The sequence below is a fragment of the Indicator indicator genome, chromosome 1, assembly GCF_027791375.1.
Source record: "Indicator indicator isolate 239-I01 chromosome 1, UM_Iind_1.1, whole genome shotgun sequence".
Lineage (NCBI taxonomy): Eukaryota > Metazoa > Chordata > Aves > Piciformes > Indicatoridae > Indicator > Indicator indicator.
Genome location: NC_072010.1, coordinates 23,464,648 through 23,608,826, shown reverse-complemented (window position 1 = coordinate 23,608,826; position 144,179 = coordinate 23,464,648). Strand labels below are relative to the sequence as shown.

Sequence of the window (144,179 nt, the reverse complement as noted above, 5' to 3'; positions counted from 1 at the left end):
TCTAAAGCAAGGAGAAACACTTCAGCATCTTCCCCATCTCCGGCTTTTCCATGGTGGTGATTTCATTGTACACCTCAGCAAACCGTACATTTCGCAGGAGAATTATCCACTGTGTAATGACACCTTGCAGACTGGTGACAGGAATCTTTCTGCACTTTCTTGTAGTAGTGTAAAAGCCAGGGACAAGTCAATGGGATGTAGCTTTTTAAAAGTTTACTCATCAGGGTAAACTTCTGCTGAAAGGCAGCAGACCTTGTCTGCCAGATCTGTAGGCCACCCTGTTACTGCATGCCTGGATGGGGATCCTGGTATGAGCCTGGGTGGAGATAGGCACTGTGTGAGTGTAAATGTGTGTAGGACGAACATAAAATTACTTTGTAGTGGGGACAAGTGAATAGAATTTAAAGAAAATCATGTTGCTGTCTGCCTACACTTAGATCAGACCCAAGGAGCCTCTCACTCAGTATGCTCCAGCTGACTCTCTTCCAATGGTCCAACCAACCTGTCCTGCAGACCCAGCTCTGCAGCCATGGCTGAAAGGGTACCTGGAGCTTAAAGCTGCCCCTAGAAACAAATCCACTCCTTAGTCATAGGAGAAAATCCCCCTCTCCTTCCTTTCTCACAGTGTTACTGATTCTCAGCTTACACAGGGAGCAATTTTTAATATTCTTGCAACACCTTGTTGGCTGGGTACAGTCATCCCCCGAGCTGACAGTAAAGAGTACCCTTAGCAGTTTCTTCAGTTGAGACTCCTGAGAGTCTTAACACACCAATGGTTGAAGCTTCAGTGCAACAACATCTTAATCAAGTGAGAGGGGTCCTCATGAGGAGTTAAATACAAATGCTGTGGCCACCCTGATGCACAATATTTGGGATAAACTCACTGATGAAGCTCTGCATGGTCCAGGCAGTGACTGCCAGGCTTCCTTGCCCTTGTTGCAATGCCAGTGTGTCCCCTGCACTGTGCTGGCCTTACATTAAAAGCACTGTACTGCAGAGCTTCTCCATAAATTACGCTTTTGGATGAACGGGTAAGCTTGCAGCCATTCTTTATTTGCAAACATGGAGATATGGCTGGAGCCCAGCTGAGCCCAGGATGGTAATGGCCCACACAAGGATGACAGAGGCATTGGAGTGACTGCCCTCCAATCCTGGGATTCAGGGGACACCAACATATCTAACTGGGGAGCGGTGGGAATCCACCTCACGTAGCCCAAAATGCACAAAAGATGCACTCAGGTGTTAGGAGCAACTTCTTGGGTGCTCTGAATATCCTGTGATGGACAGAGCAGCAGCTGTAACGTTCTGTAAACCTATCTGCCGTGATCTTTGCTTTGGCTACTCCATTAGGCTGTGTGGCAGGGAGACACTAGAGCAGTAATGGTGGGAGATAATCTCAGGTCACTGCCAGCCCTGCCTTGGGCACGTAAGTGTGCAATGAGTGTGCAAAGTAGCCCAGCTGGCTGCACACCCACAGCAATGGCGAGGGGAACCTTTTACCTGTGTGTCTTCCAGCCTGGGTTCTGTTCACTTGGCATGCTGACTTTTTGTTGTTGTTGCTCTAAGCAAGCACATCTTAAACATTTCAATGTAAAGAAAATAATAATCAAAATAAGAAATCTGGGGGGATTTTCCTACCTTGGATCTGAGCAGCGACTGAAAGGAGAAGCACCTGCTGCCACCACTTTCTGAGGAGCAGCTGTGAGCAATCCTCATGCCAGGCACCTCTGAAGCCCGATCCCAAAAGCAGGAGCAATTTGACCTTCCTGGCTGCAGGAAACCATTCCCTGGAGAGACAGATAAGGACAGAAATGTGAGGAAGAGTGAGGCAGGGGTTCCCTGCCATGGCAGCCCTTTGCCATGCAGCAAAAGCCATGGTGAGGGTCTAATAGGGAGATTTGGCATCCTCCCCATGCAGATTTTCCTTCTGGGAATTAAAAACTTCAGACCAGCTTTTGTTGCTGTGGTGGAAAGCCTTGGAGGCTCAACAGGTGCACTTCCATGCCTGGAGCATAGTGTTTCTGTGGTTCATCACTCATGGTGGACACAGTTCTTCTTCCTCTGTGGTGAAGCATGCCAATGGGAAACTGCTTCAGGTTAAGGACATCCTCCATTAAAAACAGTGCAGTGGCAAACCCAGAGGCAGAAGAACACAGAACCCCCACAGCAAAGAGAGCAACTGCCACTGCTGCTGTTTGCCTTACTGCTGCCATCCCACCACGTGATATTGGCCAATTCTGGTGTCATGCCCAGCTCCAGAGACACTGGAGCATCATCCTTACCAAGCAGCTTTTCTTACAGCTCCCTACAGCAGGAATAAGCACTGAGGATGAGCTGAGGCCACCTTGCAGTACAGGGATGGGGGGCACCATGACTGGCTCAAGGGAGCCCTCCTTCATAGGGAGCTGTGGGCAGCTCTGGGCTTGCAGAGAGCAAAGAGACCAGAGGCTGGTGCCCCATACAACATGGTTGTGGCTTTGTGCTGGCTCTTTTCCTGCTGCCACAGCCGTTTAGTCCCTTCCCAAAGGATCCAGCAAGGCTCTTGTGGTGGCTGCTTGGTGTATCGCATCCTCCCTCTGGCCTGGAAATAAGGGGGCTGTGCTTAGCCTGTAGCCTCCCTGTGCAGCACCAAGATGCCTGGGGACCCTGCTGTTACACCAAACACCCCACTTTTGATAGCACAATCAAAGAGGGTAAAGGGTACCATATGGGCATCTTTTCTTTTTTTCATTGTGTGCTGTGCAAATAAAATGGGTGTTACTCAGGGCAGTGGGGCTGCTTGGCAGGGGTTGGCATCTCAGGGCTGGCTCCACAGTACAGCAGTTGTCCATCTCTCTCTTCACAAGGCTGCCTGCAGCCACCTCCAGCTGGACTGGCGGGGCTCCAGACCAGCTCACAGGTAATGGGGAGGAGTGGAGGCCCTGCCCAAGCTGGGAGAGCATGGTGGATGAGGAATCATTCTCATCCCTCAGCTTTTGTGACTTGTCCTACCCAGGCACGTGTCAGGGTGTGCAGCCTGGCAGTAGGGCTCAGATCCCATCCCTGCATGCTACCAGGGCAGCTGAGAGGGCCCATGTCCTGTGTGCTCCAGTAAATCTGGATGTGACAGTGCCTTGCTCATGGCTGGGTCTGAAAATTCTCCACCTGCCCCACCCCACCCATCCTAACACTTTAGACATCATTAGTCCCTCTCAGACCAGAGGTAGCTCTCAGCCCTGGGACATGGTGGTGGTGCTGGCATCAGGACAGGCTGATGCTGAGCCCAGTAAAACTTCCCACCTCCCAAGACCAGCTGCCTACCCCAACCACATTCTGGCTCCATGTTGGGCAAGGAAGTCATCCCAGCACCCACAGAGGTTGACACCCACTGGCACCAAGACCATGAACATTTTAAGAGCCAAGGGGTCAGATGCACCCTTTTCCCAAGCTGCCTTTGCAACTTCAGAGATGTGCATGACAGTAGCCCACAAAAATTTAATTTCTGCAGGTACTGAGCCCCACCATCCATTTGGCACAGTTCACAGCTCTGGTGAAATTATGCCACCTCCAGTGGGTAATGGTTGTGCTAATGGTGGGGTGACATGCCCTATGCCCTGCCCCTCTCATGTAAGTGCTAGTTCAGCCATTTAGAGGGAATAGTCTTAGTTCAGATAGCAGCAAATTTGTCTTCCAGCAGGGTGTGGCAGGTCACAGAGAGGCAGAACTGGTGTCATCACCCCTTCCCTCAGCCACACATGCAAATACTTAAAAACAGGCAATCATGAGTGCTCAGTGTAGCCCCAAGGCATGTCTTAATTTGCTTTGCAGTGGTAAGCACTCATGTTTGACAAGACAGTCTCTTTTGATAGTTTTCCCTTTTTTTAGCAGCAAACCTTTAGCTTTTCTTAAGGGCCTTGGAAACACTAATCCCAGGTTTCAGCTACCACCCACCAGATGTCAGTGATGGGAACAGTGGATAGTTGTAGGTGGCACATACCATTGTCCTTCAGTCTAAAGGAGTGGAGCTTGGAGCTGTGCCTGGGTGATGCACTGGCCCTTACATGCTGAGAGGGGTACATGAAGGTGTAGACCACTTCATGCAGAGATGTCTCACTAGTCCAGTGGAAAAGCCAGGCCAATTTCCAGCCTGCCACAGGGCCAAGAATCCAACAGATTCACCACTTGCATCCCTTCCTCATCTGCAGCACTTGCATCCCTCCCTGAAATGCTGGTTTGCTTCTGTCAGGCACCAAGAGCTGGTTCCTTCATGCCAAGCTGACTTATGAGTCACTGTTTAATTTGATGTAGGACACAGGGGAGCTGTGCATGGTGGGACCAGGGCATTCTGACCCTGTCAAGGATGCACACATGGAGCAGAGCCTACAGCAACTTTCTCTAGGAGAGAGGAGCATGCTGGAAGGGTATAACGCATGAAAGGGCAAAAAGCAGAAGAAGAAAGCAACCTGGGACCATACAGTATCTGTCTGTGCCCCTAACATCACTCTGTTACGATAGCAAGAGTCAAAATTATTCTTAATAAATGGAGCAAGTTGATGGAGCTAACAGCAGAGCTGGAGCTCAGGTATGGTCTACCTCTCTTGCCGGGATGATGCATGGCTCCTGGGCACCTTTTGCCACAACAAGCCCTCCATCAATGCATGGTGGGCTCTCACCCCCATCTAGGATGTTTCTGGAAAGGGAATAGTGGGTTTATTGGAAAGAGAGGAGGCATGCTGAGGACTGCCCCTATACACTGTGATGTGGCTGCTCCCACACAGTTCCTCCTCTTTCACCATCCGGCCTGGAGCCAACAACCCCAGTGCTTTCCTGACTCACCTGCCCAAACCACCCCTTCCTGCCCTGCTCCTGGGAGGGAGCTGCAGTGTGAGGATGAAGGTTTAGCAGAGGTGTGATGCTAATAATGAGGCATGTGGCAATGTAAACAGGAAATCCTGCCACGAGACACCTCGGGCACATTATCAGGCTTTCAGAGCCAACCATTACCCCAAAGTGAGGGAGCAGCCCTATATCCACTTGTAATGCTGGGCAGGAATGATGTCAGGGTGAAAGATCAGGTGCCTGGCCCAACTGCTCTGCCTTTGGCAACTGCACCCTCCCAAAAGCGAATGCAAGCGGGAGTCAGATGTCTGGCAAACCCAAAGGAGAAAGGTTGACTTGTCAAAACTATTTAGTCTGCTCAAGAAAGAGTAATAGATGCTTGACTGAGTTGTATCTACTATTAGTGGACCTGTTCCAGGCTGGTAGGAGATGCGATGGGAAAAAAAAACACTTCTATTTTAATAACTAATTAAACAGGCTAACTCAGCCAGGGACTGCTGCTGTGGAACTGCATCCAAAACCTAAGAGAAATAGTGGTAGCTATTGCCTGAAGCCTAACCAGTGAATGAGCGATAGAGCAAAAACATCTGTCCCTTGGAAGAAGGTCAGAAAAGGCTGATAGTCCTCTTCCAAATGGAGAAAAAGCTTTCCAGTCTGGGAAATAAAATTGCTCCTGTTGGACCCGTGCCCCTCAGTCCTTCACAAGCCAGCCAGCACGGTGACAGATGCTCTGTCTGCTGCCAGGGTCCAGGCATATGGCTGTGTGTGGGCTGCGGTGGTCAGGGGTTAGCATGAAGCTGGAGGATGCCGTGCTGCTACGAGAGCGGCCAGACTGCTCCAGCCTGGACCTAGTCCTTCTTGTGATGTTTTAGGTTTATTAAATCATTGGCTGAGCTGACAGCTCCCCGGCACCCTCATGACTTTGCCTGCAAAGATGGCTTAATTCCTGGCCTTGGAACAGGCTGTGAGCATGGCATGTGAGGATATGCAGTTCTCGGTACATTTACTGGGGAAATCCTGCCCTTTCCCAAGAATGTTTGGTTCTCTGCAGCCTCCCTCATTGTATTACACCTGTGCTAGGAATCACCCTCTCCTAGGTTCCTGAAGTTCCATTGACAACAGCTTTTAGTTCAGTGCTCCCCAGGGAAGAGGGCATCCCTTCTTCCTTGGGTGACTGTTTTTAATGAATTCATACAAATGTGGCTTGCTGGGTCACCTTTGCCTCACCACTACATTTGCTGCAATTGGTCAGTAAGGTCAAAAATCACTCCAGAGAGGAGCAGAAAGGCAGGAACAGATGCTCATGTGTATACATGCCCACAGGAAAGCAGGCTGGAAGTGCAAAGCATGGTGTCAGGGTGATGGGGTATCAGAATTCTGGGGTGCTGGGGTGCATCTGCCGGCATAAAGGGGCAGCAGGCCAGGGCGACCTGGCAGCAGCAGCTACCAAGGGACAGGCAGAGAGCTCATCCCACCTGGTTTTGCATCCAGAACTGTGAAGCCAAATCAAGTCAAAAAAAATTGCCTCAGCAAGTGCATTTGACAGCAAAATCTTTTTTTCTTTTTCTTTAACAGGTTCCTCAGGCAAATCTGGAACAACTCAGAAAGAATGAGCTGACTGCAGTTTATGCTTAAAGTGGGCAGTCATCTCTTCAGTGATAGTGTCTTATTTCTCTCTGCAGGCACAGCTGCCAGGCAGAGCAATAAATCTTTCAGATGGAGGCATTTGGCATGGACCTAAATTTACTTTCCTTTTTGCAACCCTCTCAGCTGTGCAGCAGCAGCTCCTAACACTGCTCTCAGCCCAGTTACCTGAGCATAGACTCTTTTCAGGATGCTAAAATCTGGCAGCCTTGGGTCATGTTTAATGCTGTTAGTTTGTGATGAGGCAGAAAAAAAACGGAGTTTTCCTGCAGGAGTCCAGACTGGGTTATTTGAGAAGGCCATGCTGCAGTGGCTGGGCTCTGCTCTTCTCCGTGAGGGATTTGCAGTGCATTTGAATTGTGGACGCACATAGAGCAGCCCTGGCACAGCTGTGCTGCCATGGAGGACTGGAACCACCTTGCTAATGTTCTGGCAAGGATGCTGGGAAGCAATGCAGCTCTGGGTGCAGTGCATGCGTGCTTTTTCCAAAATAATCCACAGGGTGCTGGATGTGGTACTTTGGGACCTTGGAGCTGGGGTTTGCTCAGACACCTCTTCTCCTGACCTGTGGGCTGCCAGAGTAACAGCCTCTCTCCTCTTATCTTAGCTGATGCTATCACTTGTTCCTCCCATGCCCGCAGATACAATTCGTGTGGCAAAACCTCCCTCCAAGAGAAGCTGCTTCCTCAGCCTTGTGTGATCCTTCATCTCGGAGTGGGGAGGGAAGAGGTCAGAAATAGATGCTTCCATCCCTTCTACAGCATCTTTCATCCAAAAAACCCTGCACAGTATCCTGCCTTTTGATCTGTGTATGAGAGCTGGTGAAGGAAGATTTCAGCTTAAATCCCTTCTAGTGGAGTCTGACACCAGACTGTAAATCTGAATTGTTCCTGCTGCCAGCTCCTGTGTGAGGCTGGGCAAGCACCTCAGCCCAGCATCACCTTGGAGTATGAGGACAAGGGCAGGGGTGGCCCTGCAAATAGTGGTTTTCTTTCTTTCCAGTCTCTGCCTTTTGCTGTGTGGGCAGAGACCAATTCTGTGAAAGCCACATGCTTGGGAAGCTGGTCTCTGGACTGGAGCTGGATATCCAGGTCATTGTCTCTTTTGCCACAGAAACAAGTCCCTGACTTTTGCACGGATGTGCCTGTGTGCACACAAACACACCCTCTCACGTGTGCTCCTTTGCCAGTGGCGCTTAGGGTTTTTCCTTAGCTGAACTCAAACAGCCCTGACAGAGAGAGCCTTGGCAGCATCATGCCCAAAGGGACACAGAGCCAGCAGCTGGCGCCGAGGAGGGATAAATGGCGGCAGAGCTTTCTGCTGGCCAAAACGATGAGTGATTTGGGTCTTCCACTCTCTGCTTTTTAAAATACAGTAGTGGGTAAGCCTTGTAATACCCAACTCAAAAGACAACTCTGCAGTTAAAAAAAAAACAACAGTAGATAGCAGGATTCCTGTACATACTTCTTGCTGCCATTTTCCTGTGTGCCATAATCGCTGGGTGTAGGTGTCCGAGACAAGCAGGGGGATGGAAGGTGAGCAGAATCACTCTTCATTACCCACCTACTGATCAGTAAAGTCTGCAAAGATGCTGAGGCAGTGCTCAAACGTCCCAAGCAAATGGGCTGAGTGGCTTTTCTGTGCAATAGGATTTTGAAGACCCAACAGTCTTCCTGAAACACACAGGGGAGACCCAGGACCAAACACAAGCATCTTGATTACAAAGGACACCACATCCCAGAGGGCTGGGGTGAAGGCCCAATGATGGCAGGGCTGAGCCTGGAAAGAAGGCACATTCCATGCCTTGTGTAACCAACTCTCCTGTCTCTGATTCAGCAGCCTGGTTAGGGGCTGTGCCAGCAGCCAAGGCTGCATCTGGTGGAAGCAGGACCACCAGAGATGGTCATCTTGTCCTGCAGGCTGACAGCCACCTGTAGAGAAATCTCCTGGGGCTGACTTTCTCTCTCTCTCTCTCCCTCCCATGTGATGCATGGATCCCTCTTGGTTTTCTCACCAGCACATCATTTGGAGAGATGTGGGTTGCATTGCTTTGGTTCTGGCTTTGTTCTCAATTTGACAGGGCTATAAATAGCAAAAGAGAAAGAAAGGGAGTATGTGGGAATCATCTCCTTTTTATGCACATCCCCATCAACACAGAGGCTTGAGGCAAACCCCCACCAGTCTGAAGTGCCCAGGACCAGGGGTCACTTGTGAGGTGAGCCATTTGCAAAGAGACACCAACACAGAGGAACTGCCAGGGCCTTGGAGTTGGAGGCAGCAGTTCCCTTTGTGGCTCCAGTCTGCCCATGCCCAGCCAGGGCTGTTGGGTGAGGCACACGAACCCTTCACTCCCCACCCCTCTGTGACTCACAAGGTGCCTGCTCTGCCCAAGCTGCTGTAACTGTTTCAACACACATGGTAACCTAACCTGTTTCTTGAGCAGGTGTCCCCTTGGCAGCTCTGTGGTGGTCCAGTGACCCTTGCAGAGCACCCTGCCCCGCATCGACCGCTCTTCAGCTGTTTGTGGACTGGTGCCATGCTCCTCCTAATGCCCTGTGTCAGTCCTTGTTCCCAAGCTCCGTGGGGATGCTCTGTGAGCAGCTGTAAAAGCTGCACCACCTGTATGGCACAGAAACAGAGCACAGGTATTGCAACAATACCTTTCTGATTGCCCTGAAAACTACCCTCCTAAATTCACAATCATTCTCTGACCTGTCCAGGCAATCATGATCCTACTTTTGCCTTATCTGAATCCGTGCCACAGTATGTCATATGAACACAGCTTGTCATTGTGATAGCTCTTTTCCTTTCTGATCTCTCGTCACCATTGATGGTCATGCACAAGACAGTGACTCCTTTCCTGTGATGGAGAAGTATCATACCCAAAGGATTAGTTTCTGATAACTCATGGGAGATTCTTCCTAGCAGTTGAGTTACCCTCTCTTACACTTTCTGTCCTGAAAGCCACTGTTTCGGCTCCCTGGAGCCACACAGAAGAGACTTCCAGGCCACTGCTTTACTTTCTCTGCTACTCTTCAGGATGTTTGGTTCCCAAAATGACACAGGAGTTTGGAGGAGCTGCTCATCATTTTGTGGAAGCAGGGGACAGCTCCTGGCAGCAGAGATTAGCTATGGGGAGCGATCATGAGAGGTGCCCAGAGGCATTGTGTGAAGCGCCCATGGCATGGGGCAGCTGAGCTCTCTGTGTTACCTTGCTCTCTGCAGCATTTGAAGAGATCCACACTGTGGGAGGTGGTTTAGGGGGTTCAGTCACCCCAGGCTCCTCACCATCTTAAACAGCTGATTACACATAGGCCTGCCTCACTCGCAGGGCTGTAAGGCACTGCAGACATTCACACCATGCCTGTGCCTACGTCTTCAATGTGGCTGCTGAGGCACCTGGTATTAGGAGAATCACAAACTGGTGGGACAGAAAGGACACCCTGGGTTTGCACTTGCAAGGAGGCTGAGTGGAGCTCTGGGACTTCTTCCAACACACCAGAAATGTCATAGCCCCCTGATGCAAAAAGCTTGTCTAGAATAAAAATGCTCTGCTGGTGGGAATTGGTTTGTTTGAAAGCTCATGGATTAACTCTGTGTCACATCACAGACCATCTGTCCCCCTGCACCTGATGCAACCCTGTACCACCTCCTTGGCTAGACTGGCAGAAATGCACCCGTGTATGTGCCTGTGCCTAACCTGCTGTGTCTAACGTGCTCAGATGGGTGATTTCGTTGAATTTAATGGTGACAGACCCACAGGCTGGGATAGTCCTCTCTCAGGAGCACATCTTATCCCTGAAAAAATTCATATGTTCTGCTTGAGAAACCCTTGGGTTTCCAAAGAGACAAGAGCAGCCAGAAACACTACCTACTAGAGAAATTAGGGGTCAACAACCTTTCGGGAGAGAGGAACACTTGAATCTGAATCACATCCCTGAGAGATTTCAAGAAAGAAAAGGAGTATAAAGACTGCTCTGAGTGAAGTTTCCACTCTCTGAAGGTAGCCTGAGGACCTGGGGCACACAAAGGCACCAGGGGAGTTTGCAGCAAAGCAGTGGGAATAAAATAGCTTATTTGTAGGGGGCAGTGCCCTCAGCTCGCTCTGCAAAAAAGACCTCACAGAGGGTAGGTGTGGGGCCTTTTTTCTGCATAGGGGTTTGTAGTGGTAAGGCTGTGGGTCTCAACAACACCCAAGATCAAGTGTGACAATCAAAAGAAGGCTTTATTTCAGCTCCAGGACAGAAGCAAATAAAATGGCCACCCTGCCATAATGAGCGAGCATTATCAGCCTCAAACCAGGTAGCTCAGGCTCTGAACTTTCACAAAGCAAAGCAAAATCCACATTTGACATGTGTGAAATTGGGGGAGTGGTGGGGGCAGAAGTATCCTGTGAGAATTTGAAAACTCAAGAGGGGAAAAAAAAGTATATCTTGTGTTAGGTTTAGAACAAACAATGTTTAGCTACATTTTGCAGGTTTGGTTATGCTCAGGCACAACAAGCAGCATGCTCGTCAGAAGGAATAATTTCAGAGCTGTGCTCAGGATTGCTGCTTTATCTTTTACTATTACTATCAATATTTTTAAAATAGACAAGGTTTACTCTTATTTTCACTACTAAAATATTTTTATAGGTCTTTAATAGGTCTTCAGAGTCATAGAATACTTTTAGTGGGAAGGAACGCAAGGCAGGGTTGGCTCCTAAGCTAGACCTGGTCCTCAGGCCTTCAGTTCTGAGTTTCTCCGAGGTCAGACATCCCATCCCCTCTTTAGGACTTTGTGGCAGTGTTTGACCACTCTCATGGTGAGATACTTTCCTTATATCAAATTAAAATTTCCTTTGTGACAACTTCTGACCTGGTTATTTCAGCGTGCATTTCCAGGAAGAGCCTGCTTTTGTCTTCCCTGTGTAATCCCTTTTAGGCAATGGACAGAAGCACTAGGTTCCCCTGCCCCATAGGCAGCATTTAGCAACCAGCCCTTAGACTCCCTGCTCCCAGTAGGTCCATGTCTCCCTCACACTGGGGAGTCCAAGATTGGACACAGCACCCCAGATGCAACCTCACGGGTACTGTGAAGATGGGAATTATAATTTCCCTCTATGTACTGGGTATGCTCTTGCTCTAAACAAGCAATGATGCATTAATCACAGAGTTTGGAGGGGAAATGCCATCACTGAAGAGTTCCTTAAGTATTTGACTTCTTAAGAAGCCTGAAACCTGTATTTGCTTAGAATAAGACTAAGAGAATGAGTTGAGAAATGAGAAAGAAGGAAAGTGACATAATCGAGTAAAGATACTCAGTCTTGGTGAAAGGTATGGACAAATGTTTATTGGGTGTATTAAACCAGTTTATTTTCCATTGAAGCCAAGTTTCTCCTACAACTTAAGTGGAAAAAAAATAGTTCTGCCATGAGGTCAGGTAGACCCATATGCTGTTGCCTCAAAGTCCAGGCAGCTGTCCCTTGGAGTCCAAAGGACCCAGGATGAGTCATATGCCTTCCCTTCCCTCAAAGCATTACTGTGCCACAGGAAGCTGGGCCAGCCTCCCTTTCTGCAGGCTGCCCAAGTCCCCAAATATCTCAGCACATACAGGAAATCTCAGCCTGACTCCTGGGCTCTTGTACTCTCATCACTGCCAGTGTGCTTGTGGCACAAAGTCTTGGGCTGCATCAGTCTTCCTGAAAACTCGCCCCTGCAAAAACCTCTCTCTTCCTTGTGCTGTCTCTTAGTTTTCATCTGTGCTCCAAATATATTTACCCAGCTAGGCTTTTGGTCCATGCATGACACTGTGACTAGCCTGTGATGGTAGGGCTGCTACACAGACAAGTGGGAGATAAAAGGCCCATCATGCAGAGCACCTTTGAAGCACTCCCTCTTCTTGCTTCACACCACACCACTGTCATCACCTTCATTGCTGTGACACCACTAGAAACCTGCCTGGGCTAGAGCAGCCATGGCTTGTGCTGGCTGAGTGGGGCACAGCCTTTACAAGCAGCTGGTGGATATCCCAAACTGTCAGTTCACAATCACACCCCCTTTTTGTTCTTTGCTTCTTCCTTAAGCTACAACAAACCTGTGACTTGGCACGGCTTCTTGCTGATGGCTCATCTCCCGTGCATCCTCCTCTCCCCTCACAGTTTGGACTGAAACTGCAGAGAGGGAGTCAGGGAAGGTAAGGCACATTTGGTCCCTGCTTGGTTACAGGAAAGCATGAGTACAGCAAAGCCTGCATTTCCTGTCACCCCTTCCCTTCCTTGCTAGATCCTTCACATCATCTGAGACCTAGTGTATGCTCCCCAGTGCTTCACCAAGTCACTTGAAAGCCTTCTGACAACATATCCTCCTTCATCTAATGGGGGGATGTGGCTGCCTTGCTATCATGTGATGCACATCGTGACTCATGCCTGACTGCCCTCTAGCAGAGGCATCAAAATGCCCCAAGGGGGTTCCATGCTGGCCCTCTAACTCCTGTGCCTTGTTCTTAGGGTGGCTGGACAGATTTTTCAGCACTATTCTCAATGTCTGGTTAGAAGTAGATGCTGTCAGGAGGGTGTAATTGCTGAACTATGTCCATTGCTATAGAAATTTAGGACACATATATCTGACTGATAATCGCTTTCCCCCACTCTTTCTTTTTGCATCAGTTAAAGGAAAGTGCACAGCTAGACCTGCTTTTCTGAGGAGCTGGACTGGCAAATCTTGGCTGACATGTTGTGGCTTCAGATGTTGCTGCTGTGAGTAGCCTCTGCTGCTGACAGACAAGGGTAATGCTCAGGGAACAGCTGCTCCAGAATGCACGATGGAGAGAAGCTGGAGAAGGCCTTTGCTAAGCTGGGACCTTATACTGCTGCTGGTGACACAAGACAGAAGTGAGATCAGATCCTGGATTTACTGTGCACCTTTTCTCCACCCCCAAAACAGGTGATCTCACAACAGCAGAAATACTCCTTCCTAATTAATTATCTACCTTTGTGCCTACAAAGCTCTGCCAAGTATTTCACAACAAATACTGTTTGCACTTTGCAGCATGCTATGATAGAATCTTTAAGTATATACATTTGATTTCCTCCTACAGTGCTGGATAAAAGCAGTATAAGGCCCCATTCACCTTCAGAAATGCCAACAGTTTCACAAATGCCACGGATTTGTAAGCAGTCATGTTAGTATTACTCTCGCTGCAGTTGTGTTTTTAACATGCCTGCTTCTTTCGCTTTGAAAGAGAGAGATCAGGGCACAAATAACTATACAGCAAAGAAATAACCATTCAACCATTTAACTAAAGACCATAACAGAAGTGTTTAGGAAAGGGTTTGAATTTTAAGAGTTTAAAGAAATGGGGCTTCGTGCCACAGCCAGAATTTGGCTGCATGATGTCCTCTCCAAACAGAGCCTCCACCAAACCTGCTGGTTGTTGTAACGTGAGCTACAGCTGAAACATCCAAGGCAAGGAACACTTCTGCCTTTCTGAAAACTTTGTCATTTCTTACACAAGCCCATGGTATCATAGTACAGTTTGGGTTGGAAGGGGCCTTTAAAGGTCATCCAGTTCAATCCCCCTGAAGTGAGCAAGGACATCTTTAACTAGACCAGGTTGCTCAGAGCCCAAACAAACCTGAGCTTGAATGTTTCCAGGGATGGGGCATCTACCACTTCTCTGGGCCACCAAGCTCAGAAGCCATCCACTGGCTTACCTTAGTGAGTCCTCTCTCATGTGAGTGCCGCTATGAATGTCAGAGGAAATGAGTACATGCCCAGCAGCATGGGAAAGCTTTGCACAACCAGGCCTAAATATAAACTGGACATGAGCGATAAAGTCTCCAGTAAATATAATTGCAATGGCTTGGGGGCCCAGCCAGCTCATGTTAATGTCAAGGGCTACTGGTTCCCTGGCCATTTTCTGGCTTCACCTCAAATCAAACATCCTTGAAATTCAGCCCATGGCTAAAACTCTTTATCCCCCCCTCTTACCTCCCTCTCCCACCCGAATTAAAAGCATTCTTGAGATAGCCCCTAATAGCTGGTGTTTCCAAAGTGCCATGGAACAAGGTGTTGAGCAGCATGGCTCCTCATCATACTTAGCAGCCAAGGCTGTCTTCCTATATGCGTAGCAGTCAGGACTTTTACTGCAGCAGCCCACTGAGCCAGCAAGCCTGATGTCTGCCAGCTGGTGGGATGCTCTGCCACCAGAGCTCATATCTGTGTCACGTACATCCAGTGTGCTGGGCCCCATTCAAAGAGCAGAAATTCAGGTAATTACCTCCCTGAGAGCAGACTTCCAGAGCATATAATTGAGCTCAAATTACATTGCTCATCCACAGGTAATCAGCTGGTCCACTTTGTTTGATAAGTCATAGCTGATGCTTTCCTGTGTTTTGTTCTTTGACATGTTGCAGAATTTAAGGTCAAGGTGGGCAGCCATGACCAGTCTGTCCTGCATGCCAAAGCCTGGCTTCAAACTCCAGCCTCAAAATATCTTGAAATTACTCTAGGTTGGTGTGGTAGTTTTAGGCTATGCCTTTAAAAATTTTCACAGATCTTGAGCAGAAAGTAGTAAAAATGTAAATAAATCACTACTGGGTGTAAAAGGAAAATAATGATTATTCTAAACAATCCCATTGGAGAGATATCTACCATAAGATTTAATTCCCAAAACAATTTCTCTCTCTTCTCACTTCTTTGCTGTGGGAGAAACTAACTTGCTTCTGCTTGACTTTGGCTGCATTGTTTTGGCTAAGTCTAATATCTCTGCTTCTGTCTCTTGTCCCTTTATACAGGGGGGTAAGGGGGAGGCAGGGAAGGGAGAAGCTGTTGCAGCTTCCCCTGCTCTTTGGCCAGGGGGGTCCTGGTGTTGTTTATAAATTGTAAATAACTGTCAATATTGTAAATACTGTATATTTTATACATATTCATTGCATTCCACTGTAGATTGTAGTTTTGCTTGTAAATACAGCTTCCATTAGCTTTCCACCTGAGCTACTCTGGCAAAGTTAATGTTGGGGGGAATTTTCAACCCACCACAGTTGGAGGGTTAATATATACACCATGGGTAAGATTGCTCTGACACCTTTTCCTGACACCTGTAGGAGACATTGCTGCCCAGACAGATTTTTGAGTATCCCAGCTGCTGATCTGGCACAGTGTGATCATTTTTAAATACACCCAAGTGTCTGCAGTGATGATGCTCGGGCATTCATGCATGACACTTGAAGGGTATAACCTATGGCATTAAAGGATGGATCTAATCCTGTGAGATGCTGTGGGTGTCTGATGATGTGCTGATTGTCTCACTTACTACTGGTGACTTCAGGAGACACTCCACATCTTTGTGACATGCAGGCAGCTAGTCAGGCCCTTAAAAAAACCCCAAACCCAAACATTAAAACAATGTGCTAGTTTGTGGCCTGAGTTTCCAGAGGATTTTTAGGACCTTTTGCACTGGTTTCAGTGAGAGAAATACCATCCCACAGGGTAGTGGTTTGCAGGAAAAGCAGCGTGGCTTGCCTGTGCATCCAGGCAGGGTTTCAAAAGCAATATAGATCAAAGGAAAAGGCTTCAGACAAAGCCACAGCACCGGGCACTAGGCACGTTAATAATTTAGAAACAGTCAAATGTAAGAACAGTCAAATGCAGGCACTGAAGGAGTCACAGGGCTTCTGAGGTGAGCACAGCCCAAGGCAGAAGATGGGTACTAGAGCAGAACAAAGAGCTCTTGCTGCCTGGCTTTTCCTGCCTCCTCACCAAGGGAACTGATGGGTTCTCCTCCCCTCTTTGGAAAACGTGGAAGCATGACACACACAGGTGAGCATATCTCTGGTATAAAAACCTCTGGGTTTTGCTGGGTGTGTGTACAGAACCTTTAGAAAGTCCCGACTGCATAAATTATATCCCACCTCTGTTTGTTTTGTGTGCATGCATTGTCCTGAAGGGTCAAACCCCCAGACATGCCCTAGCCCAGACAATGGGCTAAGCACCTGCAAATGTGTTGACCTGGACAGTTCCTGGGGACCAGATGGCCAAGGCAAATGTATAGCAGATGTGATTAACATTGTAAGCTCCTGTGAATGTGCAACCCTGGACACTTCCTGGGGTCCAGATAAACATGTACCACGTGTAATTAACTCTGTAACACAGCTGTGAACCGTGTGTGTGCCTGGCTATGTTTGGATATGCCCCATCCTAGAGGTCCAGTTATCAGGGTCCTGTGTTACCAAAGGGCATTGTCTTGGGACAGTATTTAAACCAGCCAAGAAGTCAGGCAACTTGCCTTGTTCTCACCCAGACAGCAACAAGAGCCAAACACTGCCTGAGTAGCTGCTGAAGGACCTGCTCTAGCAGACCAGCAACTTCACCCAGGCCTTGCACCTGGACCAAGGCAGAAAGGAGGAAAAGCTCCAAGGGAATTGAATCCCAGAGGAGGCTACAGCCCAGCAAGGGAGGGCACAAGAGAGAGGCCCTCTCTGAGCCAAGGACAAGCTCCGGACTGGGCATGACAAGAGAGAGGCCCTTAGCCCTCTCCAAGCCAAGGACAGCTCGAATCATAGCCACAGCATCTGGGAAGACACCAGACAAAGGAGCAAGTTGTGGGTACCCAGCCAGTGTGCCACAGAATCCCATTTGTGGGAAAACCACAGATCACAGCACCTGTATGTACAGCTTGTATTTCTGTATTGGAAACGTTAGATCTGTGCTTAAATCATGTAACTGTCTCTGTATGTGCAGTGTAAACTCCACAACCGAATAACTGAACCTGTGAATACTTATTTTGTAAATAAGTTACGGTGGTGCTTGAAGACACCACCACCCAAGATATTAATTATAAAATATATAAAAATATTCATTTTTGTTACATGTGTGACCTGACCCTGAGCATGCTGAGTGTGCCCACCTGATAAAAAGTCATTTTCTGGATGATGATTGAAGATTAAGGGGATGAAATGTTTCTTGGGAAATAAAGGATTTTTAATCAAGCTTTGATTACCATGTGCCACAGATCTTCTCTAAACTGAAAATAACGATTTTCAGTGTGAATTTTATTTGTAGGTGATTAATGGAATATTGGCAAACTCACCTGGTGATTTTTAGGGATGAATGAGAGAGGGTGTAAAAAAGCCTGTCAGAAAAGTGCTTGTAATCATGCAGCACTGGCTGCACGAAGAGATGAAAATGGGAATCTGAAGTGGAGCTCCTTTACAAACTTATCTACCAATATTAAGGTATGAATTTTAGAGGCAGCCCACATAATGATTTTCAGTTTCATGTATGATCCATTTTTAATGGTACTATTTTTGCTGTGGCACTTCTGACAAATGGTCAGAGAAATGTCAGTTTTGGCAGTCCATAAAATTAGCACAATCCCCCTAATAAAGCTAAAAGCAGGAGCCACTTTCCAAACCTGTAAGGGCCAGAGTAGCCACAGCTATGTGGCATGGCTCAGGTTTCCCATTGCTGTAGGGATGGCTTTCTGTGGCACAGGAGAATCTCTCCAGGTCCTTGTGCTGCTGCTCTTGCTCTTACTGAATGTGCACACCCTGATGTCTAAACTAAATGTACCTTCTTTCAGTTTAAAACCATTAACCCTCCTTCTGTCCTTGGTAAAAAGTCTCCATCTTTCCTATAGGCCCCATTTAAGTATCGAAAGGCTGCTATAAGGTCTCCCCCAAATCTTCTCTAGGCTGAACAATCAAACTCTCTTAGCCTTTCTTCACAGGAGATGTGCTCCAACCTGGTAATAATTTTTGTGGCCCTGCTCTGAACCTGCTCCAACAGGTCCATGTCTTTCCTATACTGGGGACCCCAGAGCTGAACACAGCACTGCAGGTGGAATCTCACTAGATCAGAGTAGAGGGGGAGGATTACCTAGCTTGACCTGCTGACCACACTGCTTTTGATACATGTGCCTTCTGGGCTGTGAGTGCACATCACCGGCTCATGTCCAGTTTTCATCCACCAGTATTCTCAAGTCCTTCCTTGTATTGATTCTGGGGGCCTCCCTGACCCAGGTGCAGGACCTTGCACTTGGCTTTGTTGAATCTCATGAGGTCCCACTTCTCAAGCCTGTCAAGGTCCCACTCTTCAAGCCTTTCAAGGTCCCACTCTTCAAGCCTTTCAAGGTCCCTCTGGATGTCATCTCTACTCTCCAGTATATAAACTGCACCCCTTACTTTCATGTTGTGGTGCCATCTGCAAACTTGGTGAGGGTGTCCTCAATCCCACTGTCATTGGTGATGAGATTAAATACTATTGGTCCCAACAGAGATCCTTGAGGGATGCCACTTGTTATTGGGTCCACTTGTATATTCAGTCATTGACTATAACTTGTTGGACATAGCCATCCAGACAATTCCTTACCCATCTAACAGTCCATTCATCAAACCCATACCTCTCTGAATTAGTGGCAAGAATGTTGTGTGAGATAGTGTCAGAGGCCTTCAAGAAGTCCAGGTACATGACATCGCAGCTCTTCTCTTGACCATGGACACACAATACCTGGGGGGTGAAGTTTTGAAGACTCCCAGAGCTGGTCTACCAGTGAGGCAGTGGAGATTGCAGCTTCCTGATGCAACGGGCTGCTCCATATCACAGAGAGGTCCCTCATGGCCTCCTTGGACCTGAGCTGGGACTTGCTTTGCCCATGCAGTCTTGTAACCCCATACTTGCTGTTTTTCCCTCTCAACCACCAAGAGGACACTGGCATCTCTGAAATGACCTGGTGGAGACCCTGCCCTAACTGCAAGGCGTACACAGAGGGAATGTGCCATCAGTCATGGGCTGAGCCTGGGTCCAGCAGACTACACAAGGCACTGTGCTTTGCCATGCTGGGTGCAGGATCAGCTTTCAAAGAGAAGAACCAAGCTGGGGGCAATGGAGGGAAATGCTTACTCAGCACATAATCTTGACAGGCCTTTTAGTTCAGGAGTTCCTTAAAGTACATGCCTACACCCACATCTTCTTATATATACACACTCTTTTATAGATCTCAGATCCAGAATTGAAGTGCAAAGGCTGTTAAAAGCTTTAAAGGATTTAAAGACTTCTACTGGAAGTGGAAGACTTCTATAGATGTGGAAGAGAGAAAACAAAGGTTTGCACTGTCTGGAAGAGCAAAAATAGAAAATGGTTGTCATGGGGAAACCCAGCATCAGCTTCTTGTCCTTTCTCAGTCTTTTTTGTCTGCACACAAACTGTGGTCAGTGTCTGTGAAACGGAAGCACTCAGCCTCTTCACCACCGCGGTTTCTCGTGTCCCCTGCTCGCAGGCTGCCCCTCGGTGCACAGCACAGTGGCAATCCTGCTCCCCTGCGCTGCTGCTAAGATAAAAATAACATGAAATAACAGAAAATGAAGCTTGGGTCAATAGCTACTGACTGGAGGTGAAGGGGAGGGAAGGCAGCTCAGAGCTGGCTGGTATTGCATAACGTAACCAAGAGCTGACGTTTCAGGAAGCTTTCACCAGGGAACGTGCTGCTTTTTCCTTCTTTTCCTTTTCTCTGGGTCTTTTTTTTTTTTTTTTTTTTTTTTTTTTTTTTTGATTGATCTACAAGAGAAGGGAATTCTGTGGCTGGGATATCTGAGAGCTGGTGGTATCTTATGCCTTTACCTACAGCCCTTGTCTCCCTGATTGTTTCTGGCTTCCTTTGTACTGCATCTTGGGTTTTCTCTGGGAGGCCTTTCAGGTGTCTGAAATTCAAGTTTCTTCATCAGCTCCTCACCTGATCTCCCTGCTTCCACTACTAACCATCATTTTTTCTTAGTATCCTGAATCAATTTAGTATTTTCATTGGAAGCCAGGTGTTTCAGTTTCAAAATCCCCACACTGGTGGTGAGGCTGTTCACCTCCCCCTTCAGCCTCAAGTCCACCTTCTCCTCACTCAGCACACTGGAGGCTGGTTCAATTTTCCTGTGTACTTCTCCAGACAAGATGCTGAGCAATGCTGCAGCCTTGCATTTCTCTCATTTCAATGGTGTTTTAGATCCAGGAAAACACTCAAGAACAACCCCCCACCACCACGCTCCCTTATATCCCTACACTACTTTTCCTAGGGAAGTGGGCATGTGTTTCCATATCAGTATCTGCCTGCTCAGAGCACAGGAGGGGAAAGCGTTGCCCTGCTCCTTTCACCATCTCCCCTCCTCTATGAGCCTCCCTTTTTCTGCCAGTGTGGGCTCATGACAGATGGCTGCTCAGTTTGCCTCAGCATTCAAGCCCAGAGACACTGACATTTCCCAGGCAGAGTGAAAAGTGGACACAGGGATTACTCTGGCATATCTCCATGCTTAAATGAAGATCCCCTAATTAGGGAAATTACCTACAATGACACTTCAGACTGATCTTCCCCCTCAATTCAGGAACTTCTGTACTGTTTTACAAATTGAGCCACAAGCTAAATGTGAGTCTTATCCTTGAGTCCCTGCCTGCTCCCACCTCTTCTGCAGTGCCCACTTCAAATGCCCTTTTACCCCCTCTTTTCTCACCAGATGATGCTCACTTTTTCAGCTAGATATGTGCACACTCCTCTTCCCCTGCCTCTCTGTGGTTACCCTAACATCACCAAAACCATGACTCTACACCTAAACTTTCATTATCTACCACCCCTTCCTCCAATCCTACTGAAATCTCTACCAGGCCAACTCATACCGAAACCTTCCCTACCTTCCTTTGCTAAGCCTTCACAATTTTTAGGAGACTTTATGGATGATGGGATTAAAAGGAAGAATTGGCTAAGAGGGAGTTGGAATAGAAAGGGAGGAAGCAGACAGTTCACCTTATCTATGTGTATATAAATCACAAAGGGCCTCTGCTAAGTACCTTACCTTGAATCTTGCTGTAAATCAGTAGGGGTCTGTCTGAAGATAGCAAGCACTGAACACAGCCTGAACTTCTGACCTTTTAGGACAGAGCACAGGCCCTAATAGACTACTGAATGTTAACTTCTCCACCCAGAGAAGTGAAGAAACTAATTTAAATGGATGCACGATGTATGATGCAGGGGGGTTACATGTGAAGGGGGACATGTAGTAGGTGTTTGGGGAAAGACTGTAAATCCTGAGTACCTTAGCCAGTGGGGAAAAGGAGAGGGAAATTTGCATCTGAGAATTTAGGATAAAAGGGAAGCTGCACCTTCTAGCAATTTGAGACACCCCCCACAAGGAGTTGTCCTGCGGACTCTCCCTTTATTCAAATAAAGTTTTACAGACTCCTCTGTCTCTGTTATGAACAGGAACTTCTACATTGGATTAATTTTTCCTTACATGGAAGAACACCTTAAGGAGATGGTATGTATACATTATTATATTGCCATATTTTTGCTCAAAACAGACTCTTTTGGGATATGGTGAGGACTCTGTGCTCTGAGACAAATTAATCCTGGGGGAAAAAAAAATAAAAGAAAGAAAACCAAATTAAGCTTGTTAAGTTTTACAGTAAACCACTGCAAATCTGAGGCATGATATAATAGCTGGGGCTTTCAAAAGGCCCCAAGGGATGTGGACCTTGGGCTGACACTGACTTTAATTTGCTCTGTGCTAAAGGAGACAGCTTTGAAGAAATGCCCATATGCTCATAGATCCCTCAAACAGACGTTTTACCAGGTTTAGCAAAAATTATGTGCTCCAGAGCACCCAGAGAGTCCCCATGCTGGATGGAAAGCAGCATCGAGAGAAAGGGTCCCTGCTTCACAGTTTATCTTTTAATAGAGATATTGCTTTTTCTTTGGACATATAATGGAAATTTCTCAGTGTACACAAACAAGATAAAACATTTTTTGAACAGAAAAAAACAAGCCAACAAATTGCACATTAAATTTATGTAAGAACAGGAAATGAATTTTCTGTTAATAATTCTCAAGGTTAACGAATTCCTAAAAGCCAGAGGGTGAGAACGCTGCCCAGCTCTGACTTCTGCCCTCCAAAACCCTTTTAATTTTGTGTCATTTTTTAATTAAATAGATTTCTCTTTTTTTGCTCTTCGAATTGCAGGTGATGCTTTGGATGGCATAAGAAGCACTGTGCAAAACCAAACTGTAATTGAAAGAGAATTGAAGGGAAAGTGCAACTTTCCTGTTTTGAGAAGATTTCTTTTTAATGTGGGAAGGCACAAACCAAACAGAAGGAGTTCACTACAAAGGAAGAAAAAACCTCACCAAAACTTAATTCAACTCCTGGCTTTAAAGCCTGGTTCCTTATCTATACAGCAGGATTTGTCATCATAACTATAGTCTTACAGAGAGTAATAGAATAATAAGAGTGAAAATGTATTTAGTGCTTCTAATACAATATTGTCATTTTGAATTATTTCATCTCGAATCCCAGTGTCTGGAGCTTTTGTTAAGAATCAAAACACTGCAGTCATTCAGCTTTAGCAGCATTGCAATTTTTTGTTGCAGCTTCTTCTGTCTCTCCTAGACATGGGGGATGAAAGCTTGAAACCCCAAGTTCTAAAGATCAGGCTCCAAAAAGCTTGTGAAGGATTCTTAGCTACTGTGGTTTTAAAGCCTAAGTGTTCACAAGCATGAGGAAGATTTTGGGGCCAACTAGGCAAGCTTCTAGGGCGGACTAACATGATCAGGGGAGGTGAAGAATCTTCATTCATCTTTAGCATGGAGAAGGCACAGAGTGGTCATGGGGCCATGCTGCAGGAGTGACATTCTCAGGATACATGCTGCTCTTCTTTATGGCCTTGTTGGTTCCGCCTGTGGCTACTGTCCATTTTCTTTGCCTTTTGAGGAGCAAAGCCACCATGGCCCTCTTTCTCCAGGGTTCAATCTCCAGGCTCTTGCCGAAGCAGGGACAGCACTCATGCTGCCATGGGGGAAAGCAAGACCCCATGCCACTTGTATCTAGTGAAATTTGGAGTTTTGCACAGGCTCATTAGAAAAGCACATTGTCACAACATGTTGGAGCTCAGAAGGTCCCTGTGCCTCTCCATGAGCCTGAGTCAGCTCTGAGTTTTGCTGTGCTTCCACATGGATCCCTTGCCTACAGGCTGGCAGAGCATCTCAGTTTCACACTGACTTTTTGGCTCATGGTTTCAGGAGAAGAGTGAGATCATGCACCGTAACCAAAAAACACAATAAAGAGAGTGTCATGTACGTGACTCTTTTCAAAGAGCAGGATTTTGTACCAACTTCATGATGGGCAGAAAACAGCTAGATATTAGCAGATGGCTGCCTTTACCCAGATTTGTCCCAAAACTAGGGTGATGTATTCTGGAGTGGATAAGGTTTTGCCTTCATGCTGGAAGGGTGGGGGTCAGGTGTCTGTCTTGCCTCAGGCAGAACTTTTCTTCTCCACTGACATCCAGATGCTGTTTTGGGGACTACATATCAACCATGTTGTCTCTCACAGATAGTGAGGTCTCTCCCAGGTAGTGGTGTCTCTCCACAACCAGACAGGGCTTGTGAGCTGTCACTCAAGGTCCTTGTCTCCCCTCTGCCAAATACTTTTGCCTGGGTTTGCTTTGTGATTGGATCTTTAACTGGGGGCAGGACTTAATTTCATTCAAAATTTGCTTGGAAATGAATCCATTTCCTGGAAGCACCAGCTATTTGCACAGGAATAACAATGTCTCGGGTTAGAGTAACCCTGGGACCAATGATCAGACCGTCAGCCTTCCCTCCTGCTTTGCACGACACAGGACGAACACCACATTGTAATGCCAATATGCGAGGCGGAGCTTTCCAGCCCACTGAGTAAACACTCGCCGTGAGCACGCTGCAGACGGGCTTGATTGCCAAGGGCTGTTGTCCCTTTCCTTAGCTGTGTTTAGCCGAGTACGTGGCTTTGTTTAAACAGAACAACACAGTAAGAGGCACTCTGCCTTTGAGAGCTCCTGTGAATGCTGCCTGCATCCCTGGCCAGGATGTTCACTATACTTTAAGCCAATGTATTTGTAGGACCCTCTGCTAAAAATACCAGCAGGCCAGCAGTGCTGAAGTAATTGAGGTGACTACTTAATTAAGAAAAGGCCAGTTATGGTCAGTTTTTCATTGTGCTTCTTTTTCCTTAGGTTTTGTGTCCATTTTCCTATGTGCTACCCATGGAGTTTCCAGGGGCTACAGCTAAGGCATCTGGGTTAAAACCCACAGTCACAGTTTTCAGGTGTGACCCTTGGAGTTGGGCTTGGGTCCTTTTAGCTTGCACCATGTGAGAGCTGACATCGGCCTCAGCTGAGCGTCTGGATTTCATGTGCAGCTAGGATCAGTGCCTTGTCATAGATTCATAGAATCAGTCAGGGTTGGAAGGGACCACAAGGATCAGCTAGTTCCAACCCCCTGCCATGGGCAGGGACACCTCACACTACATCAGGCTGGCCAGAGCCTCATCCAGCCTGGCCTTAAACACCTCCAGGGATGGGGCCTCAACCACCTCCCTGGACAACCCATTCCAGGCTCTCACCACTCTCATGGGGAAGAACTTCTTCCCCACATCCAGCCTGAATCTCCCCACTTCCAGCTTTGTTCCATTCCCTCTAGTCCTGCCACTACCTGATATCCTAAAAAGTCCCTCCCCAGCTTTCTTGTAGGCCCCCTTCAGATACTGGAAGGCCACAAGAAGGTCACCTCAGAGCCTTCTCCTCTCCAGACTGAACAGCCCCAGCTCTCTCAGTCTTGCCTCACAGGAGAGGTGCTGTCAATGAGCTGGCACTCTCCCTGTGTCCATTCTTCTGTCTGACTGTGGAAAGGCACAGAATGCCTTATGGAGAAGAGATGATGCTACATGAGGTGAACCCCAGGTATAAGGTTCCTCTGTTTTCAGATGCTTAAGTTGAGAGGGGTCAGGGTACCTGGCTTTCGCAGAAGGAGCACCGAAAGAAAAATGAAAAGCGATAAAAAAGGGAAAGTGACCTTAAATTGTGTTGATTTTGAGCAAAGACACTCATCATCAGGCCAGGGCCTCATCCAGGTTAAGTTTATAATGGAAACCTAGTTTGATGCTCTGCTGCTCAATGAGGTAATACAGATTGCAAGGCTTGCCCAGAAGTGAAAATTTACAGATGTAGCTGTCCCAGAAGAGTTACACCAAACTGTCACTCCCAAACCACATTCCTCCACAATGTTCTGAAACAGACAATTTGGCTGAATGTAAGAGGCTGTCTCCTTAAGTCACCGAATTTATCTCCCCAAACATGAGATCCACAGCCCCACATATATCTCAGTCTGCAAAGATGACAGCAAAGCTGCTTGCTTTGCCTGCCAAACATGTCCTGGGAAGGGTTTCTGTCTGCTCCATCTTCCCTTGCAGAAAACCCTTTGCCCTCAGCCCAGTAGTCACTGATGGTCCTGGACTTATTTGGCACTAAGTGAAATCCTTCCAAGAGCTCCCACTGTGAATAGTGTGGAGAGGGTCTCTGTGTCAGTGTGAGCTGAAATTCCCCCCCCATCAACAATAACCAGGCTAGCTCAGTCTGGAAGCAAATGAAAGCTGTATTTACAAGCAAAATCTACACTCTATGATGAAATGCAATGAATATATACAAATATACAAAATTCACAACATTTACAAATATATACAATCAACAGAAAAGCACAACCAAGCTCCCTTTGCTTCCCCCCAAAGGGGACCTTTCCCAAGGGGCCTCTCCTCCAGGGGCTTCCCCCTCCAGACGCCCCTGGCAGAAAGCAGAGTTAGCTAAAGCAGAAAGTTGTTAACTTAGCTCGCCAAGGTCAGTGTGTTATCTTCAGCCAGAAGAGAAGAAGAAACAGCAGCCAGACACCCCAGCAAGCTGCCCCAACTGCCGACTGCAGAGTGCCGAGTGCCCCACTTTGTTTTGAGTAATAGTTCTTAAACATTTCTATCTATCCAATGGAAGTGTTTAGAACAATCAGTATTTTGCTTTCTTACACCCAATAGTGACTTATTTACATTCTTTCACTTTCTCTCCTTGAACTTTGCAAAGGAAAATTAAAGAGACAGTTTCAAACCATCACAGTCTCACATGATTCCCTCTGAGTTTAGGGAACTGGGGATAAGGCACAGTCCTGTCTGTAAAGACAATAGAAGACTGTGATGGTTTTAAGACTTTTTAATTATTCCTCACAAAGTTCCAGCAGAGAAAGTGAAAGAATGTAAATAAATCACTATTGGGTGTAAGAAAGCAAAATAATGATTATTCTAAACACTTCCATTGGAGAGAGAGAAATGTTTAAGAATCACTACTCAAATCAAAGTGTCTCAGTCTCAGCTTGCTCGGCTTCTGTCTGCCTGCTTCTTCTCTCTCCTGACTGAAGATAACAGCCCTGCATGCTGACCTTGACAAGCTAAGTCTAACAGCCTCTCTGCTTCTTGACTCTCTGCCTTCTGCCAGGGGGGTCTGGGGGGGAGGCCCCTTGGGGAAAGGCCTCTTGGGGAAGAAGCAGAGCCCCTCGAGGAGAGGGGGAAGCCAGGGGGCTTTGTTGTGGTTTTTGTTGATTGTACATATTTGTAAATGTTGTGAATAGTGTATATTTGTACATATTCATTACATTTCATCATAGATTGTAGTTTTGCTTGTAAATACAGCTCTCACTTGCTTCCAGACTGAGCTAGCCTGGTCATTGTGGGTGTGGGAGGGGGATTTCAGCTCTCACACTATTACAAAGACAGAAGAAAACACAGACACTGATTCTTTTTAACCTCCCTTTCTTTTCATGAGCCCAGTTCTGGGATAATCCTCTCAAACAATCATGTTTTCCATCTCCATCCAATGCTCTTCCATTCAGCCTAAGACACTTCTCACCTACAATCATGGCTTTTTCTAGCAAGAAAAAAAATATTTCCCTGTAGTATAAAAAGGAGGTCACTTTGCACCCTTTTCAGGAGATGAGGGTGTTGAAGTGACTTCCCATGAGATGTGCTATACCCAGTGTTAAAGTTAACAACCACTTTTGTTGGTCCCATGGCTTCTGCCCAGCAGGGTGGGTTGCAGATGCCAGAGACGTCCTGCCTCCATACAAAGCTAATGTGGTTCCTTATGGGACATCACAGATACAGTGATTTAAGAGACTTGCAAGAAAACTAAGTTGTGCCTCAAGACTTTCTCCTAATGTCCACAATGTACAAGGCACCTTGAACTAAAGTGGGAGGAGAAAAGGGCACCAGGCCTAGAGATAAGCATGCCCATATTTACACCAAAATAAATACTTTCAATAACAGAACTCGTCCTGGAGAAGGTATAAAACAATTTGCTGGGCACAAATGGAGACAAATTAGGCCAGCAAAATACATTTTCACTTATCCTTAGCAGAAGTGTAGGGAAAGACTTTGGAAATGAGGAAGCACCTATTTGATTGTCCTGGAAAGATAAATATTCAAGGGTTAGTGGCTCTGGTTGTCAGCACCTCACCTGAAAGGCTGCACAGGGCCCCATTTGCCAGTTACAGCAACTGAGTCACAGGATTATGAGTTTGCCTTAGGTTAAGATTGGCCTGGCCAATAAACAGATGACAAATGCTCTCTATCAAACCCTAGTCCCTCCCAGAAGGGGAAGAGAAAGGCAAGAAGGGAGACAGGCTTATGGGTTGGAAAACTCCCCTAAAACAGCTTTAATGAAATAGTAACAATAAAGAGATAGCAATATTTATAAGAAAATGATGAAATATATACAGATTCATACCAAAACAATATCAAAATCCTCCAGAGTCCAGACTGGACTTGGAGGCAGATGAGAAATAAATTCGGGAACTGAATTCAGGACCTAGATTCAGGAACTTACAGATTGGGATCAAAGGCAGAAGAACAGACAGAGTCCTCATCAGATGCCAGCCACAGAATAAGAGAGCTTGACCTTTATGATCCTCAGCTTTATACTGCCTGTGACATACATGGAATGGAATACTTCGTTTTTCGGGTGTGGACCACCTGTCCTGTCTACTCCTCCCATATTACTTACCGCATTCCCCACACAGTATACAAGATTTAGCAGTGACCTTGGTTTCTAGAGGAGCAAAATAAGCAAGAGTCTTTCTGCACACCAGTTCTTAGCAGCAGCTATAAACATCAAGTGTTATCACTTCTAGAAGTAGACACAGTTTGAAAAAAGAAGCTGTTATCTTCAGAAAGTGCAGTCACTTAGGAGAGACTGAGTCGAAAAGTAAAATCACTGAATGGAAAACTGGCTCTGCTATAGCTCAAAGCAGAACAGAGTCCCCCCTGCCCATGAGAAAGAGAAGCAAGCAAAGTGATACTCTATGGCATCTCTCTGTATGCCTGTGCAGATCCAGGCAGTGCTTCAGTACTACACAAACACTGTTGTTACAAAAGCAAAGTGCCCCACAAAGTACCGGCCATGGGTGAACCAGTCAGCCAAGGAAATGGAGGCTGTTGCAAGGAGAAACTTGAAGTTCTTGGTGTACCCAAAGAAAAGCCAAGAGGATCTGTCACTGCCCTCTGCAAATGCCCAAGAGAGGAGGAAAAGCTATTTAAGGTAAACACATAAAAAAAAAAAAAATTAAAACCTGTCTCCACAACTCAGGCTGCAGAGGAAAGATCTCTCACCATCAGAGTGTCCTGATGTCCTGTGAAGTCACTGAGCTCCTCAGGGACGTCTTGGAGGCTGGGAACCTTTTGGTGAGCTTCAGCTTGGAGATGCTGGTACGTGGCAGTCGCTACCGGGCAGGGGTTGGTACATGAGCTCCCTCCAATGAGCAGAGCAACATCTGCTTATGGCACCAAACAATCAACCGTTGTCCTGGAACTGGCAGCCTGTGGGCATCCTCGAGATAAGCTGCTGGCTGAAACCAGATCCTGGACACTGATGATGTCTGCAACATCCATCAGACAATAAAATCAATTTATCTCTTTATTGTGGAGGTGGAAATACCCAGAAGGATTAGGCCTGGGAATTGCACCCCAGTCACATCTCTACTCCAAGACAGAAATGAGTCTTGTGGGCAAAAATAATGTAGCACAGCCAGAGCTGTCCAGTTTGTAACGCTAGAAGCTGTTCTGGTCTCATTAACAAGGAGGAGCAAGTGAGGACAAAGCCCAGAAGAAGTGGTGACCAGAGACATTGCATCTGGCAAACCTCAGTGAGTCGTGTAGCCCCTGAAGCTGCCGAGGAAGTGGGTAGAGAAGCGACAGTGAGTGATGCAGCAAAGGTTACCCCCAGAAACTACCCCACACCCCCTGGAATGCCTGGAGGCCGGATTTGGGCTGGTGGCCACCTCCTGGCCAGCAGCCTCCCCAGCAGATGAGCCTCCAGCCCACACACAGGATCTTTCCTCTAACTTTCCTCAGTTTAAATCTGGTTTTATACTGACAACTGGTATAAACAGGCCTGGTAGCCTGCAGTCATATCCTGGCCTTAGGATTTCTGGTGCCCCAGATACAGCTGTCGGAGGAGATTGCAGTGCCCCTGTTTATTCCCTGGTTAGCTGTAGTAAAAATGGTATGTCCATGTCTATTCAGCTATACCCTTTTCTGCTGATGATTTTTCTTGCTGGAGAAATCTAAACATGCATTTCTTATTATTCATGAGGAGTTGCTTGGTGCTGGGATAGCCTTACTGGAGTGACTGCTGGGTTAGAAAGGCAAGAGTCCCAAGGACTCTTGGCCCTGCCAGGGTTCTCCACATCCTCCACCTGGTTTTCACAGCAGGCCTCTTTTTGTTTTGTTCCTGGCTGTACAGCAGTGCTGGGGTTCACTCAGCCCTTAAAGGGCTGCTCTATCTTGCAGGGAGCAAGGCAGCAACTGCTGGGAGATAAGCAGGGCTCTGCCAGGAAATATCCTGATGGGGCTGTGGGAGCTCATCTGCCAGAGCTCACCATGCTCTACTTGGGTGAAAGGATCCTCCAGGTGCCAGAACAGCTATTGCCTCCTCCAAGCACTGCTGTTCACCAGCACCTGTATTAGGCTGAGTAACACCTGTTACAGAGGACCAGCAGAGATGCTTCACCAGTCCACAAAGTGTCTAAAGCTTTTTTTTGTCTGTGTACGCTCACAAAATTATCATACAGCACAAGAGTGAAGGGGTCAGGGTCCTGACCAGGAACTGAACCCACATTTTACAAAGTTAAGTTATTATTTGCATACAGAGTGATGGCATACAGTACCACCAGAAATGTTTACAAACTGAGTAAAACACTGTGTTTTATTTTAAATTAACTCAGCTGATAAGCAGAGGGATCTACCATTAGTAAAAATTAATTAAGTCCTTTCAGAAAGTTGTAGAATCATAGAATTGTTAGGGTTGGAAGAGACCTCAAGGATCATCCAGTTCCAGCCCCCTTGCCATGGGCAGGGACACCTCACACTAGATCAGGTTGAGGCTGAGTCATTTAGACAAAATAAGGGGAGGATGATGAAGGAGGGAGTAGCTGTTGAAACACTGAGGGCTTAAATTAGTGGGAACTAAGTAAGAATGGAAATCTGAATTTTTTCAATATCCAACTTTTCTTTAGCAAAAAAACGTAGCCTAGCCTGTGAGACACGATGAAGTAGGTCGTCAGGATTTGTGGGATTATGTTTCTGGAGCTCCTGAATCCAGAGTCAGATTTTTCAGGTCTCTGATGCTGTGACAAGGAATTACTTGAAGAAATTGCTGTACAAAACAAAACATTTCAAGGACAATGAGGTTCTAATGGGGCTTGCCTTGCTTATCTGGGGCGGGCAGACATTGCAAAAGACCTCACCACTGCTTTATTATTAGTGGGACTGCAGGAGTCAAATGCATAGGAAGAGCCTGGAAGTCTTGAAAAGCCTGTCTGCTCTTCCTGAGAGCATCACGGAGCACAGAGGTGAAGGGGCTTGCCCAGAATCAGAGAGCAGGTTAGAAGGGAAGTTGGGCAGTGAGATCAGATCCTCTCATGACCACATGTTCCTATTGCATATGCATTTAGGTAGGGAACTTTAGGGCTTTTACACATTGTGTACCTTTTTGAACTGGTAACTGCAGGCTTAAGCTTCAACTTCTAGCAGTGCCATGCTTCCCTCCCAAATGGGAGATTCTTCCTTCCACTTCTTCTTTCCCCAGCTGCACATAGCCCTGGGGCAAACCGCCAAGAAGGCAAGTTCTCCTTTGCAGCTTCCTCAGCTGAGTTACGAAAGCAATTAATTGGTTTATGTGCCTGCCTCCTGCCCCCATTTTATCTCTTGTGACTCTCTGTAGGGTGTATTTCTACCCAAATTAACAGCTAACTACATTTGCAGTGGCTTCTGGATCTGCTGACCCACCCTCCTAGCTCCAGTGTGTACATACACTGTGCTGGGGCTGTCACCACTCTTCAGTCAACACAGGTCTTTTGCAGAAGTCAGAGTCAACATGACAACGTTTCACAGAATCAGAATCACAGAGCTGTCAGGGTTGGAAGGGACAACCAAAGATCATCCAGTTCCAACCCCACTGCCACAGGCAGGGACACCTCACACTAGATCAGGTTGCACAAAGCCTCAACCAGCCTGGCCTTAAAATCTTCCAGGGGTAGGGATTCCACCACCTCCTTGGGCAACCTGTCCCAGGGTCTCACCACCCTCATGGTGAAGAACTTCTTCCTCACATCCAATCTGAATCTACCCATTTCTAATTTTGCTCCATTCTCCCTAATCCTATCACTACCTGACATCCTAAAAAGTCCCTCAACAGCTTTCCTGTAGGCCCTCTTAAGATACTGGAAGTCCACAATAAGGTCTCCTGGGAGCCATCTCTTCTCCAGACTGAACAACCCCAACTGTCTCAGTCTATGTCCACAGGAGGGGAGCTCCATCCCTCTGATCATCCACATGGCCCTTCTCTGGACACACTTCAGCAAGTCCATGGGAAGCTGAAGTAGCTGCCTTCACTGAGCATCCTGGAGGAAGCTGTCTCTGCTGGACACACTCCTTGCTGTTTTGAGCAGCTATTCCAACTTCCAGGTAGGAGCCTGTTGTCATTAATCAAAGCCATACATATGACAAGGGGCAGTAAGAAATTATTTGAGGATATTTCAAAACTGAAATTAGTTTTTAGTGCTTTCTCTTGGGATCAGCCAGTCTCTGCCCAAGCATGAAGCATTTGTTCCTCCTTTCCCCTGTGCCACCCTGGTCCCAGGAAGATCCTGGGCACTCAGTTCCCAGGGGTCCAGGAGCTAAGGATGCTCAGCTCGCCTAGCCCACTTGTGGGAGGTGGGCAGGGGTACCCACTACAGCACCTGGCACAGCATGTAGGAATCACTTGGTGGGTACCTGCCCTTCATCACACACTGCAGTCTCATGGTGATGCCTCATCCTCCAGACCCTTGCTGATACACACACAGTGAGGGAGCACGGTGGCATTACAGCCACCAGATGCATGGGGCCATCTCCTCCTCTGTCTCTGCCATCCACCTGGGTCCCTCCTTCCCTCTCTCCCTCCCATTAGCTCTGTGGGGTTCATCCCAAAGCACTCCTTCAAGGTGAAGATGACTTCCAGTAAGTCTGCAAGAATGACCCAGGAATTTTTCAGCATCCCTCATATATGGGGACCCCTCTCAAGTTCCTAGACTTGATGGAGGGGCAGCAGCTCACCTACAGGAGATTTCCTGTATGCACTTTACCATTTCATATTTCTTTCAGAACTGTTTACTCTGAATGAGAAGCTGCCACGTGCTTACTGTGCCTGAGTGTGCCTTGTCCACAGGCTACAGCTCAGAGCCCTCACAGTGCATCCATCTCATAGTCTTTGGGAAGACTATAGATAGTAAAGTGCATTACAAACTGAACAGGGTCACAACTTCCCTAACACTGGAATTACTGAATTTGTCTCCTCAAGCTTACTTCTTCGACCTTCTCCCTGTTTATAGCTAAATAGTCTTACCAAATCATTAGGGAGAGAGGGGCAACTAAGCTTTCCAAGGACAAGTTGTGAGAACAGGCAGGCGTATGTTCAGCCTCAGCTCTGTCCCTGACTCCATGTGTGGGTTTGGCCAAATCATGCACAGGTAAGATGCACATGAAGTCTGCCTCTGGCCAAAAATGATCTGATAGCCAAAGGGTATGTTGTGTGATTCCTGTGGCCTTAGGTGTTCTAGAGGAGAAGGTGTGCCCATTGGGCACTGAGGCAGGAAGGGCCCTGGGCCTGGCATGCTGCTCACCTTCCCTTCCCAGCATGGCTGGTGCAGCTGCTCAGGAATAAGAGGCTTCACAGATCTTGGGATCAACTTAAAGACATTCCCTATCTGCTGTGGTAGTTTTAGGCTATGCCTTTAAAATTTTTCACAGATCTTGAACAGAAAGTGATAAAATGTAAATATATCACTATCAGATGTAAAAGGGAAAAGAGTAATAGTTCTAACCAACCCCATTGGAAGAGATAAAGGATTTAAACTAGTTGTACAAAACAATCTTTCTCTTTTCTCACTTCTTTGCTCTGGGAGATACTGTGTTTCTGCTGGCTTCTACTTGACCTTGGCTGCATTGTTTTGGCTAAGTTCTAACATCTCTCTGCTCATTCTCTTGTTCCTTTGTGTACAGGAGGGTAAGGGGGAGGCAGGGAGAGAGAAGCGATTAGCAGCTCCCCTCATCCTTGACCGAGGGGGTCCTTGTGTTGTTCATTCATTGTAAATAGTGTAAATACTGTATATTTTGTATATATTCATTGCATTCAATTGTGGATTGTAGTTTTGCTTGTAAATACAGCTTTCATTTGCTTCCAGCTGAGCTGGTCTGGCAAATTTCATATTGGGGGGAATTTTTCAACCTACCACATCTGCTCAGACATGTCCTGCAAGCTATAAGTGAATCTGGAAGGGACTGTATGGCTGTTGAAATTGCTTACCTCTGTCTAAGAGGGTCAGACACAGGAGGGAGAAAGAAGCCTGACTGTGCTGCTGAGCAGGCAGCAGACCTGGCAGGGCAGAGAATCGTGATTTGCAGTCCCTGTTTCTGGGCTTGTTTCTGAGTTTCTCTTTGTATTTTTTCTTGTGAGCTTCTGCATTACCAAGGGAGAATTCTGCTGTTACCCGGATAAAGCCCCATGTCAGGGGCTCAGAGGGGGCCTGTGGCAGAGGGGGAAATTTTAGGTAGGTCCTCTCAATGCCCACAGAGCCATCTGAGCAGAGTCTGAGTGTCCTCCAGCCCAGCATTCTCCATTTCTACCCCAAACCCACCTGCACAGTATTCCCTCTCATGCTTTGTGACAGTATGTGCATGGACCTCTGCTTCCCGAGGGGTTAGTTACTCCCACTGGGATGACCCACTAGTGACACAGCCACCTGCACTTCAGCTCCCACCCACATCCCCGCTTTGCTCAGCCTGGGACAGCCACTCAGCGCCACATCTCAGCCTTCTAGTGCTAAAAATCACAGTAGTGAAACCAAAGGCGGTGCAGTGGCAGATGCAGAGCCGGGGCCCGGCGAGAGGCAGGGAGGGACCGGGATGTCTGTGGCCAGCAGGTGGCGCTGCCACGCTCACTGCCCGGGACAGGAAAATCAGGGAAAACGTCTCTGTTTTGTTTTGGTTTGTGGGGTTTTGTTTGGTTGTTGTATTTTCTTTTCTTTTCTTTTCTTTTCTTTTCTTTTCTTTTCTTTTTCTTTTCTTTTCTTTTCTTTTCTTTTCTTTTCTTTTCTTTTCTTTTCTTTTCTTTTCTTTTCTTTTCTTTTCTTTTCTTTTCTTTTCTTTTCTTTTCTTTTCTTTTCTTTTCTTTTCTTTTCTTTTCTTTTCTTTTCTTTTTCTTTTCTTTTCTTTTCTTTTCTTTTCTTTTCTTTTCTTTTCTTTTCTTTTCTTTTCTTTTCTTTTCTTTTCTTTTCTTTTTTCTTTTCTTTTTTTCTTTTCTTTTCTTTTCTTTTTTTCTTTTCTTTTCTTTTCTTTTCTTTTCTTTTCTTTTCTTTTCTTTTCTTTTCTTTTCTTTTCTTTTCTTTTCTTTTCTTTTCTTTTCTTTTCTTTTCTTTTCTTTTCTTTTCTTTTCTTTTCTTTTCTTTTCTTTTCTTTTTCTTTTTCTTTTCTTTTCTTTTTTCTTTTCTTTTCTTTTCTTTTCTTTTTTCTTTTCTTTTCTTTTCTTTTCTTTTCTTTTCTTTTCTTTTCTTTTCTTTTCTTTTCTTTTCTTTTCTTTTCTTTTCATTTTATTTTATTTTATTTTATTTTCTCTTTTCTTTTCTTTTCTTTTCTTTTCTTTTCTTTTCTTTTCTTTTCTTTTCTTTTATTTTATTTTATTTTATTTTATTTTATTTTTTCTTCTCTTCTCTTCTCTTCTCTTCTCTTCTCTTCTCTTCTCTTCTCTTCTCTTCTCTTCTCTTCTCTTCTCTTCTCTTCTCTTCCCTTCTCTTCCCTTCTCTTCCCTTCCCTTCCCTTCCCTTCCCTTCCCTTCCCTTCCCTTCCCTTCCCTTCCCTTCCCTTCCCTTCCCTTCCCTTCCCTTCCCTTCCCTTCCCTTCCCTTCCCTTCCCTTCCCTTCCCTTCCCTTCCCTTCCCTTCCCTTCCCTTCCCTTCCCTTCCCTTCCCTTCCCTTCCCTTCCCTTCCCTTCCCTTCCCTTCCCTTCCCTTCCCTTCCCTTCCCTTCCCTTCCCTTCCCTTCCCTTCCCTTCCCTTCCCTTCCCTTCCCTTCCCTTCCCTTTCCTTCCCTTTCCTTCCCTTTCCTTCCCTTCCCTTCCTTTCCCTTCCTTTCCTTCCCTTCCCTTTCCTTTCCTTCCCTTTCCCTTCCTTTCCCTTCCTTTCCTTTCCCTTTCCTTTCCTTTCCTTTCCTTTCCTTTCCTTTCCTTTCCTTTCCTTTCCTTTCCTTTCCTTTCCTTTCCTTTCCTTTCCTTTCCTTTCCTTTCCTTTCCTTTCCTTTCCTTCCCTTCCCTTCCTTTAAAATAAACATATAAACCATGCAAACCCTAATGAACGAGTGCTGCTCTGTTTACTTATGAAAAACAAAGGGCTGGGTGTGCAGTATGCCAAGCATCATTGCATCTTCCTAACCCGAGGAGTTGAAGGTACTCAGTGTCTTGGGTAAGGCCCCAAGAGGGCAACATATCTCTTGTGCAGCATCTCAGAGTGCCTGTGAAGTGACAAAGAATTGTGCTGGATGCTGAGCACAGCTTGCCTGCCTGCCAGCTCCTACATTTCACCCTGCATCACAGAAGCCCTGCCTGAGCAAAGCACTGCCCAGGGAAGACAGACTGTGCCTCCAAAAGCAAGTGAGTCAGCAAAATAAGGCTGACTAAGCATTTCCCTGTTAGATGCTGGACATCAAGAACAAAGCATCAATGACTCTGCATTTATTAAGCAGAACTACTGGGACGGCTACAAGCTAGAAGCCTTGAAGAACCCATATACTCTCTTTCAAATGCAACAACTAAGTTCAAGTGATAAAGATTTCAGTTCCTCCCCTCCCAGAGTGAGGTAGATTTGTCCTGGAGAAGCTTAAAACAATGTAGTCTGTCATCTCCTCTTAAATACTCCTTCTAACACGTCAAAGGGTCAAGCATGTTATGGTTCACACATACTATTTATGATTAACTGCTATCTATAGATGAACTCGTTTTTTTCTTGGCTTTATAAAAAAAGACCTTGAAAGATGAAATGGGAAACCAGCCCTGGGTTGGCTCCAGTGGGTGTTTATGACAATAACATTGATGGTACAGAAGATCAGAAGACATTTGAAATCTCAGGCTTTTAGGGGGTTTTGGTTCGGTTTGGTTTGGTTCTTGTTGTGGGTTTTTTGGGGTTTGGTTGGTTGGTTGTATTTTTGTTTGTTTGTTGTTGTTTGGGGTTTTGTTGTTGTTTTGTTTTGTTTTGTTTTGTTTTGTTTTGTTTTGTTTTGTTCTGATCTGTTCCTGGTAGGTTTGAAAGTGGTTAGAAAAGCATGGGAGAAAAAAAACAGGTTTGTGGTTGAGGCACATCATTTCCTGGTCTAGTTGCCAGCTCCATATGACCTTAAACAGATCCCTCAGAGAGAAAAGTGAGAAGGGAGTATCCATGACTTCTCTTTCTAAGCTTTTACAAGTCCAAGGTTAACTCCCTGTGACAGAAAACCCTGAGTCAGGGTCTTCCCCTGAGTTCTGGAGCCAGGTCCCACAAATACCATGGGCTTCCCTGAAGGTGGTTGTGTAGGTTCTCTTTACAGCTGATGAAGGGTGAATCATCTCACCTCTTTGGGTATAGGATAAAGTGTTCTTTGGGAGAACCTACTAAAAAGAACATTTTCAAAGAGAGGGTTTTGCCTTAGCTTAGCTTCCTAATTTTCAGATGGCTGAAGATGGCTAGCATGAGTCCTAGCCTTCATGTCCCCAGGATCTTGCCTTGGAATTAGGAATAACTATCCCTTCTGCTGTCTCATCCCTTTGTATCTTAAGATAGTCCCAGAAGGGACCAATTCCTACAGTACAGTAGGAGTCTCCAGTGGGCTTGTGTGCCTACTCATGCACACACATGGCAGAGCTCTACAGACATCTCTGGTGGCTCCTGGCTGCATGAAGTCTTTTGGTACACATCTTGTGGGATCACAAAGGTTTGGTCAGCTCTCCTCCAGGCACTGCATGAATGTGAGAATAGGTAGTTACAGTTGTTACTGTAATGGTAAGAGCACAGTGACACTAGTTTGTAGGCATGTACCTCAGCTAGATGAGATAAGATACCTTATTGTTGACTCCCACCTTGGTGGCCAGTGTTGGGCACCACATTTACTGGCAGACCATGAGCTCTCTGTGCCAGGGCTGAGAGTACCCGTGCAGGAAGCTGGCTGCTGTGAGCAGATCTGCCATAGCTGTAGACATCCCCTCAAAATAGGTAGCAAAAGGACCACAGAAAGAAACATCTCCCAAGAAAATCATAGAATCATAGAACAGTTTGGGTTAGAAGGGACATTTAAAGGTCATCTAGTCCAACTTCCCTGCAATGAGCAGGGTGGAAAAGGACTTGGGGGTACTGGTGGATGAAAAGTTGGACACGAGCCAGCAATGTGCATTTGCAGCCCAGAAGGTTGATCACATCTCAGGCTGCATGAAAAGAAGCATGTCCAACAGATCAAGAGAGGTGATTCTGCCACTCTAGTCTGGTGACACCTCACCTGGAGCACGGTGTTCAGCTCTGGGGCCCTCAACACAAGAAAGACCTGATGGAGCGAGTCCAGAGGGGTGCCACAAAAATGATCAGAGGGCAGTAACACCTATCCTATGAAGACAGACAGAGTTGGGGTTGTTCAGCTTGGATAAGATGAGGCTCTGGGGAGACCTTATATCAGTTTCTAGTACCTGAATGGTCCTGCAGGAAAGCTCAGAGGGACTGTTTACAGAGACATGTAGGACTAGGACAAGGGGAAATGGTTTAAAAGTAGAGAAGAGTACATACAGATTGGACATTAGGAAGAATTTCTTTACTATGAGGGTCATAGAACACCTGAACAGGTTTCCCTGGGAGGTGGTGGAGGCCCCATCGCTCGAGACATTCAAAGTCAGGTTTGATGGGGCTCTGAGCAACCTAATATAGTCAGGGATGTCCCTGCTTAGTGCAGGGGGGGGTTGACTAGATGACCTCTAGAGGTCCTTTCCAACCAGTGCATTCTATGATTCTGTGATTCTGTGATTCTATGATTCTGTGATCTTCAACTTGATCAGGTTGTTCAGAGCCACATTCAACCTGACTTCGAATGTTGCCAGAGATGGCGCATCAACCACCTCTCTGGGCAAGAGGTCCTACCTCTCCACAGCTCAGCTTTCACATAAACATACCCTGAAGATAAAGAAAAATAAAAGCAGCTATGACCAAATTATTATTTTAAAGACACTCTCTGGTCATTGAGGGAGAGATGGCAGTACAAATATAGAGTCACAGATCAGTCAGTTACTGTGCACAGAGACTTTATTGATGGACATGTTAAAAATATCAGGATGGCTGTGAGCCATAAATCATTTTGTGTCTAAAATGGGATTTCATTTCCTTTCCTTTTGTTTTTGTTCCAATTTTTATGAAGGGCCCTTTCCATTATTACCTACGTCAATGCTTTACAGTTCAGCTGCCATGAGGCAGGGAGGGTTTTTTATCTGCTAAGGTGCTCACAGTGACATTTTAAACGGTACGATGCAGACAGACTTGCAGGTACAGCTCTGCTTCATTGCTGCAGAATGCACTGCAGTGAGGAGCAGAAAACTCAACACATCACCTCTCCCTCCAGCTCTTCAGGGAGCTGTTCTGTCCTGGGGAAGAACAAAGGGTTAAAAATCATACTGTCCTAGAAAAGGTCGGGTTGGAAGGAGCTTCTGGAGATTACCTGGTGTGAATTTCCCTTGAAAACAGGGCCTTAGATTGAATTTTACACTCACTAAGCACTGTGTCAGGCACCCACTGCACCCTCTCCCATTTTCCTCAGAGGTTGCTCAGAGCCCATCAAAGTGTCTTTTGAACTGGGGGCATCGAAACTGGATCAGGCCTATGAATTGCATAGAGGAGTGCTGCATGGGCATGCTGCTGACTCAGATTTGGGAAGCTGCATTTCTCCTTCTCAGAAACAGTTTGGGAGGCTGATTTCAGGGGACAGGTACATAGTAATATGTGTGGATGTGTTTGGGAGCAAACGTGTTGAATAATTGATATATACTGGAGATGTCAATAATGGATAATCTGCTGGATGCCACAAGACTATTGCAAAAGAAGCAGAGGAATATAAAAGTCTTTTGCCCCAGAACTACAAATATGTTAAATGATCATCCAATGAGTTAAACATTTCCTTCAAAGCAGCCAGTTGTATTTCAGCATATAAAAGTAGTGCATTCCTCAAAATGAATGTAATAACCAGGAAGCTTCTACCAAAGGTCCCTAATTAGCTTTTGGATAGAATTTCACAGTGCAAAAATCCAAGACATTGTGTGAAGAGAGCAGGTAGATCTTCTCTAGCATAATGGTGGTACTTTGTGAGATGTGACAGCTAACTCCCTAATTAATCTTCGAAATGTCAGAGCCTGCTGGAAGTAATTGGGCCTGACAGTTCAAGGGCTAATTAACTTTAAACTTTGCATGTTCTCTTGCTTCCTCCACAGTTCTAGGGAACTTGTTTACTTTTTTATTTTTTTAAATACAATTTGTAATGTTCTAGAGTGTGTCCATATCTGCTCTTCTGAAGTTTAAGACTGAAGGTGCTAAGTTGCTCATGTGGCGTCTTCTGAATCTTCCTGGAGTATCTTGACTTCACAGGAGAAGAAAGCTGCTGTAAGCAGAGGGCTGGGCCCTGGGGAGCAGCTCACTGCAGGAGATGCTTGCTACAGCTTCCTGGGGCCTCCTATTTTCTAGGAGGTGTCAGCATTACCCAGGGGCAGGGATGAGGTTGTGTTCCTGAGGCCTGGCATCCTGTTGAGTGGAGCCAGTGTCAGCCATCATCACCTCCATCCCAGCAAGGCAGCAGAGAGCAGTTTCCCAGGGCTCATAGCACTGCAATTTCACAGCTCAACTTCATGTGAGCAGCATTATGTGTGCTACAACCTGCTGTCTCGGCAAACCTCTGCTGGCCTCCTGCATCAGGTCTCCTGGGGCTGGTGTCCCATTTGTCTTTCTCTCTCTGCAGTCTTGTTTGACCCTTGGCTGAAAAAGGATGAAGGACTTTTGCAGCAAATCCCATCCCCTGCTGCCTGTGCCCATGCTGAATGACCTTGTGGCTATTACTATAAATGCATGAAAAGCCTTTTTTCTGGTTGACAGGCTCAGTCTCTGCTAGTGCAAGGATGCAGAGCACAACTTTGTCAGAGCAGTGTGTTTGTAGACTCCTGAGCTGACCCCTGCATCTCTTTGGCTTCCAAATGGCAAATTTACAAGGATGAGTGAGGCAAAGAGCTATTTGGGAGGCATTCCCCATAGGCACACCTGCACCAGGAGCCACGGGACTGCCATCAGGCTCTCTGGCAGTAGAAGCCCAGCAGTGGAGCAGGGTCCTTCGCCAGCTGCTGACCTCTGTCAGCACTGCCTGGGTCCCTGCTGGGGCATGAGCACAGGGCAGCAGCACCCCTCCACTATCGCCTGCTCACAGGGATGGAAGTCAACAAGGGCCAAACGATTTCAGTCTCTTTTTGCCTCAGGCATAGCTGTGCTGATTACATTTGCCCTCAGTGTAAAAGAGTGTGAAGAATGGGAAGGAAAACCTATTAGACTGCAAACTATTTGGGAGGAAGAGACAGTTTCCATCTGCCCAGGTCTGAGCACAACAAAGCTGCAATTTGCATCTCTAAATGACTGAAGTTAAATCACGGCGGCAGCCATCTCCCATTTAGCCATTAGCCTCTGAGATACACAGCTCATACCTGAGCAGAAGGATCATCTGCTCTGGAGAACAGGGGCAGGAAAAGCTGTATCTGATTTCTTTGCTCTGTTTTTTAATCCTCATTTCCTCTCAGCTCAGGGATTTCTTCCAGCTGCTGTGTAACACTCTCCAGACAATATCTAATCTGTCTGTCACAGATATATCAAGATGTCCCTTGAGTGTGGTACCTAGTGATGACTGACAACTGTCATTAAGTGCTACTCCTCAAATGACAAGGCTCATTTCGTTAACAGGATTGCAGAGATTCAGCCTGCAATCTCAGAAGGGAGGGAGAAAAAAGCCATATGTTCACACAGGATTTATATAATGTCTGCTTTCACTATCCCTGTCATTTGGTATCTCAACAAAATGAAGAACGTGTGATGATACTAACCATATATTTGATATATATTTTTGTGGTTTACTTTTAAGTGCTTTGTCAAAGAAATGAAAGCTTGATCTTATTCAGGCTGTTTTCTTTGACCAAATGTTACCCAAGTCACAGTAAGTTGTCTGAGTCAAAGAAATAGAGGTGAAACATTAATGGAGAAGATGTTTGTGAAAAGCCACTACCTTAAGGTAAAGCAGTAGTGGTGGCAGAAAGCAAATACAATGAATCAGAGAGCAAATAGCAGTATGAATCCTTTCCATACAGACATTGCAATATTTCCTCTGCAATTATGGCTTTTTTTTCCTTCACACTCTTCTAGGAAAGCAATATGAAAGCACTATTATTTTCAGGTTTTCCTGGTCACCTTTCTATCCTGTGTTGAATGATGCCATGGTGACAACACTCCAACACTACCAACTGAAATCAGCCCTGCTATGAATTAAACTACTTATTTGCTAGAGAAGTCAGGGGTTCATCAGACATAGTAATCCAATGTCAGAAGTAATAAGTCTTTTGTTCAGACTAGAAAGGTTCCAGAAGTGTAAGGAAATCATCTCCGCCAGCTTCCCTTCCTCAGTATTGCAAACAAGGCACACGGTGACACAGCAGGAGCTGGCGATGCTGAAGGAGGGGGAATGACTTTGAGCAAAGAGCCCAGAGTTTCTTGCCTCTGTTTGCATGTATGAGGTATTTATCCTTGCTTCAGTCTGAAAATGCTCCACCCACTTGCCCTGGCTACTCTGCCTGGCTCCAGCAGCCAAGACAACATGGAGCCTTCTTTGTGTGAAGATGTTGGTATCGGGGCAGGATGCTTCTGGACTGAAAAAATAATTTGTTTTCCTTAGTGAGGTCCAGCTGCAATAAAAGCAGGGAGACACTCCTAAACATATAGGTGCTTCCAGCAGCTGAGATTGCTGCCCCAGGGATTTTGTAGGCTCGTTTTCTTCTTGACATTGCATGAAATACTGCCTGCATTAAAACAACATTCAAATTTGGGTTTAGCCCAATTCTTCTTCCAAATGTAGCTGTTTCTTCCCTCCCCGACACTGATGTATTGGGAGGAATTAGGGGAATGATCAGGATATCTGGGTTCCTGACTGCAAGTGTGAAGCCTGGCACACCAGTAAGTCCACCCAGATAGAGATAACCATTCTTTGAGCTGGCTGTCAACAAATCAAACAAACCATTGGTGTTTTCTCATGAGAGAAGTTTGTGTGGTCTGGAAATAACCAGGGAGAAGAGCAGCTACTTGTGGTTACACCTCTAGCAAGCACTGTGCTTGCAGGGGTCTATACCTGGGTACTGCTACTTTTTCTTTCTTCACTCTCCACCAAATCCATGACTTTTGTTGCATCTACAAGCAGAGCCAGATGATTTTCATTCTGCTTCAAAAGCTAGAGCAGAGCAGTAGCATGCAGTAGTGAGTGGAACTGATAATATTTACTCGGACCACTGCTGCCTTCTCTGTTTTATAAAGCATTGCTGGAGGACTGTAGGAATGGCAATGGACCTTCTGTTGCTGTCTCCAGAGAGAGGAATGGTTTTGCAGGCATTTACATTTTGGCAGATGGAAACCCCAGTGTCATGTGTAGTGCTGTGCACTCACTTTCTAGCAAGGCACTCAGGCACTGGGCTTTTTCCTGATGCTAACATAGATTTGTCCTTTCTCTCTCCTCTTGCACTCCAAGGACAAGCCTGAATGTATTCAAAGAAGGCTTTCTCCTCCCCAAGCCAGAAGGCATTTGTGGATGGTGCTGGGAGTCAAAGCCAGCAGTGCCTTTCTGGGTGTGAAATGTGGAGCCCAGCACTGGAGAGAAAGTCCTCATGGGTTCCTGCATGGGGGTCTCATTACAAAATTAAGTGATTACACTTTCTGCTTTGTGTGTTTAGATTTTTCAAAGGCACGAGTTCTTTCTGGTTTCAAAATGAGAAGCAGTAAACAAGCTGGAACAGAAGTGGCTTTTGAGTGTTCCTATTGTCTTTATTTCCCAGCTCCTGCATGAGGAGAGACTGCTAGATTTTGCTTTATGGGATACACAAGCTACCTGGGGCTCTCTGCTATTGCCTTTCCCCTGATGCCACTGTGTATGGATGAGGCCATCATTTCCATAATGTACAAGGAAAAGCACATTGGTACTGCAGGCACTTCCAGTGGTTAATGCTGGAAAGGCCAGGCATAGATCCCTCTTTGAGATATCACTGTGCACTAGCAGGGATTGCTTTGCTACCGTGGTTTGTTGTTTTAAGAACAGTAAAGTGTTTTGTTGCTCTAAAATTATGAAGGTTGTTTTATTCCAGTGTACTGTCCAAAATCACTTGAGCACTCTGTTCTCAGCCCAAGGCTGCTCGCTGCAGCTGGAGGGGGTATTTTTCCTTTTTTACAAATCAGCAGAGCAGGAATGCTCTGGCAGCAGGAATACTACAGTACCACATCTCAACTGAGAGGCAGCCACTTTTTAAAGTTGATCTGGCATGACATGAAGTGCTTGGGTTTTTTGGAAAAGGAACAACAGACTCTGTAGGGGGACCCACAGCCACTCAGTTTGTCTTAAGATTAAAAATTTAAGGCTAGGTTTTCTATCACTCATATGTAGCTTTTCAGGAATCAGGTATCTGATCTAAGACAGCCTCTTTGGTCAGAGGACAGATGGATTGCCAAAATATGGTTTATCCCTCCAAAGAGCTGCCACTGTGGATGGGATGATTTGCCCTCTGCTGCTGCTTTTCTTTGTCGTTCATTTGAATCTTAAGGTAAACACCCATCTTTCAGATGGCTTTGAGAAGAATCTACTTCTAAATGCTGTAGAAGACTTCTCTCTGAACTTGGAGACTGATATTTTCTCCATGAGACTATGTTGTTGAAGTGTTTTTTTTCTGAACCAGCATGCTCGCAGCAAATGTGAGACCTGGCAAGAAATTAACAGATGGAGTTTTCTTCTGGCTTGGTTTGTGGGTTTGGATGTTTTTGGGGCTTTGTTTTGTTTTTATTCCACCCCTCCCCCCAAGATCTATGCCAGTATTTTCCAATGGAGATATTTGATATGAGACAAGCTCATGTGAAAAATGGGTTGTATTGACCTCCTTAGAAAAAAGAATTCTGGTTCCCCCTAGGGAAGAGAAGGTGGTCACAGAGCTGAGAGCAGGAGGGTAAAAGAACAGGGCTCTTGGCGTTTCCTCTCCCACTTGCTAGCAAAACAAGCCTACCCAATATTTAATTTGGTAGGTTAACAAAAGAAGCTATCCCTGCAGAGCTAGAAACAAGCTTCATTATGCCACGTCTTTAAAATTGCCAACAAGTCTCTACAGGACCTAATTTAACACATTCATTTGCTCACAAAAGTGCTTGAAGAACAACAAACTTGTCCTGTACAAGGACAAAGAAACTCTCTATTCCCATACTTTGTCAAGCTGAACCAATCATAAAAGTAACTGTAGCCTTCTCTGCTTTATTTACACGTCTGTCTGATTCTGTGCAACAAGTGAGAACACCCACAAAACTTCCACGGGGCCCCAGAGTGTTTTGGACTCTTAACTTAAACATGCCAAATGCCCTTCACTAGCAGACCCCATCAAATATGCAAGTCTGCAACAACCCAAAATATCCAGAGGACCAAGTACCAGGTAACAGCACTTGCAGACAAGGCATTTTGGGAAAAATAAGCAACCAGTTTACTCATGTACAGACACATGTAGATTTTAAAAAATACATACATTTTTAAAATAAATGTTTGGTTGGTTTGTTTTTTGTTTTCTTTGTTGACTTATCTGATCAGCACTTTTCCTTGGCTTCTCCAAGAACTGCTGTTCCCTGATAGGAACACCTGGACTCTCTCAGGAGGAATTAGCTGATCAATACATAACAAGAGCATCCATCACACGTTGCTCTTACACAAATGCCCTGACAATGAGCCAAGGTAAGAGTGAGAAGAGACCATCCCTGTGGGACTTCTGACAGATGTGGTCACCTACTCTGTGGGAAAAGAGCAAGGAATGATTCAGTGTCCCTGTTCTGTAGAGCTGCAAAGTTAGGGGTTGGTCTGCAAATAGGAGTGAAAAAACAGGGCTGCAGCCAGATCTGCCACACTATGGACCTTACAAGCAGAATACATGCTGAAACATCTAAGATGGACTTAAGCTAACCATTTGAGCTTGACGTCTAGACCAGACCTCCTGAATAGCTTCCTGGTCTGTATTTAGTTGCCAGAGCAGGTGCCTAAGCCTGATCTCCATGGTCACCATGTGCATGGCCTGAGGGCTGTCTCATGCCCAAAGGGAGAGGATGTCCTCTTTCCACCACTGGCCAGTGGACATCAGCCCCATGCAGAGCACACATGGTATAGGCTTTCTGAGGACATGACAGATCCACTCACAGTCTCAGCACAGACTGATAAAACACTGAAGGTTGTGGTTAGTTGTCAAACATAAATAGCCTGGAATTAGTGATGTTCTTTGGATTAAGCTTTTGCAATAAAACCTAGTCAGTAGAAGGAAAGGAAGTGTATGAGAGTGGAGGCCAGTGGTGAGGAGACAGATACACATACTGTTAGCTGGTTTAACGCAAACAAAATATTTGGGACAAGATTACACTAATGCTGCCCAAACTATTCAGCTACTTGCTCATCAGCCTGCAAAACATCACATCAAATCTGTTAAACTAATTGGAAAATACTATTTAAATGGGAAAACCACTCTCACCTTTTTTATTTTGTCTAACAATTTCTGAGTCTATAGAGATCTTCTCTTTATCATCACTTTAAGTGCTTATTTGTACTTGCTAGCATGCAAATTCCTTTTAAGAAATCAGCTGTCTTTAGATTAGAGGGTTGAATGGAAATCTCAAATGCTAAAGAAATCAGCATTCATTTATTTGTCAACATTCCCTGATACAGTGATCCTGTGATGCATCAGTCAGATGCTCATTACCAAGAAGGAATGGGACTGCAGTCAGTGAAATGAAACTGAATCTAATGATGCATGCCAGCAGCAAAAAATAAATTAAAAAAAAATTAAAATTTGCTTTGCAAAAAAAATTTATAAGCAAACTGTTTCAATTATTTGTTCCTCCAAACCAGTACAGTGACTGGTGTCACCCACCTTTCCTCCTTGTTGCTCTTGATACAAGTTGCTACAGCAACTTGTTGTTTATTTAAGGATTCAGCTGCAGAAAAGGAAAAACAAATGTGGAAAAGCTTACTGCTTTGCATATTTTCACCTTCTACAAAATACTGCCAATGGCTAAGCAAATACAGAAAACGCACCAGTTGCTTTTGTGGGTTCTTGTGTAATTTCAGGAGGGCACACACTGCTGCCATGGCTCACCTGGCAGGGAAGTGACAGTTCAGTGCTGGTGAGAGTATGGCAAACACATGATGCTCAATTCTTCACTGATCTTTCAGCTCTGTATCTGTATTCCTACCTGGGCAGTACATGAAGACTAAGCCAAAAACAGATGTAAGAATCAGCAGGGTAGTGTTGGTAAGTGGCTGTGTTTTAACGAGCATGTTCTGCCTTAGTCCCCAAGTTTATGGATTGCTTAGCTACGTGCTCACTCCTCTTTATTGCTCTTCTCCATCTTACAGGCTGCGAGCTACTCTAACTTAATGCTCTTGCATTTCCATGTTCACACCGTTTTTCTCATATCTTTTTTAACCTGATTCATATTTGCCACATTCTAAGCTCGGATGTGATTAAGAATCACCAGATGGTATTACTGGAGATGGTTTTGCTGATCTTATTTAAACTTAAATTTCCTTCCTGAAGAAGTGTTTATGCCCAAGCAAGACATATTGCCAGTCTCAGTTGTGGAAGGTTGATGAATAAAAAATATTTTGTCTAAATGAGGTTTTTTTTTCAAAGACTGATGTGTGGATTCTGCCTGTTGATTACATCTATGCAAGCAAGCAGCCAGAAGCCTTGTAAATCCAAAATGAATCTATGGAGAAGTTTGCCTGTATTATTAAGTTTGTTGGGATCCTAAAAGCAATTGTGAAGGTTTGACACTCTTGGGAGATGGAAAGTCAAAGCAGCATGAAAGCTCTGCTGGATCACTGACAACCTACAGAAATGTACTGCTTTGAAAATCAGATCTTTATCAAAAGAGTTTGGGGCATGTATTGGCTGTGAAAGTTAAAATGGAAAAGCAGTTTTTGTTTCATCATGCTATGCACAGTAATCAGGAGTAGAACAATTGAGTCTGGTAACAGTTTTCACTCCTTTTCTTTTAGGGGGAAAAAAAACCCATACTGAATAGCTTTTTGGTTTTCAGTACTTACCTTGTTTCTCTAACGTACAGCTTTCACTTGCTTTTTCAACTGCCACTTACACACTTTCTAAAGCACAGGAAAATTAGTTTTTCACACAAAAGGGAAGAGGTGTTTCATAAATAAGGAAAAGCAGGAGTTCACTTTTACTGCAGTCATTTGTCACAGAATGGGCAGGAAAAGTGAACAAGATCTTTGTTTGGTGGCATTTTTAATACTCTTGAAAATACTCTGTAATATTCTCTGTAACCAGCCTCAGTTTAAGAACTGCCTCTTGCTGCATCTACAAAGAAATCTGCAGCAGTGAACTAGAAAGGATACACGTTACAGGCCATATTACAGCATGAAGAAAAAGAGATCTAGGCATGTTCTTTTCCAGGCTTTCACTTCCTCTTAGTATTCTCTACCAACAAGCCTTTAACCGTCAGCTCCCTCACTGTGTCCTCGGTGTCCTATATATGGAACCTTCTGGAAAGTGAAAGATTTTTCAGACTCTCATGGATGCAACTCTCACCTGGGTAATGGGGTTCTGCCCATACAGTTTAATAGCAGCTGGACTGGGCCTTGAGGACCTGACACTGCAGACTCCAGAACAACTGCTGTGATCACTGAGTAGCCTCATTTAGTAGAACAGCCAGCCCATAACCTTCTCACCTCTCTCAGGAGAGCACCGAGGAGTTTTAAGTGATGCTATAATTGTAAAGCTTCCAAAGTTACTTCATAATTTTGAAAACTGAGCTAACTAAGTGACAATAGCAAGTTTTATGCTGCAAAGGAAACAAAAGAAGAACATTTTCTTGCCTCCGGGTAATTATTATTTAAGCCTTGATCCTGCCAAAGTTTATGCACCTGCTTAAGTATGTAACTAGTTCTGCCTGCTCTTACCTCATTCAGCCTGTGCTCACTGACTACAGCCACATCGCTACCACTTCCCTGCAGAAGGTCCTGCATAAATGTCTGCAGCATCCCTGGCATTGGATCTCAGCACCCTGGAGCATGAACAATGCCAAGGTCTGAATGGGTTGGTAGAGGACAGCTACAAATCATGGTCAGCTTTCCTGATAAGTGGTGTGTGGAGCAGAAAACACCGTGTTGGTGGGGAGAAGTGGAAGAGATTGGAGAAAGATTCACCATGTTTATCTTCAGCTGTATAAAACTTAAGCATCTAGTCTAAACTAATTGTACAGGGTGTTTTAATAGTCAGTAGAGTGAAGTTAAGTGTCTCATCTAAGAGATCAAAGTGCTGGATGTACCTTGCTCCACTGATGACAGATGGAGGCTGGACAATTAGCTTAGATAAGATATACAATATTTATAGAGGACTAAATTTAGGTGAGTTGAATCACACAATTAGTGTCTGATAAAGGGAATCTGAAAATGTGGCATATGTTTTTGCACATAGACAAATATTGACACTATGCTTCTCATTCATTTGTTGTGCCTGCAGCTGGCACCCAAGACAGCAGTCCAATGCCAATGACAGTGAGTAATGAGACTGATGTCTGACAAATTCCTCTTCCATTTAGCTTGACACTAAAATAGTTTTGACAAATTAATAGAACTAAAATTAATAAACATGAATAAATCTCTTCAATGGCAACTACACATATATAGAACAAACTCGAATGCGGTAAAACACGTCCACTCAGTCTTTCAGACTCTGTTGCTCTCTTACTGACAGTAAAGCAATTAGATGATTTTTAGTTCTGGCTATTTTGGGAGCAGTTGCCTATACTACACAGACACCTATTACTGTTTTCATAGGCTTTGGGACTGGAACAAGAAAGGGAGGCTAGAATTAAATCAGGTCCTGTTGGGTTTTATGATCATGATGAGTGAAAGTGAAAATAGAGAAAAAAATCAATCTCAACACTGGCAGCATTCAGAACCCAAGTGACTGTGAGCTTAGCACTAACATGGAATTCAAGCTCCTATTAATTTGCCCAGTCCCTCTCTCACCTTATTGTAAACCTTGAATCATTTGGATTACGTCAATGGAACCAGACTCATATAAAATTAATGTAAGATCTCAATGCAGCCCAAAGTCTCTGTTAAAAAAAATAATCCTATATGCAAGGGTCCATTCCCCAGAGCTATTTTTTTCTGTATTTTCCCCTTTAAATCTGAAAGAAAGGGGTCTTTTCAGCAAAACAAAAAGCAGTTATTCAGTGTTTCATATACTGACAACATTCATCCTCAGGAAGTCTTTGTTGATTGTGCCTTGCATGTATAGTAATAAAGTAAAAGCAACACAAAACTGTGCTGTCTCCATATCCTATAGATAACATGAGACTATTGTCCTCTTATATTTAAACAATACGCCCCTGCTCATGGAGAGTCTCCCCAACAACAGTAACCAGTTACCAGAGGTCAAGCAATCTCTTCAGCCAATTAAAAATAGCATTCGTAGACACTGCCTCATTCAGATATTGTTTCTGGTTTGGAGCCTAATGAGTGATAGAAAATAAGTCAGATGAAATGTTATATTACATTGGCGTAACGTATGTAAACAACAATTATCTTCTCAGCACAACTTTTGTTTCAGTTCAAGTAGCATAGAATCAGATTTGAGTGCAATCTATCTGAGTGCTACAGTTCATTAAAAAAAATGTTCAGAGAATTAATACACGTGTATATACAGATTTAAAGCCTATATAAACATATTACAAGAAGGATATGGACATGCTGGAATGTGTCCAGAGAAGGGCCACGAGGATAATCAGAGGGCTGGAGCACCTCTCCTATGAGGACAGACTGAAAGAGTTGGGGCTGTTCAGTCTGGAGAAGAGAAGGCTCCCAGGAGACCTTATTGTGGACTTCCAGCATTGGAAAGGGGCCTGAAGGAAAGCTGGTGAAGGACTTTTTAGGATGTCAGGTAGTGAAAGGACTAGGGGGAATAGAGCAAAAATAGAAATGGGTAGATTCAGATTGGATGTTAGGAAGAAATTCTTCACCATGAGGGTGATGAGACACTGGAACAGGTTGCCCAGGGAGGTGATAGAAGCCCCATCCCTGAAGGATTTTAATGCCAGGCTGGATGTAGCTCTGGGCAACCTGATCTAGTGTGAGGTGTCCCTGCCCATGGCAGGGGAGTTGGAACTGGATGACCCCTGAGGTCCCTTCCAACCCTAACAATTCTATGATTCTATATGTATACATGCATATGTATATAAGTAAGAGCCTTAAATTAAAGACATATGAAGATCCTTAAATGAAAAAACTGAAGAATTCTAAAGTCATGTAGACAAGAGTCAGGAAAATCAAATGTGCAATAATGATTTTTACTTCAATTTAGTATTTCTAGTACTAATTTTATAAATAGTAAATATGAGCTACTAATGTTTAGCTGCTTGCTGGAGACCCGTACAGTAAAAAAAAAAAAAAAAAAAAAAAAAAAGAATGTAGCCTCCTGATAATGTAAAAAATAACCTGCTGTAGTCAGCAGGACAGAGGAATGATAAAACACAGTCAGTACTCCAAGGTCCCCGCTGAGTTTGGCTCTGCACAGCTGATAGGCTACACTCAGCCTTGGGCTGCACCAGTTTCTGTAAGGCATAAATGAAGGCTGGGATCCTGGTGGCACCTACAAGCAATTTGAGCTTTAGCTGCTCAAATTGTGTTTAACAGTTTCATGAAGCCATATTCCTTATACATCAGACTGAGAGTAATTTCTGGTGCTCTTTCACTGTCCTCTCTTAGACTTTTACTATGTATTTTTCTTTAGTTATTTTCTAGATGGCTTCTTTTGCAATGCTGAGTTTTGCAACTGCCATTCCCCAAAATGCTTGTTCTTTTTTCTGCTGGGCTGTCATTTAATTTGATATGGCACTTTTGGGGATCTTTGACCTCCCTCTTCTCCAGCAAATTTTAATAATTTTGCCACCATAATCCTTACAACCAGTTGCATAGGACTTTTTAATTTCCACATATTTGATTTCCTGATATAAGGATCATTTTACTGCTATGTTTTGAAAATTCTTTGATAAATTTGTTTCACGTTCAGAGCCTGAGCAGTATTTCAATGTTCCCCTCAGTTCCTCTTTGTCAGGAAGTTGATATACAGAAGGGATACTTCTCTGCTAAAACTTCTTCTTCCTAGTTTTTGTCCATTATAAAATAACAATATTCTTCCAATTGTTTTCAGGGTTATTTTTCTGTAAGGACTGAAAAGATATATCTGTTAATTCCTAGAGGTATAGATAGTCAAACCACCTCAAGAATGCTAGTGATTTGTGCACTCTCTAGAACAGGCCTGAGGACTTTTACTTATTTGTGTTATTCCTTTCCTTCTCCTTACTCCACCTTTGTACCCTCCTCTATCAGTCTTCACCTCTGCCCTTAGGAGTTCCCTGACTTAACTGATGGCATCGGTAACTTTAACACCATTATGTCATATCTCTGCTACACCCATCAGAATGGCCTTGTTCAGCTGTATCAGGAATAACCTCTGTCACTTGGTATCATTTGGTTCTCTCCTTTTGCCTGGTATTTGTATACAGGTAATGCAAATGTGAGAGGGGAAAATAAGTACTTAAAGCACGTTGGGATGTTCAGGAGCACAATGTAAGTTGTTTTAAATAGCTGTGCACTTCCACCTTCCAGCAAGATCTGTCTTACAGTAACTTAAAAAGTAGATAAATAAACTATGATTCTGGTCAGCAATGTGTATGATAAACTCTACAAAACCTCGGAGGTCCTTTTGTTGCCTTCTTGCTGTTTCTGAGACAGGTGAGGACTGCTAAATGCTATCCCCAGAAGCCTTCTGGCACTAAATGAGAGGCCAGTAGGACCCACATGCTGGTCTGGCTTGGCACAGGAGCAGCAAACAGGCAAAAAAATGAATCTTCTTCTAATGGGAAAGGACTTGGTTTATAGAATAATAGAATCATATAAATATTTTGGTTGGAAAAGACCTCTAAGATCATCAAGTTCTACCATCATTTAGTCTCCAAAAAATACCTGAAAACACAAAATCTGAGGTTCTTCCTGTGGCCCCCGTTAGAAACTGACAGTGCATAGAAGTGGACAGCAGGCAGCAAGTATGCTGCAGGATCCAGCCCTCATTTCCAGTGTAACTTTTTGTCTGAACACTCCCTTGCAAGGTGCCTGAATTCAACAGGACTGAGTCACACAAAGTTAAATGCAAACTTGGCTCTATATGAGTTAACAAAAATGTCCACGTGTTTCTACAGAGGTATTAAAAGTATCCTGTTGACTAACTCAGTGTGTTTCTTGCTGCCCTGGATATCTTGCCTCTGTGGCTGCCAGAGAGGGAAAGAATCCTGATCTGTCTCACAGCCAAACCTTGGAGAATTAAACCTTTTGTCTCAGGAGCCTTTCACTTTCTCAGGCGGCCCTGAAAATCTGGAGAGAAATCAGAAATGATGGATGTTTTTATCTTAAAAGAAATTTCATCATGATGTGTTCTGTCTCCTGAAGACACTTCACAGCCTGCCTCAAACGGAAAATGTTGGAGTGCTGTAAGGGGCTGAAAGCTTTTAATGTCAACCTGTGAGTGTAAGTTTGATGTGGTCTCCAACCCCAGCAATAACAACCATCGGAAGACAGTGCTGCTCTTTTGAAAAATGGCAATTGGTCTTACATGTTATTGATGGGTTATTCTGCCATTTAGGCTATAAAGGACATGAAGTTTTGTGCTTCGGGGCATAAACCAGCCTCTCTGATAGCCTTGGCAGCAGTGGAAACTTAGCAAATAAGAAGATTATAGCATGATTGTCCATTGTGGAGGTTTGTGTGTCTTTCTCTGAAGCATTTCATGCTGGCCTCTGCTGGAGACAGGATATGACATTGGCTAGACTACTAATCTGATTTAGAATAACAGAGCTTTTATTCCTATTAAGCACGTCTCAGTACAGAGTCAGGTTTCAACTAGTACTGATGGCCACGGAACACTAAAACCACAGCCCAATCTACTCGTAGATACAGGCACAATTCTTCTCTAAGGGAATGCTGCTTGGCAAAACTCTACTTACTTACTTACTTTTGTCATATTTTTCAAATGAGGAGCAAAATATCAGTTGTATACTTCGTCATTTTCCTACATCGATTGCCAGAGTAATGATGATGAATGATTTTGTACCCAGACAGCTAAATTCACATGACAGTTTTGAAAGGGAGATTTAATGGAAATAATATTTGAGCATCTGAGTACAGGATTAGGTCCTGAAAGCAGAATAGCCTTTTTAGCTCTCTGTGTTGTTAGCACTTCTCTTAAAAAGCACTGCCCTTTTTGCTTGGTCCTTGAATGTGGGAAAGATTTGTTTTCAGATGTGAATGCTTGTAGCACTTCCTTGGGGTTTATCTGAAAGCAGATTCCAGACTCAGCATGCAGTTACACTTTTTCAGGGTCTCTTGCTCCAGATGACTACTGCTGACCACAGCTCTCATTTCCTCTCTGAGCAAAATGAATGCTATCAAAACAGCCTTTCTTAATACATGCCAAAAAGAAAAGATCTTTTTCAGTTCTATATTTGACCACGCCGGATTTCAAATACATGACCTCACTGCTACCAAATTGGTGGGTTTTACCCCTGTTGTCATACATAGTACAACTTCTACCAGGATCATCATGCAGCACCTTTTTGTATTTATTTGCCCAATCTAAAATGCTATGCAGCATCTACCAGCTGTGCTGGATCCTCCACTTTTTTGTGTTGGGTCATCATAGGTGAAAGCCAGAGTAAAAAATCATGCAAGTGTGATATAAATGTCAACTGTTGAGTAAATCCAGCACTATGAAGCTTTGAGGATGGAAACTGGCATGTGCTTGTACACTGCTATGCCTAATACAGTGGCCTTCTGGCCTGCAGTTATAACTGTGGATTCAAATATGTGCTACTACTACTACTACTAATGATAAAAAAGCTATTTTTTCATGTCGCCTCTTGAACAGCACAGCTGTGTGTCAGAGAGGAACTGATCTTCATCTATGCAACACTTGGCAGAAAAGCTGACCAACTTAAGTGAATACACAAAGTAGTAAGGGCAGTCCTCTCTTTCCTTCTGTACTCCAACATGAAACGCATGATCCTTCACTTTAAGGGACTTTTATACTAGAGGCAAAAAAAAGCAAAAAAATGACAGAATCATACTGTCTTCTTTCTTACAGTTCTGTCCTACGGATGTATTTATCTGTATGTGCCACAGATGAGCTCATCCATCTAAATAATTTCAGAGAGTCTTCTTCAATGCAGTGGATGCACCCTGCTGCTGCCTGCTTGCCTTGCTGACCCCTCATTCAGTTTGCCTGCACTTGTTTTTGTCTTTGCTTGCTTGACTTGATTGGGCACATGGACTTCCTGATGCTCAAGCTAAGGGTATTTCTACATAACCTTTGGCAATTCACCCCATGAACTGTAAACTATTGTAAAGACCCTGCCTGCTTGTAGCAGAAGAGGTGGAAAGGGTCCATGCACCTCAGCTGTCATGGCACCACCAAGGACATAATTTTGAGTTGCCACCAATTTCAGTTTACATAAGGAGACGGTTATGAGCTGCAGTGTCTGAAAAGCAGGCAATGGTACCTATTGTCTTGCCTGTACTACGAGACTGTTACAAGGAAAGGTATGGGCAGAACTCCTCCTAGATTAAACTGAGATCATCTTGAGGCACCAGTATAGGGCTGCTGTCTGCATAGAGTGAAGGTTTGGTCTGCAGGGTGGCCTTGGAGTAGATCTCAAGAGCCTGTTTAAACTTAAGCTGTTTTATGAAAGGGGTTTTTATTTTTTTTCAGGGAAAAGCCCACATTAATCACATTCTAAGTATAAACTCTATTCAGCAAGATCTATTTATAGTGCTTCAGTCTGTCGCTGATTTAACCAGAAAGTCATGCATACCCAGGAATGCATATTATTTGGGATGGAGAGATATCTTCAAGTCCTATCCTTTGGACCCTCATCTGTAAGTATTATTATTTAGATGATTTATGAAAATAAAAATTAAAAAAACAGAGAAACCCTTGTGTTTTCTCTGTCCTTCAAGGATACACAGCCAGAGAAAAAGTAAGCGATGCTTCAACAATGTGCTATTACTCCCACAAACACGAGCTTTTTTATTCTCTTAGTAGCTAGAAGACCTGGCTACGATCAAAGTTAATGATACAAAGTACTGCAAAAGCATTTATCAGGGGAAAGTCACAGCCATGGCATCATTCATGTTGGAAGGGACCTGTGGAGGTCATCTGGTCCAATAGCTTACTCAAGCAAGGTCAGCCAGTGCAGGTTGTCCCTGACCTTATCCAGTTGGGGTTTGGATATCATCCAGACACAGGCTTCGTAGCCTCTCTGGGCAACCTGTGCCAGTATTGGTTACCCTCACAGTAAAAAAAAATCTTTTCTCATGCTCAGATTGAATTTATTAATTCTCGTCTTGTTCTCATTGTTTAATCTGTCAGAGGGCACCACTGAAAAGAGCCTGGTTCACTCTTATGCCTTTCCTCAGACTTACACTGATGAGATCCCTCTGAGAGAGAATCACAGTATCACTGTGGTTAGCAAAGACCTTTGAGATAATCAACTCCAAGCATTATCTAGCTCTACCAGGACCACTACTGCACCATGTCCTTGAATACCATATCTAGATGGCTTTTAAATAGATCCAGGGATGGCAATTCAAACACTTCCCTGGGCAGCCTGTCCCAGTCTTTGGTATAGAAGCTTTTCCTAGTCTGCAACCTAAACCTCCCCTGTTAAAAGTTGATGCTATTTCCTCTTGTCCTTTCAGTAGTGACTTGTGAGAAGAGACCAACACACACCTCTCTACAACTGCCTTTCAGGGAGTTGTAATAAGCAATGTTTCCCCTCGGCCTCCTTTTCTTCAGACTAACCCCAGCTCCCTCAGATGCTCCTCAGAAGATTTATTCTCTAGACCCTTCACCGGATTTGTTGCCTTTCTTTGGACTGACACCAGAACCCCAGTGTCTCTTACACTGCAGCAGTACTGAACACAGTACTGAAGATGTGGCCTCACCAGTGCTGAGTACAGTGGGACAATCACCCTTCTAGTCCTGCTGGCCACACTATTTCTGATGCAGGCCAAGATGCTGTTTGACCTTCGTGGCCACTCATACACACTGTGAGCCAAACAGCTGCAGCTCTCAGCCTCTCCTCCTGCCTCCCAAAAAAATGTACCATCTAAGCAAACTAGGCTGACAAGGGAGGGAGTGATATGCCTGAAGTCACACAATGTGTGACAGCACAGGATCCTCATAGAGGATCCTCATGGAGGCCCCACAATGTGTTGGGCCACCTCTGCTGGCCTCCAACTCTTCTCCCAGGCAACAAGGAGGGCTGCTTGCTGTCAGATCTGCCTTCCGAAGCCAGTAGCTTTGTGCTATTTTGGAATAGAGTATAAAGAAAAGAATTATAAGCTCTGCAATTGCCAGTGTCATGCCAGGGATTGCCTTTGCAAGTCCTAAAGAGGAAAGGCAGCCTTGAACTTTTACTATTAAAGGCGACAACTCTTGTCTTAATTTCCTGTGGTTTTACATGAGATCTGTCCCTGAAGGAACCAGGCTGCATCTGTCGCAAGCTCCATCTGTCTGATTTTTCTTTCTTTTTTTTTTCTTGGACAGTTTTACAGTATGAGCATATGAATGTGTTTTTACACACACCTCTCAAAAGGCCTACACATTTCTTCAGGTAGCTTTTTTGTAGGATTTTCTTGTGGCTTTGAGGTGGGATACATTTTTCACCAGGTACAGTCTTTTTTGTTTAACGCTGGTATCCTGGAGCAGCCTTGAATAAGGAATTAAATGCCCACTACAACACACCATTTCAGATAGCAGGGATCCATAACAAACATGAAGCTTTTCAGGGAGCAGGACAACTTCTGAAGGGAGCATTTTACATGCTAACTGTTCTTTCTCCGGCTGCTTCCATGTTGGAAGTTATAATGACCTGATGATCTTAAAAAGTCTTTTCCAACTGAAACGATTCTATGATTCTGTAATTTTCACTGTGAATCTTACAGGAGCTTTCTTAAGTAAAACTAGTTCAGAAAAAAGTTAAAAAGAAAAAAAAAAGAAACACAAGAACCTTGGTATTTCAAATGCTAGAAAATAATGTAAGAAATGAGAAAGACAGAGAAATGGTGTGCAGGCCTGGATTTATGGATCTAGGGCACAAGAAAAAACGTTTTGATTTGTGGTTGTCGTTTCTTGGTTGTTGGGGGTTGTTTTCTTTGTTTTGGGGTGGGGTGGGGGTTTTTTTGTTTGTTTTCTTGGAAGCTGTCCAAGTGTACAGCATAGGCCTGTGCTCTGGGAATGGGATCCATGAAGAAGGGGCTCCACGGGAATCCCCAAAAGCCCTGTAGAAACTGCAGACGTCCTTGGGAAAACGACACCTTATGCGGTATTTACGCGGGTGGTGGCTGGGGGTTCCCTGCTGCCAGGGCGCTGAAACGGCGGCCAGGCCCCCGTGGTGTCCCGGGGACCACACGGTGCGCGCAAGCCACGGCAAGGAGAGCGTGGGGCGGCACGAGGGGCCTCGGGGAAAGCGAGAGTTCCCGGTGCTCAGCGGAGAGAGGCCCCGCACCACGGCGAGCCGCTTCCCACCGTAGCAACCGTTGCTGAGGAGCGGAGGCGGGGCTGCGGCACGGCGCGGCCGGACCGTGCTGGCGCCGCCCCGCTCCCCTCGGCAGCCTACAAGCCCCATGGTGCCGCGCGGGGTGGCGGTGCGTGACGCGGCGGGAGCGGGGAAGGCGGAGGCGGGGGTCTGTCTCTCCCTGCCGTGTCCCCTTTCTCGGCTCGGCAGACGCCATGTTGGTTTGAGCCGAAGATGACAGGGGGCGGCTGCGGGCGACGATCGCGTTGAGGACTGGCAGCTCCGGCTCGCAGCGGGGCGAAGCAGCACGGCTAGCAGGGAGGTGGGGCGCCCGGAGCCGCCGGACGACGACGCGAGGGAGGGCGGGCGGGCTGAAGAGGCGGCGGCGATGCGAGCGGAGACCTGAGGCTGCGGGAGGCGGCCGCCGTTGAACGCCCCCCGGCCCCCGCCGAGTGCTGTCGCCGCCGGAGCGCCACGGGGGAGGGCTTTCCCCTCCGGCCACCCCTCAGGCAGCTCTCCCCGGCCCGTCGCCCTGCCAGACCCTGTTGAATGTCGCACATCGCCTAGAGGGGATCCGAAGCCCGGCGTCCTGACCCCGACCGCGAGCCCACCCCGACCCTCCCGTCTTCCTGCCCCGCCGCCGAGGGCAGGACCGAGGTCCTGCCTGCCTGCGCTGACTGAGGAGGTGACTTGGACGCACCATTATCCCGTGAATCATCCCATCGTCATTTGTTAAGACTGGGAGAGAAGGAAGAGGGAGAGAGGGGGGAAAAGCCCGCACGCAGCTCATGTGGCAGTGTAGTCCTGCCTGGTCTACCTGGCACCGCTGGTGCTGCTGCTGCCGCCGCTGCTGACAGGAATCTGCTGCCATCTCTGGTCTCCCGCTGGCTGCTCTGGTACAGCCCCGGCACCGCTTGTCCCTGGATATTTCTCCTCAGCCGGCCGTCTTTCCGCTGCACATCGGGCACCTCTTCTTCGTAGGAGACGTGGAAGTTGCTGCCTCCGACATTGACACTGGTTTTGCTTCGTGAAGATCTCCGTCGGGCTCTTCTTGGTGCTTTTTTTAATTTTTTTTTTTTTAAGTTGATTTTAAGCCTTTTAGGGTAACATCAAGATGTCCAGCAGCGTTCCAGCTGATATGGTAAGTCTCATACTCCTTATTTGAAAGGATTATGTTTAACGTTTATTTCGACCTGTTTTGCCAGAGACGATGGAAAGAGGTGGGGTGTGGGAACAAACGAACAAACAAAAAGTCATAGTTACATGTTTAGGGAGTAAAAAGTTCCCAGTTCATACCCCGTTACCCCGCACAAAACTAGAATGCTCCTTCTGCTTTGCTTTTGGTAGCTACGTGGGAAATCTGCAGCGTCGCCTTCTGTGTAGCAAGGCAAGGGGGGATGTCTGCTTTCTGTTACCTATGGCATTTAATATCTGACTGCTCTGCATTATTTCGTGTAGCACTGCTCTTCAGCTCTGCCGAGTATTTCTGGGGGGAAGAGAAAGGAGAAGTGGAACGTTCAGAATGGTTTAAGTGACCAGTTTCTCTCTTTTTTTTCTTCTATCTGAACTGAAATTTAGTCTCAGCTTTCTTCCTTTTTCTTTAAAACTTCGCTTGTTTCTTGCCGATGCTTTGCTTTCCCGTGTTGATAGGAAGTTAATTTCATCACTCGCTCCTGGATCAAGAGCGAGAGAGAAATTCTCATGCTTTTATTTACATAGCGAGGTCCTTTGTGCACTAGCTGCAATCTGGACATTTTTCAAGGGCACTCCTTGTACTTCTTATGGCGGACTGTACTTCAGCCTTTATTGGATACTCGTCTCGGTACATTTAAAATAGGAAGTTATAGCAAGGCATGAGGAGGGAGGGTGAATCGGGTCTGCTAGATAGTCTTTTCTGTCCAGCACGACTTTCCCTATTTGTCTATATTTCCATAAATCACTTAACTGGGAGGGGAAAAAAGTTGTGGCTGCAGTTTAGTGTATTAGTTCTTTGTTCTTACGGCAGAATATTTTCGTGTATCTGTTCGTATTTAAAGGTACTTTTATTCCATAAACAGTAGACTTGTCCATGTATTTCTGTATTTCAAGATGAAGTTCTGTTTGAGAGTAAAACCTGTAGTGATAGCAATAAAAACGAGTAGCACTTTTTTCAGCCATCAATATTACAATTAATGGTGCATATGTATGACGAAAGGGCTATTGAAATAATGGTATCCTTTAGTTGCTTGCTTTCAGTGTTTCCTTCATGGCTTTCGTACTGCAGTTGAAACAAGTGAATTCTGCACAAAAAGCAGAAACAGCAAGGATTATTGGTTTGTTTTTTTTTTTTTCCCCTCCCTCCACCTTTCTCGAATACTGTGAATAAAATTTGCCCCCTGGACAAGAAAGGGGAAATACCTCTGACTTTAAACCCTTTCTGCAATCAGTTTTCATATATTTCTTTTTAGGACCTCTCTGTCTGAACCCCCTTACCACTCTCACGTGTCTGCCTGGCATTATATATATCACAGAAATCCTTGTCTGAGCTGTGGAGGGTTAGATGCAAATCTCTTAGTGCCGCTTTATAAATTGCCTGGAGGAGTCCTTTGAGGGTGACATGAAGCAGTATTCTTCCCCCTCATCCTGGGCAGAGTCCACCTCCACAATTCCTTCTAGGTCCTGCCTGCCAGAGGGGCATGATGCTGCCACTAGGTTTGTAAAGTTTGACATTTGACATTTTATACAAAATATAGGCATTTTAACATGGGTAAAATACAATTTTATTTCTATGGAATCTGTTTCCTTCTCTTGTTATGATTTAAGAATACCACTGACAGAGATAACTAGGCCTAGTGATGCTCTGTTTCTTCAAATCAGGAAGAAGCTTGTTATACATCGTGGTGTTTAAATACTGAGTCATTACAAAAGCATTTCAATGAAGATATTACCAATGTTGCTATTATTGAACTATATATATAGATATATTTTAGTCTCTTAGAATGGTTTTGTTGAGTTTCTGCATTATTAGCTGCAGTTTCTCTCTGAAAGTTTCAAGTGTGTTTTAGCAACACAGTGTAAACACAGATAATAAATATTACTTTGTAAAAAGAGCATTTGAAAACTCATTTTGGGTCTTCTTTTGACGCTGTCCTCCTTATTTCAAAGGAGATTGTTCAGGAAAGAAAACGGGATTTTTTTTTTTTATAGCTTTTTAAAGAGGAGCACTTACTAGGCTGTCACCTTTTTTTTGCATATGTTTCTATTTAGTGTAGGATTTTGCAGTTTGCATTTCTCTTATCCGCCCACTGTGCAATTTGCATTTACAAAAAAAAATTATTTTCCCTTCCTGTAGCAGTTGGCATCAATGTGATGGCATGTCATGTTACAAAGACTCTATCACACTTTAGTAAATCTGCTATGAATTACTTAAGTGTTATAATAATTATGTTTCAAACTGTTTATGTGAGATTCATGAACTAACCTTCTCATCATCATCATCAAACAATTATAATTGCTACTTCTTACAAATGTGTTAATTTGTCTTCCTGTCCCACCTTTGAGAAGGATCTAAATTCATAGTAAATGTAGCTAAATTCATAGTAAATTTTCAAATCTTTAGAAAGTATGTAGGCATAATTTGATCAGGCTTCCTTTTCTCTGACATTTAGTTGATTTCCTTCCAGAATTACAGCAAATTTTACCAGCTAACCATTTAAGCATAACTTCTTAAATAATTAATGCAATACTTTATCATTTACATTCCACTAATAAATTGTATAGTGACACACCGCATTCCAGGTATTTTAAGTTTGTGGTGCATTATTCCTCAGCAATGTGTGCTGCTTACAGGTTAAAACTGCCCTTCTGGAATGAAACCTGCTAATACTGACTTCTCTACTTGAGTAGCTTCATTACCTTAATTGGGACTAAACATGTATGAGGCTGTGCTTGAAAACTACTGTTTATATAGAGCCTAATTTTATTTATTTTTTCACCGATGATTGTAGTGGCAAGAGGGCATCTCTGAATATGTTCCGTAATTTAATCAGGTAATTGATCAGTTTTGCCATTTGGTAGCAGCTAGGGCTTGTGTATTGCAGGGCTGCTTGTAAGTTGTGTTTGTTTTATAATAATGAAGAAGCATGAGGTAGTTTGTGGACTTGTGAAGTAAATCACACTGTTTTTTTGAGTGGACCAAACGAAATTGGATTGGTAGCTGTAGCTGAGTATTTTAAACTGAGCTCTGAAAAACCTATACTTAGTCCAGAAGTTATTACTCGGTAAAATAATCCCCTTTGTTTCAGTGAAGCTATCAAAAGAATCTGTGTGGCTGCCTCTGTATTCTGTGTGCCTCTGGTATTCTCTTTAGAGATAAAATTCTTCAGGGATCTTAGAAATTCAGAGTAAGGGACCTGTGTGACTGAAAACTGTAACTGTGTCCACTGTTCCTGTATTGGCTTGTTCTGTGTAGATACAAAAAGGCTCTGCCAGTGCTTTTTTTCCCAGGCAGTTCTTTGCATGCCCTCTAGGATATCAGATTATTTTTCTGTCTGAGTAGTAATGGAGAATGATGCTTTTGGCCCATGATGGTTTTGTTTGTTTGGGTGTTTTCTGCATTTGATAAACAGCAGAAGACTGAAATCTATCAAGCACTTAAAACTGAAAATCATTCCATTATTACGTACAGCTACTGAATCCATATTGTATACTTAAGAAATGTAGGCAGTATGGGAAAAACTGTTGTTAAAAACCCAGAATTTTTGGTGTGATACATTTGCAGACATGAGAGAGGATGGAGGCCGTGGTCTAAAACACTGATATATATGGACAGTGTTAGAATGAGGCAATAGGGTAGAAGAAGATGGACAAGTAGAAACCCTGCTCAGTTCGTGTCTTGGTGTCAACATTAGGACATGTGTGTCTGTGCCTGTGCTCCTTTTTGGGAAATTTAGTATAGAATGGTGATGAATAGCTTAATGTATACAGGGACTTCCTTTTAAATACAAATTAATGAAGGTTAACGGGAGAAGGATGGATGTGTAACTGATGCTACATTAGTAGTGGAATCTTGGCAACCAGGAATAGGGTTCAGACAGGAGGGACTAAGAGGAGCAGCTGATTGTGAGGCAGTTGAGTTTTCTTGCCTGTTATTCAGTCTAAACAGTTATTTCATTTAAGAATAATTGCAGTATCATTATAGTGATTGGAACAAAGAATGAAAATACTTGTTCACTCATAGAATTTTAATGTATTAGAACAAAATGTAAGTTATGCATTTTTGTTCTAATTTATTTTAACTACTTTCCCTTTTGCCTTCAAGTAGATACTTTTTCTTGGTTTTGAAAACTATTGTATCCCCAAAGTAGCCTTTGTACATATAGTGGTAAGTTAGGCCCTTACGCTTTGGGTTTTTTTAATAATAAAGATCTAATAATTTCTCTGTGTTTTTGTACTCCCTATGTTGAAAGTTGTAATTTATTACATTCTAAGATAAAAATAGCTCATTGGGTTTTTCTGTATGGATATTTTTTCCTTTTTTGATTTTTTTCAGTATTGTTTGCTGATTGTAGCAGTTAAAAGTATCCTATTCTTTGTCATAATCAGTATTTTGTTTTGGGTTTTTTGCCTCCTTTTGGAGAAGAAATTGATGGGGTCTGTTACAAAAAGAATGTGAAGAATCTCCGTGCTGACTCCTTAAATACTGAGCTGTCTTTTGTAGCATATTGAAGTTTCATGTATGGAGATGAAGAATCTGTTTCTTTATCTGCAGCAGTGGCCAGGGATAAACATGCCCAAGTTATATTGAGTGTATATATTTGGGTATACTTCAAAATTATTTGTATTTACAGTTGCCCTCACCCACTCACCTTTTTTCTTCCACATATTAAAAAAAAAGTCTAACCTATTTATCTAACAATCAAAAAGAAATATCTTATTAATGACTGGCCTTTTTATGTATGACACTGTAGTGGAAATTCCACAGCATCCTAACACATTAAACATACTTCAAAACTATGTTTGCATATCCTTAACCTTATTTTCTTTGAGGATGAACAGCTGTAAGCTGTGGATGAGATAATGATTGATATTTATGCTGGGCTTCGGTGCTGCACTATACTTCAGATAGAAGTGTAGGCTGGCAGTGTAAACTGTCTCTTCCTTCCTGCCACCCACCCTTGTTGTTGTTACCTGAATTGTTTCTCTCTACTTTTGTTGTCTAGCTCCGTGTAATACTGGAGGGGATGTGTACTGAAGGACATTTAACTCCTCCTTTTTGGGAGTGCTGGAAAGCCATCAGTAGCTGCTAGCAGGTTCCAGCAGGGCTGAGAGAGAACGGAAAAAAAAAAAAAAAGAACGATGAGTATCTGATTGTAGCAAAATGATCACCTCTGCAGCAGGAACGTTGAATTCTGCCTGTTAAAAATTGCCAGGAATCATCTGTGGGAACTGAACAGCTCAGCCAGGACCTGAATAGGGAAAAGTTGCAGTTCTTGGGTGTGGAATTAGGGACAATTTCAAGTACTGGTCATCTGTATTTCACCTTGGAGCTTGTGAATGCTGTTCATGCATATCTAAACTTAATATTTAGCTCATTCAAGGCCCATTGCTATCTTCCTTGGCTTGGCTTAAGGCTGTAGTAGGAAATTAGCCTGTCTGAATGCAGTCCTTGCAGCAGACTTGGTAAGCAGTACTTTTATGGTATTGCAAACAAAATGACTAAGAGCATGCTTTTCTGTTTTGGGCTTGGTTTTGTTTTTTAACTGAGTTCTTCCTAAGTGCAGCATCTGTGAATGCTGAAAGCCATGGTCATGGCATATACAGTAAGTTAGGTTTATTATGTTTGTATTTCTGGTCAGTCAGGTTTGTTTCTCAGTAAAAGTCAGAATGTAAACTTTTGGTTGTGCTTCTATGCAATTGCTTATGCAATAATGAGCAGAATGAAGAGTTCACTTCTGACTCAGCCTGTGAGTGCTATTCTAGCTTGCAGGAATCCAGAAATATCTGGAATGTGACTAATCATTCTTGTGGTTTTATGTAAAAGAGATACTACATCTTATTTTCAACCTTCTCTTTGTACAATATTGGATCCACTAACTTGGTTATTTCTCCCAACTATGGTGAAAGGCACAGCTGTTGATCAATATTCTTTTCCATGTTAAGTCTGGTTTTGCAGCAATTAATTCAGCCTGCTGAAGGAGTAAGCCTTCCATGCCACAATTTTGCATGGGTAAACTTTAGCTCCCCATAATTATTAAAGGGATATGACTGAGTGCAGTGCTTTCATTTTAGAAGCTATTGAAAATGAGCAGAATGTCAATGAGAAATGTTAATGTCATTGTTCTCATGTCAAATCTCAACTCTGAGACCCCATCTCTTCATCAGTTTTAACTGATAATTTAGAGGTCTGTCTTTTGAAATACAGCTATTGTTAAAAATTACTCTGTAAATTCTGCCAGAAGGACAGTCTTAATTTTTGACAACTTCTGTTATATACATATTGCAGAACATTTTCAAGCAGTGACTGGGACTTTTTCACTTGGTATACCTCCAGACAAATTTAAATTCACAGCTGTAAAATTAACCATTGCAAGCAATGTTAGTGAAGGGATACTGAGGGGAGAAAAGAATGAAGAATCGAAACCCTGCAAGAAATCTTTAAAAAAAAATGTTGCTGAGACATAGTTTGGGTTCTGAAAATACCATTATACACTCTAATACTATGTGGTTGGGGCTTTTTTTTGTTTTGTTTTGTTATGTCTGAAAGTAAGTTTGAGGGGAAGGAAAGTTGCTAACAGGCTTTCTAAGAACTTAGAGAAAAGTATTTAGGAGGTCTCTTATTTTTGAGAGCAACAAAGAAAAAGTTAAGCTCTTCTTGTAGGTCTGCTGGGGCTCAAAATTACAGTTCTGCAGAAATACTTAAATGCTGTTGCATCTGAGCACTGATGTATTTGTGGAAATCTGGTGTATTTTGTGGTCATTTACTGGGATTGTGTTTAGCTCCTTGACAGAGGATAAATTTGCTGCATCCACAGCGAAGACAGGCTCGATTTGTGTTAATATCCAACATGTTGAAATCCGTTTTTTAAAAAATGTATTGTGTATTTTCCACTAATAGAAATGTTGTGTAAAATGGAGATTTGACAGATTACACAAATGTGGTGCTGTCATCAGTCTGGTAGTTTTGGGGGGGTTTTTTGTGAGTTTGGTTTAGTTTGGTTTTGGTGGCTTTTTGTTTGATTGGTTGATTGGTGTTGCTTTGTTATTTGTTTTGTTTTGGGGTTTGGAGGGATTTTTGGTGTGTTTTTGGGTTTTTTTGGGTTTGGTTTGGTTTTGTTTGTTTTTGGTTTTTTTTTTTTTTTTTAACCTTGGGAGATTCAGTTTCAAGTTAAATGGAAAGTTTGTGGCAGAGTTTAACTGAGACTTTGTTCTGTGATACTGTTGTTATGGAGACAGAAACAAGGAAGAAACTCCTTGAGTTTTATGTGTCCCATAAGAATTAACCAAGTGAAAACAGAGATTCTGCCTACTTCTACCTACTTCTTCGTACATCTAGGTTTGTTCTACTATGAAAAAACGTATCTGTGCCTTACTGAGATGTATGTACCGAAATGGCACTTCATGTTCAACAGTGCAGGGATGCAGTCTGGAGATGTTTGTGTTGGTGTCCACCTGCTGTGACTGTTTCGATTTCTCTTAAGAGATGGTACAGATTACTGCTCAGGCTAATCTTACTTATGTCAATGGCTTGGACCACTGCTGAGGAACAAAGGTGGTCTTATCCTGGAGTGCTCTTTAGCTGCAGCTGATGATCTGGATTTTAATCTGTGAATCTGTTGTCAGTTTGGATGAGAATGAAAGTTTGGCTCAGTTTTATTTATTTTCTTCTTTTTAAGGATGATCCTGGGCTTTTCAGGATTTACTGTTTCATGTTGCATGCAAAATCGTCTCAAGCACTTGATGAAAGCGTAGCATTAATTAAAAAATAAACACAAGGAAACCAAATATTATTTTATTCCAGAGACTGAAAAGAACAACGTGCTAAATCTAAAAAAGAGCAGTATTTCAAAGTCATATAGTCCAGCATTGGTTGGTATCTTCTCAGTGGAGTTATGATATGGTAATGCATTGTGGTCTGGCAGAGATCCACATCACCATAATCACATATATTCTAGATGGTACTACTTAATATGACATATCTTTTTAATACAGAGAAATAATGGAATAGTGGTGAAATAGTGAAATGCAATGTTAGTCAGAAGTCTTTCCTAGCTGGAGGTGTAAATTCATGATTCTCTGCTTAAAGGTAGATTAGTGCCAGTCTAAATGTGCATATATGTGGCATGTGCTAGTAAGCCTCAGGAAAGTTGTTACAAATTGTAATTTTATAAAATAATTCTTCTAAAATAGTAGTCCTTTTCACTATTTCTTTTACAATTAAATATTGTCTTACATTTTTCAGGTATGTTTGTCTTTTATATAAGATAAGGGAGTGACTAGAAGCCTTTGTATGCTTCAAATCCTGAAGTACCTAGTTCCAGTATTTAAAAAATTCTTGATAGAATGATAGAATTCATATTTGTATGGACAGTAAGATGAACATGAAATTTAATTCTTAATAGTGTTGTGTGGTTGCATTTGATGCTCAACACATTACTTAGAGCATGTGGTTCACAGTATCACAGTATATTAGAGGTTGGAAGGGACCTCAAGAGATCATTGGGTCCAACCCCCCTGCCAGAGCAGAATCACTTAGGGTATGCGTCACACAGGAATGCGTCCAGGTAGGTTTTTAAAGCCTTCAGAGAAGGAGACTCCACATCCTCCCTGGGCAGCCTGTTCCAGTGCTCTGTCACCCTCACTGTAAAGAAGTTTCTCCTCATGTTGAGGTGAAATCTTCTATGTTCAAGTTTGAACCCATTGTTCCTTGTCTTATCACTGTGAACCACTGAAAAGAGTTTGGCCCCCTCCACTTGACACCCATCCCTCAGATATTTATAGACATTGATGAGATCCCCTCTCAGTCTTTTCTTCTCCAGACTAAACAGCCCCAGGGATCTCAGTCTCCCTTCATAGGGGAGATGCTCAAGTCCCCTAATCATCCTCATGGCTCTCCATTGGATTCTCTCCATCAGTTCTCTGTCTTTCTTGAACTGGGGAGCCCAAAACTGGACACAGTATACCAGGGCAGAGTAGAAAGGTAGAAGAACTTCCCTAGACCTGCTGGGCACACCTTTCTTGATACATCCCAGGATCCCATTGGCTCTCTTGGCCATAAGGGCACATTGTTGTTCCATGGAGAACTTGCTGTTCACCAGCACTCCAAGGTCTTTCTCCAGGAAGCCTCCAGGAAGCTGCTTTCCAGCAGGTCAGCTCCTAACCTGTACTGGTCCATGTTGTTATTCCTCACCAGATGCAGATGCCTTTGAATTAGTACATTTTTTTAGTCTGCAAATGAGTTACACATCCTAACACCTGTGGCTGTGATAGCGAAAGCTCACCTCTCACTTCTGAAGCTGTTTTCTTGATCTCTGATGGAAATGAAGTTGCGTGGTTTAGCAATCTATACCTTGCCAAAAATAGCTATGAAAGTATACGATAACCCCCAAACTTTCAGAAAGCTTTATTGAAAGATACTAAGTGAGGGGAATAAATCCACTTTCACTGACTCCATATGATTCAGGAATAATTGACATGAAATCACATGCAAAATTAGTAATTTCCATTATCACTATTACAAACACATAAGTGATGCTGAGGATGTATTACTGTGTGTTTATAAGAATAATTAAAAAGCTGCTCTCTCAATAGGGTTGTGTGCTGTCTCTTACAAGGACTTCCTAAGCTTTCCCTTGCATTAATTTTCTGTATTTTAAGTGTTGAATTGCAATGTCTCATATTAAGCAGGACTGATTGTAGGACAGCATCATGTGTCCTTTTTAGCTGCCCCCTATATAGTTGCTCAGTTTGGGCAGTCCTGCAGGTAAATTCCTGCCTGAGGTCATGACACCTTGCCTGAGGTTAGTATGGTCGGGGCACTGGAATTGATGGCTTAGCTGTTACCGTGAACACCTAAGGAGATGCATTGCTTTCTATGTTACACGAAGGTCATAGTAATATTTCTTGGAGTCATTCTAGTTGATTGTATCTCCGCTCAGGAACTCTGTATATGTAAGATGAGGTTTGTCTGGCATGTTACCTTTGACCATAAAAATGTATAGGATGGTTTGACTTGAATGTTCAAAGATTTTGTACCAAAATGTGCTGTAATGTGTATTCTTCATGCTATAGATTTCCATGAAAAGCTATTTTAAAACCACCTTTATAATTTAAAGATGTGGCAAGTATTTTGTGTGAGCAGCAACTCTATGCTAGATCACTTCAAGCTCAAGTGAAAATGAAGTGAAGCTTTTATCTCAAAAAAAAAAAAAAAAAGATGACTAGGCACTGTTATTAAAGAGAAACTGCAACTGTGTTTGATTTCTGTCTGCTTATTGTCTCTGGCCAGTATAGTTTCCTAAGAGTCAGGAATTCATGTAAATCTGGAAATGGATATTTTATTTTTTCCAACTTACGTATGTCTAAAATTATTGGGAGGTTTAAAGTAGGCACCGTAGTGGGTGCAATACTATGTAAACTGTAAGTGGGGTTGTAATGAGGACTCCAGTAGATATGGCAGTGGGTATTAGCAAAATCATTTTAGCTTGGATATGGTTGCTTTTGAATTATCTTTTCTCACTAAGAAAGGAGTCCTGTAGAGGTGATTCAGGGGAAGAGAGTATAGGAGCCTGAAGCAAGGTAGCAGAGCGGTTTGGTGATGGGCTCTAATGTTTCTTCATTAGCAAGGATCTGAAAGATTCTAATTTTTCAGATCAATTGTAAAACGGAAGGTTTAAGCATGCAGTTTTGCAATGAACTTGCATCATTCATCTCAGCTGAGATGATGGGACTCTTCAACTTTCCTCTATGTGTCATTTTCATTCCTATAAAGATTGGGCCCTTTGTGCCCATTTCTACTCTGGTGGAGATACCCAGGGAAACATCCTTATAGAGAGGTCTACAGTGTAGGTTCCAGCACTCTGGTGCTGGTACTTAATGATGCTAGAGTGTGTGCCTCTTGGGCTTACTGTGGGAGATAGGTAGGACTTTGAATTTTTTTATTGGGGAATGTATAAAGTTTTGATTGGGGTAGACTTTAGATACACAGCTATCTTTCCCTGAGCTGACTGTGAAGAGTATAAAGACATCAATAGACAGTGGCACTTCTAAGCTGAGGTTGTCTTTTTCAATACAGATTTGTGGGGTCTAAACAAACGTGTTTATTTTGTATATTTTACCACTGTAAATGTAAATGTATGGTCTACATACCATAGAATCATTTATGTTGTACATAACATAAATCTCATATCAAGAAGGAAATCTTCTGCTTGTAAAATGAAGTACAAAACTGGTCATATATATCAGGATCAAGTGTATAAATGCATATTTGTGTCTCCTTCCAGAACCACGTGCTTTTCCCACTCACAGGATCCCTTCCTTATTCAGTACCTCCTCATTGTTCAGAGACTGGATCGATGCCTTTACCTTCCTGTACTGCTCAAATTTTTCTTGTAAGATAATTCTCAATTCATTTTGAGCCTTGCTGTGACACTAGTCTCCTTAAACAAGCACTTCATAAAAATCCATTTATTTGGGGAAAATGGGTTAGAGAAGAGGTTATTATTTATAAAAAAAACGAATGTGGATATCGCAGAATCTAATTTCACTTAAATGTTCCCTTGTACTAGATAATTCTGCACCAGAGCTGCAGGGAATTGAACCTTATGGTTTCAACTTCAGTCAGAAACAAAATGCAAAAAATATAAAGATTCTCTTGTAGTTTTTTTCTTTTAATTTTTTTTTTTAATGCTGTTGTGTATTTAGTCAAATTCTGTTGCAATTTCTCTAGTCAGTTCTGCTCTGGTGCATCTTCAGTGTCTTTCCATCTTGGTTGTGGAGAGTAGTCATATCGCATGACTACCAGCATTTCTGTTAAGCTAGTATGCTCTTGATGTGAAAGTTTTATTCCAGAAGACTTGTGGGCAGAGAGTTACAATGACAAAAAAATCAATAACATATTTATAAATTGATGTTTCCAAGAACACTTGGAGAAAGGTTGTAACCATATCTAACAAGGTGTAAAAAGTAAGTTTCAAGGCTAGTGCTTTAGGGAAAGCTGGGTTTCATATCTGCTTTGCTGTGGGGCTATGTTAGTATTTATTTCAAGCTTTATTATCAACTGAGAATCACCTGATTTTTGAAAGATCAGCCAAAGCACTTCAGTGAAGAAACAGAAATTTTGAGCACTTTATTATTGACTATTGTCTCAACATAGCTGTCAATTTTCACATTTCTACTTTTCAAATAGCATGCTCCCAGTTTAAATTTAAAGCAGTCTTCAGAGGAGAAAACAAATTCACCACCGCAGTTTCTTATGTTCAAGGACATAGGGATTTAGTTCTATTCTTAAGTTATCACCTGCCAAATTCTGTATTTTTTTATTTCCCCCTTCCCCCCCCAGAAATGAAATGTAGTAAAGTCACTTTGTCCTATCCATAGAGTACAGAATGATTATCAGTCAGTGCTTTTATCTGCAAATGTGCTGCTTGGTAAATTTCAATCTCAGTTTAAAAAAAAAAAAAAAGGGTAGCACTGAAGTGAATAATTCAGAGTTCTGACTACTGTTAGATAAGGTGGAGTGAAGGTAAATAGTTTCCTTACTCCTATAGCTGATTGTGCTGCTGCATATCTGCCTTGACTTTGATGCTTAAATAAGTTTCCTAAGTTATGAATTTTATTTATAATGAGCATGTGGTTAGGAGGTGATTTTTGTTCCCCTCTGTTGTTCTCTTCTGGAAAATAAAAAGCAACAACAAAAAAAACCAACAAAGAAACCACAAATTTTCTGTTTTGTTTTGTAGTCCTAGCATACAGAATTAAAGACAAGAGGGAAAGAAAATTGACATAATTGATGCCTCTATTAGTACAGATTTCAAGTGTTTAGGGTTTTTTTGTTTGGTTGGTTGTTTTTTTTTCCCCCGTTACTAGATGTTGTTTTGCAGGAGATGGAAGATAAGAGATTTATACTTCAAAAAATACAGCATTTTCTACAGTCTTTGTATCACATAGTAGTTTTTCCTGTAAAATCAGACTGCAACATGTCTAAAAAGTGGGATACAGTTTCTAGGAAGAATCATACCTCTTTGTTCTGGGAGTTTGAAATTTCCTGTACAAAAATCACTTACTTAAAATACAGTAGTCTTGTGATTTTGTTCTGTCTCTAACTTTGGAGTAAAGCCAACAGTTGTTTTGTGATGCTGTATTGGAAGATGTATTGGCTAACCATGGAGTGTCCATGGTACTCTAGGATGGGGAAGAGAAACCTTTTGAATTGTTTCAAAACAGTTCTTGCTGGGTTGCAGGAAAACATGGTGTTCACTGTCTGATAAAGGCATTTTGGACTGCTGTAGCAGTTTATAGGATGGGTAGTGGTAGCAGCTGAAAGGAGTAGAGGGAGAAGCCAAATGACGATTATACGACCATCCAGTGGCAAAGGTACAGGCACTAAACATAGCACTGTCAAAGCTCTCAGGCTTATTTATGGACAGTAATTTGCCATACACAAATGATAGGCAGCAAAAAACAGTTAAGGAATCATAATTTTCTTTTATCACACATACTCTTGATTGATTTCTGTTTAATGGAGTTTTTGTGTGTTTTTGTGAACTATATCAGATGGTAACAGGTTTCAGATGAAGTACATCCTCATCTTTCCTCTGCCTACCAGAGACAAGCATACCCAAATCCATGCCTTAATATTTGCATTTCCAGTGTTGGTGCTGAATGAAGATAGAAAAGCAGCGTGTGTTACTTGCCTGGGTGGAAAAGTTACAGAGATGCGTCCATGTAAACATTAGCTCACCTTCTGTCAAAAGTAAATGTTATACTACCAGATATAGGCTCTAAAGCAATAAGGCTTTAAAGACTTGATTCAATTACCTAAACGTGGCATGGGTTTCAAGCCCATTCACACGTGCCAACGTGTCCAGAATGGGCAGAGAGAGCAGGCAGCAATGATACAAATTGTGGGACACTCATGCCCTTCTGGAGGAGCAGCTGCACTGTATGTAGCGAGTACTTCACATCACCTAAAAATAGCACTGGGTGGATATGTTTAGGTAATTCTTTGAACTCTGGGGGCTTTGTAAACCCTCATTTGCAACACTTCCATACTGGTTTTCAGTAGGTTGTCTTTTCCTAGTTTATATCCAATAAGTAGTGCATCAAAATCGTTAAATGTTTTAATTTACAGTAAATCACAGTTCTGACAGCTTTGTTATTTCCTACAGAAAACTTCAACATCTACACTTGTAAACACTGCAGTAGAAGGAATATTTTCCAGCATTTCTGTCCCTTTAGTATAGCAGATCTTCCTCTAATTACCACAATTATATGGAAATGTGAATAGTTGTAGGTGTACTACTGCCTGTTGTGAAGTAGGTGCAGTGTGACTGCAGACCTTTGCCAAGCCTGATCCAGTCTAGTCTGTTGCACACAACCTGTTAAAAAAGAAGAAAATGGAAGTTATTACAGCACATTAAACAGTAAATTTAAAAGTAAGTTACTGTGGTGGTTTGGCCCTGGCTTGGGGATGTGATGCCCACCAAAGCCGTTCTATCACTCCCCTTCTCAAATGAACAGGGCAGAGGGGAAGAATATAACAAGAGACCCATGGGTCAGGACAGAAGCAGTTTAATAAGACAAAAGCAAAGGCCCTGTGTGGAAGTAAGAGCAAACAAAGATGATTATTCTCTACTTCCCATCAGCAGATGATGTCCAGCTGCTCCCTGGGAAGCTGTTGCTCTGAAGGACAAACGCCATCAATGAATGCCCCCACACTTCTGTCTTTCCCTTAGCTTTTGTATCTGATGAGCTGGCATCCTAAAGCATGGAATACCCCTTTGATCAGTTTGGATCAGTTGGCCAAGCCATGTCCCCTCCCACCATCTTGCCTATCCCTCATCCTACTGTTGTAGGGGGAGAATGTTGAAAAAGCAAAAGCACAGCCTTGGTGCTGTACCAGCACTCCTCAGCAGTGGCCAAAACACTGGTGTGTCAACACCCTTCCAGCTATCATTAAGAGACTCAGCACTGTTGTATAAATGGGACTTGAATGGTCTATTCCAAGTACTACAGCAGAAATAGGGTGTGCTTTTGCCTAAGTGTGTGATTGCTTGTGGAGCACAAGGAAAAGAATACTGGCTATACAAATGCTATGTTGTTTTAAAGATACTGTGTCTTGCAATGAAAGTCAGATGTAGTGTTTGGGTTATTTTTTTTTTTTTAATATGAGATTAAAAGAAAGAGGCTTACTGCTTGAAGCTTGACAGGTCTCTCTTGATATTTGGCCTGAAATGTTTGCAAGATATTTCATGTCCTCGGAGCAGAAATTAATATGAGTGGGTTGAAAATCTGTGCTTACATAATTAAATAATGAAGGTTAGGCTTTGACATTACGTAAGCTATGAATGTGGGGAAGCTTGTTATTGCCCTATTGAGGTTTCTGTTGTATACAGGAGTAAATTTCATACCTGTCATTTGATAAGTACATTTTACATATATATATTTTTGGAGGGCAGCTTTTGATATATGTGTGTTGCTAAAGGCTAAGTCATGGATTGAATTGAGCCTTTATGCTGTGTTTCGTATTAGCACTTTTGGTTTGGCTTGATGAAACATTATTTTGGGTATTGGAACGTGTTGTTTTGGGTTTTTTAGTTAAGGTAAAAATCTAATGATCATAAATGAAATTTTTCCAGCAGAAATTGTTGTATTTATAAAAGAGAAAACAGTATCCAAGTTATGTTATGATTATCTTGAAACGAAACATGTTTTGTCTCTGTGTACTTAAAGGCTACATCTTATTTTGCTTAAACATTTTATGTTTTGGGGAGTTTCATGTAGAGGAATCTACCAAGAGTAACAGTCTAAAGAGATCTGAATAAACATAGTCTTGGTTGCTTTGACAAGACTAATCTTTGCATTTGTTTTTCTAGCAGACCTCTTCTTGGATGGCTAGAATTGATATATTGGGAACACCTGGAAATAACACTTGACCTGAATAGTTAGAATAATAAATAAATAAAAAAAAATTAAGTATAAAGACGCAGAGAAGTAGCAGCCAAGTTTTTTAATCCAACTCTATCCATATTCTGTTGTAAATACATGGTCTGTTACACTTTATAATACAGCTCTATTGGTGTATGAGTATATCGAGATTGTTGAATGCAGGCAGTTTATTCAAAAGACTTTTATTGTTCAACTTGAGCTGAAAATGATCTGTAGGCTAAAGCTGTGACCTAGTTCTGGATTTGCATGCTTTGGAAAGCATTATATTTCCAAATCTGTGCTCATGTATGTCTTTAATTCTCTTTCCTTCTCTTTGAAGATTGATAATTAATAAATTATTTTTAGGTTAGTAGTTACATATCTACAAATAGAATATGCAAAATATTTTGTCCACTGTTACACTTTAGGGCTTAATTTTTGTGGAAAGAATTTTTCAAAGTAATGTATTAGAAAGTAAGCCTACCTAATTCATGCTGGCTCAGAAGTATCATGCACATTTGTAGCATCAGCATACTGCCTACGGAGGGAGAACGTACTGCCTAATCTGTAAGGGTGTTTGAATTAGTAAGTTTAATAATGTTCATATTTCTTTATCAGGAATGGTCAGGTCTCTAAATGAGCAAATGTATTATTAAGATGTACGAATATTAGTTTTTAAAAATAATTATGCAGAATTGCAATTAAGCAGTTGCATCCTGTTTTGCTTTGCTTTTCAATCAGTGAAATATGGGGTTGTGCCACTGTTAATAGTAGTTTAACTCCACATTCAGCTTGACGCTTTGTGGCATTGAACTTCCTGGTTCTTGCAGATATTTATTTGAAACTTTTAAGAAAAATCCCTAATATAAACGAATATTTTTCAAGAAGATACTTTCACTTTTCCCTATGCCATATGAAAATGATTACGACTTCTAAAGTAATAGAAGGGAATTATCCTTGTTATTTAAAACAAGCAAATCTCCTTTCCCATAAACCCTGTGATGTAAAACAAAGACGATGGAATAACTGTTTTGTCTGTGAAAACTGGGTGTGGTGGCATGGGACTGCATACCAAAGGAGTGTATAGATAAGGTAGCTTGGTGGATATATGAACAAGGGGAAATTTTTTATCAGTCAGGGTTCTTTTTCCTAGAAGCAATATAATATTCAGACATATTCTATATATGTTGTAGCTATATTCAGACATAGCTTTTTTGCTTGGCAGTCTTAACTTTTTTGCTTGAAGTACAAGAATATAAACCTAAAACTCCTGAGATTTCTAAGCATTTGAATTTTTTTTGGTTGGTTGGTTGGTGGGATTTTTTCCAATTTTGTTTTGTTTTGGTTTGTTTTTTTTTTTTTCAGACAGCAGAAATGTGGAATAGGATATAATCTACAGAAACATGTTTTGTTCTGATCATAAGTGTATGTTCTACAATGAGTGCTTAGTTGTATTTAATTTTTGAAATATTCTAAGGCTATATTGTATCTCAGTTATGTTAAAAAATTATATTTGGATACTGAAGCAAAGACCAATTTCATAACCTGTGCCACCATCTGTTAAATACACCAGAAGCTTATTTTTTTTCTGGATGGGTTTAGCCAGCTGTCCGTTTTGCGCTGTTGCCTGGATGGAGGCGTGCATTTAAGAATAACACAGTAGGCTTTCTGTGAGTTGACAAAAAAGCCTTTTTATTTTGATCTGAGACTCTTTAGCTTGTCTGACACTTCCTTATATTTAGTCTCTGGCAGAGTAATGTATTTGAAACCTTTCCCCTGTTGCACTCCTCTAGTCTATGCTTTCATCTTCTCCAACTTAGATCCGGAGCTGCTCCACAGGACAGGACATGTGCCTTCACACCGAACCCTCTGTGAGGCATGCAGATGTATTTGCTAGAAGCAACCCAAAGTCCATTTTAATCCTATTGACATCTAACCCAAGTGGCATTTACTTAATCTGTCTGGCACTCTCCTTTCTTTGTCTGACCCTGCACAATGATACAGCTTTTTGTAACTTTATTTTCTTTTAGGTTACTGTTTCAGGATGGTAATACAGACCAGTACAGTTTAGTGAAGTAACTTCTCTTTTTAAACGTTATACTTGTGACAAATAAGACCTATTCAATAATTGTGAATGGCCTTAAGGTGATATGGCAGATTTTAGTGTTACGTTGTTATTATGCTTAATTACAATTTTTTTTAAGGGCTCATCAGACAAGGAAAAAAATTTACAGAAATCTAGAAAGAATATTGTGCAGGTCAGTCAGTAATTCTATTCTGCTGTTCAGTTTGCAGCAAAACAACCTGTACTCAGGAAAAAACATAAATTCAGGAAATGGCTTAGAAATAGAAAACAGCTCTTTGCTGACTGCAATTTAGAGCTGACTTTAGCTCTAAAGTACAGTCTTAGAGATTAATTCTCTGACTCCCACATCAGTTTTGCTTCTTTAAGATTGTAAAATATTGCCCAAGGAAAAATTTAGTAGAAATCACCTGAAGAAGCTACCTGAGGCAACACACTCTATTTTCTGATTTGGATTGCCATAAAATATGTGCGTGCTGTGTCTGATCAATCACACTGAGAATGGCAAAGCTTCTTTCATTGCATTGCTCTGCTCTGTTGGGTTGAGACTGTTGTATTGATAAAGGATTTGGCTTCGCTTCATGTGGAAATCTTTGTTTATTCTTCATCAGAGTTAGCTAGAGATGTCTGCACCACTTAAAAGCATGAAACCCCTGAATTCAGTATTGTGTATGAATACTCCAGTATAGGCTCATCCTGTCTAGCTTCATTTTCTGATCCTCTCAGAACAGCAGCACTCTGTTTTGGTGCAGCTTGATGGAGCAGCATTTTGCCTTTTTCTCCAGAGTGTAGATAAGCATATGAAATGGAAAGAAGAATTTGTCACTATTGTGTGGAGGACATCTGTGCTACTAATGAAGCTATGGCATCAAAATATTTGAAATGCTTGCTATTCTTATATGCATGTGTTAGTTGGATAAAGTGAACTTGAGAATTAATTGCATCCAGTCTCTACTGTTTGGACATGGTTTGCTTTGGCTTAACTTTATTGCCCCAGCTAATCACAGGCTTATTCTAGGAAGATCAGGGACCTCAAATCTATACTTTCAAAATCTCCTTTGCCCCAGTCCTTGTATTCAAAGTCTCACTGGAAGCTTTGTACCTAAAACCAGGGTATATAAGGTGATTGCAAGACAGTCCATTTATCTGTGTTCCTGGCAGGTGGACAGTCAAACTAAGTGCTTAATGCCTTTGTTGAAATGTTTTGATGAACCAATGGGCAAAATTTACAAGCCCTGTTCCTGCAATTCAGTTTCTCCCTCTACTTCCCCATCTACTCAATTGTGTCTGTGTGTGGCTAGCTATATAACACTTGCCCTACACTGGCCATGTGTCCACCATGTCACAGAATCACAGTCATTATAGCAGGATTTAGTTAGTGGTCATGCAGCTGAAAAAGTAATTGGCACCTGGGTGATTTAATGGAGTAGTGAACTACTGGAAATTCTTGCAAGTCTTTTCCATACTTCAGCTTAAAACCACTTTTCTGATGATGTTAGGTTCACTAGGTCTAGCCCTAGAAAAGGGGAGAAAGTGGGGGCATCACTTTCAATGATAGCCTGCATTCACACAAGTTCAAATGTAACAGAAAATGCACTCTTCATGAAGAGACAAGCATGCTTACATTTATGTAACCACCAGTGTACAGAGATGATGCCAGTCTCCAAGTAGGATTGTAACAATGAACATAGCTTAAAGGATTAGTTGCTCATCAGGCAAAACAGAAACACTCTCTTAATTTTTTTTTTTTTGTGAGTGTGGATTGAATATTAATAGTACAAGGCACATGAATACCTAAATACTCTTAATTTTAAATAGCTATTGCTGTTGTAAACTACAGACAGAACCAAATAACCAAGAAGCAAATTAAGGAGGTAAATTTCTTATATTGTAATAGCTTTTTGATGCGGTATTTATTTATTCACTCCTCACATTCCTGGTGCCATATTTATCAGGCATTAATCTCCCTACTGGTGCTGGTTTGTAAGTATATGTGTGAAAATCAGAAGAACAGTGAGAAATCTGTAGGAATAAAAATAATTTGGCCTGACAAAGGACATAATTTTTCATAAAGATACAATGTGCGTGTGTCTGGAAGGCATTCGGGGTGTTCATATATTCCTTTTTTTTTTTAATTTTTTTTTTTGTTGTTGTTTGGCTCTTTAGCTATCAGTTGTAGAAATGAGATAGTGTAAATTGTTAAGGTAGAATAAAAGATTTTTTTTTTCCCTTTTAACTCTTGGAGTCTCACAGAAAATTCGTGAGTCTGAGGTTGTTTTAGAGAGATATGGTTCTACACCCATAACAAATTATTTTTTCAGAACTTAATAGATGGGCTTAAACCTGTTGGTGGGGCTGCCAAATGTGGTCTTCGAGGCTGTACTCAGTTTAGTAGTGCTTTGATATATGGAATGTGATTAATACAAATGATATTTGAAAGCAGGAAAATCTGTATTTATTTATCATTGGGTCTTAAGGTTAGAAGAGACCTATGAGTGTTGTGTAGCTCAAAGCAGAACTAGCTGTAGTGGTGGCTCAAAGCAGGGCTATCCTCAAACTTAGGTCATTTTGATTGAGCCTTGGCCACTTAAGTTCTGGTTGTGTCCGAAGATGCTGATTCTGTTGCTTCTCAGGGCCAGAGCTTAAAAAGAGGTCTCTTTGTCAGAGTCTAAACTGCCTTCACTGTGAGGGCTTATCTGCGTGTCCAAGTGGGAATTTCCCTTGCTGCAGCTTGTGACCATCAAGATCATACAAAATGCTGTTAGAGTGCTTAGCTCTTTGAGTGAGAACTTGTAACCAGAATACATCAGAATTCCTTGTATTTTGAAGTCTGTAAGTGATGAATTTGAAATTTGTGGCAGACGAGGAGTTTGTCTGTGTATAGGAGTTGAAGAGATACACTTGTGAGGTTTTTTCAAAAGTACCCATCATTCTGCATTCCTGATTGGTCTTCATTAGAGTATTTACCCTCATACATAGACGGAATGGGTTTGATTGGACAGGTATTTATGGGAAAATGGGCTTTAGGTGAAATAACACAAAAAAATTGTCCATCTCAGTTCCTTAGGTGAGAGTATGAAAGAGAAAATAAATTTATCTTTTGGGTTAAGAGGGACTTAAAAAGTAGCAAGACACTGCAATTCAAAATAGATGGCTAAATAAAAACAAAGAAAAGAATTCTCCCCAAATGCAAAACAGCTTTTGTGTGTGTGAAGCTTTGGAGAAGAGCGGTTGATAAGATTTTTACAAGGAAAAATCCCCAAACGAACAAACAACCCAGAAAAACCCCACAAATAAAGAATCAAAACCAACCAACCAAAAAACCCCACTAACAAACCAACCCATGGAAAAGTCTATCTTTTTTTGTTGCTATTTGTGACAGGAAAAAAGTGCTCTAAAATGTATGTGCAATGTTATGTTCTGCCATCATTTCTGAGTCAGAAGTTAACCTTTTATTCCTTGCGTGTAGAGTAACCTGCATTTTGTTCACTCATGCTCTGTTTAAGATCTTGGGGATTTTCTGTATTTAACTTCATTTTGAGCACCCAGGCTACTGAAAGAAACAGAAAAGGGGAAAAAAGACACCATGAATATGTCTTATTTAGTCTGAATTATGTCAATAATAAAAGAAGTGGGGGGGAAATGCCAACTGAGTTTCTTTGTAAAACACTGCATTGCATGCATTTCACAATTTGTTGTGCAGGTAAAATTCTCATCTCTGAAATATGCGTCCTGGTGGAATTTGGTACTAACTGCTGGAAAGGAGGAAGGTCTTCTGGAACAAGATATTGGTCTTTGCTTTCGTTATGGAAAAGAAAAGGGACATCAGTTAGTGATCTTGTCTCTTGTTAAGCACACACATGTGCTTACCTGTCACTATGGATGCTCCACTTGGATGTCTGTGCTGTCACCATACCTTGCTATTTCCGCATAACAAAGACTCTTTTATTTTACTATCTCTTCTCTTGGCTTTATATAAAGTTCAGTTTCCTGAAGTGTGATAAAATGCTGTGTTCTGGTGTTGAAGCTGTGTGTGGACCTGGTGCTCAGGGACATGATTTAGTGTTGACCCTTCACTTCGGGGTTAAGGGTTGGACTGAATGATCTTTGAATTCACTTCCAACCAGGTATATTTTGTGATTCTGTGAAAACACAGCCAACATTCTTAGTTTAATCCTGCAAGGTCATTGGGTCCTGTACTCTTTCTGTACAGATAACGTCACACCCAATGTATGGTACCTCCATCTGCATGTTATCAAGCAATGTCACCCTCACAGCAGGTTGTGAAATTGCTGGGTGGTATTTTAGATGAAGGGACAGTATTCCAGAGAACATTCTTCACTTTAGGACTGTTTATGTGTATCCAGTTTGCTATTTCATTCTGACTCCTAGTGTATACAGGCAATGAGTCAATGAAGAAACGCACGTGTGGTATTTGCGTATCAAGGGAATGTGAATGACTGCTTATACCTGTTGATGTTTTTGATCCTTTCAGTTTTACAGGAAAAAATATCCATGCCTGTCTCAAAGAATCTCAATAGTGGAAATTAAAATTATGACGTAAGAAAACACCCAAACAACTGATAAAGCTTTATAGGCTCATTAAAGGGTTTGGGTAATATTCTAGAGAACTGAAGCTTCTGAAGATCTTAATTTGTAATCAAAATGACACTGTGGGTTGGAGTATAATTTTTTTTTATATATAAACGACGAAGAGAAAAGTTCATGCTGTTTTAATGAATTTTTTTAAATGACCTTTTCATAATCTTAGTAGTTATACGAAGAAGTAATAAAAAAGCACAAAAAATGCCTTCAAATCCCAAATTACTTTATGAACAGATATTTATTCCCTGCAATATGTTTGTCTTTCTAAACAGATCCAAAGGTTGGTTTATTAAGTTTACATTTATTCTCAGTATGAAGAGGAAGAGAAGCAAAATGAGAATAAAGTTTAAGTAGGTTTATACACCAACAATTGAAAACATTCTGATAAGACATGCCTTTCTTCTCTGGTCTTTTGCCTGGCCTTAAAGTCCTAAAATTCCTGGTCTGGTTGTAGGAAATGCTGTGTTAATTTAGGTATTATGTAGACAGCCTTACGGTTAGAGAATAACCAGATTTTTTTTCATTAATTAGTGGTGGTGATAATGTACCCTACAGCATCCTAAAGTGCCATCTGGAAACTATGCCATGCCCCCTACCAAACTGCTGAATCTTCCCTTTTCTGAACTTTCTTCATCAGGGCTTTTTACAAATTCCAGTTTCTCTAAGCATAGGGATTAGTCCATCCCAGTAATTAGGAAAATGAGTAGATAAGCAAGGAAACTCATGGTTGGATCATTAAGTTTAAGAAGTGGTGCTTAATGGTTAGTTTCCCACCTGCAGATTGGTTACAAGCAGATCCACGGGGGGTCTGTTGTAGGACCTACATTGTTTAATATCTTTGTCAGTGACCTGAAAGAGGAGACAGACTCATTAAGTCTGTGAACACCAAACTGCAGGTGCAGCTGACCTGCCTGAGGGCAGGGCTGCTGTCCAGATAGACCTGGGCAGGCTTGGGGAATGGACCAACAGGAAAGAACAAGTGCCATGCACCTGGAGTAGACTAATCTCCACAGGTGATGCATACTGGTTACCCAGATGGACTAGCTGGGGAACAAGGTGGACCAGATGTGAGCTATCTGTGTGACTTGGCAGGAAGGAAGGTTAACAACATCCCTGGGTGATACCAGGAGCAGTGTAAATCAGGGAATTAAGCTAATTGATTGTTCCCCTTTATTTAGCACTCAGAAAAGTGCATCAGGAATAGTGTTCAGCTTTGGACAGTTTTTCCTTTACAACACTGGAAGATGAGGTCTATTGATCAGCTGCAGCATGTCCATCAGAGGCCACGAAGATTGTCTGGGCTGGAGCACTGCTCCTGTGAGGAGAAGCTAAGGGAACGGAATTTCTTCAGCCTGGAGAAGAGCTGGCTTTGGGAACACCTAACACCAGGCTCCTAGCACTTACAAGGATGTTAATGTAAAATAATGGATGCAGGTTCTTTACAGAAGTAAAAAGGTGGGAGGGTGAAGGATGGTGGTCATAACTGGGAACAGGAGACTTTTTGAATTAAGGGGGGGAAAGCACACTGTAAGAATAAGTGAGGTTTGGCTTCTGCATTCATCTCTATGGAAGTTTTTTGACTTGCAAACTTGTAGCATATCTTCAGTGTTCAGGTTTACTTTCCTCTATCTTGTTGCTTACTACGAAAGTCTGCTGGTCACAAGAGTTAGTAAAGTAACTTCCTCCTTTTCCCAATCAATGGTGAACCAAACCACCCCATGCAACTTCTGAGGGTACATATTTTATTAGATAGCCATCAGAATATGCTGGGAAATAAAGATTCTTTATAAACTGACCAAATCTGTAAGTTGAGAGTCTGCTTTGTAGTTAATAAATTTACCTTGAAATAATTTTAATTAAATCTACGTATAATTTGTTTTCTACTGGAAATAGAAGACAAATAGAAAATGGATGAAGAAATGGAGAGAGTTCTAGTTATTTGATTTACATTAAGATTGAATGTAGAAGACTTCCTTCTTGTATACAGATGGCTTGCCATATTTTATTTCTCAAAACCCACCATGGCAGGAATGCTGTCTTTTTGTGTTGTGTTCCATATGGAGTTGCTTATTCTGGAACCTTTTAATTTTTAATGTCTTTTAATTTTTTAAGTCTCTGGCTTTTTAAAAATTCTGAAAGGCTGTGAACATATTTAATCTCTTGAAACAATGTAATTAATACTCCAGAGAATGCCTTCCACTATGCTAACACAAGTACTGTCTTGCTTTCTTGAGGATGGAAGTAGTTTTGTTTTAAGTGTCATTTTCAATTGATTTTTGTCTTGCTAACAACAACTAAAGAAGCCTTAAAACTTCTTGTTCTTCCTTGTCTTCTAATACTTAAAATCTTTGAGAGAAATGTCATCTTGAACTACTCAATCTATCTCTGTCTAGCAGTCATTAGGTAACACACTTGTTACTAACATCTAAGTGAGATAAATGTATGTATGTCACTATTGGTTGTAGATTTGGGACTAGGCATGGTAGTAAATTACAGCTTTTGGGGTGATAATGGATTTGAGATACTCTGGTTTTGGGTTTGTGGGTTGTGGGGTTTTTTGTTTGTGGTGGTTTTTTATTAGCATTTTCATTGCGTGCTCTTTAGATGACTCTTAAACTCTCCATTGCACCAAGCTTTCTTTTAGAGATTTCTCAACACTCTTTCTTTGGTACTTTGCTTGGTCACATTTTGTGCACCCATCTCTGTTCTGTCTCTCCCTTGTTCACAGACAGAACCATCTACTGTGCCAGGTTCACATGAAAACCTCTCTAGTCCAGGCTTGTCTCCTAGTCCCACTAAAATCTGTGTGTTGTTCTGATGCACCTTTGATTAACTCAAACAAAACTGAGTCTAAAGCCAACTTTACCTCTGTTCTGGTTAGGTGGGCTGTACCAGCTTTCTGATCATCACTTGGGCCTATAATCTGGGTGCCATACAATTACTGCTTTAATGAGATCTTTGTCTAAATCTTTCAATTTCTTGGTTTGTAGCAGCTCTAAGCAACTTGGATTCTCTTGAATTCTCCCTACAGATAGAAATCTCCAGATTTTCCTCATCTCATCTCTTTTTTGCAGTTACTGCAGTATTTTCTCTGGCCCCTTTTATGTGCTTCTGGAATGATCTGCAAAGATATAAATGTAATCTTTACTTTTTTTAATGTATCTGGTTGACTATCTCTTTCTTTCCTAGTTCATGAAAAACAGATTGCTTATTTTTGTATCATACACTTCTATTTTCTTCTGGGTTGTTTGCCTCCCAATGGCAACTGCTCCTGGACATGCACTTAATGATCCAGTGAGTACATCTTGACCTTTATCTCATGCTGCTCGTTCTGTTCAGGAAGAGTAGTGTATATGTCCACTGCAAAACTGACATTTTACTTTTATTTTTTTCTACAAGAATTTTAACAACTCATAGGTGATTCTCTAAGACTGCTGGCCATAATAATAGTCATCAGTGCTGTCTTTGTGGTTTGTAGTTTTTTGGATTTCCTTGGCAACTTTGAGTTATAAGGGGTGGTGTCTTTATTCTGCTCACAAGTGTGTTAGGTTTGATTTCTGGGCAGTATTGCAGTACAGATAAGCAAGGAAAAGCAGAAAAAATAATATACAAGGCAATCTGAAAATTGTAACATGTGCCTGAATAATGAAAGTCCTGATACTCATAGCAGTCAGAAAAATGGGACAAAAACGTTAGGTACAAGTAGGGCAAGAGTTTGGATTTAAAATACTAGCATTGGATTGTGCTGAGACTGAGCTACCTGCAGATGAAATGAATTGTCAGGTATGTCAGGAGACTAAACTGAGGAAATTTGTATTGATTCTAATGAAGTGCCTTTTCTTTTCTTTTCTTTTTCATAACACAATATCACCAGTACTTAACAGTTCTAGAGATTGTGGAGTCTCCGTCTCTGGAGATACTCAAAACCCACCTGGATGCATTCCTGTGTAATTTGGTATAGGTGATCCTGATCTGGCAGGGGTTTGGGCCAGATGATCTTTCGAGGTCCCTTCCAACACCTGACATTCTGTGATTCTGTGATTCTTGTCCTCACTGTAGCCTGAAATGTATTTGGTCACATATTATGCAATACATTATTTAAAAATGCAAGGCGGGGTTTTCCACTGCCGTGCTGTTAAAACACGTGAGTTTTGTACTTTCTCTCTCCATTTCACGCTTTAGATACTGAAGTTCAGTCCTGCAGATCCATCACCTGATGGTTCAAGGCCCGGAGGCCTTGAATGATCTGGTATAGTGAAGGGTGTCTCTGCCAATGGCAGGGGAGTTGGAACTAGATGATCTTCAAGGTCCCTTCTAACCCAAACTGTTCTATGAATCTATGAAAAGTAGTTTGATATATAATGACAGATAAGTATGTGAACACAAATCAGTTACCTTGGACTGAATGCTGATAAGTGAGGAAGAGTTAGGAAAATAGATTAAAAAATTGATAGGAATCTGAAGTTTTGAAAGAGGCAGGGAGAGCAAAGAGCACACAGAATCGCGGCAATTCATAGGAGATGGGATTAAACAGAGTGTTTTACGGCAGTTCTCGTTCCCCTTCTGGAAATAAATTGGGTTTTTGACTTCCTGACAAGTCACAGTCAAAGAGTAAGGCTGATGTAATACGTGTTTTCCAGCGATTTGTGCTGTTGCACAGACCTTCCTCTTGAAGAAGCAAGAACTTACCCACCTAGAGAAAGTAAATTGTATAGGATGATTTATGAGGGAACTTGAATGGGATACATAATGTTTATATAAAGGTTTTCTCAGCTGTATTGCTGTGGATGGTTGGTTTCTTCAGTTTTATTTACTTTTTTGTGTAGTTGCATCTAATTCATTGTGAACTGAAGTAAGAAATAAACCTTTATCTACAGAACAGTAATGTTGGCCAATGAATTAATTACCAGGAAGCTATCAGCTAAAATGACATCTGCAAAGGATCACTTGTTACGAAGCTTCCCTTTAAGATGCAAGCCTTTCAGGAAGGGGTACATGGTGTGCTCTGATATGGTGTCCAAGCTAACTGTAAATAGATGAATTTTATTCTCTTGCATTAGAAGGTAGCTTTGTATAGATCATCAGTTAATATCGAACATATACTATGCCACTCAAGCCTTACCACTGCACCTTTGAATTAATTCTCATTTTTCTTAATAGAATTGTTTCAAAACTCTAACAGAAGGAAGTGGCTTTTTAAAAAAATACATGGAAGTGCTTCTCATTTTTCCTTGTCCCTTTGCTTCTCTCAGAAGTGGTCATTTTGTTCTGCTCCTTCTTTTGGAGTCTCAGAGTGTTGTGTTCAGTGGCAGAAAGCTTTAATAGAAAACCTTGGTTAATGTTAATAATTTCTTCCTTTCTAACACTATGTATTACGTAGTAAATGTGAGTCTGTCTTCCTCTAAAAATGTTTTTCTAGACAAGTTTGAGGTGGATTTACAATTGCAGTTTTGCACATAAAAAAATCCTATTGTTTCAAGAGCAATTAAAATAATTGTGACTATTTGAAGACCAAAACAACTCTACTAGACCTTTATTGTACATAAAAAGATCTATTAAAAGATACTCTCTATTTATAGTTCGTGAACACTTAATGCTTGCATTTATGGAAAGGGAAGCAATCAGTGTTGTTTCAAGAAATTAAATATTTGTCCTGTGTTCTGTACTTCTTTCCTACTCAAAGGTGTGCAAAGGGAAAAACACTTTGATTAGTAATACAGTTGCTATGCTAAAGCACACTAAGTTAAAAAAAAAAAGATAAAAGGAAAGAAGCTAGCATAAAAATACATTAAAATTCTTTGAGTACTGTTAGAGTAAAAAGCTTTTCTCCTTACTAAGCACTCTTAATCAGAAGTTGCAAGGTTGCTTGAGCACAGCGTGCTTGTTACGGTTCTGGTTTGGTTGGTGCTTAACATCTGTTCAAGGAAAATCTGTTACTTTTGGAAGCTGGTGGTTCAATAGTTTTTATTCTTTGCATAGTGAACCACTGCCTGTGGAAAATATTGGTAAAACATGATGGGCTTTGTTTTGTTTGAGTTTTCTTATTGTGTTGTTTTTGTTTTCTAAGAGCATGTACTTGTACATTTCCACTTGCTGGACGTGTCTAAAACTATTTAAAGTGTGCACAGGTCAACATGGAAATGGAAGGCTTTCTTAGGCTGAGGCCTTTGGCCTGTTTTCATGAGCTTAAAGTTCCAATTGTTAATCGTCCTGCTTTCCTTATAGGATAGTTTTTTTTACCCTCCATATATTTCTCAGTGTTTGCATCTGCATAGGTTTCTGTGCAGGAGGAAAGTCATGATAGCATACAAATGTTTTTGGGCAGACAGAAGGGGATGGAAGGGGGTCTCTTTAGCAGCTTCACTAATATTTGTCTTTGGTTTTCTTTTGTTGCTACTTTGTAGAAAAGCATTAAATGCCTTAGGAGAATCTATTTGGCTTCAGTCTGTAGCTATGAGGCAGCAGAGGCAGCAGCTTGGGGAGCTGCAAGTCACACTTACAGGTCTCCCCCAAGCACATAGGAATGGTACAGAAACCCCTCTTGTAATCCTTGCATGTTGAATCAGTGTTGGCCACTCGGCATCCATTCAGAGAACAGGGGTGCACAACTGAGAATCACTAAGATTTTATCTCTTGTGGCTTGCAAGGTCAGTTGTACTTCTTTCCTTGATGAAACAAACAGTACAATAACAAAGGATTATTAATTACTGTTGTATTTTCCTTTGGAAAGTTCGGAGTCATTAACTGAGGAGTGTATGTGAATGTAGGTTGTGAAGCAGAGAAGTAGAGTGAAATGCTCTTTAGTTTATGTCCTTCTACTTACCACAAGTGCTGTCCCTCTGTGTAAGTGCTGTTATCAAACCACAAAAGAAATAGTTAGTAGGTTTTGTGTTGCAATGTGCAGAGTTCTGAAGAAGTGTATTTTCTCTGTATGTGCATGTGTTTTGTGGTAATGACTATCAATATTTAAAGAAAGATCAAAGTTATGTTCTTTGAAACCTCCCCAAGCACTTTAGACTTACTGCAGTTGTATTTGCCTTCAACTTTATCTATACTTGGAAATATCGCATTGTGAATTATGTTTACTATTAAACATTAACTTTTAAAATGGATTCTGAGTAGCTATGAATTATTAGCCCTTACATTCAAGGAGAAATGTGAAGTTCTAGTATATGCAAGAGTAAAAATGCTGGTTTGGGAGAAAAAGGACACATTTCTTCAATAAATACAATCTTTCATAACAGACCAGACTTCAGAGGCCCACATGCTGAATTAGTGCTTTTTTGGACATGAAAAATACACTTAATCCGTCATTTGAGATTAGAAAAAAGATGAGGAAGTGCTGTAGGAGTTCACATCTACATCAATTGTCTTTGGACAGGGAGGCAGATGGATTGTAAGATTTAAAGATCATAGAGCTTGTGTGAGATAAGTATTCAGTAGAATTTACTAGTTTGTTTTAATGAGGCAAAAGTTGTAATTTAATAATAAGAATCCTTGTGAAAAGTACTGTCATGATTTATGTCAAACAGAGATGTTAATTTTTCAAGACCAAAACCGGTTATTGAGGGCAGAAAAACATTCTTCAGTTGTAGCACTGTGGAACTGAGACTCCGTATACAGATTTTATTCCTTTCTCTGAGATACCCAAAATAGGATTGTGTCAAAATCAGACTCCGGCTATGTTAATGTCCTTGACTTAGTGTAAGCACTTCTCAGCAATAACTAAACACAAGTGTTTCACCAACATTATTCTCATCCTAAATCCAAAACACATCACTGTACCAGCTACTAGGAAAAGTCAGGACAATTGGATGCTTGGATTGATTTCCAATGGTACTTTTCATTCCTTAGCTTTAATTTCAAGAGGCAAGACAAGTGCTAAACTACTTCTCCCTCTCTCCTGAAATCTTTTGCTTTGTAACTTCCCTCTTCTGTTGCAAAAATAACACACTACTCTTTGTCTTGTTTCACTTTAAATTCTGTATTAAAAGTTAAATGTAGCAAATCTGAACATTTTGGAAATTTCCCAAATTGGTGTAGTTGGGTTGACTTTGAGATTCTTACATTGTCGTTTAATAAGTGATTACTAAGTGTAGTTTTGCCATGCGTTAAAGTACGCTATGGGGGGATCCATCTGCAGGATAGTATTCTTTATAGGTAGTGTTTAATTACAGTGTTACATTTCAGTCTAATAAATGCAGAAATCTTTACTGGTTTATGGACTTGACTCTTTTGTTCATTTAAAGCCCCTGCTAATAGCAAAAAGTGGAGGTGTCATTTGCAGAATGCCAATAATATTTAAGTTGTAAAGGAAGTATCTCAGAAGTTTGAGAAGTTTAAACTTGTGAGCTGGCAAACGTTCTAGAATGTAATACTGAAATACTGTCTTGGTTTCTCTTTATCTTTGTGAAAGTGCGAGTTACTAATTTTGTATCTAGACTCACACTATTAATAAAACTGAGTTCTACAGGCAATGTATCTTAATTTTTCATAGCAACAATGAATGTGAGTTATTTTTCATTGTAATGCAACCAGGTTGACTCAACGTATGAGTTCCAGGTAATACTTAAAACACTGATGTGTTTTAACAGCACGAGTCACTTTCTTACTGCTTAATCCATTTCCTTATGTGCACTTGTGTTTGATTTGGTTTGAAGTTTCAGATTATTTGCCCTTTTCTTGCACTGATTTTTATAAAATACCATTATGGAGGCTGTTATTCCATGATTATGGAGAACAGATGTGTTCTCTGTTCTGGAGTTTGGATGGGTAAAAGACTGTGGGATCTATGCTACTTAACAAATGAGCATACAAGCATACTTTCCTACATTGTTTTAAGATGACACCAAGGCTTTTGAGATTTGACTGTTAGCAGGAAATCACAATAATAAGCTCTTCTTCCTATAGCAAATGGAACCCTGATGATTTTACTGACGCACTTAGGGAGGAAGGTAAATATGATCAGCTGGTTTAGTACTTGCATGAGAAGCTAATTAAACTTTTTAATCCTACCTTTGAGGTGTGTATTGGAAAGGTCAAAAATACCATGGGTTTTGAAAAGAGACATTTTGCTTACTGTCTGTTACTGCTCTCTCTGCTGCAGTTTTTCTGATATAAAACTACTTTTTGCCAGTGCAGAGTATAATTGATATTGGATTGAAAGTTTCAAAACCTTTGACTTGGAGATACTTTGACCAAGCTTTTAGTTGGGACATAACATGTTAGGTCTATTTAACTAATATTTCTCTGAAAGGCTTGCAGTTTGAAATTCCCAGATGATTAGTACCTTGGGTTTACTTATTTTTAACCAGTTGGCCATGAATATTTGTGGCTGGTTACTTTACATGACTTAAAGCCTCATAGGCTTCATTTAGCTTTACAAAGATCATAGCTGATGGCCACCAGTCTCACTCCATGTACTTGATTTTCCTCCTTTTGCTACTGTGCTGTTTCTCTTGCTGATGTTATTCTTGTTTTCTTTGTAGTTTGAAACCGTTTGTTTGGCTGTTGTTTGTGGGTCTGAGTTGTTTTGTTAGGATATTTTGCTTGTTTGTTTTTCTGTTGTTTTCATTTTGTGGGGGTTTTTTGTTTGTTGGGTTATGTTTTGGTTTGTTGTTTTTTAAAATTGATTTGTTGTTTGGCTGTTTGGGGGTTTTTCATTTTTTGCTTTTTGTTTTCCCCAAGGAGACAATTTCCAGGTTTTCGAATTTTTGTAGCTTGCCATCTTGTGCCGCTTCTGCCAGTTTACTTTTTTGTTCTTCTCTTAGCTACTATGTTTAGTTGCTTTGTAGTGGTTTCAAACATTTTAATAAAGTCTTAAATTAAAAATAAATGTTCAGCATCATTTACACTTAATCAGAACTGAACTGTCCCAGGTGGTACTCACCTAGCACTAACAAAAGGATTTTCAAGGCTGAATGTGGCTGAAATGTGGTGAGGTTTAGAGATCCTGGACAGTATCTGGCACAGCTAATCAGTCTTTTGATTTGCAGTGTTAACACTACACAGTGTTCATGCAACACTTATTTTGTATAATTTGATAAGCAATTTATTATAATTAAACAGTCTTGCCTGTTGGAAATAATCAATTAAATAGTTTTATGCACATGAGAATTCGTTATGTTCTTTGAAAACTAGTTTCTGAATGGTCGTGTTAATGTGAAAAGCAGATGATGCCATAGTTGTGTCTGGCACCACTGAGCGACAGTATCACTAGTCGCAGGTTGATGCTAATTGACTCTCAGATGAATAGAGGCCCAAGCCATGGGTAGCTTAAGACAATAGTTTTCTTGATAGCTGTTTTGTATGACAAATGCACTTTTCTTTCTAAATGTCAGATCCTCCTTTCAGCTTTGTGTAATGATTTGTCTCCCAAACTATTGGGAAGAATGGAATAGTTCTGACTGAGTGGACTTCCATTCTCTTTCTGTAGAGCAGCTGTATTTTCTATACTGTTGTCTGAGTATATGCTTAGACCTTTTGTAAGAAAGGGTCTGTAGATAGCTATATCTACAATTCTACAACTGTGCTGTGCCTTAGTAATTAGTTAGAAAAGCAGTTGGCTGATAGATAGAAACTTTGGAACTATATCACTATTATATGCACAGGATTGTCATTCAGTTGATATATACTTCCCCAAAAAAAAGGTTTATGCTAATGGATGTTGTGTCTCTTGCTAAATTCTATTCATAGACTCTTCTCTCCAAAAGCATAGTTTCAGATTTTGTTATGTTATGGCAGCAAATTCAAAGATATGTAATCTTTCTTTCCTATAATTAAAATATAATTTCTTTTTTTCCCCCCCTTTTTTTTTAACAGTTATTTTTGTTAAAGGTTGGTCATCATGGCTGACATGGATATCTATCCACAATTCCAAGTTGAACATGTTGCGTCCCAGTAAGAAAGACAACCTTCTGGCTTGTTTGCTTTTGGTAGAGAGTGTTTGCTGTTTCTTATAACATCAAAGTAATGCTTCAATTGAGATAATTGTAAAAGTTTAGTAATTGTCCAGGAAATAATTCTCCATTAACTACAGTTAGTCATAACCAGTGGTACCAGTGAGATTTTTTTCCTCACTTGGTCAGTCATCGATGCTATCTCCCTAAACTGTCGTACCTTTTTCCTTAAGGACACATGGTGGTGAGATGGCCTTTAAAACTCATTATAGAGTTTGTGGAACTTAATAAAACAATTCTAGTTCTGTAAATTAACTATATCTTGGAAGTATATACAAAGGCAGAGAAGCTATCCTCAAAAGCATATTTTCTGAATACATGAGAAAAAAAATGGAAAGAAAGAGACAGGTCATCACCATGTCTTGGAGAATTTGGATGTGTGGAGGTGGTGAGTAGTATGTGCTAGCTGTATTGACCACAGGTACTAACAGGATGAGGACAGTAAAGCTGAGGATTTGGAATATGACAAGTCTGAAATTATTTTATTCCAGCAAAAGATATAATATATGAGGGGGAAAGCCTGCTAAATGGTTTATTCTCTTTTTGCCTATGTATAGAGATTTAAACAAATTGGTTCAGAGAAGCAGTGCTCATTCTTTTTTGTTTTAAAGGTGAGATACTTTGTGGAGCTTTCAGTAACATACCTCTGTAGTTGTCCATACATAGTGTTTTGTAAACCATAATTAAGATGCAAGCTAGAACACATGTTGCCCCAGATTCACAGAAGCCAACCTTACTCACCACTTTGACACAGAGCAGATGGCTTGTTATAATGTAGTTGTTGATGTGCTAAGAACTGAAGGCCATGATGGGTGTTGCTTATAATCGCTACCAATTAAAAGATGTTAGTGACTTCAAGGAGGCATCACTATTCCCCACTCCTGCAAAAGGTTTATCAGGATCTTGGAACATGCCTCAGTATCAGTGTTAGATCTTGAATTTGTGCTTTTTGTATTTGTAGATAGATTCTTATTAAAGGGCTGGAATGAAGCAGTTTTATGTCATTAGATGCTGGGGGTTTGTATGTAGTGGAGAAAGGCAAAGATATTAAATTCATGCTCTCTAAAAAGCTTGTCTTATTAATTGTTTTTTTTTTTTGTGGGTTGGTGTTTTTGTTGGGGTTTTTTGTTTGGTTGTTTTTTTGTTTTGTCTTTTTTTCCCCCTCCTTGTTAAAAATCTTAATTTCTTTAAGGAAAGCTTTTTTTGTGAATGAAAAAAATTAAGGTACTTTGCCAGGCAGATGCAGTTTGCTTTGGAAGCACTTGACTACTTTGGTGGCAAGTTCTTCACAAAGCTGTGTGGTAGACATACAGGGATACTGCACCAGGAACTAGATCATCCAAGGAAACTGAGCAGTAACTAGCAACTGATAAATTGTATGTTTCTGACTCTGTGGAAGGCTTAAACAATACTGGAGAAGGAAGAGGCCAAAATGAAAGGGTAGCTTTAATTGTTTCAGTCATTAGTAAGCAGTCTGAATGCAGTAGTGCTCTTCATGATGTAAATAGGATGAGAATTACTATTAGAGTGCCAGCTGGTTCAAAGAATACAAGCACTTGACTAGCATGCAGTAACAGAAAGGTGGATAAACTATATCTTTTAGTATTCAACAGCGAAGGCAGAGCACAATAAATAACTGAATCAGACCTTATGTGTGATGCCACTCCATTAGCCTCAGTCAGTTGACTTCAGCAGGCTTAGCTTGGGGATGAGTTACTGCCATAATGTTTAAATAGAATGAAAATGTAAGCTTTCTAGAATGTTTTTGTTGAACATTATTAAGGTTAACTCATTGAGGAAGATAAAAATGGAAGGTAAAGAGTGTTCATTATTCTGTTCTGAGAGGTACAAGCATAGGTCAAGGTTTGCTCTTGAAGAGTTATATTTTTAATAAATTGGGACCAGCACCATTGTCCTTAATCTTTTATCACATAATTCAGTGTTTTCTCTGGGCTATTTCAGGAAGAAAAACAATTAGAAAAGGTTATGTTCTCATTCATATCCAAGTTGCATGTTTTTGCTAGCATAAATGAGATCTGTGGTCATTGAAACATCCATTTTGACTGAAATTTGAACGGTATTTTTGCATCAGAGGCAAAAATACATGATGCCCTCTGTCTTGCCTTTAATTATCGCAGCTCAGTGATTTACATAATGCTTTGTAATGGTGAAGCTTTGGCTGACTGCCATAATACACAGTAAGCCCAGAGAAGCTAGGAACTGGTAACTACTAAGAACTGGTAAGTACTAGGAACTGGTAACAGTCTCAAGTTGTGCCAGGGGAAGTATAGACTGGATATTAGGAGGAAGTTCTTCACAGAGAGAGTGATTGCCCCTTGGAATGGGCCGCCCAGGGAGGTGATGGAGTTGCTGTCCCTGGAGGTGTTCAAGTAAGGACTGAAGAGCTTAGTGCCATGGTCTAGTTGATTGGATGGGGCTGGGTGATAGGTTGGACTGGATGATCTTGGAGGTCTCTTCCAACCTGATTGATTCTATGATTCTAAATAAGTAAACTACTATTACAGTATCTCTGCCCATGTGAACTGAAGTACCTCTCTAAGTCAAGGTACAACTCTTCAGCTCTTTCATGTTTTAATGGATGTTTAAAACTTCTTCCATTATGTTTTCAATACTATCTCAAGGCTTGAAAAATCTTATATTTTAGTTCTGACCAAGATAGAGAGCTATGAGAGATGAGACACTTGTCATCAGAGTCCCAAAATGACTCTAGAGTAAGAAGCTATAAGCTTGCCTCCCGTTGCTGGCATTTCCATTGAGATGCAGGTCCTGAAAAATCTGGGAGAAGTCAAAATTGGATTCAAGAGGTTGTTTCCTTGCTTTTAAATTATTTCTCTTCTGCTCCAAATCAGGCTTTTTTTGTACTTCATTGTCAATGTCCCTTTTGTGGTGCCTGAGAACTAGCACATTTGGAAATTAGTTTCTGAAGAACAACCAAAACCAAAGGCCCTCCCCCCTGAGAAAACAAAAAAGCCCCACCCCAAAACAAACAAAACAAACCCCAAAACAAGTGAACACACACACACCCCCCACCCCCCCCATGTTTTTAATGTTTTCTGTGGTTTGTGTTGGTGTTTTGGGGTGTTTTTTGTTTGATTTGATTTTTTTTTTTTTTTCACTTCTCGATGAACTTCGTTTCTGGCCAAATTGAAGCTGATACTTGTTTTCATCCAGGCTATAACTGAAAAATTACTTTCATCTTTCTCTGTGCTCTCACTGACCTGTTCTGGTTATAAAATTGCAATGCCTTCTAGTCCAGGTATATTGTTCTCAGTTTTAGGAATTTCCGTTATGCAGCAGGGAGCTCTTTTTTCTGCCTCTCTTTTCTCATAGTGCACAAAGAGTGTCCGGTATACTCTTCCCTGCCCATCATTAGTTTTTCTTTATTTGTAACCATGTAACAGCTGTATCTGAAACTTCTAAGAATGTGGGCTAAATCAAATCGAGCCTAACAATTTGGCTAAAGATAGGAAAGAATAGTTGATGGAGGACTAAGAAGGAGTGAAGGGTATCTGTCTGCCCCTTGGACTTGGAAAAAGCAGCTATGCATGAAACTGGTTCCTTTAGAATTTTCTCTTTTGTTAGCAGCAGCAGCAGTAGTATTCATTTTTAAGTTAGACATTTCACAAAATAAGCATTCACAAGCTTGATGGTCTTCCTCTTTTTAAAGATGACCCTGAACTGTTCTAAGTAATATCTTTAAATATTCCATAAGTATTTTTACTAAAGAATACGTGAGTTGTATCAGACTCCATACAAGTTGTATCAGAATGAAATCCAAATTTAAGTGCTTAGCATTGTCATTATTCATATATATATACATGTATATAATCATCTATAATTAAATAATATTCATATTACCATTATTATATTCTAAGCTTTAAATACCAGTTGATATGAAAGGCTGAAAACATGGTGATGGGGCTTATCCAGGGGCAGCTCCTGAGGAGGGATGGCAGGATGGTAACCCAGATGGCATCTGCTTATTTTACTTTTAAATTCTGGAGTCAAATGTGGAGATGTGTGTTATTAGAAGCTATTTTTAGGAAGACAGAAGTTGAAAGTGTAGGAACAGACACATTTTCTCTCCTACTCACATGCTTTTCCCCTTCAGAAAGAAAACCTGAAATGCATATATGTTCTGAAGAAGTCAGCAAAGCTTGTCTTTGTTGCTACTTCACCACTAACTCCACATACTACAGGCCAGGGACCCCCAGCATGGGAGGGTTTTACTTTCACTGGGAGTCTCTCCTGAGAGCAGAAGCTCTAGAGCACTGGAGTTATCAAACTACCTCTCTGTGACCATGCTCACCAGGGCTAACCAGTTCAATCTGCAAGTGCCCGTTTCTCATGTATGCTTTGTCATTTGAAGCAGTTTTATTGTTTCCACTTCTGTGTTTTGAAATGGCTGGTTCAGCATGGTGTACTGAGTGATAAAATTCTCTGCCAACACTTCATGTTAATCTGAATATATCAGTTTCTCTGCTCTGTGTTAGTCACTTTATTACCAAGTGAAAATGCACTCACTCCAGCACCAGATTAGAAGGATGAACTTTGAAAATAGTAAGTTTGAATGACCTGTGGTTAACTCTTTCTGTTGCTTTTGCTGCTTACTTGTATTAAAGCTCAATTCCAAAACATAGTCTTCTGAATATTGTAATCTACACATCACAATAATGATGGACTGAGACAATTCTGACTTAACAGAAATCTGTTTTTCATGGGCAGGGTAAATGTCTCTGGCTAATGAGTCATTGGGGTAGGTCCTTCTTTGAATCTTTTCGGTTGAAGTGTATTTGCTTGTGGTCCAGCAGGAGAGAGGTTAATTCTGTACTCTATGATTAAAGCATGCACCTGTGATACAGTAGACAAAGTGCCATTTGAGGTGAGAAGACTGATTACTTGACCACTTGCAGTGTTTCAGGTAATGGAGCGCTTCTGTTGTCATGTACTGCTGGGAGAGAAATTATTTTTGGGCAGGCATTTCTGACCCTTATTTCATCAAATTATTGAAAAATCTGTTGTTGATAAAATCAGTACATTTCAAGACAAGATCATTATTCTGGTTTTGCTTTCATACTAAACCAAATTTTCAGTGAAAATTCTCACTTATTTCCAGCTGATGTTTGGTATGTTGTGTTCACCTTACCCCTCTGGAGAAACAAAACAAAACAAACCCCCAAACAAACAAAAAAGGCAAAACCAGCCTTGATGAGAGTCAAGGGCAGTAAAGGAAGTGGTATGTAAACTCCACTGAAATCCATTGTATTCTATTGATGATTTGTGATGTTATCTGTACTAATTTATTTTGAAGAACAATGTTTCCTAGGTATTTCTTCTTAAAAGATAACCTTGGAACTCATAGGCGGATATTGAAGAATATATTGTCATTGTTCCTGTGTTATTTGAACTGAAGTGAGGGAAAGGATGAAGTGTGACTGAGCACTATGATTTTTAAGTTCAAGAATGTAATGGTTTCCATGGAAACCAGCTGGTTCTATCATAGCTACCAAGTTAAATGCTTACAGGATTTTGCTTTTTCCTCCTCTAAAAAATAATTATACCTCATTTTGGCTTTCTCTTCACTTCAAACTTCTCTGAAATTTACTAACTTAATTTTTAGTTCAAAGCTGCCTTAGGCGTTCCTTTTTTGAGAAAGCACTTGCACATAAAAATGTATTTGTTTCTCTTTGTAGTAATCTAAAGATTAGTATGGAATTGGATCTGGTTATGAAGTTCACCTTAGAGGGGGGGTGTTGTCACAGTTTTCATGGTGTCACATTGGGATCACCCTACTTCCACAAGTGGTGTGGCTTTGAACGAATAATGTGGGTCTGTCAGCTGAGAGTCCAGTGAAAGCTATGCAGATGATAGAGGACTGGAACATTTCTCTTACGAGGAAAGGTTGAGAGACCTGGGACTTGTTAGCCTGGCAAATAGAAGACTGAGAGGGGCTCTTATCAAGACTTATCAACAGCTAAAGGGCAAGGGTCAAGAATATGGGACCCAGAGGCATAAGACAAAGTAATGAGCACAAATGAGAACGCAGGAACTTCTGTCTGAACATAAGGTAAAACTTTACTTTGAGGGTTACAGAGCACTGGAACAGGCTGCTCAGTCTGGTGAGTCTCTTCTCTGGACATGACCCTGAGCAGCCTGATTTGGTGAATTTGCTTTAGCGGGGGGGTTGGACTCTTCCAACCCCTACAATTCTGTGATAAGAACTATAGTTTTATTTGTTTTATCAAGGGACTCTTGCATAAGAGTTCAAAATCAACTGTCTCTTCTCACTCATGAGAATGCTTTAATCATTGCACTACAAAGTCATACTTGTTGCTTACTTTCTTACCTTATACACCTGCATCTCAGTCTCTCTACCAGGTAGTTTCTTGGCCAAGAAGTGGGTAATGTTGTTACTCTAGACGTATCTCACAATTTCCCAGAAATCTTGAGAAGGCTGCTTAGGAAGATGAGAGGATGAATTGATACAGTTAAAAACAAAAGGAAGAATGAACAAAAGTAGGACACTGGAACAGGTTTCCCGGGGAGGTGGTAGAAGCTCCATCCGTGGAGGTTTTTAAGGCCAGGTTGGATGTGGCTCTGAGCAACCTGATCTAGTGTGAGGTATCCCTGCCTGTGGCGGAGGGGTTAGAACTAAATGATCCTTGAGGTCCCTTGCAACCCTAACAATTCTATGATTCTATAATTACCTGTGAGAAGAGACCCAGCACCAACCTCTCCACAACGTCCTTTCAAGTAGTTGTAGACAGTGATGAGGTCTCCCCTCAGCCTTCTCTTTTTCAAACTAAACAGCCCCAGCTCCAGATGAATAACCACCTCAAGAAGGCTGTTGAAAAGGAGCAGAGAAGAAATAATGGAATAAAATTCATAGTATATATTGACCCGAGTTATCTTATGATGGATTCTTCAGCCAGTTTTCTTTGGAAAGAGAGTGTATTTTTCAGATGAGGGAAATGCTGAATAGGTGTCATCTGGAATTCAGTGCATAGTTGATACTGCATTGGAAGGTGTTGGTTTGGGAAGGCAGGGTTTGATAGAGTGTGTTACTTTGGTGGAGAAGATGGGAAGATACAGTTCAGTGTGGAAATACCAGGCTGGCGCTTATGCTTAGTGGAATTCTTTACAGGTCAATTTTGGGTCCAACTATCTTTGTGACGTTTTCATTTATGCCACTGACACAGGGAAAATCAGTATGCTGATGAAATTTGTTGATGATGAAAATTTTTGGAGGCACCAGTAGTATAGATGATGATCATAGTGTTGTGTAGAAAAGATTGGATTATCAGGAGTACTGAATAAATTGAAATAAAATTAATTCCTTTAATATAAAAATCCTCTGTATACTGTGAGTGGTTAAAAGCAGTATTTTATAATGCAAGCTTGAAGGCTTAGGTCATGGAAATGACAGAACTAGAGAAAGAGCATTGTAAGACTACTGCACTGCAAAGGTGAGACAGTCGTGATGTTCGTATGCAAAATGGAGAGGAATTTGCAGTCAATTTGAGGTTTTATTGTTGTATAAATTCCTGAAATATTAGGTATAATTGAAATTGTTCATACAAGAAAAGTTGAAGTAAAACGAAAGCAGATGCAGATTACAGTGAATTGTAGAATCATTCACTTTGGAAAGGATCTTGAGAAATTTTTGTGCCCACCCTACTGCTGGAAACAAGGTCACCATTGAATTCAGACCACATTGCTCAGGGATTCGTTGTTTGGGTCTTGAAAACCCCTGAGGAGAGACCTTCCAAAGCATCTCCAGGTGTCCTCTTCCACACTGCTTTGATGTCCTCAGAGTAAAAATTTTCCTTATCACATTTTAAAATCTCATTTGCATTTATGACTACTGTCTCTTGTTCTTCTGTCTTGGACCTAAGTAAAGAGGTTATCTTGGTAATTTAGGCTTAGGAAGGTTGTTAATAGGTGCCTACCGGGCCTCCAGGCTAACCAAGCCCAGTTTCCTTAATATTCTTCAGAGCTTTGAAGACAGTGATCACACCAAGGGCCAGCCTATTAATGAGGCAAACCTTCGCTTGTTTTATTTTAGCAAAGCATGTCCTTGTCTGCAGATATAAAAGAGAGCCATCACAACCCCAGGGGACAAAAAATTTGATTATTACTAAAACACAAAGTCAATCTCACATCAGTGAATGGAACCTATCCAAGAATAAACTTTTGCTGAGAATTCAGAGAACACTCCACTCAGTGGGACAGTCAAGTTCTAGAGTAGCCTTCCAGGGAGTACAAAAACTGAAGTACTTCATTGTATTCAAGTGAATACATTTCCAGAAGGGATTACAGGAGATGATACATCTACCTTATGGAGCCTAGATCCTTCATGTGCCTGCTGCCTTGGCCGTTGTAATGCTGCTATTTGAATGTTACTCATGCTTGGTTCAACCTCCTGTGTGAATTTGGTGTGATGCAATCTTTGGCCTAGAGTTCTTAGGAAACTTCTGATACACTTCTGGAGGACAAACTTACTTCTTACAATTCTGTAAGATGATTCTGTGCACTATGAACTTGAACTAGGAGGTAATAAACGTACAGGGTTTTGAGAAGTGAAACTTCAGTCTGTATTTCTGAATGGTCTTACCTCATAGCTTTTCCTTCTGGTCCATTGTTAGTTTTAAATTCAATTTCACATCTATTAAGAAAAGTTAAAAAAAAAAAAATCTCGAATATGTATTTTAATCTTAAACACCTGAAGAAAAGAAGTAAGTTTAAACTTGGGGTTGTATAGCTTGTGGCAATATGACACTTTTCCTCCTCTGCATTTTAATTGTAAGATGGGAAGAATCTTAAGGTGCTACTGAAGCATAAAATTTACAACAAAATAACTTGTGTAACTGAATAGATGGGAAATCACTGAAACATCAAGAAACATCGTGTAGGTTATAAATCTCTCATTTTTTGATGTTTAAGTGACTTCCCATTTATTTAACTTCAGCTGGGAAATTACAAGCACTGTGTAACAAACAGCAACTTACTCTATGTATACATATACCTACATATACAAGAGGGAATAGAGTTAGGCTGGAGAAGGGCAGATTTAGACTGGGTATTAGAAAGAAATTCTTTACAATAAGGATAATGAGACACTGGAGCAGGTTGCCCAGGAAGCTTGTAGATGCCTCCTCCCTGGAGGTGTTCAAGGCCAAAGTGGACAAGATCTTGAGCAATCTGGTCTAGTGGAGGGTTGGAACATGATGATCTTTAAGGCCCCTTTCCAGTCAAACCATTCTGTGACTCAAATTTCTGTTCCAAAAGTCGTGGTCAGAATTATCACTACAGCCTTTGTGTGTGTGTATATTTTAATATATGGGATTTGTTTTTGTTTACAGTATGTAATCAACACTGAGATTTTTTTACTGTGTGTGCAGTATAGCTGATGGGGTATTTACTGGAGATGTAATTATGAGACTGGTGTTGGCTGTGCTGTGGGGGGAGAGAGGGCGAGGTTTGCATGCTTGAAATCACAAACAGAATGTGCTATTATATAACTGTTCAGAAGGGATATAGTCCACAAATTGTATTTAATCCCAGTTTTGATACTGTAGCTCTTCTTAACTGCTTTTATCAATGACATTACAGTTGGTCCTGTAATGCAGAACTGTGAGGATATGATGCTTATCAGTTTGCTGTAGCAAAAGGCTAGAATTCCCCTTGGTAGCCTGAAAAAAATAACGATTTAAAAACATCAGGATTGTCTTTATGTCCCCTGTTGCAAGATTGTCAGGGCCATGAGAATCATGAAAGCTTCCTACAACCAAGACTTTTTCGACAAGAACGGGTGGAAGAGTGTTAACCATGCAAGAGAGAGAGATGCAACTTCCTTGATAAATTTTAACATAGGAAAATACCGAAAGTCACCATGTATCCTTTCATAAATTGCAAAATTGCTGCTTTTATATTAAAACTTCTCTACCTAATCAAGTTGTGGTGCGGTTTTCCCCTCTACTTCCTATTGACTAAGTATGTATACATGTATGTTTTAGGTTTTTTCCTCTTCTCTTTTAGATAGAAACTTTCATTAATGGCATTTTGACATAGATTTTTTAGATGCCCTGTAGTTTATTTGTAGCAGGGTTCTCAGGCTTGTAAAAGAAGTAGTACAGCACTTGCAAGCCATTGAATTTCCAAGTGCTCTTGAGTGGAAAGAGATTAGATTATAAATTTTAAAGACAAGTTTTGGGATTCCTTGCTTCAAATCCTTTGAGGTAGTGTCATGTGCAACTCCAGACTAACATTCCTTCATCTGAGATTAATAAATATAAATAAAGAGATATATAGATATCATATATTTAGACAAACATGCAAACTAAATGTGTCAGAGGCATGCTGTACTATAAATAAGAAAATACTTTAACCTTTCATTAGAGCAGCTGTTTCCTTGCACTTGATGCAACATCTGCTTGACTGATTTAAGGATCTATTTTGGGCTTCTCTTGATACTTGGTGATATTTTTATTCATTTTTTTAAATAAAAATATTCCTCTTGCATTTTACACATACTTTGCAGTACATCTTGTAGAATTCTTAGTTTATCTTGATGTGCCTTTGATATTTTATAGTAAGATTCCTAAGAATTGTTCCTCAGTAGTTATATGTCTTGGGGAGGAGGAGGAAAAAAAGGAGCTAACATTTTTCACTCCCCCTTCCCTCCCCCCTTGTTGCTTATAATGATTCTACATTGTATATTAACTGCAAGAGCATGACTTAATCAAGTTTTCCAATAAGCCAGTTTAGTTTTGGTTATTGCCCTGTGATATTCTTCTCCTTTCTGTATTCATCTTATTGTGCCTGCCACTTTTAAAACTCAGGAGTGGGAATAAAAAGAAATGTCTCCAATGTTACGCTAGATGAAGAATAACTTTAGTTCTATGTTAATGCTGTGTCTTAGTCACATTTTAAGTGCTGAGCAGGACTAATCTTCTGGGTTGTGGGTTTGTTTGTTTTTTTTTTTTAATCATCTCCTTGTAGGATCCGAATCAGACAGGTCTAGGGAGCTAATGGTTTGGTGTACTTTCTACTTCCTAGGAAAGTGTTATGATCTCCAAGACAGGTAATCTCTGGCACGGAGGAACTACACACAGATGAAGGAAAAGAAACCCTTAAGATAACCTGCATAAAATCAGAGCTGAGGGACTGCTTGGCCAGAGGGAGAAAGATTGTGAGGGGGATGCCAATTAAAGTAGAGGAAATTAATGCAGGGAGATTGAGGTGAGAGGCAGGAGGGCTGCTGCTGGTGAAGAAGCTCCTTACCACTGTTGCCTACAGCAGGCACTGCTGCCAAATATTTGGGGTTTAAACAGGTGGCCCATGCTTAAGTATATAACAGCTTGTGACACAGTGTAAACCTCCTGAATTTTTGGCAGTGAGTTGGTGTTGGAATGAAATGCATTAATGCTTAAAGGATAATTACAGATAATGAGGTATAAAGAAAGCGCAGGGAGCACGGTACCCCACACCTCTAAAAACCAGAGAGTGGCAAGCTTGACTTTTGATGAAAATAACTTACTTTCTACATAGGCATTTTTACAGTTTCACCTGAATATGTACATGGTAACTGATGTGGTGTCGTAGTGTCAAATGTGGGTTAAGTAGGAGAAATTAGGATTCAACAGAACAATTAGGAGTGTGTGTAGGGGCCTAGCATAAAAGACTTAGCTGAAAGGAGGGGACACCAGCTCAGAGAGAGCTTGTTATTGGAATCAGTATGGATCACCTGCCTGAAACATCTTTGTAGTATGGAATACTTTCCACCTGGCCTCCTTCCCCTGGGAGGGATGGAGTAGTAGGAGTCAGGTGAAATATGGAGCCTTGTGCTTTAAGACATTACAGCCAAAATGTCAGTTACAAGTTCAGAGGCTGCATGATTGTAAGGATCAAAGCAGAGAATGGTATTAAGTAACTGAGCAAATTGTATATTGCCGTGTGAAGTTATACATGCTCTTGGGACATAATCACAAGTTGTTTCCAACAGAGGAAATTACTGTTGGTATTATACAAGTATCTGGTGAGACATCATTTAGTATGCTTCAGAAATAGCCATCTGTTTTGAGAAGAGAGAAAAAATTGAAATGTGAAGAGACTAGCTCCTAGGATTAATCACAGAATCTGGAAGAGACCTCAGATGGTCCAGTCCAACCCTTGACCCAGCACTGAAGGGTCAACACTAAATACTAAACCATGTCCCTAAGTGCCTGATCCACATGCTGCTTAAACACCTTCAGGGGTGGCGACTCCACCACTGCCCTGAGCAGATCATTCCAATGTTTGATAACCCTTTCAGTGAAGAAGTGTTCCCTAATATGCAGCCTAAATCTCGCTTGGCGCATCTTGAAACCATTTCTTTAGTCCTGTTGCTTGATGCTAAGGAGGAGAGGCTGGCCCCCTCCTCACTCCAACTTCACTTCAGGTAGTTGTAGGGAGCGATAGAGGTCTCCCCTCCCCTCTGTGTAGATACTCAGGTGGATACAGTTTAGGGTGGGGAAACTACTTAAACTGAAACACAATACAAGCAAAACAACAAATGGACAGTCCAGTCATTGTTAACTTTAGGCATAACATTTTGAAGATGTAATTACAGTAGTCAAGTTTTGGAGTAAACAGGGATAGTGGAACTTGAACTGCTTGCTGCTAAATCTTGGTAAGATTTGAAAAGAATTCTTTAATCATTCTGGAAATATCAAAGAAAATGGAACTTTAATGTGTTCTGAATTTGGTGAATAATTGTCTTTGACTAAACAGCCTTCCTGCAGCTTCTCTCCTTTAAGGTTGGAATTATTTTTTTTCCCCAATTTTCTGGTATGCAGCAACACTCAGTAGCAGTGGTGCTTTCGTAGAGTCAGCTTCAACTTGGCTTCTTTCCTGAGCTAATGGCAGAACTTTATTTTCTGAAGGGTGTTAGCAGGGAGTCAGAGATGGGAACCTAGTCCTTTTATGCTCTTTTTATCCTTGCTACACTTTGAAATAGAGATTGGATTGCTTTGTGGAGGGGTCATTTTCTTCACTGAAGTGTGCAGGATGATAGAGATTGTAATATGGGTATTTCCATTAGGTGCTTAAAGATAGGTGGGATGAATCCAAGCCAAAGCGTTCAAGAAAAAATAGGCATGATCTGGAGAGCTTCTGAAATAAGTGGTGAGTAGGTAACTGAGGCAGGGCTGTCATCTTCAGTGGATATGATGTGCTGAGATTTTTGACTCTGCAGAAGTCTTGAAAATGTTGGACATCAATTTTTCCTTTTTTATTTAATCTAGAAAACAATTTATTGAATTCCAACAAGGAAAGCTTTGTTGCAACTTAAAATGAGAGCCACAATTTGAGAGTGTGATTTGGAAAAAAAAAAAAAAAAAAGAGTATACCAAAAGTTGATTGCAATTTAGGCTTATAGGCCAAAACACAGAAGCAGCTAGACTGGTAAGTGCTAGCTACCCAGACACATTTTGTGACCTTGCTAGCAGTTGCTTGAGGAGCCAAAATACAATCTCTCTTGCATCGTAAGTAATACTGTAACGAGATCGTTATACAGGTTGTTTTAATGCTACATGGAAAAGGAATTGTATTCAGTAACTTGCAAATAGAAGAGGGGAAAATTACAACTGAAGATGTTGATGGTCATATAAAGAAAATCAGTGGCAAAAACACTGTGATGTAGTGTTATTAACTGTGGAGCTCAAAAAATCTACTTGTAGTGAAAGACGGTGGAACAAAATTTTGGATTCAGAAGACTAGTAGAGAGATTCAGCTTCTGTGGCAGATGGGACTGAGGAAGGATACTGCCTGACTTTAATTTTTCAGGCTTATATTTTTCTCTTCATTCAATAAAATACGCTGTCAGTATGTATTGACTGGAATTTTTTCATAGTCTGCCAAAAGCTTTTTTTTTCAGTGGTAGAGTTGATTTGGTCGCTGCCTATCAATTTTCTGGTGTCTGGCATCAAAAATGCCACCTGTTAGAGTCTGATCTTCTTAGATGAAGTGTAAACAAACAAAACAAAAACCTCTTTGACCTTATTTTTAACACTATCTTAAACCATTTTCTCAGGTGACTTTGGAGCTTTCATCTAAAACTGATGACAAGTTTTTGATAACTTTAAAAAAAAAATTGAAGTCTTATTTGGATGCTTTCCTAATTCTGCAATTTTTAATTTTTTTTCAGATAAATTTGCGCCTCATCTTGGTAAGTGGGAAAACGAAAGAGTTCCTGTTCTCACCCAACGACTCCGCTGCAGACATTGCAAAACATGTGTATGACAACTGGCCCATGGGTGAGTATCTGTGTGGGGCTTTGGCTTTTTAAATGGTGAGCTAGAAGCTTCCCTGTATTTTCAGACTAAAGTGTCAAATTAAGTATGTTTATTGTGTATTGGGGCATAGATTTCTGTAGAAATACAATTGTCTTGTTGTCTTCCCTATTTCTTCAGTTGGGCAGATATTTAGATGTCTGGACTATTTCCTACTTAGTCTCCTTTTCTGGAGACTTTCAAGACCGGTCTGGATGCATTCCTGTGCTACCTGCACTAGATTATATAGTCCTGCTCTGCCAAAAGTGTTGGACTTGATCTCCAGAGGTCCCTTCCAACCCCTAACATCCTGTGTGATCTTCTGCATAATTTCTAATCTTTTTCCCTCAGACTGAAGTACTTTCCTATCTTTAAATGCTTTTCTTGATCAGTTTTGTTAGAGGATGAAGTAAATGTGTAGAAATGTTGGAGATACAAAACTTCTTATGTGAGCTAATGCAAAACGTGGCATGTCATAGGAATGCATTAGTGAAATTGAGTCTGAAGTACCTCTTCCTTATTGGACTATATTGGAAAAGATCTGTAATAGTTACATTTTTCCCAGGAAGTAAAAAAACAAAACAAAAACAAACACAAACAAACAACAAAAAAAAAAAAAAAAACAAAAACAAAACAAAAAAACAACCCCCCCAAAAAATATAAAACTTTTTAAGAGACATTAAAAGGCTAAGGGAAACTGAGGTTGTTTGTATGGAAATATTTGGTGTTATGTGCAGGAGTACTAGCCTCTGAAAATGAAATTGAAAACCTAAGATGTATATTCACATATGTGACAGTTCCACAAAAACAAAGTGCTTCTCTTCCCATCAACTATGATTTCATGTGAAAATAGCCAAAACACAGACATAGCATTGCATACAATTGCTTCTTTTGGACGGGACTTGGTCTGGGTTGCTCTTCTGATGTTAAGAAAGACTAGTCTTTACTAAAACATTGCAGTATCTGTTTCTGTACTGCATTTGTCAAAGAGGTATGGTGGATGATGATTCATGCAAAGAAGTTAGTGTTGACAATCCATTTTTTAGGCCTTAAACTGGTCTTTGAGGTGAGGAAAAACAGAGTTTCAGGGGACTTGTTTGTCGTTTGTTTTGCTGGGATGCAGCAGTATATACTTAGTAGAACATGTCTCGAAGGAGGTTTTTACTCCTCTGAAGTATTAGATACAGATGTAAAATACTTTCACTCTTAAGAAATTTGGTTGATGTTATCATTTGTGTAGCTACTGTACATATCTTAATATGTGGCTACAACATAGTTGTCGTGATAAAATGTTCTTTGTGTATTTTTATCTGTACTAGTAAAGGCAGCACAGTTGTTTTCATACACAGGATTATTTCTGAACATGAAGGTTGCAGACTGAGTTTAAAGTTGTGTACCCAGACTTTAAGGTCTCTATTACAGAAAAAGAAAAGTAGGACTGGACATGGAAGCCTAAGTTCAAATACATGCTCTCTTGAGGGAGTGCTGTAAATGTTGATGAATATTTAATTGCCTGTGCAAAGAAGAATAGTGTCAATTTAAAAGACTGAGGAAATACCTACTTCAGAATAGCATACAGGCTTTCACAAACATTAGCCTACTAGCTGGTTTCAGACTGAGAGTGCTTTTCTTTACCACAGAACTGAGAAATTTTGATGAGGACTGAAGTTTCCTTGAAAAAGAGATTACATGAAATTATTATTTTGACTTCTTGTGATCTTGTGGGGAGAAAAAGTCATGAGATAGCCTCAGTCACACGCTGTCAGGATTAAGGCAAACCTCCTGCTTTTGGCAATACAGTTGTTAATTAAGGATCTCTTGACTTGTAGTGGAAACCACCCAATTTATATTAATGTCTGTTATCTACCTAGGTATCTGGTCTCTTCTTCCTCCCCTCGTTTTCTTCTAAATGATGTTAATTTTTTTCTTGTAAAGCAATTATCTGCTGAAGTTAAGTAAAAAAAAAAAAAAAAGTAGTTGTAGATAAATATTTCTTCCTTGGCTCATTTAGTCATCAGTGGAAATTAAAATTTGAAAATATGTCAGAAAGAAGTGTTTCAGACTGTCAGCCAAGAAGCAGGAATTAAAAGGATGGGTAAATTGGCAGCTTAACAATGAGCAAATACCTGTGCCAAAATACAGGCTGTTTTCTTTTGATTGCTGTTTTCTGTCATTATGGCACTGTGAACTGGCTGAACCTTGCCTCTCTACAGCTGTAGGATAAAGGAGGTCAGACCTTATGGATTAAAAAAAAAATAAAAAGAGTTTGGTATCTTTCAAAATATCCTTTACCTCTAGCAGTGTGTTAATTCAGATCCTTAACATAGCCAACTTCGCAGAGCAGCAAAAACAGTATGTGCTTGAATTGCAAGACAATTGAATCAGAGCCTGAGTGGAAATACTTGAAATTCAAATAGCTCTGGTTGCCTAATTTGATCTAATCTTATAAACCAGGCACATGGCAGCACCTGGGGATATTGCAGGCTCTGCTGTGGATTCCAGCCCTGCCTCCTCCACAGGCTGCAGTGGCTCGTGCTGCCTGCCTCTGCCTGCTCGCTGTCTGGCACCAGATGCCTCTCTGTACGCTCTCTGCAGCCATGGCTTTTGTTTTAGATGCTTCCCCCTTCTCCCCTTTTCATTTCTTCTTAATTTGTGGTGCCAGTTGCTACTGCCTGTATGTTAATCGTATGTTCCCAGTGAACACGTTGGTTTCTGTTGCTTGTCCTGATCTCTTGCTGAATGTTCATTTTGGTATATAAACACTACAAAAGCAGAAAGAGTGAACATTTGTGAACAGTTGTTACTAGATATCTGGTCAGCTAAGAAACAGAAGGCACTGTATGCCCAAAGAGTCCATTGAAATTCAGCATTTCAAGTTTTTGTAATATTTGTTCTGAAAAAAAAATATTTATATTTATTTGTTGGTCACATTGTAACTGGGAACAGTAAAAGAGAAGGAAAAGATCATTTAAGCTTATAAATTATTGATGATGACTCAAGCGTTATAGGAAATGCATTACAGGGAAATGCATGCTTGCTTTTCCTGAGTGACTGTTTGCCACATTGAAAACATCCACAGACTGTCCTTTGAGAAGTTCCTTAAAATGTATCAGTCGTTGTGCTCTGTGAGAGCCCTCTGTTGCGGCTCTCCGCAGTGAGGGTTTGGGGCTGCTCAGGTCACGGCCTCCCGCTGGACATTTAACCGGTTGGATCTGGCCATCATCGAACACCGCTGAGCAGCCTGCCCGGCGTGCTCGGTGCTGTGAGCTGAGAAGCCTGTTTCAAATGGCCCATCACATGCACTTTGGATGTCTGTGTGGCTGCTTTGCATTGCTCGAGAGTGGCTCCAGTTAGACAATTAACTGGTTGGGAGCATGGCTTGAGAATCTTCTGAACGGAGGAAATGAAGGCAGTTTTAACCAAGTGGATATCAAGCTCGGGAAGCAACTGACAATGTATTTTATGAAATATTTTGTATGGGTCTTGTCTGTAGTAAATATCTCAATGAAATATTTGTGTAGGACTTTTATATGTAGTAAATATCGCAGGCAATCAGTGTAGTAAGTTAATAATACTTATATTTGCAGGCATAAAATTATGTGTTCCAATGCCCAATGTCAAATAATAAATTCGAAAATAGATTTTAGGCCTTGAATCATCTTTCTGTTTCTGCAGTCTATGCTTTCTCTGCAGTGTTTCCTGTCAGAGAATCCTGTTAGTTTTCTTCCTGGGTAGAGGCAAGAGAAGTAACAAAAGGTGTTTTTATTGTGACATAGCTGTGAAATTTCTCTCTCTTTTCAGATTGGGAAGAAGAACAAGTCAGCAGTCCAAATATCTTGCGGCTTATTTATCAAGGGAGGTTTCTTCATGGCAATGTGACACTAGGAGGTATGAAAATAATTTTCATCCCTGTTTCAGCCAGGTGAAGGGGGTATTTATTTACAGTGCAGTAAAAACTGCTTTACTGTTCAAGATCACAATATGGCTTGCTATTCTTCCTTAAACTTCAGGGGGTACCACCTGGCAAGTCAAATCCCTCTTGTGTAAGAAACAGAAATACAGTTTTTATTTGTTGTCTTTTTAAATTGAATACTTTTTTCCTGCACTTGCAGGGTAAGCTTCTTCATAAATGTCTGAAGTTTTTTAAAAAGTTTGGTAAAGATTGATAACTGTTAAACAATACTTTAAGTCTTAGTGCAATGAAGAAAGACACCCTATGAATGAGAATGAGGGGAAGCATTCTTGCTGTCCAGAGCTCTCCCAGGGATACAATTGCATAGTTATGTGAAAACAAAAGTAAATGGCTTCACTTCATATGCTAAGGAAATGCAATTCAACTATGCCCCCTTGTGGCAAGTAATTTCCCACAACGATATATTTTGATGGGTGTCTTTGGTAGAGATATGACACAAATCTGTAAAAATAATCTTTCTGTGTGAGATAAAAGCTGCCAGTGTGACTATCAGCTATATCCATGGCTAAACAAAATTACTCTCTTCTCTGCACAGCTTTAAAAGTAAAATAATGTTCTTGCTTTCTCTGTATGTTCAGATTGTTCATGCATTGGTCCTCAAGTGCTATACAGATAGGAGAATATAATGCACACTCACTAATGAAGTGGTTTTGAAGTTAAGATAAACGTGAGAAAAATATCTCTGGACTCCTTATGATGATTGTTCCATGAAGAAGTGACTGAGATGACATAGCTATTGATTCACTTGCTACTGTTACTGATGTTGGCTAGTGATGTACTTTTAGAATAGATTTACTCTCCTTATAAATCAATCTTTAATGCTGCTGTATGTACAAACGAGATCATTGTAGGTTCAGCTGGGAGAACTCTGACAGTTTTATTTGCTCTTTAATTTTTATGTTTACCAGGTGCCAATGAGTGCAGCTAGTAACAGTTGAAGTAGGGTTGAAAGACAAATGTTACAGCTCAGATCATCTCTGCCAATTACAGAGGTGCTAGTTTGACCTTATATCTTCCAGGCAAGGATAGCTAAATGGGGTTTTCTTTGCCATTCATCTCTAGGTGTTACTCTTTCCCACCAGTGCGTGTTCCCTTTGGTGACATTTATCTAAATGCAAAACAGCTTTGAATATTTGTTTAATATATGTAATATATTGTTTAACAAATTCAGCTGTAAAAAAATAGTTGCATGCTGTTGACTCTTGCATTAACACAGGTCTATGGATTTTGAATACTCACTTGGATTCAGGGCATTGTAGTTCATTCTAAATCACTCATGCGTTGCAGTTTAATCATCATGATTTTTACCCTAGGGATCTTCCATGTACATTCATGTTTTTCAAAGATCTTTTTGTTGCTATATTGTTTTTAGGAAAAGAATCCCCAAAACATAGGCTTGCTTCATTCAGTGCTAATGAAGTTATCTAGAGTCAGATTATACAGCCAAAGGGGAACAGCTAATCATGAAGTAACCTGAAAAGACTGTTGCTTGAGTTTGTGGTGTTCATTAGACATAACCTGAAGTGAACTAGTTATCTTTAGAAGGGGGGAGGGGGAGAGCTTCTTGCTAAATACAACATTTAATTTCTTATGCTGTTATGCTGCAGTTCCATTACGCTTTTTTATATCTGCAGCTCTCTATAGCTGTGTTATAGCACTTTGTGTTTTATTTGCTTTAGGTAATTAGGAAATATTGACTGGAATTTGGACCAACTGTGTACTGAAAGTCACTGTATCAACTAGCAAAACAAAAGTTTCCAAGGAAACAGTTCAGTGCTTTCTTTTTTCACAAAAGTCCATTTTTGTGCATATTTTAAAATGTCATAGCAATGTTGTAGTTGTAACCTCACAATATCTACATAGTGTCTTAGGAATTAGAGACTCCTATAATCTAAGAAGCATCCAAAAAATGACAAGTTGATAGGAAAAAAATGGCTTTTGAGAAGAAAATTTCCTTTTAAAGAAGCCATCTCTTTTGCCAGCTTCTCTGAATGGTGTGTCCCTAGAGGAGTGGTAGGGCTAATGGCTTTGGAAGTGGTAAAGAAAAACAGACCCTCCTGTAAAGCTTGCTGTGCCAGGTTTGCCTGTGATCCTTGAGCCACCCTGAATTGTGTCCTGCCTGTGTGAAGGGTTAGGGAGTTAGCTAGCAGGACAGAGTCTGTTTTTCAGCTTCCAACACAAAATTTCATCCTTCAGCTGATTTTTGGTCAGCAGCTTGCATTTGAAATAGCATTAATTAGAGAGGTGATACATAACTGACAGCTCCTTTTTTTTTTTTTTTCATAGACAATGGTAATCAGCAACATTTTACTTTACTTTTTATTGGGGACAGAAAGCCAACCCACCACATGCCATACACATGCCAAAAGTGGGCTGACAACAGAAAATCTGCGATAAAAGCAGAATTAAACACACGGGGAAAGAGCTAAATACAAGTGTAGTTTAAATGAAAGAAAAGAATGGAGGGAAGGAGGACAAGAGCAAGGAATGATTAGTGAGTGTAGGTTAGGGTACTCAGATTGTCATGGTGCTCCAAGCAAGGAGATGGAAATAACTAGTAAGAACTTGTGTGAACTACACAAGCTGAAATTAGTTAATTGAAATATTAGCATACTGTTACTTGATTACTGTAAATGTTTAATCTCCACAACTCGCTAATCAAGTCTCCTCAAGTGTCTTGATACTAGGAAAAATGGCCCTAATCTGATTAGTTGATATTATTTTGTTCTTTCTGTGATGGCTTCTTAGGAGTTTGTCATGAAGACAACTCTTTTCCATTGAGTTAACAGATTGTTAACATGCTCTTTGCAGAGTTTTCAGTTGTTTGACAGAATCAAATACCCAAAATACTTAATTGTTGACAAACTAAGCTCTCAATAGCTTCTAGTTGCAGGCACAGGCCATGCCTCAGGTAAACTAAGCAAGTGACCTAGTAAACTAAGATCTGACCTTCTGTAGAGATAGCTTTACCCAAAGCCACTTCAAAGAAGCTAGTGGAGCTGTGTATCCCTCTGCAGACTTACACCTGTGTTTAATCATAACTTGCATTTTTTCAGACAAATGCATTGGCAGTAAACATGCTTAATAGCAACATTGGAGCTCAGCTTGTGTTGAAGACATAGTAACCAAATACAAGGTTTATTAATTTAAAATTTTGGCACTCAATTTTGAATCTTGGATGTTGTGATTAAAATAGGGGCATTTTTCTCTTCAGTTACCTTCATGTTTATTGGACATTCGTTATTTATTCACTTAAAAGGTTTTGGTATGCTGCATGTGAAAGTAGAAGATGTAAAATGAATTTGGGACAACAAATTCAACTCAAGTCAGAATGATTTGTCACTAACGATTTATCACTAATGTTTATTCCTTTATAAGGCAAGGAGGTCAAAACTTAGAGCATCTTTACCTTACATTTCTCAGAAAAATAATCAAGGAAGATGCTTAATCTTATGAGCTGGGGAGAAGAGATAAAACCAAAGTTATGTAAAAAACTTGTGAAAATAACTCCCCCCAACCAAATAGTTGGAAGAAGTCGATGTTCAGAATATTGAATCTGGCAATGAGAGTCTGCTAAATATGATGAGCAACAGAGAATGCTCTCACTTCAAGGAGACTAGAAGTTTTGATAAGTGTTATACAGGGCTAAAGCCATAAATACAGCATTGTGTTGGTATACATGGATCAGAATGTGAAAGTGATCGTTTTAGGATCAGAAAGAAGTAGAACCAATTACAGGAAGCTCCAATTGTGTTATTTTGTGTTACTAAAGCTCACCAAAGCAGCATTGTGAGAACTACCTTATCTGACTTAGAACGTTTCAAATTTGCTGGTTTTCTCATGCAGCTGCTGATGTTACAGATTAATATTAAAAGGCAAGGTGCAGGCATTATGTATTTTGGAAAAGTCTGTATCATGGATCAAAGTGTGTTTTGGGAAAATCTGTCTTGCAGCAGTGGCTCGTTGTTTGGATGTCTCAGGAATGACAATTTAGTTAGAATTAGCTGCTCTTTTGCATCCTTATCAATAAAGAGTACTTAGCACCTGAGCCTTGGTATGAATACCTACTTCTACTTTTACTTAACAGATGAAGGCTGTTTCCTAGCAGAAATGTCATGTCTCTAAGAACACAATGGTTTAAGTGGTGATTATCAGGTACCAAGACCCTGATCTATAAAACTTCAGCCAGAAACACCTTTATTTAATAAGTGATTCAGACCTAACTCTATGAACTTCTGAAATGATGCTAATCCAAGTATAGTTACTTTCAGCTGGATATTTTGAAGAAAGAAGACTGTTGTAATGTATTAATACATCTCTCTTTCTCCTTTTGCAGCATTAAAACTTCCTTTTGGGAAAACAACAGTGATGCATTTGGTGGCTAGAGAAACATTGCCAGAGCCAAATTCTCAAGGTATGCTGTGCACTAGAGGTGTTTTGTACTCAAGTACATGGCAAAGAGATCAGGTCTCTCACAGGCTTTTTGAGTATTTCATAGAGATTTTCATAGAGAAAAGTCCTTCTGGTCTTTTGTGAAGCAAGTCATGAAATGCTTTTTGTGTAGGTTGATTATGGAAAATAAAGAAATTAACTTGCTGGCTTAGCATTTTTGTAGAAACTTACTCAAAGTTTAAAAGCTTTAATTTTTATTGTTAAAAGCTAGTTTTGATTTATTTTTCAGTTAGATATGCATGTGTTTATATAATAAAAACATGGGGTTTCTTATTTATTATCAAGCACGCTCAAACACAGAATGACCTAATTGCTTTAGAAATTGCATGTAATAAACGCTTTCTTCTTGCTCCGCAGGTCAAAGGAACCGTGAAAAAACTGGAGAAAGCAATTGCTGTGTAATCCTGTAAACCCTGTTAGCTTTACCTGCTAAGTGTGATGTAATATAGTCTTTGTCTTTCATGCTGCTGGAATAGAAGAGGCCCTACCTTGCTTCAGACACCTGTAGGAAGAGCCTGTCTGTAAATCCATGGAACTGAAATATTAAACGAACACTGTCTCATTAGGTTTGGGGTTTGTTTAAAGAAAGAGAAAGATCTATGAACACTTTCATTGGATTTTTTTTGTTCTGGTTTTGGTTTGTTTTTTAATTCCTGCATTTTGTTTGTTGAATAATCTTTCAGTACATCAGTTCTTGAAAGAACTCAGTCTCCAGAGAAGTTAGTGTGGTGTTTTTCTTGTTTGTTTTTTTTTTTTTTTCTTTCATAGCAGGAGTCATTTTGCTACCACAAAAACATCCATTAACCGGATCTAACCAGTCAAGCTTTCTAGATGCAATTTGCACTAAATACGGTTGACAGTATATTTCTCATCAATGATCTCTAACAATATTTGAGACGTCTAGGAATAACCTACAATGTGTAATGCAACACTGGAAGATAGCATAATGAAAACAAGTTTCACTTATGGCCAAATCAAAGGAAAAACTGTTAAGTCAATTCTACCTAAGTCAACCTTGGTGGCCGAACTGGCACAGAATACTAACTAAAACAAGTCTAACTATATATATTTTCATTGCAACAAACAAACAAACAAAAACTATGTGCCTGTAATTTAAAAGCACTCTGTAGAGGGCTGATGAAACTGATTTTTTCGTTACTGCGTGCACTCTGATCTTGTACGTTAGTTGAGTGCTTATTCAGACAGCACAAACAAGTGCAGAGAGTGCATTTCCTAGCCTTAATATGGGAGGGGTAATTTCCTGTAGTTCATAGGCTTTTATTATTGTGCATAAATGTTAGAAAACATCATTTACTAATCGATTTTATGTATTTGAATATTGGCAATTGGTGTTTTTCAGTCATTTTTCTCATCTGTACCTTAGTGTCCAGTGTCATGCTTACTCATTAGAGACTTCAAAAGAATTATTAAAAGTTTAAAAAGCAAAGAGAAAATCCTCTGCCATAGTACTAGTTTTGTTTCTTTGCATAATCTGCATTTGGTATTAGTGCTTGCAATTGTATTAAAATCAGAAGCTGATTTTTTGAAGGCATACATAATTAAAAAGGATGCCATTCTTTTATTTCATATCAATAATTTAAATGTTGATATGCTGAAGAAATTTGCACAGCACTAAAGCATGAGCTACTTTCATCTAAACCTGTACAAAATAAAAATAAATAAAAATTTAAAAAAAATATAAAAGATTTTATATTTTTTTTTCACTGGGGAGGAATTCTTCCTGGGTGAAATTACAAATATGTGTAGAATATATTTAATAAAAATCTTATAAAATACTTAACTATAGAAGTTAAATATAGATTGGCGTGTAGTATAATAGAACAATATTCCATATAAATAGCTTTAGCCTTTAAAAAAGAAAATGAGTCACAGGTTGACATTGTGTTCTGTACTTAAGTGTCCACAACTCTTACAGATGTTCTGTGTAATCGTTTTTTGGGTTTGTTTTTTTTTTTTTCTGAATGATTGGCATCATTCAAGTGTAATCAGATTATTTTATTCATTGTTACTGCTTTGAGGAAATGCTTTATATGCAGTAGATTTACAAAAATATTGTTCATACTGATCAGAATTAAATTTGTATAGAGCAGAGTTTTAAAATGAAATGTAAATAGCACTAAACATTTCTTTCTGCAACCTGTACTGATAGACTCTTCTGTAAACTAAATAAAAGAATATTGTAGTGCATTTTGGTGGTGGCTTAAGGGTTGTAATTTGGTCTGTAACTACTTTTAATAATACTTCTTAATCTGGAAACTAACAAAGGACTCCATTTTATTTATTAAAAAAAAAAAAAAGGGTAGGGAGGGTGCAGAACCTGCTGAAAACTGCTAATGGGGCTTATTTGGTTTTGGTTTTATTTTCCTACCGTGTCAGGAGAAGTTGCCTAGAGGTTTTTTTTGTCTGTTAGAGAAGAATGCAAGCATGGTCAGCTGCTCTTGCAAATGTACAGCCTGTCGCACCCTGCTGTACCTCTCCAAAGTTATGTGCTGTGAGCTTCTTAGTCCTCACTTACGGCAAAGAGCATACACAAGAGCTCTTAGGGCATTGGGAACTCAGATGGCAGCATTATTATGTGCTCATTGCCTAAGGGAATCTTGGGAAGGAGGATTTCACAGATTGCATCAGCTTGGAAAAGACCCTCAAAGGTCATCTTGTCCAACTGCCCTGCAGTCAGCAGGGACACCTCCAACTAGATCAGGGTGCTCAGGGCCACACCAAGTCTGATGTTAAATGTCTCCAGGGACAAGGCCTCAACCACATCCCTGGGCAACCTGTTCCAGTGTTTTACCACTGTCATTATAAAGAACTTCCTCTTTATAGCTAAACTAAATCTACCTTGCTCCAGTTTAAAACCATTGACCCTCATCCTGTCACTACAAGCCCTTCTAAACAGTCTTTTTGCAACCTTCAGATATTGAAATGTAGCTGTAAGGTCTCTTTGAAGCCTTCTCTTCCCCAGGCTGAACGGCCCCATTTCTTTCAGCCTGTCTTTGTAGGAGAGGTGCTCCAGACTTCTGATCATCTTTGTGGCCCTCCTCTGTACCTGTTCCAGCAGGTCCATTTCTGTTCTGTTGAGACCCCTAAAGCTGGACAAGGTACTCAAGGTGAGATCTCCTAGTACTCTGCAGAGTAGTTGCTAAATAAGTCACTACAAGGACATGAATCTTATTTTAAAAATAATAATTTTATAAACATCATCTTGAGAGAGCTACTACAAGGATGTTAACCATCTTCTAACTATAAAATGAAATTTTCCAAAATGCTGGCCACTGATAAAACATAGGTGGAAAACAGCTACAACAAAGGGATTGAGGCAGGGCATGTTTTGTTAGTTAAACTAATCTTTCAGATGCATTGATTTTGCAAACCTGACGTTTAAAACATGGTCTTGGTTTGAAAAAGTAGCAAGGTACTTTAATCCAATTTAAATACCTGAAAATCCAGTAGCTGCCAGTTAAAATATTTGGCAAGCTTGAATAGCAGAGTACATGGAGCTCCCTTTTCCTGAGATGATAAGATGCATATATGCACATGTCCAAGCAAATCCTTCAGAGCTGCTCGGCACTTAAAGCATGAGCTTGCCAACATAACTCCTGCAGAAGGTGGGTGGAGCCGCTGCCTTAATTTTCCTGCAAAGTGTCAGAGCTATCTGCCCATTGCAGAACGTTTCTGTTGTGGTGTGAGGTGGGTAGTAATTCTCTCTGGGGGAGAATTACTAAGAGACTTGTGCTGTTCCTTGGATCCTTGGCAGTGTGGATTGTGTAACTGCAAAAGCAATAGCTCTTAATCCCTGATTTCTCAGACTTGCTAAAGTTCACACATATGCTTCTCTTCTATGTTGACTGGATTCAAGAGGATATGTGCAGCTCATAAAGATTAAAGCTAAATCTTTGCAGGGTCATGCTGTTGGACAGTCTGATGATATGCTGAAGAGTTTGACATTTGATTTTTACTGTTAGATAAAAATTATATTTTCCCTGTGGACGAGTTAATAGATGTCATGAAGGAAGGGAAGGATGAATTGGAGCCCTTCATATTCTGAAATACCACCAGGAGACCACATCTGTCTCCCATACCACAGTCTGTGTTATCAATCAAAAATTAATATTCGCACTTGTGAGGAGTAAGGTCTGGTAGCAATGAAAGTGCTCTGTAGCTTCTGTTTTCTTACACGAGAGCAGAAATATGACTGCAGAAACAGTCTTTGGAATTAGCTCAGCTGCTGGAGGAAAAAAACACAGCCTCTGTAAAGTGCTGCATCAACATGAATCCAGCAGTGACCTCTGCAGCATCTGAATACCTTTTCTTTTCTTAGAGTATCGCAGTTACAATAGGAGGAATGATGATTTAATCTAGGAGAGAAATACACGGTGCTCTGACAAGGCTTCCCTCTGGTCTTATAGGTAAGAAGGAAGGCAGCTGTTTCTGGGCAGGCCAAAAGTCAAAGAGTTTCTGCTGCTGCTCTGTGGGAAAGTAAAGCTTGTGTGGTTCTGTGTGTGCTCTGATAGGATTTGCTATTATGAATCCAACTTCAAGTGAACAGGAAGATGGATGTTCTTTAAAACTCTCTGCTAACTCTATGCTAATTAAATAGGTAAGCAGATTTTGGGTTACATGTCCTTTTAACTGCTGTTTAGACCATTAACAGCAGTTGCACCATTGAAAATGATGGGACTTCTCTGCTTAAATCAGAAGAAATGCCAAGATCTGTTAAGATTCTTATAAGGACAGTTCCTACATCCTTTACTTCCTCAGAAGTACTTAGATTCTTGCTAATACTTGAACATGTGATCCTCAAGCTTATTTTCAGCCCACAATAAAAGGACTTCGTTATTTGAGAGGCTGACAGTGATATATAGTTCATGGTATTAAAAATCTTCGTAAATAGTTGCACACCTATCCTGTGCCACAGGTGTATGTATATATATACATACACAAATATATATACATACACACCTGAGGTGCTGGAGTGGGTCCAGAGGAGAGCAACAAGACTGGTGAGGGGGCTGGAGGAAAAGTTGTATGAGGAAAGGCTGAGTGAGCTGGGATTGTTTAGCCTGGAGAGGAGGAGACTTAGAGGGGACCTTATTGCTCTCTACAACTGCCTAAAAGGAAGTTGTAGTCGGGTGGGGGCCAGGCTCTTCTCCCAGGCAACTAGTGACAGGACAAGAGGGCATGGTATGAAGCTGTGCTGGGGAGGTTCAGGTTGGATGTTAGGAAGCAGTTCCTCACAGAAAGGCTCATTAGGCACTGGAATGGACTGCCCAGGGAGGTGGTAGAGTCACCATCCCTGGAGGTGTTCAAGAGGGGATTGGACGTGGCATTTGGTGCCATGGTTTAGATAGTCATGAGGTTTAGGGTGACAGGTTGGACTCGATGATCTTTGAGGTCTCTTCCAGCCTTCTTGATTCTATGATTCTATGATGTGGCACCTGGTGGCATGGTTTAGCTGATGTCACAGTGTTAGGTCGTAGGCTGGAGGTCTTTTCCAGCCTCAATACTATGATTCTGTGATTCTGTAATGTAATAACTGAATTACCAATTTTTTTATGCTAAATTGTAAAAGTATGAAAAACCCTCTTTATACCCTGGGGTTTTCCAGGAGTTATGGTTGACATTTGCCCCTCTGTAATGTAATAACTGAATTGCTTACTAATTTTTTTATACTAAATCGTAAAAGTATGAAAAACCCTCTTTATACTCTGGGGTTTTCCAAGAGTTATGGTTGACATTTGCTCCGTTATTTTAGGTGTATGAGTTCGGGGGGGTTTAAGTTACTCTGGAAAAAGAATGATCACTGAAATGGAAGATGGTGAATGTTGTTAAAATCAAGCTCAGGTAAAACTAGTGATACCTTACCAAGCTCATGGAATGGATCACAGTGGCAAAGGAAGCTCAGTTCTGAACATAAAGGACAATATGGTTGAAGCAAAATACTTGCACAGCTCATGAGTTTTAAAATTACCTGGATCAGCCTACCACTGAGCTCTGGGGCACCATGGGCAAACACTTCATACTGCAGGTTCCTTAAGGTTTGGAAGATATTAACAAAAAATAATGAGACAGCAGAAGTATTACAGAGGGAGTGAAGAGAATGAGTGGTTAAAATAGCTACAGTTGTGACTAACACAGAGAAAAATGATTGGGGGATTTCTATCTTTATCTTATAACTTTATTGACTCAGTTTTTATATTTGTCTTTGAAGGTGATAAATTTGATAGAGAAGTTTTTTGTGGAATCAGTGTCACTCATTTCCATCAGAAGTGATTCAGGAGAAAAGCTGAGCAAGATTTAAAAGAAAAATGAATCATTATATTGATGAAAATTGATAAAATTTTCAGAATTATTATCATCAGTGATAAGAAGGAGGGGGTGTCTCCTGAACAAGATAGTAACTTATCCTTTGGTCATTGTACTAATTATCAGTTAACAACACAACCCCTGGGGGAAAGTACCTCTGGCACATTACAACCCTCATTGCGTGCAAGCGATTGCATAAGGTGACCCCCCAGCCTGTGCAGGACAAGCATGTTGTGTACCCTGGTAAGAGCTTGTCTCTACAAACCTGATGCTTCATGGGGAGAACTTCTGGTCAGAGTCAAGATGATGTTTGTGCTTTCCTAGAGCAGGCTTGAAGGACTGGAAACATTCAAGATCAGACTTGATGTGGCCCTGGGTAGCCTGACATAGGTGTAAGTGTTTGTGGTGGTTTGGCCCTAGCCTAGGGGCCAGATGCCCACCAAAGCCACGCTATCATTCCCCTTCTTAAATGGACAGGGGAGAGGGGAAAAATATAACTGAAAGCCAGTAATAAGACGGAAGCAATTTAATAGCAAGAATAAGCAAAGGCAATAGACCGTGCAGAAGCACAAGCAGAGAGAGATGTTAGTCTCTACTTCCTATCAGCAGGACGATGGGCAGTCTCGGGAAGCAGGGCTCTCTAAGCTTGGTGGTTCCTTAGGAGGATAGACACCATGGACAAATTCCCCACTTCCTTCTTTCACTTCGTTCTTATATCTGAGCTGATGTCATATGGCATGGAATACTCCTTTGGCCAGTCTGGGTCAGCTGGCTCAGCCATGTCTCCTCCCAATATCTTGCCCATCCCTCAGCATACTCTTGGGATGGGAATGTGTTGAAAAGACACAGCCTGGACACTTATTCAACAGTAGCCAATACACTGCTGTGTTATCAACTACTGCTGCAGAACACAGCCCTAGAAAGATGCTGTCAGAGGAGAATTAACTCCAGCTCAGCCAAACCCAATACAGAGCTCCAGCTGACTGTAGGGGGGGTGGACAAGATGACCTTTGAGGGTCCCAATGCAATCTGCGACTGAGTTGCTGTGTTCAGCTGGTGGAGAATGTGAATTGCACCCTGTTCCTCAGGAGAGAAGTTAATGCCTCTTGAGCAGTGCAAGATGAAAGAACCTTGCTTTGTCAGTTCAGAGGATGCTGAATTTATAGGTCGTAAATGTTTTTGTTTTTCTATCATAAAATACTCCTCAGCTACTAATTTTTATTTTTCAAACGTAGTAAGGGTAAAGGGATGAAACAAAGAATAGTTTTCATTTTGTGCTGCCTTTTATCTATTCTTTGAACTATAGATCATGAAGAAATAATGGGAGAAGTTTTAGATACCTACTGTAGAATTCAGCCATTAAATGACTGGTCAAAATTCACCTACCAGCAGTGATCCATGCCCCAGAGAGCAGCTGTGTGACCACAGCCCACAACATAGGAACCTTAATTGCCAGGTAGATGCAGCTCAGGTTGTGAATGAGGGGTAGAAGTGGGTAATACGTGGCTGCTTCACGAGGCTCTCTGTTGTTGCCTGGCAAAAAAAGGGGATTGGGAGCCTTGCACTTGTTATTGGAAGGCAGAGTAATGGAGTGAACTGCCTGTGGAGGTTAGATTTAAAATAAATAAATAAACTCATGGTACTGGAAATCAGCCCTGCTGGATGCTGGATACTGCACTTCCAGACGAAGATGGAAATACCTATTGGTGTCTGCGTTCCCTGCATCTGTCAGTTACCTGTGCTTGCTAGGTTAAAGAAAGATTGAGTTTCAGTTCTTCAATCTCTGCAGCTCAAGTGTGTCTCTAAACCAAGAGCACTAATCCCCAGTGCTGCCAAGGTTACAGTTCTGCTGTGGCTGGCAGGGAGTTCGCACCCCGCAGCCTTGCCGAGCAGAGAGCCAGCACCACAACAGTGCACAGCAGTGCAAGATGAAAAGCATGCAGGGCCTAAGCTGGAGAAATATCCCTGTGGCAAGTCATCAAATGCCCAGGCAAAGGAACTCTCCGAAATCCACGTGGCTGTACCAAGAAGCTGACTTTTCTGTCTTTCATTGGAGTAAATTCAGTGTGTACTCTTCTGGAAAGCAAACAAGCAAGAGTCTTCTCTTGCACTCCTGGCGTCAACTAAGTGGTGTCAGCCAAACCTTTTGGCTTCTGATCTCCCTGATGGCCAGCACCCAGGGAACGTTCTTCTCAACAAACACTTATGAAAGCTGTCTCAGTCTCTATTTCTCTTGTCCTCTGTGCAATGACAATCTCTTTCTTCATCTCCAAATTCTTCAAGCTTCCTGTCATTCTGATTTTCTCCCAGCCTGGTGCTTCTGGCTGCGGATGGAGCAATCACCACCGGACACTTGCTCTGCTGAGATGAGTCCATGGCAAAGACGAAAAAGACATTGTCATCATGGATGTGGTGTGTCTCTGCAGCCATCTCTGCTGAGCCACAGACAGGACTCCTCCATGACTGTTGTTGATGGGCAGTCTGAACTGCTTAGAGGAGAGGAATACACCTTAAGGTTGCAAGCCAGGGGCAGACCCTTCATGACATTGCAACCAGGCCCCAGCTCCAGCTGTGTCTGCTTCTTTCAAGTTGGGCATGACTGAGTGTTGGAGCAAAGAACCCCACTGATGATAAAACTGGTAAGACCTGTTGCCTGTCCTGCAGCAGGGAGGCCATAACCTCTGGGGTGCTTGTCCAGGTCTAATTGCGAGAGCAGATACAAGTCAGCAGTATTCTGACCTCTGCCCCTCACTGCTAACGTGAGCATCAAGCTAGTGTAGGGCTGCCCATGAAAGTGTGGGAAATGGACAGGAGGAGAGAACATGGGAAGGTGGTCTGGGACCTGGCCATGCTCTTCTAAACTGCTGGAGCTCCTTTTAACAGCAGGGCATGGTTGGGTCCACCACCTGCAGCAGTCCAAGCTGTCCTGGGAGGCACTTGCCTGGGGACAGCTCAGCTGCCAATGCAATGTTAACATCTCAAGGTTTGCTGCAATGAGAATAGTCTTCAGTTTGCTCTTGGGAAGCCAGGGTGGAACTGTGGGGCTGGGACACCCTGAGGCAACCCTGTTTATGGAGAGCTGCTGGCAAAGTACAGTCAGTGCAGATCATTTCTGCCAGCTTCCTATGGCTGCACAACTGCTCATCTTTGCTTCCAGCTCTGGTTTAAAAAGCTGTCATTGCAGGGCTCAGTCTATCTACCAAGTTGCAGCTTTACTGCCTCCCTCTTATCCTCAAGACCAGTGTTCGTGCCTGAGCTGGTATCTGCTGCAGGGCAAAAGGCTCTGCTGAGCTCCCCAGAGGTGTGCTGCCACCAGTGAGATAAGGAGACCTGGGCTTTCAAAAGGTCTAGCAGGGGACCAAATCTGAGCCCATGGCTTTCATTTGCCTTATCATCCCAGCAGCTGCTGCTAGCCAGCAAAGGCATCACCTCCCTCTGGGCTCAGCCTGGAGAAAGAAAAGCTCTTGTGAGATCTCATAGCAGCCTTACAGTATTTGAAGGGGGCTACAGGACAGTTGGAAAGGCATGCAGTGGTAAAATGAGGGGTAATGGCTTCAAACTGGAAGAAGCTAGATTTAGATCAGACATTAGGAACAAGTTCTTCCCCATGAGGGTGGTGAGGCACTGGCACAGGTTGCCCAGAGAAGTTGTGGAGACCCCAGCCCTGGAAATGTTCAAAGCCAGTTTGGACAGGCCTTAAGCAACCTGATCTAGTAGAAGGTGTCCCTGCCCATGACAGGTGGGTTGTAACTAGATACTCTTTAAGGTCTCTTCCAACCTAAAGCCTTCTGTGATTCATCTGGGTGGGGACTGAAGGAGTGATGGGGGCGACACGGCTTGTTTCACTCTTCAAAGATGTGGTTTCTTCTGCCTGGTACTTAAAAGCTAGGAGGAGGCTTTTGTTCATGTTAAGTATTAAATTCTGTTCCTGGCTGGTTTAATCAACTGAAAATTAATGGTTAAGCTCAGAGACTGTGGCCAGGCAGCGAGAAGCCTCTCATTACCTCTGGTAATGAAGGCAGCTGGAAGGTGTGGTGACTCGCTGCCTGTGTACGTGCCAAACGCCCACCCTGCCTTTGAGGAGAGCTCTCTTCTCATTGGTGTACAGCTGTGCTCCCGTGTGACTACGAGAGGTGCTGGCTGTGGCAAGGCTTGCACACACAGGTTCATGGGCTGCTTAAAGAAGTGTGGTCTTAAAGATGTTGGGTTTGTGTAGTGGTAAGCTACATTTTTTAACTCTGCTTTGATTTAGCAAATAAATTCCCCCATTTCCTGGAAAGGGGAACCACGGTGCAGAGGTTATTCAACTCTTTTGGTTTTGTTTTGTTTTGTTTTGTTTTTCAGATAACAGTTCTTCTAGAAATAGTTGCTGGAGGGCAAGTGCAAGTATTTTCCTGTGCTCCAAGAGGGAAGAGTTGGCCAACAGATAGTCAATGCGGAGGTTCCTCACATCCTCCTTAGGTTGAAATGTAGCTCCTGCCAGGGAAGACCTGAAGGGTTCCTCTGATCCTCTCAGGCTGATTCTAAAAACCTGGTGAGACACCTCTTCTTTCTCAGGTGGAAAAATGGAGGCAAAAATCCTTTTTTTTTATTGGTGCATCAAAACAAATGCAAGAGCCTGGAGATAATACAACTTCTGAGAGCACAACATGATTGACATTTAGTGCTCGACTCACCTTTTCATCTGCTGAGAGGTATTTCAATCTGAGTCATTCAGCTCCTGCACTTCTGGGACACTGTAGTCATTCATGCCTAGGACATGCATGTGAGAAGGGGAGAGAGAAGATGACCTTGTCCAGAAAACGTCACGGGCACATAAATGCAATGGACTTTGGTGGCTAGGAACGCTCCCCGACTCAAAGAAAAAAAAAAAATTCCTTGAGGAAAAGTAGTGGGATTTGCAAAATCAGACTGAAGCCTATTATCTGCTGAGTGAGAAGACGATGAGATTTGATAGCCTTCCAGTGCCCTTGTCCCCACGTCGGGCAGCGAGCCTTGGGCAGCCCCAGCCGCGCCGGCACCGGCGTGGGCAGGAGGGAGCCGGGGCTCGGCAGCTGCGCGGCAGGGCGGTCTGCGGCCACGCTTGTCTCTGTAAGGAGGTCTGAATTAGAGTTGCATAAATCCCTAATTGCACAGTTTAGCCAAGTATGTCAAAAAGGGGGGTTCGGCCAAAACTATTTGTGGAACAAGAAAAAGATTCATATATGCAGCTGCCCTAAAGCAGGATCGCAGTCAGAGATGCTGATTTCCGAGGCAAAAGGAAGCACGGTTAATGGAGGGGGAGGAAAAAAGGCTGAGGGCAATTCAGCTGGAGAAGAAAGCAGGGTACCCCGCAGAGCCGGGGCATCAGCAATGAAAGGCTAGTTGTAAATAATGCTTCTCCTGGCACTTCGGGATTCTGCAGATTGTCGTATTGAGGCTGTATTGATTCCTGGATACAGGTGCTGAATTTTGACACCTAATAGTCCTTTACACCTGCAGTTCTTCAGCTTCTTTCTTTATAGAAGTGCAGTTTCTGTTGGTTAAAAGAGCTTTGTGTCAAGGAATACTCCAAGGGAGGAGAGCTGGTTTTATTAGGAAATGCAGAAACGACTGCTGTGAGGACTACAGGCTTTTTATCTGACATTCTTGCAAGGTCCTGTCAAGGCACTCACAGCACTACAGATAAGGACTTTCCCTCTTATATCCTGTGTTGGGATATTTTCTTTAACGTGAAAACAGAGACTCTTCAAATGTTAAATACCAAAGCAGGCACTTTTTAGTCAGCTTTACTGTACTGTAAAATAGCTTGACTTTTTATCTTTGTTTTGCCATAAAAACAGTATTTTTCTACTGAAAACCAGAAAAAAAAATTCTATATGATGCACCAAAGAAGCAGAAGCAGATAATAGAAGCTGTTGTTCGTTTCTAGACTGAAAAACCAGGCACAATGATTGAACCTGGTTCGATAAAAATTCGCTTTTTCCTATGAGATGTCCCTTCTTTACACCTCTTAAGTACTGAATTCACTGCATCAACAAGAAAAATCACCTTTCTGTGCAGCCTGAACTCTTGGCAATGCTTGCAGCATCAATCCTGCCATGCCCGTAAGAGGAACCACATCTTCTTCTCTATGGCTGCTCCATTGCTGCTCCCTTTTGGGACTGATGGCCCAAACACAGAGAGAGGCAGGGGTGGTGACACCTGCCTACTCCTCTGGGTGTGGAACAGGCCTGGGATGAGGCTGCCAAGTTTTCAGGTGCTATCAAGAAAGTGTCAATGGGCAGGTCTCTGAACTTCTGTAGGAAGACCCTACAATAGTTTCTCTGTTTAGTATCTCTGCATGGATCCTGTAGTCTCTGCATGTATAGAGGGTTTTTTATTGTTGTTTTGTTTTGTTGGTTCTTTTTTTAGTGTAGGAATTACTGAATTTGGTTATCCAGTCTGCAGCAGCAGGAACCAACCTCCTTTGTTCATATAAGGTACACATCTTCTAGGATGCAGTTGTGTGTGGAGTAATAGCTGCTAGCTCTAATGCAGTCATTACTAAGCAATCAGAGGAAAGGTTCAGAGAAAATAGCTGAGAACCACATCCTGCAAGTCATGTGGGGAAAGAGGAAATGAGGCTGCTCTGCTCCAGACTGATATATAAAATGCTTTAGATTGTAGATGGGAAGATGAGCTGATGTGCAGATACATCATGTGATGACCAAGTTTGGGCTGATGTAAATGAACATCCTGGAACACTGGGGACCAAACTGAAGGGCTTTTGGCTGCTCTTGCTGGCAGCCATCTCACAGCCTTGCTCTTAGTTTCTTTCTCCAGTGCATTATCTCTTCTGGGCCTTTTGCCCTCATTTGGGTTATGCCAAGGTACAGGACAATATTCACATGTGATGAGAAGCAGGGAAGAGAGATTTTTTTTCCTACCAGCATGTGAATATAAATCTAAGCTACTAGAATATCCCTGTCAGGAAAAGGGCAGATGGGAAAGGAGGTTGTGCTGATTTTGCCTTTTGTATCTTCATTGCTGTGTTGGTCTCTCAGGGTTGTTTTTTTTTTTTTTTTTCTTTTTCCTTCCTCCATATGTAAAAGCTGAGGATCAACCTTACATAAACACACGAACCTCATGTGTTATATGATGCTGTTGTGCAAACTGGTCTGTTAAATCTGTCAAACCCAACTGGCCTGATGAACCATTTGAGAGCTATGGCTGCCTGATTTTGTTTGGTCCTTCTCAGCCCAGACCATCCTAAGGTTTATCAGCAAACTGAAAATTGCTGTACAATTTTGTTTCTTTCCTTTCAAAGGCTACAAGTTGTGACTGGGTTGCTTCAGTCAACTGTAGTGAGTCGTTCAGCAGTTGTGTGTTGCCTCTGAATAGGCATGTGCTCTGCTGCAAATATTTTGGAAATCAGAAAGGCTGATGCTGGTTCATGTGAAGGACCACATGTGCCATGAGGAGGTTTCAGTATTAGCAGATGTGAAATTTTCATGTGGATGGAGCCTTTCAGCACCTTTGTGCTGACAGTGATGCAGAGGGCTCCCAGCCCACTCAACCTACATGACACTTGCATCATTCACATCAAAGTGATTCCTATTAATGGATAAGGGACAGAGAGTCCTGACAGAGCACCACACATGGCTAGCAAAAGGACTGATCAAGGACTCAAGGCCTTTTGGAGTCTCCTCCAGAAAAAAAAATGTTAGGAAATTACCTGCAGAATACTGGAGTGTCCACACAACTGTTTTTGCAAACTTTAATTAGCTGAAACTTCATTTTGTCAATCTATCCTTGTAGCAGGAAGTGATAATGCACTAGCAGAAGTAGCTAGTGCAAAGCTATTGATTTTTAGGTGTATGCTGATAAATGAGGAGCACAGGAAGCAGACTTGGCTGGTCTCCAAGAACTGCCAATAGATAGGACAAGCAAAAAAAGGAAAAGGTACTAAGAAATGTGGCGTCATCTGATTCCCAGAGTAGCTCATCAAAAGCTACTGTGGGAATAAATTACCTCAGTCATTTAGTTTTGCATTTAGCCCATACCATATAAGGTGAGAATTATGGTAGAGGTTTCCCTCTGAAAGACTTTCTCCTTCTTCTGAATCCAGGAGATCTTAGTCCTTTTTGAGACCAGAGTCAAGTCCCTCTGGGATGGGGATCCCTTTGGATCACAGGATATTAGAGGTTGGAAGGGACCTCTGCAAATCATGGAGTCCAAACCCCCTGCCAGACCAGGACCATAGAACCTAGCACAGGTCACACAGGAATGCATCCAGATGGGTCTTAAAATTTTGTCTCCAGAGAAGGAGACTCCACAACCTCTCTGGGGAGCCTATTCCAGTGCTCTGTGACCCTCACAGTAAAGAAGTTCCTCTTCACATTGAGGTGGAACCTCCTGTGCTGTAGTTTATATCTGTTAACCCTTGTCCTATCACATGTCTGAGTGAGTCAACATCATGGCTGGCTCAATCTTCTCCCATAATTTTCCTTGGAAGACCTCCTGCAAGTGGCTAGAAGGGGAGAGTGGTCTTTCTCTTGGTGTCTTGCTCTTTTTCTGTGCCCCTGGTACAAAGGAAGCCACAGAGGAATCTAAGGATGAATCTATCTAAGTGATTATGGTACCAGGTAACTATGGTACCACTTCATGGGTGGTGCTGTTATGTTTTACTCACCCTAAAGCTTTGTCATTTCTACTGTCTTTGAAAGCAAGCTACTGTGTTGTTAGCACATGTCCAAGTAATTACTGAAGGGGAAACACAATTTGTGAATGTGAAAGGAGGTGTTAGTAGTGCAACACCTACCATGATGGTGGCCAAGTCTCAGGGTGGGTTGTCCAGGGACAGAGTCCTGTTTCTTTGTCCTCAGAAATTTTCAAGACCCATCTGGATCCCAAGAAACCTGATCAGACTTCACAGCTGCCCTTGCTCTGAGCAGCCCATTGGACTAGAGACCTCCTGAGGTCCCTTCCAGCATGAAGTATTCTATGGTTGTAAAGTCAGTGAAATGCTGAAATATGGTCAGCATGGTTTGGTGCCTTACCCTCTCATGAGTGCAGCAGCCCCAATCTCACTTGGTATCTATTTCCAAATAGTTTCTCAACAATGGCAAAAAACCAGAGATACTTCTGTTAAAAATTGCCCCACTGTGGTCAGGGATGATGCTGCTGACTGCTAGATCCAAAGCTATTTATTCCTCATTCTGCCAGAAACCTCCTTACCTAAAACCAGGCAGAGTATAAAAACTGGAGGGCACAGTCCTAGGAAACAGCCACTCTAGCACTAGGAAACAGCCACTCTTGCTCTTTGAAGTCCTCTTGGGGAGGACAAGAGGAGCAGGAATGGCTGCAGCATCCTCCAACAGGGCTCTGTTGGGACAGAGGAGGAAAACTATGATGTGTGAGTGCTGAGGAAGAGGAGAAGAAAGGCCCTCTCCAACCCTGCGTGGTGAGTGTTAAGGACCCCCACATACCTGAAGGCTTTTGCCTTCTAGTTTGGAGCAAGGTAGGCAATTCATCTTAAGATAAATGTAAGAAAGGTCAGTCTGAAAAGGATAATATATTTTCTTTGCTGTACTCAGTGTCTCAGTTCAGATGATTCTGACCAAAAAATACATGGGTAATGAAACAAAAGTATCAGGCAGTTCATTTCCGATCTGGGCCATCTTTTTCCTCTGGCAGATATCTCACAGCCTCAAATAAAAAAAAAAAAGATCATATGGTTTCAGCTAAACAGCCCTGGCTTTCCTCTGCATGAAAGTGGTCTCTGAGCCTCTAAATCAATATATTCCTTCCTGTCCCTCTGAGATCACTTACCTGCTGTTACTTCACCACTCTTCCTGCAGACTGCTGAGCTTGTTGGTTTGCTTACTGAGCTGGGCACGCTGCAAGAAAGCTTCAAATTCCCATGCCCTAGCTCAATTTGCCAGTTTGAAGGCATTTCCCTCTGTTGCAGCAAATTCCCATCCCTGGAAGCTGCAATTCATTCTGCTGCTTCATCCCCTGTTAGGCCATGTGCCATCAGTGACATAACAAGAAGTCAGTTCTTGTTGAATAAATAAAACCTTCTCTACAAATGACCCAAAATGCTGTTTGGCTTCACTACAAGCCTGTGCAGTGGAAATCCAGTGTTTGTTTTGGAGGGTTCAGGCAGGGGTAGTGCTGGATCCCTCTCCTGACTGCCCCACACCCATGCTGCACCCTCACAGCTCTACACCAAACTGCAGCAGGGAGAGGAGGTAACTGAAGACACCTTCACTCCCTTCTGCCTAGCTGCTTTCTGAGCTGTCATATGACTTTGGCTTGTACCTTGATACAACGTTCACAGAACCCCTGAGGAAACTGCTTCTGAGCTCTGTGCATTTCCCTCTGGGTGTGTACCCTGTGTGCACCCAGGGGATGCTCCTGGCCCCTCAGCTCTCCCTCCACAGCCCTGGCCCTTTGCAAGGCAGCACTCACTGCATGACTTGCTCCAGGCTCAGCAGCAGGGTTATGGAGTGGGGGTCAGGTCACTCACAGGCATGTGGCACACAGCATGGCTTTCACTGGGTGGAATGGTTCACTTGGCTGCTTGTAAGGAGAGCAAGGAAAAGAAATGCATTGGTTTCACAGCAGTTTATGCAGCTGAGCCACATTCGATGTTCCAGGGAGGAAGACAGCAGCTTACCACCACCACAGGCCTATGCCTCAGTAGGCACAGATAGACCCTGAAGCACCTCCAAATTGGGAAATAGGGGGCAACCAGGCCATAGCTCAGCCCTGGTGCTTTCCCAGCTGTGGACCATGCGTACACACATTTGTCCTGACGCATCTCTGCTAGGGGTGAATTTCACTCTCGACACTTCCTGAGTCATAGCTGTTGGCTGTGTGGTGAGAGGTTGGGTTCAGGAGGCTGTGCTGGCACCTACAAGCTTGAAAATTTTCTCTCACCCTTATAATTGACTTAATCATCCAATTACAGGAGTGAGATGCCTACTGAGATTCATGTTGAAGGGGGAGCCTTCACCTGGTTGCAGCCAGGTGAAATTCTGGCTTAAAAGCAAAGTCCCAGGCCTCTGACATTTGTCTGAGGCACTTCCATTTCTGGGGTCCCTGGGTTTTGCACCAGGAAAACCATGCATTATTTTGTGATTTCATAAACACAGAAAGTGTGCTGTTGCCTGGCCCCAGGAGCTCAGCACATCACTCCCATGAAGACGTGGGTCCGCACATGGGTTCAGCATGTGTTTCATTTCCCATAAACCACGAAGAAGGGGGAGAAGATGGAGAGGAAAGCCATCTCAGCACTCTGTCTAACTCATATAGAGAATTTTCTTTTAGTGGTTATTTAATGCTGGCAGAGACTGTTCCAAATCAGAGGGCATCTTGAATGCTCTCATTCTGCCTGCAGAGGTGGGCATGGCTGAATGTGGTGATGGCAGGTAAATGGTCCCTGCTTCTCTGCACAGCCTTGGCATCTGTATGAACAAACTGTGATGAGGAACACAAAAGGACCATTGCAGCACTGAGAGTGCTGTCTGCTCTAAAGCTGAGGAGCACTGAACAGTGGCCACTTCTCTGCCTGAGGAGCAGCCCTTGGGTTTTGCTCATCTATTTTTAAAGTACATTTTATTGAGACTTATATGTGTGCAGTAATGTGGAGCCACAGCTGAACTCTGAAGCGTTTGGACTCCTTGACAGGCTTCACAGAATCATAGATTGCCAGGCTGGAAGGTACCCCAAGGATCATCTGGTCCAACTGTTCTAGGTGGGAGTGTAGTTTCAATGAGATAGCCCAGCACCCTGTCAAGCTGTGTCTTAAAACTGACCAATGTAGGCAAACCCAATGCTTCTCTTGGGAGATTGTATTCCAAAGTCCAACTGTTCTTGTGGTGAAAAATTTTCTTCTGTATTCCAACTGGAATGTCCCCAGGAGTAACTTGTACCCATTACCCCTTGTCTTTGCCATGTGACTCCTTGTAAAAAAGGAGTTTCTATCTTCCTGGTAGCCACCCTTTATTTACTAGTATGTGGTAATAAGGTCTCCCCTAAGCCTTCTCTTCTCAAGGTTGAACAAACCCAGGTCTCTCAGCCTTTCCTCATATGGCAGGCTTCACCAAAGACAAGTTGCCTGAAGCAAGGTTCAGAGGGGCCTCTGGCCCCAGCTCTTGTCTACTGGTGCTGGCACAGCCCCATTATCCCTCTGCCCATGCTGGCCTGTTGAACCTCTGGCTGGACACAGGGCATGCTGGTCTCAGCTCATGCCTCTTAATGGTATTTTTAATTTGCCTTGCAATCTCCTTTAGTGCCATGGATCTAAAAGGCTGTCATCACGTGGACAGAGAGCCTCCTGTGCCTTCTTTGAAGGAGAACTGGGAGGGTTCAGGACTAACTGTCCTTGGGGTAGGGAGAATGGGCTGCTCCACCCAGACTGCAGCTTGTGTTCACTGTGCAGTGTTGTAGGTGTGCTGTGTGGGAAGCACCCTTCGGTGTCCTCCTCTGCTCTGGCAGCTGGGGTGGGAAGGAAGACAACAGGAAACTACAGCTGCAGACAGCTCATGGAGTCTCTGGGATAGGGACCACCAGCACATTGCTCATGTCATTTTGCTGTGACTGCTGCCAGACAGAGCAGAAATGAATACAGCAAGAGAACGTTCACCCTGCTCTTCCCCTGGAGTCAGAAACATCCCCCTGCAACGCCATGGGCTGGCACAAGCCTGCAGTGGTGCCAACACTTTGAAAGGGATGCAGATGGGTAGTGCAGGCAAGTCCTGCCTTCAAAACAGGCTTCTGTTTTCTCAAGGAAGATGAGTAAGAGTGGGCTGCATGTGCGCTGGGACCCAGCACCACGTGAGTGAGGATCCTGCTGGCCATCAGTATATCTCTGTGAGGCTCCCCAAAACACCAGAAGCATGAAGGGTGGATGGATGCATAGCCAGTGGGCAGCAGACAGACCACCCCTACACTCCCAGGCTGAGTGCCAGTGTGGGCCAAGGGGTGCCAGCTGGGGAGCACAAGACTAGTTTCATATTTAAACTGTTCCAGATTTATTTTCTGTGACTTTGCTTCTGTTGCCCAGGGTTGGATTTCTTGTCACCCATGGATAGGAGAAAAATCTGTGTTATTTTACTTACTGCCACATATTTGTTATTTATCTTACTGCCACATATAGGTATCATTTGACCTTTCACTCTCAGTTGTTCAAGACATGAGTAAGTCCAGAGCAAACTTTGCACATCATCATCATCATAGATACTAAGCTTCTGTCATAGCACAGAAACTTAATTTCAGCCTAGATTTCCGAGGAAACAAAGTGTGTAAACTCACAGTAGCTGTCTGTCCATCTGTTTCACCAGCCAGGCAGCCAGCTGGGTCTGCCTGCTGTCAGTGGCTTCTGATGTCATTGATCTACTCTATCTCAGTCTTACAGGCAGTTGATAGTCCCAGTGGTAAGAAGATCCTACAAGGTGATGCAAGGAGTGATGGCTGGGGGGTGGTGAGAGGGATGGAGATCCAAAGTGAGAATAGAGGTGCATGAGTTGGATTATTTCTTGCTGGTTTGATCCACCAATGGCCAGCACAGGGAGCTAGGGGACATGACAGCAGCATGTGGAGACGACCAATCTCCACCAGAGTTACTGAGCAGATGGATGCCATCTGAGGAGAGGGGTGGGAAACAGGACTTGAGTTACAATGTGATAAGATGATGAGCAGCTCCCTCTGCAATCCCCAAAAAATCAGCTTCTGCAAAGTGGAGCTCAGGCTGGGCAGCCAGGAAAGGCAGAGGTGGGGGAGAAGCTGCCTGGGGCTGGCTCAGAGGGCATTGTTGTTCTCCCATTATTGCCCCATGGTCAAATCAGGAAAATGCATTTGCATTCTGTGTGAGGTCTGAGGGACCAGGCACTTTGCTTTCCTCCCTGCCTGCCGCTGCCTCCAGAATCTGCCTGCCTTAGCAGACCACATGCTCATTAATTTAACTCCTATTGTGCAGGCTACAACCACAGCTTGGAAACCCTGATTTATATTGCCAGTGAGTGCCAAGAGCGGCAGATAGAGGCCAGGGCACCACTTGGTACTGAGCAGGGAGGCAATGGTCCTTTTTTGCCTTGAGGATGTGCTCTCTGAGCTCAGGACACCCTGGGGTTGGTGGACTCCATGCAGCAGGAGGATGGTTGAGTGCAGTGAAGAAGGATTTTTTTTTCCATTTTGAAAATAATATTTTTAATAACTAATTTAAATAACTCTTGCCTCATTTATCCTCTTTCCTGTCTTTCTGGCCCTTTAAAATATGTAGGCTTGTTCTAAAATAAAAGCCTTCATAAGATTTTACCTTGAAATAATTCCATATCATACATTCAAACATAATACTACATTCAAACAGAATACTACATATTCTGTTTCCAAGCACCACAAGCCCTGTGGTGATGCTGCAGGGGGAAAGCACATGTGGGTATTACCAGGGCTTGTTTTGCCTCATCGCTGCTTTTATAGGGATAAAACTGTGCTGCAGACTGGGCGCCAAGAGCCCGTGGCTAATAACCCCTAACTTCCTTTAAACTCTTATAATAACATTTTTTTTACAGGTCCTAGATGAAAAGTAACCTTCTCTGACTTCTAGATGCCATTTTGTTTCATCCAAACATGTTGCCACTATTTAGAGTCTTGCCAGCTGTTTTCATCTGGAGGGAAAACAGCCCCGGGAAGTGTATTTCAAAGGTTTCTTCTGCTGTTATTCAGCATTTCCCCCTGTTGCCTGTTGTTATTTTTACCTCCTTTTTTAGAGTTATGCCTGTTTCCACTTCTGAATATCTAGGCAAACCCATCCCTATGATTCGTTGTCTTCCTGGGCCTTGCAATGGTATTGCAAGAAAGGAGCTGCTAACACCAACGGGACCTCCAGGCTCCAGTGTGACAATACGAAGGGGAAGTTTTTCAAGGGCAAAAACATGATTAGGTTGTAGATTGGTCACCTCCCATGAACCAGATGAAGGTATGCCAAAAAATGCAGGTTTGCAACCCTGGAAGACCTTTTAACTTCAAGAGAAGGAACCAACTGTGCATGCATCTGTTTGCATGGTGTGATTGGGCATCAGTTTCCTTTGAAACACAAACAGAATCACAGAATTGTCAGGGTTGGAAGGGACCTCAAAGATCACCCTGTTACAACCCCCCTGCCATGGGCAGGGACACCTCACACTAGATCAGGTTGCTCACAGCCACATCCAGCCTGGCCTTAAAAACCTCCAGGGTTGAGGCTTCTATCACCTCCTTGGGCCACCTGTTCCAGTGTCTCACCACTCTCATAGTGAAGAAATTCTTCCTAACGTCCAATCTGAATCTACCCATTTCTAGTTTTGCTCCATTCCCCCTAGTCCTATCACTACCCAACATCCTAAAAAGTCCCTCCCCAGCTTTCTTGTAGGTCCCTTCAGATACTGGAAGGCCACAAGAAAGTCTCCTGGGAGCCTTCTCTTCTCCAGACTGAACAGTCCCAACTCTTTCAATCTGTCCTCATAGGACAGGTGCTCCAGCCCTCTGATCATCCTCATGGATGGTCATCATTTTCTGGGACTTGCTCTTTCAGAAGCCTTTTGCCCTTCTGGAGCCTTTCATAGTCAGTGAGATGTTAAACAGGCCCCTGGGGTGAACTCTACCACATACAGGGTGTTTATGTACCAAGCTGTACTCCCCTCCTGGAGGCCGCATGGCCTCTTACACTGATGTTCATCACTATTATGATGTTTGAGAGTAATTTGGAGCAACCCTCTATACCTTTAGTTTCACAGGAAGAAATCAAATAATATGCTGGAGTCAAAGCCAGTCATACAAAGATTGATGCTGGTGGAGATGGGGACACAAAGGTGGGTTGATGTGAGCTTGCCAGGGGTTTCACAGAAAGGGTCTCACCAGCTGTGGGAGGAAGGATGCAGCAGAATCAATGGGCAATGTCCATTTACTGTAATGGGCTTTGGTTTGGGTCAACGGTTTCTTTGTCCTGTTAATCATCTTTGCAGCCCACCAAGCAAAGGCAGTGCTAGAACCTAAAAGGGAAATCATCCTGTCCCTGCAGAGAAGGAAGACAAGCCATTAGGAATGCACACGATGCCCTTTCACTTGCATTTGCCAGGCTCAGCTGATATCTCCATTTTTCATCAAAAGGATTACTTGGAAAGAGGTGTCCTGCACACAGGTTCCCCTGGTTAATCCCTGGCATTTCTGAGGGTCAGATGTCTCTCCATGCTATTCAGCTTCCTGACAACATTTTCTTCTGGCTTAACTGGTTCTGAAATCAGATTTTTTAATGACTTGTTAGTCCATGCGAGTCCTTATGGAGAAGTCTATCAGGAGTTTGCTGTGTGATGGGAACTGGGTGAAGGCTCCTAGCAGTGTGCCACGAGCAGCCACTCGTCCCCTGATCCTCTTGAAAGCCCCATGGGAGCCAGCTGCCACGTGTGCTCGCCCAGCCCAGTCTCACTGGTGTTTGTGCTCAGTGATGGGGAATAGCTGAGCAGCCTCCACAAGTGTGTGGCATCTCTCCTCTGCTTCTTCCAGTGGAGGGGATCAGCAGCAAAGCACCAGATGCAGGGAAAATGCCTTGTCCATCAGCACTGGCATCAGGTGCAAGTCACAGGTGCTCAGGGGCTTGGTGAGACCTAGGCTGGATACCCACAGGGCTTGGCTTCCCCTGGGCTGATGTGCCTGGGAGTGAGTAATGAAACTGGTGGTGATTAATAGATCTTTTAAATGGGAATAGGGCTTGGAGGCAGTCCAGGGAAACACAAGCTGCTCATGGCTATGACATGACACACAAAGCAGTTGCCCTCATCAGATAAATTATTCATTGCCATTTTCCCAGCTTAGTTCTCTTACTGACCTGCTATCACTGATGAATAAAGACCTGAAGAGAAAATCTGACAAGGTGGACCAAAAAAGCAGAAAGTTTAGACAGGTGCAAGTAAACACCATGTCAAATGAAAAACAACAGGAAGAGGCAAAGGTTGAATTGGTAGGTGAAAAAACCAGGACAAGCTGAAAAACCTGGTGAACTAGAAGCAGAGGTGAGGGCTGTGAAACTGGCACCAGGAGAAGCATGGGGCTAGGAGCTCTGCAAGGACTGGAGTGAGCTTCCAATGTTTTGCAAAAGCCAGGAATGAGCACGTCCAACACAGCTCCACTGAATGGGTCAGGGTGCTGGAGCATGAGAAACAGCAGCAACCCTGGAATGGGGACCATGGAAACAATCCAGCTGGGAAGAAGGCTGCCAGGACTGGAGCTGCAGAAAATAAAAGATGATGTGATGAGGGAAACAGCTAACATGAGAAACTGTGCTGCTACTGAGGAGTTGAAAAAGACAGCTGTGATGACTTGGATGAGTGTCAGGAATGGCTCCTAGGAGATACCCTACATGGAAATCCACATGGGAGTGTGAGGCACTAGAAATAGAAGAATACTGGGCATTGGGGCAAGCTGCATGAAGAGCAAAAGTGATCTAAATGAAGAGAAGACCAACAGAGTAGAAAGAAACCATGAGTACTGTGTCGTTTCGGGCCCCTCATTTCAAGAGAGATGTTGAGGAATGTGTCCAGAGAAGGGCAGTGAAGCTGGTGAGGGGCCTGGAGCACAAACCCTACGAGGAGAGGCTGAGGGAGCTGGGGTTGTCTAGCCTGGAGAAGAGGAGGCTCAGGGGTGACCTCATTGCTGTCTACAACTCCCTGAAGGGAGGTTGTGGCCAGGTGGGGGTTGGTCTCTTCTCCTAGGCAACCAGCAGCAGAATGAGAGGACGCAGTTTCAAGTTGTGCCAGGGGAGGTATAGGTTGGATGTTAGGAGGAAGTTCTTCACAGAGAGAGTGATTGCCCATTGGAATGTGCTGCCCAGGGAGGTGGTGGAGTCACCATCCCTGGAGATGTATATGAAAAGACTGGAGAGGCACTTAGTGCCATGGTCTGGTTGATTGGATAGGGCTGGGTGATAGGTTGGACTGGATGAGCTTGGAGGTCTCTTCTATCCTGGTTGAGTCTATGATTCTACAAAATGTCTTTACTGAGCTGATGGACTTGGAATAAATAATAATAATAATTTTAAAATCCATTATAATTTTCTTGGTTCAACTAATTCTTAAAAGAGTTTAAACCTTGGCTTGATTCAACCAAAGAGCACATCTTGTCCAGTTGCTGGAGCCACTGGGGCCCTTGGAAGGAACTGTAAGGATCTCTCTTGCCCTAAGACAGTTAAGGTTCATTACTATCCTGCAGCTCCTATTTACAACCAGGACACCAGCACACACTCATGCCCACACATGTGCTTGGGGGACACAATTCATGGGCAGGCCTGGGTATTTTACTGAAATCTATTAAATAGATTTAGCCTCCAGACTGTCTGGGCACCTGCATCCCACTAATCCCTAGAGTAGGAATTGGCACTGGAAAGGCACCATCCTTCCTTCATTTTTTTCTACCAGATAGGAACCATGTGGCAGCACAGATGCTTGTTTGGAGTAGGGATGGTTCAGGAAGCTTTTCACAGATTCATAGACTGCATTGGGTTGGAAGGGACCCTCAAAAGTCGTCTTATCCTTCCCCCTATGCAGTGAGCAGGGACATCTCCAACTAGATCAGGCTGCCCAGCACTACATCGAGTCTGATCTTGAATGTCTCCAGGGATGAGGCCTCCACTACATTCCTGGGAAACAAATTCCAATATTTTACCACTCTCATTGTAAGGAACTTCCTCCTCACGTCCAACCTAAACCTACCCTGCTTGAGTTTAAAACCATTGCCCCTTGTTCTAGCACTACAAGCCCTTCTAAACAGTCCTTCCCCAGCTTTTGTGTTGGTCACCTTCAGATATTGCAATGTAGCTATAAGGTCTCCCAGGAGCCATGCAGCTCTTTCTGGAATTCATCTTTATTTTTTTGAAATTTGTATGCCACTACCTTACGTTTTAGAGCTTTGAAGTGTACTTGAGGTAGCAGCAAAGGGGTGGCAGATATGAAGCAGTGAAATGAGGAGAAGCAATTAGCACAGACAGAAGGCAGAAAAGGACTGCTGTACAAAGAAATGATCCCATTGCTTTTCTCATAAACATAAAACCCCTTCCTTATGCAGATCAGATCGCTTGGCTTTTGGGAATTCAGATGGGATTGACTCAGTTGAAATAACAAATATGGCCCAGAAAGCAAGCAAGAGCTTTGATTTACATTGCTGAAGGAGTGCTCTTTCTTCAGCAGGATGGCTTGTGTTGCAGTGGCTCTCATGCCACCAAAACTGAAGGGGAAGTTGTGCCTCTGGGCACAGCTACTGAAAAAAAACAGGGTCAGGAATCAGTGCACCAAGTGAGAATGTGGCTGCCTATGATTCACTAAGTGAAAGCAGTGCTTTGCAAGCAGCAGTGTGAGCTGCATATCTTGTACTGCCTATTGCCTCTGGGGAGACCCCCCCCAAAGCAGTTGTGATGGTTTGAAACTGTCTTTTTAATTTTTCTTCTCAAAGTTCAAGCAGAGAAAGTGAAAGAGTGTAAATAAATCACTATTGGGTGTAGGAAAGCAAAATAGTGATTGTTCTAAACACTTCCATTGGATAGATAGAAATGTTTAAGAACTATTACTCAAAACAAAGTGGGGCACTTGGCACTCTGCCGTCGGCAGTGGGGGCAGTTGCTGGGCTGTCTGGCTGCTGTTTCTTCTTCTCTTCTGGCTGAAGATAACACACACTGACCTTGGCAAGCTAAGTTAACAACTTCTCTGCTTTAACTAACTCTGCTTTCTGCCAGGGGGGTCTGGGGGGGAGGCCCGTGGGAGAGAGGCCCCTTGGGAAAGGTCCCCTTTGGGGGGAAGCAAAGGGAGCTTGGTTGTGCTTTTCTGTTGATTGTATATATTTGTAAATGTTGTGACTTTTGTATACTTGTACATATTCATTGCATTTCATCAGAGATTGTAGATTTTGCTTGTAAATACAGCTTTCATTTGCTTCCAGACTGAGCTAGCCTGGTTATTGTCAGTGGGGGGTGGCATCGATGACATCATCGTCTGGGGTGAAACTGCTGAAGCAGTGAACCTCCTCCCTTCCTTCATGGGTAAGGTGGACCCATGGGCATCCAGGTATCCAGGATGCTGCAGGAGGACTGTGATTTATGGCAAACTGAGGACAAGGACAAAGTGTTTGTATTTTTTCTTATTGTTGAAAACCTTGTCCCTAAATACATGTGCAGATCTGGCCCGACTGATAGATCCATCAGGGCTTGCTCTTCTCCAGGATTTAGCTGTCAATCTGTCAAAGGCAGCTGCTCAGAAGCTGAATTTTGTTTCTGCTTCCATGGTCATCAGTTTTTCAGTCAATCCCAGCCTGGCTGGGATCTTTCAATACATTGGCTGTGCCACCTTCTTTCCCCCTAGTGGGAGCCCTGGAATGGAAAGGAATCTTGGGCAGGTGCCAGTTCCCCTCCTAGGTGCCATCAGGCTGTAAGTCCAGCACCTCCTGGAATGGATGGCACTCAAGAAAACATGGGGAAAGGGAAAAAGTGTCTTTTTTTTTCTTTCCATAGGCCATTTTTCAAGCATTCAAGAAGTGCTGGAGATGGACTTGCAGCTGAAAAAGCAATAAAATTGCTTGGCTTTCTTAGTATACTTTCAGGAGAAAGTATAGTGCTTTTTTTCCAGAAGGAAATATCATTTTAAGGGAAATTTTTTAAAGGGAACATTTAGAAAAACAGACTGAAAAAAATCCTGGAAGCAAGGAAGGAAGCATTGCACTAACGTCATAAAATTACTTTGCTTTAACCCTTCCACTGTGAAATACTTGGCTTATTCTTTTGTGAGGCAACACATTGTTCTGAAATTCATTGAATGTAAAGAAAAACCCTGTCAGAAATGACAACAAGTACTCTGACAGGCATCAAAGGATCTGCTCATCTTTCTCAAGCTCAGTTTCACAGGGAATTCCAAAACGTGTTGGGTTTAACCCAGCAGAGAATAAAAGCCCTGTTGCAAACCTGGGGAACTCCCCACAAAAATGGAAATTCCAGGTCCCACTCACTGCTAGTTACTATCAGCAGCTTTGGTATCCTTCTGCTTCCTGAAAGTCCCTGGGAGAAAAGCACAAAAGCAGCACAGAACAGCCAAGCCATGTCTGCTTGCCTTGCTCAGTCATGGCCCCCAGGAAAAGCACCAGCTCTGAAGAGCAAGAAGGGACTGGGAGAGGGACAAGAGAAGATGCCCATGTGTTTTTGTGCTTTGCCACCAAAAGCAGTCCAGGAAGAAAGCAGAACAGGCTGATAGTTTGGCTCAACATGGTCATGAAGACTGGGAGTGTGCTCATCCTACTGTACAAGTCCTCCTGCAAACCTGCAGGCAAACCGAACTAAGATTTGAGCAAACCATCTGCAAAAGAGGAAAATCAAAGTCCTGCTGGAGCTGCAGCATGAACCAAGCCTGATCCCTCCTGGGCTGGTCCCTGAGAGGAGTGTGCCCCCATGGATTACCTGCCTAGGCAGGAGTGAATTCTTCCTCTTTACCTAGACATCTGTAACTGCCAAATGAATAGAATTATTCCTATTGCAGCTCTCTCTGTTTTCAGTGA

General features: G+C 42.2%; 1 protein-coding gene across 1 annotated transcript; it reads left to right on the top strand.

Moving 5' to 3' along the window:
• Positions 1-59,910: 59,910 nt before the first annotated feature.
• Positions 59,911-116,977, top strand: UBL3 (ubiquitin like 3). The gene is made up of 5 exons (XM_054386632.1): positions 59,911-59,943; positions 107,779-107,887; positions 111,704-111,790; positions 116,212-116,289; positions 116,685-116,977. Exons 1-5 carry the CDS (start codon positions 59,917-59,919, stop codon positions 116,735-116,737), a joined length of 354 nt encoding a protein of 117 aa, XP_054242607.1. The 5' UTR covers positions 59,911-59,916; the 3' UTR covers positions 116,738-116,977.
• The last annotated feature ends 27,202 nt before the right edge of the window (positions 116,978-144,179 follow it).

Bases quoted from the DNA above. Each gene is read 5' to 3' on its own strand.
- UBL3 (XM_054386632.1), top strand. From the start codon at position 59,917: ATGTCCAGCAGCGTTCCAGCTGATATG. The intron at 111,791-116,211 runs GTATGAAAATAA...CTCCTTTTGCAG, and splicing joins TGGCAATGTGACACTAGGAG to CATTAAAACTTCCTTTTGGG. The intron at 116,290-116,684 runs GTATGCTGTGCA...CTTGCTCCGCAG, and splicing joins GCCAGAGCCAAATTCTCAAG to GTCAAAGGAACCGTGAAAAA.